This window comes from Telmatherina bonti (genome assembly GCF_933228915.1).
Source record: "Telmatherina bonti genome assembly, chromosome: 17".
NCBI lineage: Eukaryota > Metazoa > Chordata > Actinopteri > Atheriniformes > Telmatherinidae > Telmatherina > Telmatherina bonti.
Genome location: NC_136615.1, coordinates 15,440,499 through 15,565,745, shown reverse-complemented (window position 1 = coordinate 15,565,745; position 125,247 = coordinate 15,440,499). Strand labels below are relative to the sequence as shown.

General features: G+C 38.8%; 7 protein-coding genes across 7 annotated transcripts in view; 4 read left to right on the top strand and 3 right to left on the bottom strand.

Annotated features, from left to right (window-relative positions):
• Positions 1-1,243, top strand: part of amacr (alpha-methylacyl-CoA racemase) — a gene marked incomplete at its 3' end in the record, with an annotated part of 22,814 nt that extends 21,571 nt beyond the window's left edge. Inside the window, exon 6 of the mRNA XM_079256746.1 lies at positions 834-1,243. Within this exon, the coding sequence (XP_079112872.1) occupies positions 834-1,243 (410 nt within the window). The remainder of the gene's footprint in view (positions 1-833) is intronic.
• Positions 1,244-14,784: 13,541 nt separating this feature from the next.
• slc45a2 (solute carrier family 45 member 2) lies at positions 14,785-50,297 on the top strand (the record flags this gene model as incomplete). Its single annotated transcript, XM_079256196.1, has 7 exons — positions 14,785-15,256; positions 18,579-18,755; positions 28,900-29,324; positions 39,990-40,133; positions 44,767-44,890; positions 45,482-45,687; positions 50,076-50,297. The coding sequence occupies 7 exons, from the start codon at positions 14,785-14,787 to the stop codon at positions 50,295-50,297; spliced, it is 1,770 nt and encodes a 589-aa protein (XP_079112322.1).
• Positions 50,298-57,785: 7,488 nt separating this feature from the next.
• Positions 57,786-59,018, bottom strand: rxfp3 (relaxin family peptide receptor 3; the record flags this gene model as incomplete). The annotated part of the gene is made up of 1 exon (XM_079257032.1): positions 57,786-59,018. One exon carries the CDS (start codon positions 59,016-59,018, stop codon positions 57,786-57,788), a length of 1,233 nt encoding a protein of 410 aa, XP_079113158.1.
• A 23,099-nt stretch (positions 59,019-82,117) lies between these two features.
• On the bottom strand, positions 82,118-91,399 carry btc (betacellulin, epidermal growth factor family member). Its single transcript, XM_079256524.1, has 5 exons — positions 91,118-91,399; positions 90,420-90,527; positions 85,987-86,104; positions 84,684-84,830; positions 82,118-83,355 (listed from the first exon to the last, which is right to left on the bottom strand). Exons 1-5 carry the CDS (start codon positions 91,155-91,157, stop codon positions 83,208-83,210), a joined length of 561 nt encoding a protein of 186 aa, XP_079112650.1. The 5' UTR covers positions 91,158-91,399; the 3' UTR covers positions 82,118-83,207.
• Positions 91,400-94,176: 2,777 nt separating this feature from the next.
• On the bottom strand, positions 94,177-96,421 carry gng10 (guanine nucleotide binding protein (G protein), gamma 10). The gene is made up of 3 exons (XM_079256244.1): positions 96,238-96,421; positions 95,291-95,418; positions 94,177-95,178 (listed from the first exon to the last, which is right to left on the bottom strand). The coding sequence occupies exons 1-2, from the start codon at positions 96,316-96,318 to the stop codon at positions 95,293-95,295; spliced, it is 207 nt and encodes a 68-aa protein (XP_079112370.1). The 5' UTR covers positions 96,319-96,421; the 3' UTR covers positions 94,177-95,178; positions 95,291-95,292.
• A 1,299-nt stretch (positions 96,422-97,720) lies between these two features.
• nxnl2 (nucleoredoxin like 2) lies at positions 97,721-100,373 on the top strand. Its single transcript, XM_079256118.1, has 2 exons — positions 97,721-98,299; positions 99,645-100,373. The coding sequence occupies exons 1-2, from the start codon at positions 97,998-98,000 to the stop codon at positions 99,811-99,813; spliced, it is 471 nt and encodes a 156-aa protein (XP_079112244.1). The 5' UTR covers positions 97,721-97,997; the 3' UTR covers positions 99,814-100,373.
• A 20,066-nt stretch (positions 100,374-120,439) lies between these two features.
• The window catches only part of csgalnact1a (chondroitin sulfate N-acetylgalactosaminyltransferase 1a), a 19,942-nt gene continuing 15,134 nt past the window's right edge, over positions 120,440-125,247 (top strand). The window contains exons 1-2 of the mRNA XM_079257186.1: positions 120,440-121,393; positions 124,944-125,160. Of these exons, the coding sequence (XP_079113312.1) occupies positions 120,580-121,393; positions 124,944-125,160 (1,031 nt within the window). The 5' untranslated portion in view covers positions 120,440-120,579. The remainder of the gene's footprint in view (positions 121,394-124,943; positions 125,161-125,247) is intronic.

Here is a 125,247-nt window from a genome sequence, read left to right as displayed (position 1 = left end):
AGTGTACTTAAGACAACTTCATTCACAAGTTTTACAAAATTAAGTTGAGCCTCACATTGTCATCAGATGTTAAAAGGATCATTTGGTTAGTGATTCAGTATGTCTATTGATTTCCACATTGCTGACTGACAGTGATCCTGTACATCTTTGTTTCTAAATGCAGTCATTTCTGTATTATCTCTATTTAACTGGAGAAAATTCTGACACATCCACATTCAGATGTGACTAAGACAAGCACTTAAGCTTTGTATGTGACCACAGTCACCTGCCAAGGCAGTGATATAGGGATAAGTGTCATCAGCGTAATTATGGTAATAAAATTATCTTTGCTTCCCTGATTTGAGCAAGCAGGAATGTGTAAGAAAAAGAAAAGACAAGTAAAATCTGCTGGTGCAACCACAGCATACATACTCACAAAAAGGTGCAAAAGCAACCGTAAAAAAAAAAAAGCCCCAAAAAACCTCTTACTGCCGTAAATCTGATATTTAGAATTGAAAATATTTTGTGACAGATTTTTTTATAAACGTACATAATATGTATCGTTATCACATCTACAATTAAAAAAAAAATGTGTAGGGAACATTCATTATATATTCAGTTTTGTATTATGTAAATATTAAAGAGCGTGTACTGTGCAGGATAATTGGGCTGAAGTACAAGCAATCAAAGGGAAAAACTGAAACAAGCATCTCTTTAGATATTAATAAAGTTCTGTCTGTTGAGATAAAAGCATTACTGACTGCTGCTTTATGATGCTGGGCTGTACATCTTTTCACTGTTGACACGTTTGTTTCTTCATAGCGTTACATCAGACTTTGTTTCTTATTTGCCAGGCTTGGATTTGGATGCTGGAGAGTTGCCTCCTCAGATGAGCTTTAGTGACTGGCCAGAGCTGAGAAGGATCTTCACACAACTATTTGCCTCAAAGACTCAGGCGGACTGGTCAAAGATTTTTGATGGCACCGATGCCTGTGTGACACCTGTGTTGTCTTTTGAACAGGTGAGCTCTCACCCCCACAACCAAGAAAGGGGCTCTTTCATGAAAGACTCCAGCGGGGAAGAGTGCCCCCGGCCAGCCCCGGTTCTGTCTCGGACTCCTGCGGAGCCATGCCTCACTTCCGACCCCGCTGTAGGGGAACACACAGTTGAGGTCCTGGAGGAGTTTGGCTTTACTAAAGCAGAGATAGAAAAGATGTTAGCAGCAGGTGTTTTAGAGTGTAGTACTGTGAAGGCAAAGCTGTAAAAAGGAAGAGGCATTTTAAGGAAAATCAAAACAAAGTCTCATTGACAAATGTGTTTGGTTTGGAAAAATTCAATGAACATTTGAGTGATTTACATGAAGATTTACCATTCAAATAATTTCTTATTGGTATAAGAGTCTTAATTAAAAGTGAGATTAAGGCTTTGTTTTGTTCTTGGGGTAGAAACCAGATTCATTTTTGTCTAAATTAGACAGTTAAAGACCTGACTGCACTGTCAGGATCCATGGATGCGTTTTGGATTCACCAGTAGAAAATATTTTAACAGCTGTGCCTCTATTTTCAGTGCCTCTCCTGCCCTCTGAGTGTCTGTGAAAAGTTTTGGGGAGCAGAAGTACTTTTTTAATGACTGTCCTCATGAGTTGTAAATTACATAGTGCATGGTCAAAATATGCCACAAGCAATTTGTGTGCACAGCCTGAAGCCTCACCAAGCAGCTTTAAAATGAGCTGTGTAGTGCTTTTAAATTTCACTCACAGCTTTGTTGGGTTTCATTGTCCAATTAAAAAAAAACATTCCAGAGGCCGGAGATGGTACACGAGTAAGTTCAATTCTTGTAACAGTGGATTGTATTGAGAAGAGGCTGTTCAGTCTTTTTTCCGAGTTTCACATCTCTTGTAGAAAGCTGGAAAGCAAGGACTTGAATGGAGTAACAAAAATCATCCTTTCTGTTCGTATAATAAATTAAAACATATTAATCCATGCTTGTTTCCCATCTGGGTTGTTTATAGTGCTTAATGATATTGCATCTTGGAAGCATTAACAATATATACACGCAATAAGAATCCATCTCCCCATTGATCGTTTATCTCTACCTATTCTAATGCAGTCTGACATTCGACAACTATGCTAACAAATCATTTCTCAATTTCCTATAATAGCAGGATTTCAATTGCTTGTGTTTGAAATGTCCAGGCAAAATCATTTTATTCAATTAAAACTTTTTGTACCTTTTACTTTTTCCTTTTTAACGTTTTACAATACAGTCATCAATATATAGTAAAAAAATGATGATACCGTAATCATTACTTCTGACTGTGTATGTGGACTGATTATTTTGAAGCAACAGCTTCAGTCACTATTAGTATTTTTCAGATGCAGCAAAAGTTTTCATTTGATTCCATAGTTTGACAGCAGAAACCTGACCTGAAGCTAACCTGAATTTGGCCGCGCAACAACTCTGTAGGTGGTCCCAGAGAATAGACTCTCTGTGACCCCTTCTTTCTTTCTTTTTGAAGAACCACACAGAAATTTTGATGTATTGTAAGAAAGAAAAAGTATGAGTTTGCCATAAATTCAGTCAGACAAAAAGATTGCACTCTTCGTTAGTTTAGTTTATTTATTTTGAACAATGAAAGAAAAAAGGAAAAGAAAAATATGCATACATACCCATACATACATACATGCATACATACTGTATGTACATACACACACGTATATACATACAAATTAAGAAAATAATAATCACAAATATTAATATTAATTGACTACCATATTAATGATACTTTCACTGCCCACATGCTCTGGAGGTTGAAAATGACTCATTTTGTTTATTTTTTTCATGAGAAACCAAAATTAAATAAAAAATAATTTTGAATAAGATGGGAGAGGAATATGAAATTCTTAAAAAAAGAAGATCTTTTGTTTTCAGGTTTGCATTGTGGTTTTGCAACTCGTATGCATGTGAACATTTATTAGTGCACAACAGATCATTAACAGAGTTATGGCCAAAAATATGCTGCTGCTGCTGCTGTATGCGCCACTGACCCTGAAACATCAAATGAAGCGACAGAAAGTTTATTTTAACAACAACAAAATTACAACCAAAAACAAGGAATGCTGCTGTCCAGCAGTGCTGAAAGAAATGCAGCAGACCACCTGCCATGTTTGGAAAATTAAATGTATTATGAACAGCAAATGTTGTTTGTTTAATTTAAGAAACATCAAACAAGAGCAAAATTTATTGTTTTATTGTTTTTCTCTTTTCAAACTTTTCTCTTATACTAAAAAAAAATCCCTTCTTCCTCTCGAATTTATCGTTCTTCCTTTCAAAACTCTGTCCTCTTCTCGAGTTTAGTGTTGCAGGTTCAAATCTGTTGTGTTCAAGCTTGGTCTTTTTCCATCACACTCAAACATTCTTTGTGCTTTTAAAGCTTGTTCTCTTGCATATCTTTTTCCTCTCTCTGTTGCTGAACGAGCTGTCTGTCATATGTTCTCCCCCCAATGGAATACTATAGAGATGCTGACTGCCTTCTTCAGGGTGTACTTGTTTTACCATGTTATTTTATGCCACCTAAATCTGCTTATTTTAATCAGTTTATGCTTTTCCTCTTTACCTTTAAAAATAGACACTTAATTGTCAGTAATGCTATAACTCATATTGCCTGTGGTAAATCTATTTGATCAGCTACTGATTCAGCTGAGATGACTTCACGAGTGCACATAAAGTGGAGACTGTCAAGAAATACTTGTATTTTGTGAGAGAAAACCAAAAGTTGAAATGTTTTATTGAGATGTTATGGTAATGCATTTCCTTTAATCAACACTATGAGTAGTACACTGTGATGCTTATGCTACATATTTAACTAAAGGAATGATGATCATATCCATTTGCATGTTAGTTTATCATAGGTTAATTATATAATACCGTTAAAGCAGAATGTTTGTCTCAGTTTATGATTTCTGTACCTTTATTCTTAGCATGCTGTACGTTTGGTTAGGTGCAATTAATTTTTAAATGAGTAAGTCAGCAAGTCACTTTTTTTTTTTTTTTTTTTCATAAATCAAAAGAAAAGCATGATGCTTACATGGGATGTCTGGTTTAGATTGTCGTATTTACTTGCAATCCCGCGGTGCTTACTACAGATTTCCTGAATGCACTGTGTAGGAAAGAACATCATTGATTAATTATACCTGGAATATACTGTTCATCTGCCAAAAGCGTGCCAAGGTGTGTGATATCCATACAGCAAAGGTTGGTAGTCTCAACAGCATAAGCTCAAGAGTGCTCGAGACTTTAAACCCCAGCAGTGTGTAATAGTAATATACCATTATCTCTTTACCTAATTCCTGTCTGTGGTAGGTTTCTTTGGTGAGGAAAATCTTTTACCTTGTTCCTGTACTAAACAAAGTCAAGCTCCTCAATTCCAGAATAAGGAAGCAGCCGATATTCATAACATGACAACCCACATAACAGACCTCTAATCTTAACCCTAATTACAGTACGTGGACGTGTCAGCATTACGTGTGTCTGTTCTGGACATGCCTGTTCTCCAGTACAGTTTCAGACACTTCTGAGTCAGAGTGAAGTGGACATATGTGTGGCACCAGCAGGAGTTCTCTGATGAATCTGTTAGTAATAGATGACGGTAAAAACCTTTTTTTTTTTTCGGCCAGAGGAGCATGTTGATTACAATACTACCAACTGTTCTGTTGATTCATTGTAAAACTTCATATGAGTTTTTTTGTACAACTTTTATAATCTTTGCAACTTTGCAAGATTTCCCCATTGGGGCTTATTAATGCTCTCCTTGAATAATCCTCACTTTTTTTTGTCTCTGGGGAAGCCCTGATATATATATAAATCCATGACATAGTAAAAGAAGCTGCAAGTGATGTGTCCCTGGAAACAATTCCTTTGGATGTGTATGGAATTATAACTAAATGCTTAATAAAGGTTGTAAATTTAAAGTAAAGTAAAATAATTCCTGTAAACCTGGGATGGACCTGTCCAGGGTGTACCCTGCTTATCACCCAGTGTTTCCTGAGATACGCTCCCTGTAACCCTTAATTGGACTAAGTGGCTGACAAAAATCCTGAAAGCTTGAAATATAATTTAACATTTTAAGTCTAAACTTTTGCAGCTTTAATAAGCTGAGTTCCCAAAGGGATGAAAGATAATGCATTAGAAAAAGCCTAACTTCAACCTTAAAAGGTTTACAAATGACTTATGGGGGCAATAACAGATTGTTGTCACTTTCTATTTGTTTGTTCATTATGATTCATTTATATTTATATAATTTATTAAGCTAATCTTATCAGGCAGTTCCATGTCTTCCATACAGCTTCATAGTGCAGCTGAAGATTTAATAATGTAGAAATTATTCATTTCTGGGGGTTTTGTGACTAAATGACATCCAGTATCTGCAAATAGCATTTTGTTTTTGCTCTTTTTTTTTAATCAGGTGTATGAAAATTGAGTTTTTAAATGCAAATGTTACACTAAAGATATTTCAAATCTGTGGAAACAAGCTGCAGGTCAACCCTGAAATGACATTAGACAAACTTATAGCTGAAGTGAAATTCAAATGACTTTATGGCTCATCAGTGAGCCTGTGGATTTCATATAATAGGATACAGTGAAGATTATAGGTTTATTCCCCTGCGCTTGTTGCGACAAGACAATTTGTTTCAAGTTTGTACGAGGCTGGCATCAAGAATTTCATGACAGGGAGCTGCCTCATTAGAAATCAGGAATGCAGCCCAGAAAATGTGAAACTTTTCTTCATCTGGTGGACTTTGAATAACTGTATAAATGAGAATGATGGCACATATTGATTGAACAGAGCTCTGCAAGAGCTGAAAAATGTCCCTCCATTTAAAACTCAGACATGAAAAAGAAAAGGACAAGTCTTGCTTGCCACTGTTTGCGGACAAGCCACGGAGAGCCTTTTGGTTATCTTTACCAAGAATGCAAGATGTATCTTTCTTTGAGACGAAAGAATGGAATTTCAGGTGCTCGGATCAGAAGAAATGGAATGTGGAAAAACTCAGCAGATGTACTACTTTTCAGGGACGCTGTGGCCATTAGAGCAAATATCTGCTGGAAACAAGGGAAGCACATCTGGATGTGAACTGATTTAACCTCTAGTCCCTGGTGACATGTACATACTTCATATTCCAAGCATGATCGTGAGTTATCTTCTTGTAACTAAGCAACCTGTGTGCAACAGTGGTCATTATTGGCTCTGACGGCAGCATCTTTCTCGTTTCCCTCTGACATTGTTCTCACATGTTGACTTTCTTCAACCGGCCATATTTCGCTGGTTACACAGACAATTATGTATTCCGTTGCACTACAAGAGCTAGGAAGTATGTGAGGAATGTATGTGGCGTGATTCTGAACATCTGACTTTCCCCATCCAAGGCCAAACACAGGACAACCAAACATTAGCACGAGTTCAAACTTTTAATGCCATAAAAGAGAATGGACATGGCTTAGACTGTAAGGTGAAGTTATGTTAAAAGAAACTAATGCCATGATTGGTTTTATCACATAGTAGGACAAGAAATCCTTGCTCCAGCTCTTTTTCTGATTAAGACCACCACACTGGCTATCTTTCTTAATGAAAGGGTTGCGACTGCATGGGTCATTCAGTTTGAAGCATGGTGTCTCACTACTGAAGCTCTGTAGTTCTGACTGATTAAATGCTTTTTTGAGAGTAGTCTGTATTCAAGCATGCACACAAAAAAATATCTTGTACCTCATAGCAACAAGAAAGGTATCAATTCTTTCACAATATACATCAGAAAACATGCAAAAGAAAAACTCCCCACGTTTAGTTTCTGTTTGCAGACTCTCATCCTTGTAGCACTCTATTTTGTCCTGAATAGTTCTCAATTGTTCTATCATTTAATTAATCTTTTAAAGCCATAAATATATGGAAAATTAAGATATCTCCAACAGATTTTGAAACTTTTTTTTTTTTTTTTTAAGAGGACTGAAAAATATTAAATCAATATAAATCACTTAAATAGCACCATTGAGTTATTTATTCCTACCGTAACAGTATGATGACAGAAAGTTACGGGCACAGTTTGCCTTCTAGGTGGGAGCACATGGATGTGCATGTGCGCTATTTATCAGTGTAGCCTTACATGTGATGTGAGTGCATATGTTTGTCAGCAGGTGATGTCTCATGTTTCTGTTATCTGTGAGGTTTTTCTGAGCACAGTACCATTCAAAGAAAAGGAAAAAGAAAAAAAAAAAAAAAACCTTTTGCCTTTGAATCCCCACCACCACTACTCCCCTCGCTCCCTAACTTCTGCCTCCTCTCTGTTTCCTGATCAGATCCCCTCCCTCATGGATCACATGCATCATCACTTGATGAGCTTCGACAGTCAACTACAAAAGAGCTCATGAATTTATGGAAAGATGTTTTTGAGAAATTCATAAGCACTGCAATGCAAACTTGACCGTACAATCACGCACTAATTTGTGAAATGGATGCGCCACATGCAAACTACAAATGTTTAAACATATCTATATATTAAAGGCTTAGCTCAAGGCAATGCAGAAATAAGGTTTTCATCTGTGAGATCAGCGGAAAGGTGCAACAAAGAAACATCTTCCTAGAAAATACAGACGATTTCCAAACCCGAGGTGCTGGACCCGACCACACCAGGGCTTATAACGCTGGCTACCCACCAGAGATGATGCACTCAAAAAGCAGAATCCCAAAGAATAAATTAGATGTTTTCCACTTAACCATCCAAGGTCTACACTTAGTGGTAGGGTATTAAGATGATACACCCACACTGGGTTGAGATTGTGCAAAAATGGGAATACGTGAGATGTGGGTTTTAAAAACCGATCCTTAATGGACAATAGGTCTATGAGCAGACACCAAGAATCAAAACAAGACTCAATTACCATCACAGTGCATCTAAGCCAGAGTTTCAGATGGGAGGAGTTGGACTGCAGTGTGCCATGATAGGATGCTGGCTAAAGGACCTAAGAGCACTCAATGAACCTCTAGCAGCACAAAGAACCAGCTGGGGAAGAGCCTGCTTTGAAGGAGGTCATGGAAAAGCACTGAAGTGCCTTTCCTTAGTATGTAGAGAATCCAAGCAGCTCTTATCAAGGCTGCTACTCAGAATAAGGAGATAAACCCTTTAAGGAAAAAAAGGCAAGGAAATAGGCTGATGTAGCCTGGATGCACAAGAATTCATTCATTCATTTGTTTTCTATTCCACTTGGTCCAGTTTAGGGTCACAAGGAAACCTAGCGAGTGAGAGGCAGGTACACCATGGACAGGTTGCCAGTCCATCCCAGGGCCAATTTACTTTTCATTGTTTTAAAGTTTTTTAGTCTTCTTTTTTATATAGTTCTTTTGTGATTGATATACGATGTGCCAACTTATGTTTTTATTTATTATTTTTGATGGTCAGCACTTAGGCAGTTGTTTTTAATGTACTATTTATATATTTAAATAAATCATTTGATAAGGTGGAAGTTAAAATATCAGTGGTAAGTGGTGTTTTCATGTTCAAACCAGGATGGAGAAATATATTGTACTCCCAAATGCTTCTTTTACTGCACAGCCCAAGGTTGTTTAGTTTGGCCTTGTGGATGTGGAGCAGATGCTCACCAGCTTTGGTTTAAAAAAAAAAAAGAATAGTTACTTGTTGTCTGGGTCAAAGATGCCCTTTTTGTCTTTTTAATTGTTGTATTAGTCTTCAAACGGATTGTTGGGAGTTTGTTTTTGTTGGTAAGAAATATTAAATATTGTAGCTCTGCAGTGTAAAATCAATAAACCTTCTGATTGTCTCCCAGGGATAAAAATCAAGGAGAACTTGCAGCTCTCTGAGGACAGCAGCATGAGTCCAACCTTTTCAGACAAGTCTTCATTAAACCTCTGTAGCATTCAGTCCTGACATTTATTCGGCCACAGATGGACCCTTTCCTAATTAAAAGGTGGAGGATGCAGTAGTTTGAACTGTCAAGTCATGACCTGTTCTAACATCTGATACCAGGCAACATCCAGCCTGAGAATAACTGGCTAACATGCTATACAATCCTCTGCTGGGCTTCAGATGTGCTCAGACACAGGGACAGAGGATCAGGAAATCACTCTGCTCTGACTTTCTGCACAAAAGTATATGTATGTTTCTTAATATTCTCACAGAATCAGGTCATTTTGTCTGGCCCTGCAAAGGGAAAAAAAGTAGTTCAGAAAGTTTTCTTGATGGTGGATTCTGTAATTCCCCTTAACAAAAACATTTAACCTATATCCAATCATTTTTCTAAAATAACTCTCATGTTTTCATTTTCCTAAGATGAGTCCACATGCATGCCAGCTGCCATATTTGTGCCATTTTTCTTAAAATTACACTGTCTCTGAATGGACAAACAGCTCTGTGGGGGAAGTGAGAGCCATTTGAATTTTAAAACAGAAATCCTGACTTGCTAGAGCGCTATTAGAGATATTTAACACTTCATGATTGATACCAGACTACCGCTGAACTGTCCTTGGGCAAGACACTGAACCCCAAGTTGCCCCCCGATGTGTATGAGTGTGTGTGAATGGGTGACTGCGCCATGTAGTGTATAGCGTTTTCAGTGGTCAGTATGATCGATGTGCGATAAACTGATATCCTGAAATTTATTTATACCCTTTGGTTTAAAAGAGGTCTGACCAATCTGCTGTCATCCATCAGAGCAACCTGGGCTTCTTTGAAAGACACCAGAATAGGTTAACAATAGGAACTTGTCACAAGAAAAAAGAAGCATTATCTACTTAGATTAGAGCTGTACAGGATTATATCCTCTGCCCATTTCCTTTCACCCTCTTTACAAACGACTGCATCTGTCCTTCGCAAACTACCATAATTACACTGTGAACTGACAGTAGTTACAGCCTTTCAAAACTCCACCTGCTCCCTCCACTTTGTCTTGAGTACAAAAAGAATTTATCATTGACAGTAAACAGGCAGCTTCCAGCTCTGAACATCTCTTCTATTTAGTGCAAAACGTCCTCACAAGTTAGCAGTCTCAGGCATTTTTAACTCACTGTAGACAAACCCGGTTCTGACCAGCACTGTACCACTATCATCACTTTGTGATTACCTCGCACGCCTGAACAACACAGCTATCACATGCTTGTGACACTCATCACTTCCTCGGTTCCTCACTTCCATACTGCAAAGTGCTTTTGTCCAGGCACACGTTCAGGACTGCATTGCAAGAAAGACGCAAGAAAGATCCTTCATTTTGAAGCAGTATGTCTATGATCCTGTCCCTCAGTCTGAGGTTGAAGTCACAGTCTTTGCAGGGATTCGGTGTAAATGTCCATTTGAGCTTCAGACCTCAAACTGATACAGAAAAATATTTTATCTCCTTTTAACTTTAGCCAACATATGTTGTTTTTTATTTATAGTAAATATATCATAAGCTATACTTTGTGTATGTGTGTGTGCAGAGTAGACAACATCCTTACTGTCAGGATAAATTATTTCCCCCTGGAGCCAATTACTTAGAAATTAGATTGTTTTGATACTGACGCCAGATTTTTTATCTATTCTTAATTTCTGAATTAAATTATTTATGAAAGCAATGAAATGGATCGTGGTAATTTTAACCCAGAAGTCTGAATAATTTCATAACTGTCACTGTGATGTGATTGAGTGCTTGAACTGATGATTTTTGTTATGCAGCCTGACATATTGTCAGGTCTGAGGGATGAATAGACAAATAACATGAGTTGCAATTCAAATAAGGCAATGCCACTGTGTTGCTGTATTTTTTTCGAGCAGCATTGATATGATGATGACCTTTCACAGCTTAAAGGAACGGACACAGCTGCCTTTGGAGCTGAAATGGAAGTGAAAAACAAATAAAAAGAGAAAAATGAGATCACAGAGGGCTCACGGGGAATCTACTCTGAGAACAGATTTAGCAATGTTATTGGAAAACAGGCTTTAAAGTGGAACTATTATGTGCATTTCAGGCTAATTTATTTTTATTTCTGAGACTATTACGACCCGTTATGAGGGTTGGTTCAACAAAGTACAGCGGACACCATGGATGCAAAAGGAAGGCATTTTATTTTATACCCCTGGGTTGCCGACACAATGTAGCTAAGCATGTAGCAACATGCTAGTTGGTTGTTGAACAGACAAAAAAAGGACTGCAAATGCACACTCTAAATACATGGTTGATGCAGCTGTTCCCATGAATGGAATAGGGAGGTCTGATGAACCCAACCCAGGGCATTCCAAAAATCCAACCAGGGTAAGACCACAAGAAAACAAACAAAACAGAAATCTGAATCCCAAATCAGTTCACAATAAAGTTCACCACAGACATAGGTCTCAAAGGAATCCCATAAAAGTAAACATCACGCAAAATATCCAACACAAAACGCAAGTTGAGGGGACAACCACCAGAAACAGACAGTTGCTTCCCCCTCCAGTCGAAGTGCAGCAGTGTCCTTTTATTTCCTGGCTTGCTCCCGGAATGGCATTCTGTGAACCAACAAGAAGAGGGGCCGTCGAAGGCGTGTCCACAGTAACCACTCCTGGATCAGGGGGGCAGAGCTTGCACTTTCATTCAGAATGGAGATCAGGTGTGGTTCTTTCACAGGTGCTCGTAACAGAGACCAGATGGTCTGGGATTGATCGAGTTATTGTCACAAATCGCTTTATTTACTTCAGACCGACCCTCTCCGTAGGCTGTCAGATCAGCCTGTGGGCAAAACGAGTGCATTGAGACTCTTCCGCATTAAGCCCCGCCTCCCGCCACCGCGCTACATCGGGAGCGCGCACCGCACCTGCTTTCGCCGTCATTGTAACATCTCATAAACATAAGGATTAGGCTAATATGACCTCAATAAAAAAACAAAAAACAAAACACAATGTCAACACATAGCATACAGCCCTACATGTTGGAACCTGAATCAGACCCTGAAAACAAAGTGGAAAACAGCAACCCACAGCAACGAATGCAGCAGGATGTCTCTCTTTGGTAAACTCACCAGCCATCGTTGCAAATAACTTTATCCGACGTTTTCCACCCACCTGATGTATTTGTACATGCCCTTGTTAACCAGTAGAAGGTAACCAATCAGCAAACCTTATCCCCCGGGACGTCACAAGGATTTCCAAGTAGAAAAAACTCTCTAAAACGACGCATTTTTTGTCGCCATGGAAATCGAACGGCGAGCGTGCTGGAACTCAAACTCAAACTCAAACATGCGTTTAGGTGATAAAAAACAGTGCCGTTCACATGTCTGATGAGGATTCAACACTGTAGAAAGCTCAGAAAACTCCAAATACCATAATAGCACCCCTTTAAGAATTTTAGCCACTCTGTCTGCATGACTCATTGACATGACAAAAATCCATAACCGTATGTTAATTTCCTTTTAATGTGCTCAAAATGTTCCCTTTGCTGATCAGGAGTTGTGTTAAATGTTTAACATAAGTATATAATCTTTAACACAATTATACTGACCCAAAACCTACGAATTTTTAAATCAATATTTAAAATAGAAAAGAAAAACAGTAAAAATGCCACTACGTAGTTAAGAATGATACATCCAGAACATTTGCTTTTCATTCAGACAGTTCTTCAGCCCAGTTCATCTGAGATAATTAGAAAGAGAAAACTTTACAGACAGCCCTTACTATCTCTGATAACAAACAAACACAAAAAACCCATTTATTGTATCTGCACACAGAAACTTTCTGCCTTGGAAAGAGCCTTGCCTCAGCTGTCTGCGCTGCTGTACACAAACTTTATCTAATCATGCGTGGAGACAATTTTGGCATCAGTGTTGTGGGTAACTGACCACTCACCCAGTTCTGGGTCTAAACTACATAATTGCATGTTATAGCGTTGTGGAAACATTTGGTTTGTTATTAGGTTGATGCAGCTTTTCTTTGTTCGCCATTGTGGGATGAAGTGTGACGCTTTCTGCTATCGGCTAGAAAACATGGGCATGCTAAACTGACTTCTAAACTTTAGGAAACCTGACAGAAAAGCATATAGGAAAAATAGAAATGCTCTTGTAACATCTGATTTGAGGTATATTGTGTAGAAATGCATTATCTCTACTTAGGAGTCATTAACATATCTATTAAGCTTTAAAAAATTATGAAACGCAAAATAAGTTTGTAAAATAGCTGGTTACAGCTATCTGGAGCTAACTTTATGTGGGGTTGTTGCTGCTGTTATGCCGCAGCCAGACAGCATGTGGCAAATACATTAAGTTATGTTATGCAGCCACTGTGTGAAGGACCAGAAAACTCCTCAATGTCCTTCACAAAAATACAACAAAACTATTAAAGGCCATATTACTGTATATTTGTGCCAGTTGGAATGACATTTTAAATTGTTTTACTTGTTCTTATTAATATAATGAAGTCATTATTTTATTTTTATTTTGTGATATTTAATTCTGGGTAGAACTTTGGAGATGCTCTGTTTATATATATATATATATATGTATATATATATATATATATATATATATATATATATGTATGTGTGTGTGTGTGTGTGTGTGTGTGTGTGTGTGTGTGTGTATATGTATGTATACGCAGGTATATGTGTTACCCGGGTTCAACATACCCAGGATATTATGTGGCTCCACCATTATTCAATCAAACAATGACAGTTTATTATATAGCACTTTTTATGCAAAAGCATAACAACTTGCTGTGAATAAAAGTAAAAAGCAAATATTGATTAAAAAAAAAAAAAAAAAAAAACCTTTCTACAAAATGTAGAACTGACTCACAAATAACATCATATTTCCTGCCTCTAAGCTGTACAGGCTTAGCTTATGATTCCTTTTACTTAATGTTTCTTATTATTCACAGAAATGTTTCTGCTCCCCATCTCCCCATCGTCCTGGCAACGGAAGTTTCACTCACCTAATCAGCTTTTTACCAGCTGAAAATGACCGGGTTTTCTCTTTCTGTTCTGTGTTCAAATTAGTCATGGTTTTATTGTATTCATTGGTGCGATAAAGCTCCTGTTCTGTTTTTAAATATCCCCCCCTTCTGTTTTTACTTTCTGTTTTGTGTTCACCGAATCTGTTCCCTTGGTTGGTGTCTTATTTCAGTAGTTGTGTGCCAGTGTTTTGTTTCATCTTCCTGGCCTTATTGGTTTCACCTGACTTGTTACACTATTAGATGTTGATGTGTGCACACAGACTACACTTTCTGTGCCTTATTTGCCTGTTTGCATCTGTTCAGCATACTCAGAGTCAAACATAAAGCTATGTCCATTTTTCCAATGTTCTGAAGCTGTATGATAAATCATGTTGGGTTTATGCACATTTAAATGTATAAAACCTCAAGAAATGGTAGCGTAACCACAACAAATTGTTAGTTTCTTTGCTTTTTAGTTTTCCATGGCACATGCTTGTTGAATCAGTGTTTTATTCACACTATTACATACAGACTCACATGATCGGCTTCAGGGAATTTGCTTCTTTGGATACGAAAAAGGGGGAAGACCCACTTCTTTCTCTCCTCCCTCTTCATTCAGTGTACCATGTTTAGTCCACTTAGGAGACTTCTACTTGTGAAGTAATGTAGCATAACTCTTGGACTTATTGCTCAGCTATGCAATAAGGAAGAGGATTAGCCGAGCATTACTTCAGGGATTTGGCATTTGGCCATTTATCCATCACCTGGCTGACTGCGAGAGACCATACTCTCCCTCTTTGATTGTTTCTGGCTAAATTTAACTCCCCTTCTTATTCTCCCTTTTTCCTTTTAGCCCCTTCTCTAAACTATGACCCTTTTGTCAGAGGACCAGTCTAGTAGGCCCCAACCCTGCTTGCTTTCTGAACCTGGGAAACATATCAGCACATCTTTGCACCAGTGCACAACAGACTACACTGGTTCCAAGGAGGACTACATGGACAGCGGGGAGGATGCTGTGTTCGGAGACGTGGAGCCTCCCAGGCGCTCTTGGGGCCGTCTTATTCTCCACAGTTTGGTAATGTTCGGAAGGGAATTCTGCTACGCCGTGGAGGCAGCGTTTGTCACGCCGGTGCTGCTGAGCGTGGGCCTGCCCCGCAGTCTGTACAGCCTGGTGTGGCTGATCAGCCCCATCCTGGGTTTCCTGCTTCAGCCCATCATCGGCTCAGCCAGCGACTATTGCCGCTCACCGTGGGGCAGGCGGAGGCCATACATCCTGGTCCTTGGCATCCTTATGTTGGTAGGAATCAGTATGTTCCTCAATGGAGATGCAGTCGTCTCAGGTGAGTGCTGGGTTTGGAAAGTGGGATGATATAATGATTTGTGTCATTTTGTTACATAAAAAGATGAGTATTTGTGGCACTGACAGAAGCTTCTTTCCAGACTTATAGACGAACAGGAGAAAATAATATCCGGCAGCATATGAAATAAAACTCAGCAAATGCAAGGCAAACATCCCAACCCTGAATAAAATAATACTTGCTCTCCTTTTATTTAGTACAGCTATTAGTTTTTCATACAGCCTTCAGATCTAACTGGATTATTTTCCCAGTGGCATGGTGATTGTGACTTATCATTTCTGCGTATCTGTGGGACTTATCTGCAGATTTAGGGAAAATGACACACATTTATAAAGACATGAAAAGATTCAACTTGTTAAATGACCTAAAAGAAATCCCAAGAAACTCTTACTTTAATTTTGTGACTGATATTAAACACATGACGATAAGGGTGGTCCTGAGCAGATGCCCACGGGGCCATGTGGACAATGAGACATGGCAGAGAAAATCTTTTGAATTTGAAGATCTCTGAGAACATTTAAGCTCTACGAGGGTTTTCTGAGAATTTACCAGGCTTCAGGCAGCATCACGAGAGCTTCTCTAAAACTGGTGGCTTGAGTTGAGAGAGCAGCAGGTTTTCCAAAGACCGTCCTCATGAACTCATTTGCTGGAAACCTGACAGCAGCTAACAGTCTCATTACCTCCAAAACCTGAGGGTAATCACGGCTGAGTAGATGCCCAAAAAGTACATTTTTAATGGCCTGCCATACATTTTCACAACACTTATGTGACAATATACATATTCATGAAGAGAATGTAGGTTGACAAGACTATTTCATAATTAAATCTTACATAGATGGGAGAGAAACGGGACACAATTCTTATTCATATTCTGCGTGGGAGTCTGGTTTGAATCCTGTAAAGTGCAAAAATGTCAGATGTTTAAATGTTGTAACTCTTAAAATTGAGCATCATCAAATAAAAGGTTTCTAAATTTTCTCTTACTTTTCATGTAGGCTATATGTGTTTCTTTGTTCTTATGTTTACAGGGTAAGCTGATTACTTTTCTTTGTTGCTCGGAGTTGTAGTAAATGCCGGAGTAACTGTGTGACATAGTATTTGCATTGTTGTAACCACGCTTAGACTTGTGTGAAACAGTTTTACCTTAACCAGTACAGACGTCTTTGTTTGGCTTTATGTTTAACAGTTATCAGGGTAAGGTCACTTCTGGCTTTTTGTAAACCTGATTTTTTTTTTTTTTTGTTCGAATAAATGGTCTCAGTGCTTCAGTAGTTTCTAATAATGGAGGAAATTTACGTTTTGTGTTATACATATTCATTCACTCCCACTTTATACTTTGTGATGTTGAGCTACATGTGTAGCCACAGCTGCCCTGGGCACACTGAGAAATGTGGCAGCCAGTGTGTGCCAACTACTTCTGAACCATTCATACATAAGCAATGCCAACACTGGAGACAAAAAGGGTGAGGTGTCCTGCTGAAAGACAGACAAATGATTAGGATTCTAACCGCCAACCTTCCTGTCACTGGATGACCTGCTCTACCACCTGAGCCATTTCCAGGGTTCCTAGTAGACTCGTGCTCTGTCTTCCTTTTCAAAATAGAAAAACCAGTTCCTAACTATCTATTTCAGCTTATGCTTTTCTGTCTTCATTTATCTCTTTTGTGAAGAACAAAAGTCATGTTTCAGCTTTATGTTCAAACAACTTCTGCAATGTAATTGTCACACGTCCTTAAAATCTTGCATTGCTTTTATTCCTGATGAGCTTTTTTGTATGGGCTTTAACTGATTTTTTTTTTTATGTGCATAAGGCCAATATCTCTCTTTTTTAGATTAATCTTTTGATTTTTGCCTCCATGTACAAGGGACAACTACAGAGAGATGGAAAATGTGGGATAGGCAGGGGACTGGAGCAGCAAGATGCAAAGGGAATCAAATAAATCTGACTGTTAAAGTTCCTTGAAATAAATCTGGGGAACTTCGAGGTCAGCTAATTTACTTCAAACAGCGTATATCAATTCCTAAATTAAAATATATTCATTTTTAACATCAAAGCCCAAGTAAAGTAGTCCAGTGCCTATGTGGCACAATCTTAAGACAAGTCTTGTTGCAGCCTCAATTCAGCTAATGCCCTAAAAACAAAGATATATCTCCAATGTAAACAAAAAGAATCCTCATAAAATTGTTTGCCTAGTTTGCAAAAAACACATTAGAGGTCAGTAAAGGCAAACATTTTTAAATCCATCCAGCTTCTTCAGCACAGAGCACCTATCTATATTCATGTAACCCAGATTCAGTCGTCATCATCAAGTACCTGGCCCCGGTTTGTGTGTGGCTTCCATTGTGTTTCTATGTAAATCTATAATTCTTTGTATTCAGATTAACAATGTGTCATAACTGTTAGATATAACTTATCACAGGTTTAGCATTTAAAAACAAGTATTATGTTAAGTGTTACATTTTGTCATTTTACTGTTCTAAAAATCAGGAATCTGTATGAAGTCTTATGAAACCACAGTGGTAAAAATGTGGATCGTTCCAGCAGCAGAAACAGTAAAGTACAGATACAGGTGGAGGCTTGATGGCTGATGTGGATTAAGTTACCAGACTTTTCTTTGGGAAACGTAGTGCAGGTATGAAAGGCCTGTCTTACTGAGTATAGGCTCTTCTATGTGTGTGGTATAAATGATGTCTTCAGAGGGTGAATAAGCAGCCTTTTGTGAACAGTGCATCCAGACATTTGTTGTGATGTGTGGACTTGTCTGCAGACTGAATTCATTACATGCATTCACAAAGCATATCACTCTGTGTAAGTGGCATGAAATTGCAATATGTTCTCAGTGCTCTGACTGTACCGATGGCATTTATATTTCTGCAAGGCACCAACGCTGTTTGGGTGCATGTCTGTGAAATAACAGATTTTCCACCATAGATATTTTCTTAAATGCATTACTGCTGCATGATTTCTCAGAGATATCCTGGGCAGGGGAGGGGTGTACATTTGAGAACCTAAATGTTTTAGATAATCACATGAGAAAGTGTCGGAGTAGTTGATGTTTTAGTTTAGTCAAACAATCAGAGCCAATAAATGCAAGTTCATACTGTTTCTTGCTTATAACCCTTCCTTGCTATTAACTGTCATTATAAACGTCTACAAATATTTTACTTTTTCACGGGAAATCTGGCTTTAAATCACAATTGTTTTCTAATTTAATTTTTCATGACATACTTAACAGATCATTTTGTAATTGTTAATTTTTGCCAGTGCTTCCCAAGTGATGAAACGTTTCGTTGTGTCTTGCAGCGATAGTCAGTGACAAGTCTCTGAAGAGCACATGGGCCATCGTTGTGGTGATGTTTGGCGTCGTGCTGTTTGACTTTGCTGCAGATTTCATTGATGGTCCAATCAAGGCATACCTGTTTGATGTCTGCTCACACCAAGACAAGGAGAGAGGTCTGCATTACCATGCTTTATTCACAGGTATGTAACATAAACACACACGCATTACTCACTGCATCTGTGTTTACTACATTATGTATGCTGTTTCCAACATGCATGCTAGTTATCTGGTTTGAATTAATCACCATCATCTTTTTTTGCTGTGAATACTGGTTGTCACTATTTTCTGAGCCTCTTTGAGCTGAGCGTCTAACATAAAACTGATGGTGGTTCAGACGTTTCAGCACATCTCAATAGTGTGGGTGAAACAACACCAACTGAAGAACATGGAAATGTTTTCAGAAACTAATCATTGATGAAGTGTGTGTGCATCTCAGGAATAATGATGTAAATACTTAGTTCGGGAAATCAGCCACACTTATTTTCTTTTTAGGTTTGAGGAGTATTAATACCCTCTATGTCCATTAAATGTATGGCAATGGTTATTCAAGTATAAAACCTCAGAACATCCACAGGTCTTGGCTCATTCACTAAAAAAAGAAAGTGAAGCGTTAGTTCTGAAATATTGTGAGATGTAATTCTTTTTCCCTTTTTTTCTGCTGTTGAAAATATTATAAAACTCATCCAGAAGGTTTCTTTAGCTGACTGATGAGGCGCCAAATGAAATGTACTTCTTGTGTGGTGACTTGTACCTTGAGGGTTGTTGAGATCATCCAACCATCCTGTGGCTCTGGAGGGGTTGTTGTCACATGAGACCCTTTTAACTCTAGTCATCACATGAACTATTGAGGTCACATGAATGTAGGTGGGAATGATGGTGAAACTGCCTGAGGAGGGATATAAGTCAGCTTTATACACTGGGTTACAGCCTTTCTTTAGGGATAGTTGCTTAAGTTAGATTCTTTTGGCTTCATTCACTCTTTGCTCAAAACATGTCTGACTTCAAAGGAGCATCGCTTATCTCTTTGGATGCAGGTGGACTGATAAGAATTGATCTGTGTTCATCCATGAGCTCATAAGGCAGAGGTGGAAGACCGTCATTCAGTTTAAAAAAAGACAAATGGAGGGAAAAAAATCCTTGGTTATGATTTCACATTTCTAAATTATACAGATGGAGGAAAAAGCTCTGATAAACTCACTGTACAGCCTTTTCTTTTTCTTTTCTGTTATTTTAGTTGAACAGCAGGAAAACAAAATAAAAACAAAGTTTGTGAACTAAGAGGTAAATTTAGCTGCAAGAGACATTTTTCTTAATTTGTCAGACCAAAACAAAGATAAACTAGTGGTTGTTGTTGTATTAATAAATTTGAATTCATGTAAGCCAGCATACTTCCAAAAGCATAACACTGGGCCACATTCAATAAAACCTTCTTAAGACTTTTCTTAAATTTTTTACAAAGTTTTTTGTAAAACGTTCTCAAGAATATTCTCATTTTATTTCAAAGTCACATTTGTACCATGAAATAGTTTGCATTGTTACTCTTAGATCAATGTAAACCCCCTTCTTGTGAATTAAAAAGGCACTCCAGCTAGTCCTTATTTGCTGGTTATCACCTGGAAATAGGCATACAAGGGCATGAGACTAAAGCGTTATGTGCAGAAACTGCTAAACTATGAGAGAAAGACCAGAAAAGGAAAATAATGTTATTAAAAAGAGGTCCAGTCATAAAAAGATATTTACCAAAGAGCTATGTGTCACTGTCAAGTGAGTTGGACATTTCTGTCCTGATATTGCTTGAAGGTGAGCTATGGGAATGGCTCTAACAAGGGGGCTTTACTGTACATGCTCAATCTTTTGCACAGATGGTGTTCTTCAACTCAGACATAGAATTAAATTCCCTCTTGATTGTTGCTTGTTCTTATATGGAAACTTTATATGATGCATGTGGCCAGCTGATTTAATGCATCCCCACCTTGGATGAAAGTGCAGCTGATGGACAGCTGTAATATGACCAACCTGACTCCAACCTCCTGTATAAATGTTTCAAAGGCCAAAAAAGCCAAAGTGGAGAGAACCTGCAGATGTGATATGTGTGAACAGGGTTGGGCCTGTGTGTATAGCACCATAGTTCTGACTTTAAATGATTAGTGTCTGATAAGTGTCTAGAGTGGGAGCCACTGCTCTGACGATAAATCTGCAAAGAAAGATTTGCATTTCTCCCCTCTGTGAGGCACAAAAGCATTTGGGAATGCCATGATCTTTGCTTAATAAAAAGGGCATAAGTAGGACTTAAGAATTCATTTCCTCTTGAAAAAATAATGATGAGTGCAGCCTAATATTTACTAACCCTCACCATGAACATTATTTTTAACCTTTACTTCGGCTAAGTGTAGAACAACAAAAAAAAAACAAAAAGTGAACAAAAGGAAAAAAAGTGTAGATCAGCCAGAAGGCAAGACAAGATCTCAATTTCTTATCCATGGCAAATTGCTGCATGGTTCCTTGGACCGATGTACATAATATGTAATAAGTGACAAGAGCATGGATTTACACAAGCTATCTGACAATTCTCACCAAATGTTTCCCAGGATGTGCTAAAATATGAGAAAAAATGGGGAAAAATGAAAATCTAATCCAGCTGTATTCATGAAAGCTCATAGTTTTATGAGCTTTGAATGATTGAAAGTAACCCAATGCTTCCTTTATGATGCACATCAATAGGCTTTTATGTCAGAGAAAATGACATATTTGTTAGTCATTTCTTCCTTTCTTGTCTTGTTGGATTTGATGACTTTCTGGGAAACAAGCCACTTTTGCAGCTTCACAAAATTAGACTGCGGGGAGAGGGGTGTGTGTGTGCTTTTTTTTTTTCTTTTTAATTCTTTACACTGTGTGTTTCTCAGACATACTGATACACCTCCACGTCTTTTAATCAGTCTTAACTTTACCTTTAGGTCGTGGACTTGGCTTGCTACATAAATGTTTCTCAGTTTGTGCTGTCAGACGCAGAGATTGTACATGAGGAACGTACAGCAGGGTTCCTGCTACAAGCAGCTACAGCATCAGTTGATTTCTCACTGCTGTTCATGTCCTGATGTTTTCTGAGACGACATTAAATGTTGCCTAGTGATGCTGAAACAAGGAAGGTTACAGCTGTGTTTTTTCCCCTTGGGCATAATTCCTTTCTTTGTTGTAGAGAGTTTTTTTTTAAGACTTAAAGAACTTCATTCCTAAAATTCTCCATCCTTCAGGAAGAAAATTGTAAAAGGAAGCTGTAAGAAATCGAACAGTTTCTGACAGAAAAGGGGGCATAGATGAACCTCAGTGGCATTTATCTTCCCATATGTCATGTCATTATGTGGCAAGTGGGAGTTCATTGTTTTATCTTCAGTTAAATGTTCAACCTTTCATTCACAGTTGTTAAATGGTGTTCCTGTCATCAGGTTTACCGGTTCAAACATCAGCGGACCACAGCTGTGTGAGCACGATTTGGACATGATGTACTGAAATATGTTCTTTGGGTTTAGGAGGGAGTGAGTGCGATTGTGACAATGAGTGGTTGTTTTTACCTCTCCGTGCTGGTCCACGGTGTACCCTGCCTCTCGCCTGTTACTTGCTAGTCTCCATCTTCCCTGTGACCCTTAACTGGAATAAGCCCTCAAAATAAACACTAATGTCTTTTAAGTCCCAATAACACACTCTCGTGTTCTCATGGTGTCATTAAGTCTCCTTTTAAAACTGTGATTAAGCACCTTAAAATAGCATTAACACCACGGTTTTGTATATTTTTGTCTGTATGCTGCATATATGAAAAACTGTAATATTAAAACTATATCTCAAATTAGGCTTGAAAGAAATATCTATAAATAAACAAGATTAAGCAATCAGTCTTTAATGCACGGTTTGGGAATAGGAAGATGTCTTTGTGTGAGCATGAGTGGTAGGTTGAGCTGCCAGCAGGCACCGGGTGGTGAGAGCATGCAAGTCAGGCAGTAATCCAGCCCTGAGCTCGTCATGTGCTGCAGTCATGGGTCTAGGCTGAGAGAAACAGCGGCCAAGCACATGACTCTCAAGACACCCCTGCCACTGTCGGTATGCAAGGCTGGAGGAGAAAAGGGCAAGAATTCTGTTTCTTTGTCATTTTTTTTTTCCTTTTTCATTTTGGTAAGCCTCTCTAATCACACACTTGCTTTTACGTTATGTTGGTTCTTGCTTTTATCAATGAAGGTGGGAGCAACCTTTTAGATTTTCCCCTTAATTACATTCAGCACATAAATCACTGCAGATAAGCGATTTTCTTCAACAACAGGTGGAACCAGCCCAACCCACGCACACCAAGCTTGGATGGATTGCCATGAAGTTTTTGTCAGACATTCAGGATGAATTGCTGCAAAATCTGCAATCTTTTAACCTGTCACATGTTTCTGCTGGCCTTGTAATTATTGTTTTTGGCTTAAAAGGAAAACAAAGCTATATGGCATGCATTTAGAAAAAAATGGTTTGAAAGATTTGCATTTATTCATTTATTCACAGAATTAAAGTGGCCTTGAGGCAAAACAACAATAGCAGTGACAACAGAGTTTGAGAAAACAAGAGGAATGCACTGTTACAAATGATTGGACTGAACCATGTTAAAATAGTCGTAATATGGCAGAAGGCCTGTTGCCAGTGTGGTTATCTCTGAAATGTAGTTTCCTTTTATTCTAAGGAAACAATGAAACATGTAAATGTATGTAATATGGCTTTGAATATATCTGCACTTCTTCACCTTTTCTTTTAATACTTATTGATACTGATCTATTTTTACAACTGTCACGTCTGAACAAGATTAGGCAGGCAGTGAACAAAAACTCCTGCAAGCCTGTATATTAAAAAGAGATATTGCTTTAATGACAGTTGTTTCTGACATATTAAGAATAAATATTCACGTGGCCATGACATGTGCACATGACACCTTTTACTGTAATAAAAGAAAGTGAGAAATTCCTCCATGCAAATTAAAAATAAAATTTTACACGACTTTGTTCTGCTGTAGTAAAAATGAATCGTTTTACCACAAGTTACATATCTATCTATCTATCTATCTATCTATCTATCTATCTATCTATCTATCTATCTATCTATCTATCTATCTATCTATCTATCTATCTATCTATCTATCTATCTATCTATCTATCTATCTATCTATCTATCTGTCTGTCTGTCTGTCTGTCTGTCTGTCTGTCTGTCTGTCTGTCTGTCTGTCTGTCTGTCTGTCTGTCTGTCTGTCTGTCTGTCTGTCTGTCTATCTGTCTGTCTGTCTGTCTGTCTGTCTCTATCTCTCTCTCTCTCATATATATATATATATATATATATATATATATATATATATATATATATATATATATATATATATATAAAAACATACACATGCACATAACAATTTTCTTGCTTTTTTAAGGCCATGCTTTTTCTTTTATGTATTGTTAGTCTGAAAACAAGATAAGGAGAGCATGATATCATGTTGTGCATCTTGGGTGGGCTTTTATAGTCTAATGGGAATAGCAAGTGATAGAACTTGCTCTAATCGATGTTGACTGATAATCATCAACATTATCATTTGTTTAAAATCGCATATTACCAGTGAAAGCTGGTAAGAATTTTCAGGTTATTTTCATCATTATTATCAGGTCATTTCATATGACTTCAAGCTCAACATATTTAAGGTATTAAGGCCAATTTACAGAACAATTAAAAATAAAAAGTGTTAAATTTGTTGTGTTGAATTTTATCTGACTAATACTGAACATGTCCCCTTTCACTGCTTCTGTATCTATGTATTAAAGTTATGTATCACAATCTGTTACAGTAAAATAAAAACTCCAAAAAATCAAAAGCGATGGCAGAGGGTGGGAAGGTTCAAACTTATATTGATGATGTTGAAAGTAAAGGGCAAATGATCTCAAACTAGAGTGGAGAACAATCCTTCAGTCATGCTGCTGCAAGTGTAGCGTGTCTCTTCAAGCGGTTATTACTAAAGCTGACACTTACTGAAATGTAGAAAAATGGTCCCATTTAATGTGACTGACTGCAGCAAACTGCACAGAGGACTCCCGTCTGGTGCGTTAATAAATCAGTCAGTCAGTCTGACAACCCATTTGTGCAGTTATGTTATGTAATCTACTTTAGAGGGTTTGCAGGTTGAAATCTACTGACACTAAGTCTGTGTGTGTCATAATGCAACATCAGCGACAAAAAGTGTCCTTTCAGCTTCACATTTATGGTTTCTTCAAGAGAATCAACATCACATTAAAACAAAAGCATATCGGCTGCTTTTATTTCTCCTGCACACCATGGCAACAGTCTGCCCGATGTCTTCTGTCTTATCTGTTCTAATCTCACACCGAAAAGCCAACTGTGTTACTTTGTTTGATCAACTTGAAATTCTTATAAATAGCTCATGTGCATATAGATAAGAAACAATCTCTGGCATTGCTGTTACTTCGCTTTGCAGTAAACAGTGGAGGTGGTGTTATGAAAGCCTGGAAGAGAAAAGTGTGACATGAAACTCCAACACACACAAGAGCCGCTGAGTGTGGGTTTAAAGAATGTTTACATGTGGTGCCATTGCAATCTGTGGTAAATATTGTTTGTGACAGAACAGCTGAATCCAGCTCTCTGAAGGGCCACAGACAATGCCTTGGTACTGACTATGTGACTCATAGTCAAGTCTGAAGTTTAATATAACTGCAAACTGTCCTTAAATAAACCCACAGTCAATTAATTGATAACATTTTACAATAATGGTACAAAATATTAAGTTATGTGTGAACTAATACATTTATTAATAAAAACTTTATCATGAATTCATGTTGCTCCTCATAAAGTAATGATGATCTTAATGTAGATTCATGTGATTACTTGACCTCTTATTGATCATTAATAAAATAACCTAAACTCATTGTTAATTAATCAATATGGCGACATATTTGCCAGTTTAGATAGAAGCATATTATATAATTCCCTGCTAATGGTTTTTTTTTTTTTTTTTTTTTTTTTTTCATTTTTATTTTATGCAAGACACACTCAAACAAGTTAAGTTGGGTGAAAATGGATATGTAAACGTGCTTTGAGCGACTATTAATAAAGGTTGGTTGTTTTGTTGTGTCTGTTAAATGGACAGCATTAATGTGCGTTTACCTATCCATGTTTACCAAAGTGAACTTCTTTAAGTGTGTCTTGTATTAAACAAACATGAAAAATAAATAAATAAAATCAGTATCAAGGCATTAAATTATGTATTTGTATCTTAACTGTAAAATTCATCAACATGCTGATAAAATAACAGTGAATTTATGTTATTTAATTGATTATCAATTAGAGGTCAGGTAATCACATGAATCAACATTGAGACCATCATCAGTTCATGATGAGCAACATGAAACATGAACTCATGATCAAGTCTTCATTAATAAATGCATTAGTTCATTATGAGTTACAATTACTTAAAGTGGAACTATTTTGTGCATTTCAGGCTAATTTATTTTTTTTCTGAGACCAGAAGGGCTGGGATCGATCTAGTTATTGCCCCAAATCGCTTTAATTACTTCAGACCGACACTCTCCGTAGGCTGTCAGATCAGCCTGCGGGCAAAATGAGTGGATTGAGACGCTTCTGCATTAAGCCCCGCCACCGCGCTACGTCGGGAGCGCGCACCGCAACTGCTTTCGCCATCATTGTAACATCTCATAAACAGAAGGATTAGACTAATATGAACTCAATGAAAAAACAAAACAAAACAATGTCAACACATAGCATACAGCCCTACATGTTGGAACCTGAATCAGACCCTGAAAACAAAGTGGACACCGAACCTTATCCCCCGGGACGTCACAAGGACTTCCAAGCAGAAAAAACTCTCTAAAACGATGCGTTTTTCGTCGCCATGGAAACCGAACGGTGAGTGTGCTGGAACTCAAACTCAAACTCAAACATGCGTTTAGGTGATAAAAAAAACAGTGCCGTTCACATGTCTGATGAGGATTCAACACTGTAGAAAGCTCAGAAAACTCCAAATACCATAATAGCACCCCTTTAAGTAAATGACTTGTACCATTATTGTAAAGTGTTACCAATTGCATATCGCTAATTTCCTAAAGAAGCCTGCAACTAATAAAGTTTTGTTTACATGTTAGTTTAAATACTTCTCTCAGGCAGAGTTTGTACCTGTACCTGTTTAAAATACCTCACAAAATATCTCTTTGGTTTGAGTCAGGGTTTAGGACAAGTTCATGCTTTTTAACACATGTCTGTAGTTCTGCTGCTGTGCTGCTGGTCATGATTGTGCTGAAATCCTTCAAGTGAACTTTTAATTGTCCACCTCATATTGTCTAGAGGAGCCCTGATATATCTGTAATGTAAAATTCATTGCTGGAAGAGTGACAGAAGGTCTGCCAATCCCTGAGGAGACAAAACCACAAACCACAGAATTTCTTTTTTCATGATTTAAATTTGTGCACCGTTTTCCTTCATGTTGACACATCACTTTCACACCAGAATCTAAAGTGTCCTCATGATGCAAATAGAATAACGCGCTTCACTTTATTTTGCATGCAGTCACTTTTATTTTAGAGTATTTTAAGGATGTTTTAAATTCCCAGTAAAGCTCAGAGGCATTGAAAACATTCTCTTTATTCTTTTGAGAGCTCTTCATATTTTCAGATGATGACACAAACACTTTACTGGATAAGATTGTGCAAGTTTAAATAAGACAGGTTCCACTGTGAAATAAAATGAAAAGGTCAACAGTTTCAAGAGGGTTTTTTTTTTTTTTTTTTGGGTATATTTTTATACGTTATAGATACGACACCTATTTCTGAACCGCATGTCAGTTGAATCTTTAGTCATTTATCTTTTATCTACATTTATTGAACCAGAAAAGTCAAGTGAGAACCAGGTCTGAATGGGTACAAAGAATTGACATGATCATGGCATGACATGGATCAGATGAAAACCCAGACAATGTGTCTGCTTTTCTCTTCTGGAGATGTTATTGTAACCAGGTTCAACAAAGGATTTAATGAGATTTTTAACATAATGATTCAGTTTGGTGCAAAACTATTGGATTCCAACAAACATTGTTTTATTACTGTATATTGTCTAAAAACAATTAAACAGAAGTTGCCTCACACAAAGTAGCAGACTATAAACCCATAAGAAATCTACTATCAACCAATAACAAATAGGCCAATAGAGAAAATTAGAAAGCAGATGCTTCCCTGTTAATGTTGATGTATGATGGTTAAAAGCCATCTTCTTCCATGTAGCTTCAAAAAATGTAAAAGAAAACCGTTTAAGATCTTTTGTTTTAATCAGTGAACACAACCAGTAAACCAGCTGTTTTCCTGCTGGACGACTGACAGAATAAACTAAAAGAGTACATGTAACAAGACAAACTAATGTGGTAATACAAATACAATAGCTGTTTTACTATCACATTAATGAGTGATGTAAAAGCACTGAGCCATGCCACTCCTTCAACCATCATCATCATCCTCATTGTGATCACGATTCATGGGAGTTGATGAAGGTCTTGATGTAGCAGCAAGTCTTTGCACCCCAACTCAGTTCTAACAAGTAGCTACATCCAGGGACACAACAAAAAAGGGGTTAAAGTTTCTGATTGAGTCAACTTGGAGACAGTTAAGTTTAGTACCAATAGGCTGCAGGAATATGTGCATCATTGGCCGGTATTCAGGAAAAAAAGTTATGTGCTGAATATTCAGACAAAGGAAGCACTCATGCAGGGACTACAGCTAAAGGGGAGGGTCTTCCTTAGAACCAAGCTCAATTTTTTTTGTGCATTTTTAATTTTTTCATGATGTTTGAGAAGACTATCCCCATAATAAATACAAACATAAATACTATCTTGTTACGTAGTTTCTGCAAAACAAACTACGTCTTATTATGTGGACAAAAGATCAATGATAGAGGATAAAATAGAAAGTCACCAGCGTGGACCAGCAAACTGTGAAGTTTCTATTTATTTCTGCAGACTAACACTAAGTGTAAAATGCTATGGAACAGTTAAGTTTTGATTGCTTATATTAGATTGAAATAGTTGAAATTAGGTTGAAATAATAGTTTATATTTGAATCATTTTGAGGAGAGCTTCTCATGCCGATGTTCACACAGAAAACAATTTGCATTCCACAAGTTATAAATTCTGCATCACTGTCACTAGGATGTTGCTGATGCCAAATTTCTGAGACCTACAGAGCTTTCTTATTACTTTGTGTATTCCAGGACTGGGCGGAGCTTGTGGTTACCTGGTTGGAGCTATGGACTGGGGCCACTCTGTGTTGGGTCGGCTGCTGGGCTCTGAGTACCAAGTCATCTACTTCTTCTCGGCGATCACCTGGGGCTTCTTCCTCAGTGTGCACCTTTTCAGTATTCCAGAAAAACCTCTGGCCAAGGATCTGTCTGTGTCTTATACCTCAGCACCCAATACGCTTCGCTTGCTGGGTTCCCAAAGTAACGGTTATGGAGCTCTTGGTAAGGAGCCCACCTCTCCTGCTGTCCCAGTATCTGTCACAGACCTCAGACCAAGATCCTTCTCAGCTCTTGGGGAAAGGCCTAGAGCTTACTCAACCCTGGTGGAAAGGCCCAGGTCTTTCTCTGCTCTGGGAGAGGCCAACGCAGTGACATCTAGTGCCAAGCAGCCAAATAAGGTATGTGACATGCAAAATGCTGTCAGTACTGTCACTGAGGTTCATTTAAAAATGATTGAAAATAAATAAATGAATAAAAAAGACTTGAGGGAAATTTTAATGTAAAAGTTTTCTTTTGTTTTACTTATTGTTTGTTTGTTTTTTAAACAAAAACAATATTAATAATTAGTTAGCCTTATTCTGCATGAGAGCTGGTGGGAGGTAGGGGAACTGACTCTGTTCTGTCTTTCACCAAACACACTGTGTTGTTTCTTCACTGGGTTGTGTAGAGCTCAACAATAGTCCATTATGTTCAGCATGCCTCTCTGAAAAATCATCTTCAGAAGCTCCAGATTATCCCCATCATGGAACCAGCTTCCTTGATCTGTTTGCTCTCTGTGGCTTTAATGCTTTGGCTCTGATGGTACTGCCTCAACAAAGGTCTGCAAAGTTCTTTGTACTTTATACAACAGTCCTATCAAAGTTCTGCAACATCTTGGTGCAGGGTCTACTTTTCCTTCTTGTAGATATGTTGCATTTCCTGTCCAGTCTGCTGTCTAGCTAAACTCTGAGGCAATTTCATTCCCCCACCAACTCTCCCAGGATGTAGTCAGTGTTTTGTTTGTTTCCTGTTCCTCCAAAAAATCCACAATCATCTCTTTTGTTTTTAGTTCAGGATGCAGTGACTGTTTCGACATCCATCATCTTACAAAGTGACTGACCAGTTCTCTGTAATCCGCCTCTTGTCCATCACTGATACACCCCACAACTGCAGTCATCATAGTATTTCTGCAGATGACAGGTTGCAGTTTTGTCGGTGGTCTGAGGTGTACAGTGTGAAGAGAAATGGCAAAAGTACAGTCCCTTGTGGTGCTCCAGAGCTACTCACCACCATCTAAGACACATAACTTTTCCTCCCACAAACTGTGGTCTGCTGTAGTCATCATTCCAGAGGTGGTTGTGGATGTATACACCTTTATGGAGATTCCGACATAACAGAGGAGGCTCGATTGTCTTAAGTCACTTGAGAAATCAAAGAAAAATTTTCTCAAAGTTCTACCTGATCTGTGTACATAAGAGCGGGCTCTTCAAAGCAGGCAGATGATGGTGTCCATTGCAATATGAAAACTGTAATGGGTCCTAAAATGTGCTCACTTCCTTATTGAGGCAAGCCAACCAGTGATAGTATTTCAAGGGCTTTCATGATGTGAGCTGGAAGGGCAACTAGTCTGTAGTCATTTGGTTCAGATGGGTGGGAATTTTTTGGTACTGGAGAAAGCAGGAGCTCTTTTTTTTTTTTTTTTTTTTTTTTTTTTTACTTAGGCTGGTGTTGAAAAGGTGCTGAAAATGCCAACATAGCTGTCCTAGACATTTTTCAAAACCCTGAGGCTGATACCATCTGGACCCACAGCCTTGTTCTGATTCGGTCTTTCCAGTTATTTCTTCACCTGACTGCTGAAGACAAACAGGCTAAAGGTGGAGGGAGATTAGGTCACGTGTTCTGATGTGGAGGGATGAGGTTGTGTTAAGATCTATGGCTGAGCAGCAAGGTGACAGAGTGGGGGTGTGACAGGGTGGGGATATTGAACTGAACCTGAGGAAGGACATGTTCAGCTCATTATCTCTGTCCATGGTTCCATCAGTCTGTTCCCTCTTTACCTTGAAGCTGGTGATTTTTTTTTTCATTGCTGACCACAAATGTTCTACTGAAGCGGACTTTCTCATTTTCCTTGTAGCGCTTCATGCACTTCTTAATCTTTGTTTAGAGTTGTTTTTGCGTCGTCTTCAGTAACTGCATCCATCCCTGAGGGTTTTTCTTCTTTCAGTTTTTTCTTTAGTTTTTTTTTTTTTTTTCTCAAAGCTGTTTATGGGAATATCGAGTCTTTGGGAATCTTATAATTAATACCCTGCTGGAGAAACGCTGATCATGTTATCTTTGCAACATGAGTTTTGAGTGAAATCATTTTTTAATCATACATTAAGCTGATCATTATTTTATGGTGTGAACATCAATCACTCTAGACCTGGACCGTCTGGACCGTTCCTGCAGAACTGATATCTGGAAAATGCACATTCATTTGAGAATTTGTTAATGCTTATATTCACCTTCAATTTCCATCATTGCCAGCATGCACTTGAATATATGAACTTGACAAAACAGGACACAACCTGATTATATGTGATGGCATATCAAGTGTTTCAAATCAAATCAAATCAAATAAAAGATACTTTATTCATCCCTGAGGGGAAATTCAGAGTTCAAGCCAGCTCATCCAAGGTCAGACATACAAACATGTAACATTCATGACAAAAGAGCAATACAGAACTGAGCTTAAGCTTAGGCCATGCAGCTATTATACCAGCACTGCCTTACAATAGATAAGAACAGAGATACAATAGGATCACAGGGGGTCGAGGGCAAAAAAATGGTCATGTAACTCCGGGCCGTGCCAGGAAGACGCGGTCCGAAAATACAGAGAAAAAAAAACCACCTCTTACACTGAAGCACAGACTGAACAAGACACACAAAGTCCAGGAAGGCAGTGAGTCATGTGGGAGGGGGCTGGGGGTAGATGAGGAGGGGGACAGAGCATCTATGAACATGTCTTCTTCCGTTCTCAGGGGGGGTTGCCTTGGCCCAAGGAATTGGCAGCCGAATTCTGGCAGCCTGCCAGTTGTTGCCAGAATCTCACAGGTCTTGAGGTAGATCAGGACTCCACCAGCGCCAATCGGCAGAATCTCGATCACCAATAATCCAAAGATATAAACATCCTCCACGTCCTCAGAGGACAGAACTGCCAGACACATCAGTCTCCATCTGGCCCATGAGTCCTGAACGTATCCAGCCGGAAGCGTCCCCTCAGGACATGCGGGCTCCCCTCTGCCCGATCTTCGGGTTGAGAAAATTTGATCAATTGCGTTGATAGACCAGCCGATCAATTCCATGATGTAGTTTGAGTGGAAGTAAAGAGATGTAAAAAGAGGCTCAAAGTCAGACAGGCCAAAGTCGCAGGCCAGAGTGGGAGGAGAGAGTGGAAACAGGAGTGCAGATAGAAGCGTCCACCTTCGCTGAGAGCAAGAGTGGAAGGATTTCCTGAAAACGTCTAAGTTTCTAAAGCTACACTGAGTCCATGTTACACGGATCAAAGTCCAGAACAGACAGCACTTCTTAGTATTCTTTGGTTGCAAGGTGTTAGTTTTTTTTTTTTTTTTTTTAAACCATTTTTAATGTGTGTTCTAGGTCATTATTGTGCTGTATTTTCCTCAAAGATGCACTTTAAAAGTGTTGCTTTTCTTTAAAAAGTTTAGTCTTTGTCAAGATGGAGTCAGTTCAGTGCATCTTTCCAACTCACAAGTGACTGATTCACATTGGTCTTAATCTTTCTCCTGCACATCTCCTTACATCCATCTTTCATTTTTCTGGTCATCCATTGTTAAATTCAACTGTCCCAGCACTGTCCTAAAGTGTTTTGCCTTTTTTTCCCTTCTGAGAAGCGGTTTGTAAAGGCTTCTAGTTGTCCAATATTATCAGTACTTCTTTTCTTTTTTATTGTGTGCCTATGTTTTGCCTCATTGTGCTTTGGATAGAACTGACCCAGAATTCACAAAAATGTCTTCGATCACCATGTATAGATCTGATAGAAACCTTTAGCTGAGCTGTGTTTTGACACTGAAAGAGCCATTCTTTTCATAGATGGCAGCTTGACTTCTGAAGACATGTTTCCCCACCCATGCAAAGGTTGCTGGAAACAAAAGACACACAAAATATTTGGTGAAAAGCCACTGCAATTGATCCACATGAGCAGACACATTCACTCGAGTGTGATCATCCATCTTTAGCTTTGATAAGATATATTTGTTCTTCTTTTATTTGGACTATGTTATGTCAGAGATGTTTGTATAATAATCTTTTCCCCTTTGCAGATTTTATCCTACTGGCAGTAACTAGGTCCTCTATTTAGTCTTTAGTGAATATTACAGAGAAGGTTTTTGTTTTCATTATTAGTGCTGCAATTTTAATTACACATCAGATATGTTGTGAAAGGTTGTGGCTAATTGTTGCAAGCATTTTTTTTATTTTGCTTTTATTTCTCTCATTATCATCATCATTGTCTCTGAATTTTGATCTCATCCTTTTGAGACTGTAATGAAACCACTTATTAATTATAATTGAGGTTTTAATGGTGTTTGCATTTTTTTTTTTTCGTTGTTAAGTGTTTTGAGCTCCTGTCAGGAAAACAATTAGCGTAATGAGAGGACTTTTTTCCTGTCAGGGTGTGGTGGAAAATACTCTGGTCTTGAGAAGTTGTAATACATCTAAGAGTCAACTGTCTTCTTACAATGAACATTTTATTATAAACTAATACAAGCACACGCTGGAGCTTGGAGAGAGAACTCTCTCTGCAGATGCTGAAGTAACACCCGATTATAAACCATGCTTAACTCCTCCTAGTTGCTGAGCACACCATATGAAACAATCATTATCTCTTATTTAAGACTAAACTGAACTCACTAAGCATCAATCACTCACTATATTACTTTATTACCTTTAACCTCTAACCTTTAGACAACTGGTCAACCAAGCAGTTGACAAAAACCGATGCCCTGCAGGAAACTCTTCCTGTCTCAGACTTTGTATGCACATTCCAGACAAGGATCATATGACTTAAAGAAAGCTTTGTGCATAGACACAAAACACAGCAGGATCACAGCAAATCAATGCATATATGTCTAATACTTAATACAAACCAAACTCATAACAATTTTCCCCCAACATCTCCCTCCTCTTGGTCCTACAGGACCAACAATAAGAAGAGAAATTGTTATCAGAACGCAAAAATACATACAGAAGACAACATTCTCAAAACATCAGGAGCCTCATGCCTATCAGGTTTTAAAAGAATCTTTCAGAAATTACAATAGTGAGGAGCCATTCATCAGCTTCAAAATCTGAGTCTAACAATAAATGTAAGAAAAGTGGAAACAAATCATTCCTCTTAGGGGGTGACAGAGGTGTAGTGAAGACACCGTCGGCGTTCTGGTGGGACTTGGCATATCACAGTGGCAGTGGAGCGCTTTTTTTCACCTCACACTGATCTTGCTTGAGAGCGAAGGCTGGTCTTCAGGCGTGAGAGTAGACTATCTCACTTACCCACGCAACCACAGGGATTATTCTGCCCTTTGTTGGGTGGTGCGTTATACTTCTGTAATTTCAGACTGAAGAGCTTCAGGAGGTTCAAGCAATCTGTAGTGCCAAGCAGCTCACTCTGCGACCTTTACCGCTGTCTGGGTCGTCAGGAAAACCTGAAATGGCCTAAACCATCGATGTTGGTTCCAGCGCTGATGTTTAAAGCTTCTTATCAGGACAAAATCTCCCGGCTGAAGTGAATAGAGCTGCGTAGATGCTGATTCATGAAGGGCAGCTTTCACCTGTGTGCAAATGCCTGAAAAGGGTTCTTATGAGGTTAGGACAGTATGTTAAAACATTACTTTCACACAGAGCTGTGTCTGAACAGGCAGTCTTGGAAGGAACCATGCCCACTTGGGTGAGGGTCCTGCAAAAAGAATCACAAAAAAGCCCATGTTTCCATGTTACGCATGCGCATGTACATCAGAACCAGAAAAAGTACTTTTGGTCCAAGGAAGACCTGAAAAGAGAGCCAGAAGGAAATTTCCCCGTCTGCAACCTGTGGGAGGAAAACATTCAGGAAAATGGCATCCAGAAAGTCATTCATAAGAGAGCGCCAAAACATGGACTCGTTTTCAGCTAAAGAGTAAGCTCAAGTAATGAGAACTGAGACGGGAGAGCTGCAGCCTCCACCGCGTCACAGTCAGAGCAAACAGCATCAAAAGGAAAATCAAGTCAGGGTCAACTAGAGGTCGGTCAGGGGCCAGGCCTGGGGGGTGCAGAGGATAGTCAGTTTAAGCTAAACAGTCATGGAGTAAAACATGAACAATACAAAGCAACAGTTAGGGCCACTCAGTTATCTGGTAGGTAATCATTCAAAGTAACCAAATTCATTTAATTACTTATTGCAAAGTTCCTATCAGGTAGTCTCATCTTAACCAACAACCAGAAAAATCCTCTAGCACTGCATAGCAGAACATGTCAAACTGGACTCCCAGCAGTCTGACCAACACTTATCCATGCTGGAATTTCCTTTCTGATTTACTGCTCGTGTTGTTTATGTCATGTCTGCTAAATGACAGAAGCAGAACCACACTGAAGAATCTCTGCATATATTAAATAAAGCTCATTCAGAACTGTTGATTTAATCTCTCTCAGACTCCAACAGACCCATTCAGGAGCAACACACACAAAACTGAGATCATAATAAGACTGGCTTTCTATTCCAAATATATTGTGAACATAAGCATAAAGCAACAAGATGTAAACCCATCTTTAACAGCTGGACTTCAGGTACTGAACAGCCAGAGACCTTCAGGTCATAATAAAGCTGTTTGTTTTCTATCTACATTTGAACTAAAGCAGCATTTAGAAACAAACTTCTAATACTGATGGTAAAGCTGTTTTCATCTACAACAACACGACGCACACATGTACGTGCACACACTCACAGCATTTCTTCCTTAATGATTTTAATGCAAACGTGTGTAACAGAAAAGGCCAAGGCTAACGGTTTAGCATAGTTAGCTTAACTTTGGAAGTATCAATACTGTTACAAATAATCTGCCTCATATTCATGTTATTTTGAAGACATACAGGGCTTAAATGACTTGTTTGTTTACTTATTAAGCGTGTTAACTAAGAGACTGGTCTGTTTACTGGCAGCCATCGCAAGAGTTGGTTCTACTCTTTAAACAAAAATCATCTGATGTGTATTTTAACCACTGAGCATATCTGCTTTAATTCAAAATAATGAATTCAGATTAGGGATAAAACACCGGCTGTCAGCAAATAAAACACGGAGATTGTTGTACCTGTGTTGCATTCGCTGAAGTCAGGAAATTACAAAGCTACCTTCTTATTTAATGTCATATAGCGGCTTATTTTTTCTCTTTTGACATCTATTCTGTCTCAAACATTAAAAACTTAGTATTCATCACTTTTTTTTTTTTTTTTTTTTTTTATAAGGCACAGCGTGCCAGAAGTTGACTTGTCTGTATGAACTGTTCAGCTTCCCTGCAGCAAAGCAGAGATGTCTGTGACATTGTTCAGTTGCAGAAGTCTGCAGGAGTGCAAAATTTTATGCATGCTCATAAATGTGGTATAAAGCTAAGCAGAAACAGTGAGTAAATGTTTGGTTGTAGGGCCTCATTTCTTGGCCTGGTCTTGTGGATAATCATTCAGCTCGTATCACTCGATCTGCTCAGGAGTCAGACGCACCACAGCCACCATGCTCTCCTCCAATCAGCATACAATCAGAAATTCATGCCAGGAAGTGCCCGACACATGTTCATCAAAGCTTCCTGGTAGATAAATCAGATTCATATGTGTAATTAATTAAGAGTAACATGTAAAGGATCAGAAAGTAGGCAAAGTTCAAGGAAGGAGATCCAGGTTTTCCACAGAGAACTGAGTGAACCGAACAGTCTTTCTGACAGAATCAGGGTGCAGCTTATTCCAGAAAACATCATCTGATTCTGTAGTCGGGGTGGGATTTGTGCTGCCTGCCGGCCACATCCGTTAGTCTTTTACTTCCAGAAAATTCCACAACTGAAACACAGTCTGAGGACAAGGAGGATCCATCACCTCCAGAGGTCAAAGGTGAAAATCCAGCTCACATGTCCACCATAGGAGCCATATCCACACTGTTCACAGTCACAACCAACAGGGCTCTGCCAGACCCTCTGGTTCTGGGATCTCCAGGCCATCAGCAGCGGCCGGGTCCATGCAGCCACATCTGCATATCAGGTTCTGCTCCAGGACTCAGAGCTGACACAGAAGGGAGGTGGAATGATGCTTTAGGTTGTAGGGACCGTTTCTGCTCCAGTCTCCTGACTGACCACGCGTGACACCCAGAACTCTGCAGTGACCCGGATCAAGAACTCACTCTCCCCCAGCCCCTCCTCTGAATCCCCTTCAGGCAAGATAGACATTTGAGGTCCCTGTGGACCAAGCTGCATGCTGACAAGGGTTTAGAAGGGAACGCTGCAATGTGTCCAACACCATACAGCAGACGAGCTTTTGAGACTGAACCATTTGGTCATGTGGTGTATTTTCTTCTCCAGTAAGGGGAAAATAAAGATCATAGCCTCATAATTATAATAGTTTTCTTCTGAATCCTGTGGCAAACATATTATGTGGACCATGTTCTGTGCTGTGAACATCATGTAACTTGAATATTACATTGTAATTGTGTGTGTGAGACTATATTATCAGTGGATTCATAACTCAGTTCTCTCCTGGGAAAGCTGAACATGATCTTGCTAAGAAGATACACTTGTTCTGAGAACTTCTCCTCTCGCCGTTAGCTCACATTTAGCTAAAGTGAACTTATTGCAAGGGAAATTTACTCTAGCAAAGTTACGTTGGTTCACCATTCCTGTTTTAAGGTCAAGAATTTTCTTTTTTTCCTAACATTATGCTTATTTTCAGCATCCTTCAGCTGCATTATTTATTTCCAGTTTATCTAGATTTATTTAGACATGCTAGGCATAAATTAATAATAGCAGTAGTAAAGGAATAAAAATCACCTTATGAATGTCTGAAAGGGAACAGACAGAAACCTAAGCTTATTGCCCACACAATGTACAGTAATTTAACATAGTAAGTTCCTAATACTATAAATCACATCTCTCACATTTCAGATTTTTCATTCTTAATATGTTGTTGCTCTTTAAAATGTTCTCAGGTGATAATAAAGAATTGTTTTTCCTTAGGAAAAGGTTTCCACATTCATACAGGGAGTGGCTTTTATGCTCTTATAAAAGCTTTAGGAAGAAAAGCACAAGCAGCTATTTTACACAGGATTTATATGTTTGTTTCTGCCTAACATGCTATGACATCATCTCCTTCAGTGAGCAGAAGGCCTTTAATGAACACACTCTTTTCCTCACTTCCCTCTCTCATACATTTTTTGTTGTTTGTTTTTTTTGTTTTTTTTTTTTTCTTACTGCAGTAAATTAGATTTTACACAAACAATTCACTTCAACAGTTGGATGAATGCATGTGAATGGGTCGTGCCCCCACGTTTGTCTACCCCCACACAAGCTTCTAGGCTCTCCTGCGAGAGTCCGGTGTGGCTTCACAAGACGTGGTTTTAATTCTCCACACAATCAGTCCAATCAAGTTTAACACAGGAAATTTTACACAACCACCCCAGTTTCCCCTCACATGAAGACAGAGATTTCAACTTCTTAATGGTGCTGTACATCAACCTCCTACTGCAAAGGAACTAGTTCTGTTTGCAGCGGATGTACACAGAGGGTCAATCCCACACCTTTGTAGAATTATCAGGCAAAATTCTCAATGTCTCCAGAAACCAGCCCACACAGTTTCTTCTCTGTTCCTCCTCACTCAAGATGGCTTTCCTCTCAATTTTCTAACTCAAGGTTGGCCTGGTCTTGCTTCTCGAGCTCACAGGACTTACTGACTAATTTACTGGTCTCGGTCTTGTAACTCACAAGATTTACTGGTCTGGTCTTGCTACGTCTAGCTCACAGCACTTACGACTTGGTCTTGTTACTCACGATTTTTAACTTAAACTTTAACCTAAACTTAACTTAAACTCACAGGATTTTATTTATGACGTCAACCTGATCTCGTCTTAAGTTATTCTCTTATCCCTTGAGTTATTCTTTCGATGAGGAGGTGAGGAGGAGAATCCCTGTCACAATGAGAATAATGAAGACAATTGACCACAAAACAGAAAAATATTGTGATTATTAATTAAGATATTGATTATTAATTTGTGATAAATTTCTAGTAATGTTTGACTCCAGTTTGAGTCTGAAAATTAATGTAAATTTAGAATAACACTTCTCACCATTGTCTTTTCACACTGGTTCAGAAGGAGTCCTGGCGTAGTTGACCACGGGTGGGAGAAAGACGTCCTGTCCTCTGAAATTCTCTAATTGAGGTTCTTAGGATGAATCTGTGGATTCAGGTGGCCAACCCGTCTATCACCAACCTGGGCGGACTGACGCAGGATCCCGAGACGAGCCCCCAAAAACTGTGGTGGAAAATACTCTGGTCTTGAGAAGTTGTAATACATCTAAGAGTCAACTGTCTTCTTACAATGAACATTTTATTATAAACTAATACAAGCACACGCTGGAGCTTGGAGAGAGAACTCTCTCTGCAGATGCTGAAGTAACACCCGATTATAAACCATGCTTAACTCCTCCTAGTTGCTGAGCACACCATATGAAACAATCATTATCTCTTATTTAAGACTAAACTGAACTCACTAAGCATCAATCACTCACTATATTACTTTATTACCTTTAACCTCTAACCTTTAGACAACTGGTCAACCAAGCAGTTGACAAAAACCAATGCCCTGCAGGAAACTCTTCCTGTCTCAGACTTTGTATGCACATTCCAGACAAGGATCATATGACTTAAAGAAAGCTTTGTGCATAGACACAAAACACAGCAGGATCACAGCAAATCAATGCATATATGTCTAATACTTAATACAAACCAAACTCATAACAATTTTCCCCCAACAAGGGCTGTGTAGGTTAGTGCTGATTTCAGATCTCTCTGTTTATCTGCAGGAACAGAAGAGGATGACGTTCAAGTCTCTGATGAAAGCCATTGTCAACATGCCAAGCCACTACCGCTGCCTGTGCGTCAGTCACCTCCTTGGATGGGCAGCTTTTCTCTGCAACATGCTGTTCTTCACTGATTTCATGGGACAGGTATTGATTTATTTTTGCCTGCATGTGGGGTTGACTCCATGCATATAAAACGTAAACTAAATGATGTCATAACCCAAACTAGTATGAGACTAATGGAATAAAAGGGCTGCCAGTTTACATTTTAGTTCCCCAGCTTTGTTTTCACTGAAGAAAGCTCTTCATCTCTAATTCAAACTTGATAACTAATTCACTGTTTCAAGGTATTTTTCAACAATTATTTTCTTGTTCTAGCTTCTCAAACTGGCTGCTTCTTTCAGTTTTATCGGATTTTTAGTACTATGGATGCAATCTGTCTTTTCATCTGCCAGTCGAGCCAAGCAAGATATTTCAAAATGTCTCTTTTGGCTTTGTTATAAGATTTTTCACATTTTTCATTTTTAATAAGTGTTTTATTCAGGCACAATAAAACTGAAAAAGAAATAAAAACTGTAAGGGGCAAAAAAAGGGAATTCTGTGCAAAAAAAAAAAGTGCCAAACGACACATTTATAATATTAAACACAATGAACCGATAGAATATGACATATTCTACTCAATAATTACATTGCACTTTTAACTTGTCATATTTTTTGTTTATCACATGGCAAAATATCACATATAAATAAAAGAATACAGATCAAAATGCAAACCTAAGTTTTTCCCATCCATTTCCTTTACTATTTAGTCCAATTCAGGGTTGCAGGGAAGCTGGAGCCTATCCCAGCAGTTGTTGGGCGAGTGGCAGGGACACCCTGGACAGGTCTCCAGTACATCACAGGGCCAGCCTAATTTTTTGTAACATAAAAATAATTTACTGTTGTATTGTGTATTGTGGTCATTGCCAGTAGTTAAATGAGAGATGGTAACCTCTGGGTCTGCACGTGATTTTCGATGCTACAGTTTGCAGGAAGCTAGCATGGCTTACAACAGCTGAGTGGCACTTTCATTTTCTTTAGGAGAATTCCATCTTTTTATCAAGTCAATCCATCCATCCATCCATATCAGAGTAAAACTGGACCGAATCTGTAAAATTAAGATGAATGTGTCCAGGAATGTGTCTAAATGTGACTTTGAGGCAGCTCAAGTCACCGTTGCTTAATTTATTTCCAGACTGATCATGCTGCTCCAGTAAAATCCAGAATTTACAAGTGTCATCATGATAAATCACCAATCTAATGACTAAAACCAATGTCTGTGCTGTGAAATTCTTTATATTTACAGACGTGATGATGTCTTTTAGATAAAATTGGAAGTGGCAGATTATCTTGAATGTTTTTTCACTCTCCACAGTGTCATCATCAAACATACTTTGGTAAATAAATTGATTACCAGCCAGGTCTGTTAATAGATACTTATTAAACAAAAAAGCCAAATCAATGGCAAATTTCTCGTTTTGTTTTACGTTAACCTGAGCTGTGGAGGTCCACAGGAGCCTATTAAATTAGCACCGATTGTCACTCTAAGCAAACATTATAGTCTGTGCTCAGAGATTTACTGGAGTCCTGAACTGTTCTAGGGATGATCTGAAGTGGTAGCGTGTCAGACCACGGCATCTTTCAAATTTTCTCTGACGTTTCTGTAGAGATTTTCCACACTGAACCACAACATTATGTTCTCTCTTTTGCTTGCCTGTGTCGGCTTTCAGTATCTCACTCTTTAACTGCTTGATGAGATAATATATCATCAAATCAAAATTAATTTCTAAAGTGCTTTTCATGTGAAGTGCAATGCAAAATGCTTTACATTATAAAAACAATTCATGCATAATAAAAAGCTTTTTTTCACAAGAAATCAGATATACACTCACACAAACGCAGCACATACACATTCGCTTTACACACTCCTACCCCAATTTGCATAAAAATAAATTCCCATCCTTCAATTACTGTCTCTTAACTAAATGTAGGTATGAAATTATCGATAGGATAAAAATATCTCCTCCTCTGCCTTTCATTTGCCTCCTCTCTCCACCATATTGTGAACTAGGCATAATCTGCTTTAGTGGAAATATTCCAAACTTTTGTGAACAAATTTGAACTATCCTTGTACCTTGTAGACAGTACAGTATATCCACTGAAACCAAAACTATTAAAAGTAGATCTGTTACCTTTTTAAAGTTCAACAAACCAAAGGAAGGTTAAGCCAGTTTATGCACAGTTTAGCCAACAACTAAAAATGACTTAATATGTGTGAATGTGTAAAATAGGTACAGTTGTGCTCATATGTATTCATACTCTTTCAATAAAGAAAAGAATTTACAACAGTCACTCAAAAAACTGGATATTTTAAAAAAGGGAACAATAACTAAAAATTTGCAAAAATATAATTTAGTAATATAAGACACTGTTTTTTCATTTAAATAAGTTGAAGAAAGAAAAAACAAACAAACAAACAAATTGGTCCTGGACAAATTAGAGCACTTTTCTGTTGAACAGTGGGACAAAAAACAGGTCAACAGGTGCAGAAGTCTGACTGAGAAGAACAGAAAACACCTGACTGTATCGGAAACATTAAAGGATCGTTCAACAAAATATTAGTTTATCAGTGATGTAATATGTAATAAATGATCTTATTTATTTGCTTTTTTTTTTTTTTTAAATTCTACTGAACCAGAATTAGAAAATAATGTAATGATTTTCATCAAATTTTCATTTATTATTACTTTAGTAAATTTCAGCTCATTTTACAGGCAGCTGTTTTTTTCCTTCTTTCATGAAATGGTATGAATAAATATGAGCACAATTGTATTTTGTTTTGCAAAATAAATTCAAATGCACATAATACTGTCCTAAACAGAGTAAGTTTGTTGTTTGTAAAGTTAAAGATGTTGCGATATTGTTAGTTATGCTCAAGCAAGTTGCAGATGACATTGGACCACAGATCATCAAGCAACATAAATTCACTCATGACCAGCAGGTCAGTTTATTAAATGTTTGATTTAAAGTAAAATTAAGATTAAACTTCAACTTTGCTGCCTTTGATTCCTTTCAATGAAAAGAAAGAAGTTGTCCCTAGTGTCACTTGAACCATGAATGTCCAGAGAGGCAGGTGATGAAATTTAGCCGTCCTTTCTGCATGTGCATTGTGAGAATTTACATTAAGTCATCTAAAATCTTTCAAAACCATTTGCAACTGCTGTCCACATCATAGTGTGTGTGCTGGTGAGAGTTTGTCCTTTCTGTTGGCCTGCTGCTCTCAGCTTCCTCTTTGTGCAACACGTACCACACAACAAGACCTTCATCTTCTGTTCTCAACACAAAAAGATAAAATGATTTCCGCAGTAATTTCTGCATGACGTGCTGTGTCCTGCACCAACCCCCACCTCCACCCTTCTGCATCTCCAACTGGGAGCAGAGCAGAAGGCCTCCTGCTGTGATGTCCTTGTGTGAACAGCAATAGCCCAATGATTTTCCTACAAATTTTTTTTCTAACAAAAGACTTTTTTTTCCCCTGAAACTCTCTGATGATCACATGGGACAGGAATCCTTGTCATAAGTTTTTGCCTCAGTGAGTAACTTTTTTAGCATTTTTGCATCCTGATTTGCATCTTGTTGGGTGAGGATTTTTAAGGACAGCAAGGTTGGGTGGTCTCATGTTGTCTAATTCAGACAAAAAGGGAGTTTTGTCTCTCAGAAAAACGGCAAATTAGAAATTACACTGAGGACTCTGATAATGTGGATCTAGATCTGATGAGAAGGGAGTGAGAATGCAGATTCCCAAAAGCTGGCAAACAGAGGAGCCTGGGAGAGACAACATATGTAGAACTAGGAGACATCAGACAGCTTTTCATGTTGTGATTACATATTCATCAGGAGAACAGAGGGTATAATAAAATGACATAGAAATGATTTGCAAAAAAGTAAAAAGATTTAAAGTCAAACCACATAACGTAAATATCACACAATTAATGGAGTGGCTACTTTCAAATTCAGCCCTATTCCTATTCCTAAGTGCTCAGGTTAAAAATATAATTTAAAAAAAAATGTTTATCAAAGAAATAATCAGGCAGTTATATAGTCTTGAATAAAGCTGGAAATATTATTCAAGGTCAGATAAGTGATGCGTGATAAGTGATAAGATGTTTATGATGCCTCAAATTCCTGCTTCCTGCCACCCCAAATCCAACTACGTGTTATTTTTTTTCCATTTCTGACTTTTTATTAACATTTCATCAATTTTTTTTTTTTTTTTTTTTTTTTAACTTATGTTGCTAACAGACAGACAGACCTACAGACAAATCAATGCCACTGACCTCTGTCTAGCACATTATAACATGTAGAACATGTCCATTCAGCAAATTATTTTCCCATGTGTGTGTGTATGTGTGCGTGTGTGTGTGTGTGTTATCATTAATAATGGTAAATGCTTTTCAATGTCACAGCAAGCATGCTCATTGAAGGATGCATCTCACATCCTGATGTGTTTGCAGCCTGGGTTCATTAATCACAGACACAGTGTGTTATCTGAAATTGCAGGCATTGTTATCAGGATTTAGTGTGTCTGGCCATTTTTTTTTATACAGAAACAACACAGTTAAGGGTTTTATTACGCAAGAGGCCAACATGATATTTACATTAATGAAGCTTTGTAAGTCTCCCTAGAAGAGTGATGGCTGTTTAACATTCTCCTCCTCATGTTTCTCCCTCTCTCGTGCAGATTGTATATAAGGGAAATCCTTATGCAGACCACAACTCTACAGCGTATGTCACATATGAAAGAGGAGTAGAAGTTGGCTGCTGGGGGTTGTGTATTAACGCAGTGTCTTCTGCTCTTTACTCATGTAAGTGACTTTGCTTGTTTTCTGTATGATGAAGTGGGTTTGTGTTATCTTTGGTCTACATCCTGACATACAATAGCCTGACAAGGTTATTCTGTTTAACAGATAACAGCGTGTAATCACTGCTTCCCCGCCATATGAATTAGGTTTACAGGTTGCAGCCGCTCATTAGCTGGCGCTGCAGAAAAGGTGTTTTACCAGAGGCAAACTAAGCCAGTTTATCTACATGTGAGTTCAACTGTCGGTCTACATTAGCAATTACTAAGAAAAGCAACAACTTCAAACAGGTGAAGAGAAAATAGGCTTTAATTAAAGCAAAGTTTTGCAACTAATGCTTGTAATAATGACGACATTGTCTTTATTAAATCCTGAATGCGGAGAAGTTTTATTTCCTCTTTGCAACCCAGTAATAAAAGATAGCCTGTTTTAATTAAATACCAAAGTGTTTTACATTTAATGCATTCTCTGTATCATAAAAGCAAAGGCAGTTATCACATAATCCACCATCTAGCTAGAATCAACACACCTTATGTGGCTTTGTTGGTTCTCAAATAAATGTAGCTATCCATGACGCATGTGTTTGTGTGTTTTCAGATGTTCAGCGCTTCCTGCTCCCATACATTGGCCTGAAGGGATTATACTTTATGGGCTACTTTGTGTTCGGCATGGGCACCAGCCTAATTGGCCTCTTCCCGAATGTCATCGCCACGCTCATCCTCTGCAGCGTGTTTGGCGTCATGTCCAGCACACTCTACACAATTCCATTCAACCTGATTGCAGAGTATCAGCGTGAAGAAGAGGTACTGGACTGACTGCAAATTTTTTCAGGCTTGACATAGTTTTAATTAGAGGAAAAAATATTGTACCCAACCAGAGGCCACCAACAGAGAGGCACTTTTGAAGATTTATTTATTTTTCCTTCTGTGACTTATTTCAGAATCTGTCCACAGTCAGTGAAACACCTGCTCCTGCGGAGATTTGTTGAATTGAAGCCACTTTGAGCCAATAGTCTTCAATTAATAATGGCTAGAAAACACAACAAATCCACACCGTTTGTTGGTTAAATGATGTCATTTTGAGATTCTTGGGGCTCTTAAATCACCACATTTTTCACAAAGGTGCTTAGTTTGTGAAGTAGAATTATGTTGTAGTCAGGCACTATTTTAGTTTTGCAATCATGCTGTAGATCTTTTCTACATTGTCTTGTCCAGCATCATAGAAGGCAAGAGTGATGTGCTCGAAAAACTTGCTTTTCCGAGAGGGAAAGGGCTTAAAGTAATGAAGTTTTGCAGATATGTAGCTCCCTTTAATAACTAAGTGTTCACAGGGGGAAGGCAGAACAAAAGAGAAAGGAAAAGAAGATGCAAAAGAAAGAAAACAATAACAATTGTACAGTCAGACCCAAAGTATCCTTAAGCCTCTATAAGAAAAAAGCAGACAATCATCAGGAGGACGTGTAGGGGGGTTTACTGACATTTAGTCATCAGGATTTGATATCAAAACTGTTGTGCACTGAAATAGTTATATTTTATAAAAAGATATGCAATTTTATTCCACATTTAGTAGGCAATTAATTCATAAACTTTAGTGGTAATTTTCTGTATTAGATGTGTTTTTGTATTTGAGCCTAGTGAATGTTTTAAAATTTCTCTTTAAAACTAAAGATCTTATATTTTACTAACAGATTACAAAGCTGAGCTGCTTCAGACAAAAAAGAAGCAGAAAGCAGTTGGAACATATAATAGAAAATGGAAACTTTTCGCCATTTGATGTGATTACTTTACAATGTGAAATCAGAAGCACAAAATTCTTAGAATACCACCAAATTAAATCTGTTACAGGTAAGAAATACACTTCTGATCAGTTAAACTTACAGCTACCTATCAGGGCTGCAGAATTCTTCAATCTCACAACCCCGAAGCTGCTATACAAAATATAAAGATAACTATCGAAGCTGGAAGATTCCATCTCCCTCCCAACTTCTAAATGGGAAGCAGACTTACCCAGTAACTCCATTCAAAATGAATGGACACAAATCTGTTCAAACGCATTTAAAATGACGAAGAATTCAAACTTACCACTAATACAATTCAAAACGTAGAACCCATTATGCAGGACAAAGGATGTTCAAGATGGGTCTGCCATGAATTTCATTCCCGTGATCAGCTCCATCAGGTGGGAGAGTGTAACCTTGTCCCACTCAGGGTTGGGGGCTGGTTGGGGGACTCTGGTGGCTGTGGGTCTTTCGGTGGCCCCTGAGTGGAGATCTTGGCTGCTTTTATTGCTGGGGTGGCTGGGTTTCCAGTTCTGGGGGAGGTTCTTGGGTGTTTCAGCGGTTGGGGTTTCCTCACGGCGGTGGGGCAAAGCCACTGGCAGAGGCTGGGTCGGCGGGTATTGGCTCCATGACGGGCGGCCGTGCCACTGCAGGGTGGAATGGGGTGCCCAGGGCTGTCCCCTGTCTTTCAAGGGTTGAGGGTCGACCTCCGCTGAGGAAGTTGGTCTGCCTCTGCAGTGGGGTGCAGGTGCCCTGGTGCCTGGAAGTGGCCTTGAGACCAAGATAATTGAGGATGGGCTGTGTGTGTGTGTCTGTATGAGGTGTGGATGGAGGGGGTGTGGCAGTGCATGTGTGTGGGGGGTAGGGGTGTGTATATGGGGGAGTGTGGTTGGGTGTGTGTGGGGGTAGAGGTGTGAGGATGGAGGAGTGTGGTGGTGCAAGTGGATGGTAGGATGGGGGCATAGGGGGTGTGTACTTGAGTGTGTGGGGAAGTAGGGGTGTGGGTATGAGAGAGTGGGGTGGTGTGTGTGTGGGGAGTGTTGTGGTGCATGTGTGTGAGGGTGTGGGTATGGGTATGAGGCAGTATGATAATACTTGAGTCTGTGGGAGGTCAGGAGTGTGTGCATAGGGAGTGTGATGGTGCATGAGTATGTGGGGGTGTAGGGGATGTGTATGAGGGAGTGGAGTGGTGTATGTATGGGGGTTAAGGTGTGTATATAGGGAAGTGTGGGGGTGCATGTGTATGGGGGTGTAGTGGTTCGTGTGTATGGGGGAGTGGAGGGGTAGTGGTGGTCGGTTGGTGCCATCTGGGCTGGTGGCGGCTCTTTGGTTGGTGTCCAAACCAAAAGACCCCCCCCCCCCCCCCCCCCCACACACACACACACACACACACACACACACACACACACACACAAGGAATCCAAGGTTGGCTTGTATGTGTGTGTATGTATATGTATATGTGTTCATACAGGCGATTGCGTGTGTGTATATGTATGTTTTTCTTTCTATCTCTCTTTTTCTCTTTCTCTATGAGGTGTTTTCTCTGTTTGCTCAGCTTTGTCTTTCTCTTCTATCCTCTCCGGTCCGGTCCAGCAGTTCAAACTCAGCACTACAAACAATAATACAAAATAAATAGAGAAATGAATAAGAATTCCAAAAGTCAAGGGGATTATTATATCTATAAAGCTCCCCTTGGCAAAGTAAATTTGCTCAGCAGAACACAGCATCCAGATAATCATTCTGCTTGCTTAAATGCTGGACAATACAAAAAAAAGAAGTGGATTAAGAAGGTAATTCATTCATAATGCATACAACAGTCTAACAGAGTTAAACAAAGTCAAACTATCCAAAATTTCCAGAAAGCATTGCACACTCATTACTGGTGAAAGATGTTTAAAAGGCCAACCATGTTGTTTTTCATGTCCTTGTGACTGAAGAATGAAGAGTGTGGAAAGCGGTTGTGCGAAGTGCTGAAGAGTCAAGCTAAATGCTTCTTAGAGCAGGCTGACCAGAGGAGCAAACTTCCATCATCAAAAACAACCCAAACCTAGAAACTCCAAGCAGCTCTGAGCAAAACCACATCGTACAGTTTTCCTCCTGCTCTTTCAGCTTGAATATTTCTATTTGAAAAAAGAAAACTTGATCATTAACTATTTGATTAATATTATTATACTTATTTGAGGTCTGAGTTGTTTTAGAAGTTGAAAATCTTTTACTGGTTTGGTCTGAGGTCATGTTGGCTTGGGTTACCTGTTAGAATATCTCCGTAATTCATGGTTTGGCAGAAAGATAAAAGAAACATTTCTATTTTTTTGCTTTTCAGGTTTAGTGATAGCTTATTCTAAGGTGCACAAATTATGGATTTGAATCATGGTTTGCATTAAAACAGATCTTTTCACAACATTAACCTTGTGTTAGAAAGCCTGGAGGGCAAACCTCCACATGTCTGTCACATGTATGGAAAGCTTTGCCTTTAGGGCGCTTTGTAGATTACCATATGGAAAAGCTAATTAACATGATTAATATAATACATGCCTATTTTGTTATTAATCATAAATTGTATGTTATAACATAATTTCTGTGCTGCAACATACATTAAAGACTAAGGTGTAAGTTTATAAAAAGCTTTTACTGAAAGAACTGGGGTGTTTTCAAATCACACTGACATGGTCATAGCAGATGCTGCAGGTGAATGCAGACTTTCTGTAAAGCATAAATCTGCAGCTGCAACCAGGTTTTTCCGGGAAATATCCCTAAGAACTGAGGAAAACTAAACATAGTTTTCATATAAGTAGAATTGTTTGTGAAGACAATCTGACCTTGTCGTGTAAAGTTTCTTTATTGTAACTGGAATACTTATAAATATCTATCTATAAATATAATCTCCAGGAAAAACTGGGTACAAAAATCTAAATATAATTAATTAAATCAAATAAAATGCATCTAATGATGGTTAAAAACAAATAATTTCTGCCAGCTACTAATGCAGGCATTAATGCCTTGAATCCAAATTAGGATCGGTCTGTTCCCTTTTTTACCCCAGATTTTACCATCACAATATAGAAGTCTGGTTTTGACTTCTGCAGCTTCCGTAAAAACTGTATCGACATCCTTCAAACTTTGTTCAGATATCAGTTGTTCTCAGAAAATATACTCTTTTCTTACATACTAAATCAATAGCTCATCAAGATGAATGAGGTCAAATCAGGTGATATCAAACTGTCAAGGTGGCACTGAAAGAATTATGTTCTATTGGAAGTGGTCTCAGGGTTGAGTCTGTTTACCCCAATGCTGATTGCGTTTGACCTCATACATAATACAAAAGTTAATGACATCAGAAGGACTTCTCTCTCTCTCTCTCTCTCTCTCTTTTTCCTCATTTATCATCAACATTTCTATCCACTGTGCTTCCAGGAACAACTGAAGCTACAAGGAAGTAATAAAAGCCTACGAGGCACCGGGATGGACTGCGCGGCGCTCACCTGCATGGTTCAGCTGGCTCAGATCATTGTTGGTGCAGGACTTGGAGCTCTGGTAAACGCTGCAGGAAGTGTGATCGTGGTGGTCCTCTCAGCTTCAACCATGTCACTCATTGGCTGCATCTTCATCACTCTCTTTATCAGATCTGTGGAATGATATGGCTTTCAAGATCAATTTCCTGGTGTTATTTTCATAAATAAAGATTCTTTATTATATCCTTTAAATGTCTTGAATTCTTTTCAGAACTTATTTTAATAGTTATACAGCAGAAATGGCAGAAGCACAATGTGGTCTCTTGACCCCCCCCCCCCCCTTTTGAAAGGAGGTTGTTGTCGTGCTGGCTGAGGGGTTAGTATTATGGTTTGGGGAGTAACCGCCATTTACTGTTTACTCTTACTGGCTTTTGTCTGTGTTAACAATGGGGAAACGGCTAAAATAACACCTTCTAGTTTACCATATGCAAATCTCCCTAATTAGCTCAGGAGAGAGATCAAAGCAGTGTCACTTTAGAATGTTTAATGGCCATGCTAGTCTGCAGCACTAGCACATAGACACGACAAGTTTATTTGTATTTATTTAGCATATTTTATGTACAAGACTTTTTAAAGTGCTTCATTTGAAAACATTAAAAGCATTATAGCAAAATGTAGGAGTTTAGCACGACCATAAAGTTTCAAAATAGTCAAATTCTTTACGTTGTTGAGTTACCAAATAATTTCGTACCTCTAGAATAGCTTGCATGGCACGTTTATGAAATTTCATAAATATGAACTAATGCACAACTGCTACATTTTCAAAAACTCTTAATGTGTGTTACAAGACAAGAGACAGTGATTGAACTGACCTGTACTTCATTTAGAGTTTAACAAGGACATTACACTGGAATATTGTCCTTTTCTGCAGCCAGCATGCAGGGGAAAAGTAATTGAGATATATACCATATTTGTCTGACCTAGTGACACTGTTGACATTGGATCAAGCATTATAACTCATAAACTTGAAACAGGTTTTTCTCTCTGAAGTGCCCTGACATGTTAACTCAAGTCTTATCTCTTCGTCTGTCTCCTTTTTTCTTTGTTTTTTCTGTTTCTTTGATTTTATTTTCTTGGGTTTCTTTGCTGAATCTGCCACAATGCACAATCATATCAGCTAATGTGTTGATATCCAGCTACAGGTGTGTGACATCTTGCCACAAAGTAAAAAGCTACTGTAAATTGATGAGTATGGAATGGGGAAAAAAGTGTGGTTTCCAACCCTCAGAACACTGCTGGTAATGACAAATATACAAATTACATGTCATTGTGCCATGAAAACAAGTCAGAGGTTTATAAAGGGAAGGTTATGTGGTGTTACATCATTCTGCTATTTCCAACTTTCCTCGTGGGAATTACTTGTAAATATACGTATAGCCAAGTGCACTGCACACACATCTTTAAACTACTGTAATTGTGAGTTTGTTGGATGACAAAGAATTTTATTTATTTTTATTTTCATTAATTGAGTTAAAAATATTTAAACAAAGAGAAACAAATAAAAATAAAACGAACAAATATATCGAATTACTTTGTGAATTACATATTGAACTAACTAATCCATCCCTTAATTAATTTTTCAATGCCACTTATTCCAGGTCAGGGTTGCAGGGAAGCTGCCCAACAGGTTGCTAGTGCATTGCAGGACCTACATGGAGAGACAAAAAAAAAAAAAAAAAAAAACACTCTTCCTCCCAGTCATTCCTGAGGAAGAATTTACACCTATTCTAACCAATTAATCATACACGTCACTGCACTGTGGGGGGAAGCTGAACAAATAGGACCAATGATGAATAAAATGATGCAAATACAAATAATTCAAAATAAACTATTCCAAAACTATTTCACAACAAGAACTGAAAATATAAACCTGTTGTATTTTTCATAGTATACAGGACAGGGATCTTCAGTCCAGGTCCTCCAGGGTTGGTGTCCTGTGGGTTTTCCAGGCGTCGCTGCTGGCTTTCCCTGGCACCTTGGTCCAAAACAACCCATTTCCTCTCTACAATACACACCTTCTTTAAACCTTTTTCATCTCATGTCCAATGTTTTCGTTCCCTGTGTAAAATATGGCATTATTTCACACTTTTCATTTGCAGAAAATATCTTGCTTTTTCCACATTGCATGGAAATGTGTCTTGCTTAGTAATATTCAATAGTTTCCCTTAAACAAGCTCTTCTGGGAAGCTAATGATCAGTTCTGTCTGATAGACAGGAAAAGTAGTTCATCTTTCAAAGAAAAACTAAAACCCATTGTAACAGAAAACACTATAATGAGCTGGTCTTCGATCATAATTACTGATGTGTTCAGCCATCTGACGCAAGAACAAACTGTGAACAAGAGCAGCAGTATTGAGAAGTCTGCAAGACTGATATACACATGTGATTTGCTGTTCTCTTTTCTGTTAAAAGAGTTTTAAAAAAATATGCAACTTACAACATATGTGGAGTGCCTGTTGAGGTTACAAATGCAAGAGTTTATCATGTTCCATCTGTATAACCTGGATGGTTACGCTATGATTATCTGGCACACACTTTATGTTGGCCAACTAATCTTCTCCTTTTAAACTAGCTGCAACTTATTGTTAACATCGTTCCTTCATTAAATTGCTCATTGTTTGAAATAAATTGTCAATAATAATTTAAAAAAAAAACATGGTTATAGATGTTAACTGTTGGAAATCAACATTCGGTTCCTTATTAACTGCAAGAAGCAATGAGGACACATTCATCACAACATTATATAATTAGTGAGCTAAAGCAAATGTGTAGGATTCATATTCTGTATCACTAAAATAACAGATTTATTACAATGACTAGAACTTACAAAAGGGTAACATTTTCTTACTGCTAGGCTCAAAACCCCACCTTGATACATTTTTACTTTCAGTGTTTTATGTGATATAAAGAGTGTTTGCATTTTTAAGTGTTCATAATTAACTTTAGACTTATTCCAAAAACTGTTTTTTTCTTTCTTTCTTTTTTTTTTTTTTTTTACATAGTAGGTAGGGTAGACGGAACAATTGACTGGCTGGGAAAAAAATTCCACACGTTTTTTAATCTCACAAATTAACTTTATTGCAATGTATCGCTCTAATTAACTCTGGACTGGCTTCTGTGTCACTTTTCTACCTGGGGGCACAGCTAAGAAGCCTGAAATAATCTAAATGAAAAACAGAAAATTGTGTTTTCAATGTCGAAAATTGAGTTGTTGTTTATTCTTTTGTTTTTTCCCATTTCACAACGTGCCTATCTAAAACTCTCTAAAACTCTGATTTGGATGGTTTGCACTCCAAGCTTGGCTCCAAAGCTGCCACCTAAATGGTTTTTAGGGGTTACTACCCTTTACATGGCTCCAGCTGCAGAGTATAATTGCTGTCACATGATTTTTTTGGTTTGTTTTAAAACAGAGGAGCATTGAAAGACTCATTATTTCTGCATCTAAGTCTGGGGATCATTTTTGTTGGTGAAAAAGTAATTTAAATCAAATTCCCTCCCTCTTTACTTTTGGATTATGATAGAAATAAAACTACATCCATCTGCATATGGGTGCCAATATGGCTTCACGAGCAGCTTAAACTAGGACAGACAGAAAGTGATCATTAGAATTAGCTATTTTATGGACAAAGTCTCAAACTAGTGCAAACACAGTGTGCTTATCTATCATATCTTCAGGCTAAATCTGCGGGTAAACAACAAGTTTTTTTTTCTTAAATAATGGATGGTGTATCCTTTGCATTAACAATGAGAGATGGACCATCTGGCTTTTCAAAACCTGCATCTCTGTTGGTGTGGGGCTCCATTAGTGCCCAAGAAACTTACAATTGCACATCTAGAAAAGCACCATCAGCGCTGAAAGGTGTGCACAGGTTTTAGATCAAAATGTGCTCCCATCCATTGTCATGGAAACCCGTGCATATTTCATCGAAATAATGCTAAACATTTTGAAGATGATGGTGCCAAGGTCAAGAGATGATACTTTTCATGGAATAGTAAATGCATTTTTGCAGCTCAGCTCATCACTTATTCTTTTGTCTGTTTGCACACCTACTGTCTTGCTCACGTAATTCAAGACTGCTAAAACTGTGCTCACCTGCATGAATCTACCACTTCTTTCATCAGTGGCTCCAGCTCCTCATGTTTATGGACCCTGGATGGATTACTTTCTTGTAACTATAATTTTACCAACTAACCCCATCCTTCCAGCCTCCTTTTCGGTCATATAGTACCAACTCTTGCCACTTTACACTCAACTAAAGGCAATCTGCACAAAGCTAATTAGCACAATAACACAATGGAAGATACTGAGGCCATGTGTACCTTCTTATCATCTAAGTAGAGTTTAACAGCATACGCAAGCACATATTTTCTACACATGGATAAAAGTATTTCAACTCATCACAACATCCTGGACTGAATCAGCTGTCAGAACCTGTGTCAGAACAACTACAAGGTACTATTGATGGAAAATGGGAGACTGGCTGTAGTGTGTCCCAGTTAAGCAGGCGGTAAGCCAGCCATCAGTTTAGTTCTTGAAACATGAGCACTTGCACAACTCACAGTTCCAGTGGAGACATATTTAAGCTCTACAGTGCTTTGTACTTCTTTTGCACAACTACTTGCAGACCAGAACCAAATGCTTCCTGATTTGGAGCTGGCTCAAGGCCCATTGGTTGTGGAGTACTGCTGTACAGTTCTCCTCTCTCTGGATGTTTCCTGCTTCAAGCATGTGTGGCTATTTCAGCCTTCTAACTTAGTGCAATATTGAGAAGTTTGAAGGTTTCTGAAGGTGAATATGAATATGCAAACAAGCAGTGTAGATGGAGAAAGGCTTATTGATCTGTGCATGCTAAGTGGGGCAGTTTCAACTGTAGGGGTTGAGTAACATATAAAAAATGTATAGCCCTGGGAGATTATTTTAATGTAACAACTTTTAATATCATATTTAGATAACTTTTGATAAAGAAGCGTGACTTTTTATTAGGACAAAAATGCAGGAAATGGTACAAAAATTTACTCACAGGGAAAATGTTTTTATTGCTGTTGGTGCTTGAGGTTTGCTTGAGGGTTATGCAGAGTGTTATTTCATCTGCTAAATTGAAAATATTTCATTTAAGATAGTTTTGTAAGTGTACAAGCAGGAATTTCTGACATAACAACTACTTTGAAAATCAGTCATGACCCCTAAAACTCTTTCCACACATGTGAAAACTTCACTGAGTTTATTTGTGACTGATAAAAACAAATAACATGTTCCTTTATTAAAGGCATATTCTGAAACATAAAAATTCAGTCCAAATGAAACCCTCTTAGTTGTACCTTTTAATCCAGATAAGTTAGTCTTATGGTTCTTTGCTCCCTTGTTAGTCACAAATCCCTCTATCTTTTCTTTCTGTTTTTACTGTTTTGAGGCTGCAACCTGTTGACAGAGGGCTAAGACACCAGATAATGGCAGCATGCGGGTGTGTGGCCTGAAATGACAGAAATCAAATAAATCCCATCAGACACAATGATATCCACTGATGCCAAGTTATGTGTAAGGTGATGATGTTTCTTAGTCTTTTAGAATAGTTAACTGCTGTGTGGCAATAAATGATGTGTGTGAAATGTGTGTTGTTGATCTGATGTAATACTTTGTTCTGTGATTGACTCCCATTCTGTCTGACTTACACATATCCCTCTGTTAAGCTGCAATCAATGACCACTGAGAACTCTTCATTCTGACTTACAACTGTGCCCTCTAGTGTTTTCAGTGACGATGAGAGAAAATAAATATGAATTTTAATTAACTGCTTATAAATACACAAAATATACACATGTAGACATAATCATTGGAATGCTGTTGTTTCTTTCATTTCTCAGCGAACTGTATTTCACACTTGGAACCACGTTTTCTTATGTTTTCTTCTTGCAGTCTTGAAAAATGTTCAGATATCAACACAAACTGTGAAATAGCCTCCAAATGCACTGTTGTCATTGCTCATGGAAGACTGATAAATGTTAGGATTGTTAGAATTATTCAGGGACTCTTGGTCCACCAATGTTTCAAACGAAAAGAAATGCATTAATTCTGTATTTGTCATTCAGAGGGAATGAGTAACCATGCTTAAACATTTTTAAAAGAGTAATTCAACTGTGTTGTGAAGATTTTTCATTCTTCATTAATCATATAAGGGAGTTTTTTTTTTCTTTTTTGCATTTGTAAAATTTATAGACAAAGTAACTTCTGCAAAGTGAGAAGTAGACTAGTTCTTTAAAAAAAAATCACAAATATGAGACAAACAGGAAAAAATGAGGGAACACATGAGTGATTGTCCAGTGCTCTCTCTGTTTAAGCTTTTTACTGGAGCGCTGTGAAGTTGTCCTTCTTTGCCCTTCATTATACAACATTTCTGTCTCTGTCTTCAGGCTCTGGAAGAAGACAGATCAGTAATTTGCTCACATTTCAAAGAGTGTTACCACTCTTGTCAACTTGTGGTGCTTGTAAATGTCAAAAGTGACAGCTAAAGTATGTGAAACTGGTAGAGCTTCAGAGGTCAGTTTTAATCTGTGGCTGTTGTTCCTGTGACATTTGATTGAAAAGAGGAATCGAGTTACAGAAAAAATGTTAAATAAATACATTTTCTGGTACTGCTTTCTATTGGATCACATTAAAAGGTCCTGTTCATTACCACGGACAATAGATGGAGACAGTAGCTACTCTCTGAAAGATTGCTTATTGCTGCAAATGAATCTCTGATCCTGATATCAATCCCAGTCTATTTTACAGATGAATGCTCAAAACACCAGTGTGTTTGTGCACACTGTGTCAGATTCCCACATGACAAATTGTTCTGGTGTACTAAATTAATAGCCAAGTCCTGTGACCAAGGCCAATTATTTCTAAAGAGAGCCGTGATTTTCCACAAGGAATGCAGTTTTCATTTGGCTTTGTCACTGTGTTGACACGTATTAGAGGCATGAAGATAAAAGATTGAGGGGCTTTTAATCAAATAAGTTTCAGCTGGTTCATTTATTGTTGAAATATTACACAGAAAGTGTAAAATGACTTTTCCTCATACTTACAATCCCCTGTCTATACAGTCCAAGTTTTCCTAACAGCTCATTCTGGCAGAGTAATTTACCCTTTGCTGGATTTCTTTCCCCAAATCCAGGATCAATAATGAAGCTTGACCGACTCATCTTTTTTTTTTTCCTGTAATGTGAAAATGAGCTTGATGTGCACTTCAAGACAAATCTCATCCTGAAGAAAGAGAGAAAGCAGCAAATGCTGCAGTTTGTTGAAGCACTTTACTGGCACATTAAATATTTTTGACACCTTTGAACTACAGTTGAAATATTTCCTTTTCTGGCATTTACAAGAATTTGTCTCAACAGTGATAGAAAGTAGACCACAGGCTTGATGAGACCACAGTACCGTTTCTCTGGACGAGTATGAGTCACAATGACTGATAAGTTCCTTAAGTTTATCTCCCCTTTGAAAAGAAATGCAGATCCAACTTCAACTTCTTAAGCTCTCTGGATGCATGCGGGGCAAGAACTGTGGCGATTAACATAAATGAATATGGGCACAGCAATCAAATGGGTTTAAAACTTGACCTGTCACATTAGACTACGTGCTGTTTTGCGGCAGGTCTCGCCTGTCATTGTAAACCACAGTCCCCGGAGGAAAAAACATCACAGCTGGCGTCCCTGATGCGTTACCGGGTACCAGCACCTGCCCTTGCTCGTCGATCTCTGGCTTTGTAGAAGCTGTGATCGGCCTTATGGTGGTCAGGGTAGGAGAAGCCATGCGCCAGAAGAGATTTTTCAGCGCTTTTCTGAACTCCCGTCGCATCAGGCAATACAGGATGGGATTCAAGCAGCTGTTGGAGTGCGCCAGGCACACGGATACGGGGAACACATACACTTGCATGGTGTAATATTCATAACTGAAATGAACCACGTTGAGTTTAACGAGGATGCCCCAGACAGTCAGCGCTTGGTTGGGTAGCCAGCAGAGGAAAAAGGACAAAACCACAATGGTGACAGACCTCGTGACCTTGGCGCGTCGTTTTGCGCTGGAGGTGTTGATGTTTTTGGAGGTGATAAAGCGCAAAAGGAGCAGATAACAGGCTGTGATGATTCCCAAAGGCACCACAAAACCAAGCAGCACTTTCTGTGAGTGATACAGTCCCAGCCAAAACTGCACCGTTCCGTTGGCTTCCGGGAACTTAACGAGGCACAGGTCCTCGCCGGAAACCGTCGCGGTGGTGGAGAAAACCGCGTGCGGAAGAGCGGCGGAGACAGCGGCAAACCAGATGATGACAGTCATGGAGCGCGCGGAGCAGCAGTGCGTCCGCCGTCGCCTGCCTTTAAGTGCCGAGGCGAGAGACCAGTACCTCACCACACTCATGGCTGTCAGGAAAAAAACACTGGCGTACATATTCATAGCTGTCACATAGGAAACTATTTTGCACATAGCTTTGCCAAAGGGCCAGGTAAAGTCCAGCGCGTTTTCCACTGCCCAGAACGGCAGAGTCAGGACAAACTGGAAGTCAGTCACTGCCAAACTTGTTACGAAAAGATTAATTGATGATTTCCTCCACACTTGTTTAGACTTCATGAGGTACAACACCAACAAGTTCCCCACAAGACCAAGTGCACAAACTAGGGAGTAAATGACAGAGATGGTAATCCTCACAGCAGCGGCGCCATCTCCAACGAAATCAGTTTTCCCCAAGTCCGACGTGTGGAAGTCACTGGGAGAGCAGTTGCTCGAGTTCAAACTGCAGGTAAAGTTGAGAGACGTAGCAATAGTGACTATTAAGCCTTCTTCAATAATGTCGGTAAATTCTCCAGACATTTTAGCTTATTTTTCCAAAGATGTTTAGCAAAGTCATGCCCTGATCCAGCTGATGTGCGTCTTGGAAAAATAATCCTTCGTCCGTGCGCCAGACATGTTGGTTTGATATTTGCGCATGTAAGTGCTCAAGCTGCGGATTGTTTGGAAATTAAAATCAGCAAATTAGCAAAAGAAAAAAATGTTGATGAGTAGGTAAAGGAGCTGATCATCAGGTTGGAGTCTTGTTTGGAGAATTCGTCAGTACGTCTCAAATCTCCGGCAGCGAGGCAAGCGACCTGACGCAGAGCTCCAGCGAAATCTGGCGCTGTCCTTGGTCCTGATTAGACGCTGAGTGAGCAGAAATTCCGTCTCAAAATTCATTCTCTGCTGATAAAAGTAATAAAATCGAAGGATATCATGGTGGAACATAAATTAAACAGTTTACACTGAAGACATTTCAGTGATTTTAGGCATAAATCAACGGAACCGTTTGCCCAGTCACGCTCTCTCTCCCTTTTCTCTTCTCTTTCTTTCTCACGTTCCCTCTTTCCCTCGCAGTTGATGCGCACGCACAAAAATGCGCGCGCGTGTTTACAAAGAATATATTTATTCATTTAGATTAAGTAAAGGAGGTCAACCTGTGAAAGCTTTCATTAGTACTTTACTGTTTACTCAAACCTGCTTTATGGAGCTTTAAAATCAAGCGTGTGAGTCAATTAACTGAATTTACTGTACAAGCGGCCTGAGTTACCTTACATTACTTTTACTGAGTAGGCTGTAATAGTTTATTCTACTTTCTAACTATTTCTCTATCTATTTTGTACTTTTTAGTCCACTTTGGCTTATACCTTACAGCTGTGTTTAAAATAAATAGAAGTATACAGAGGAAAGGTCTCCGCAATGACACCTTATTGGTTCTGTTCTGGGAATGCTTTACTTCCGTTTCCCAAATAGTCAGAAAATATGTGATCAAGTTTTATCCTTTTTTGATAAAGTGGTGCTTGCTGCTCCAACAGTGAGCTTCCTTTTTTATTTGGATAAGCCTTTCAAAACGTTAAAACGTCTGATGCATGCTGAATTTACTTGTTTACAGCAGATGGTCATTTTCACAATATTTTGTGATACGAAATCTCTATTTCCAGAAAGGGTTGAAAGTTATCTAAAATACGAGATTTTTAGATCCAGATCCAAGTCATAAAAATAGTTTAATGTTTCTTGTGTTGTTCCGTTTTCCTTAGTCTTCTTTCTTTCTTTCCTTTTTTTTTGGTTACTATTTATAAAAGAAAATGAACAAACATAGAACTTGATCCCAAAATCACTTAAAACAAAAGGGTGAAAGTCTCAACCCTTTATAGAAAACCAGTGTCATTGAGGAGTATTTAATGAGCAGATTAATCAATGACAGGTAAGGGTGCCAGGGTTGGCTATAAAAGATCCTTTGCTTAAATATGAGTCTTTTTGAGCAAAGACTCGTCATGGCTCATCACTTTGTCCCAGCACCCCCCCCCCCCCCCCCCCCCCCCCCCCAAAAAAAGAAAAAGAAAAAGAAAAACAAAACATTATTTGTTCAAGAATAAGTTTTCAATATGTGAAAGCTAAAACAAAGAAAAAATAAGCAGTAATTTCTTGTTAATTTATAGTGATTTAGAGGCTATGAAGGTAAAGGCCAAAATGAAATCATTATTCACCATGGAGCCCTCAGTCATCATTGTGTACAAAATAGTCTTGCCACCATGATCAATACAGCCATATGGAGAAAGGAGCACTTTGGAAAATCAATTTTACTCAATACTGTCTACCATTCAGGAATATAACCTGAGACTGTGTTATGCACAGAAGCCATATTTCAGTGCTAAAGACCTATTGAAAATGAAAGAGAGTTGTGAGGAAACATTAAACAATAACCAGAGTGTTGAAAAGCTGAACTGCAGTAGTTATATCCTTCATTCCCAAACCATGAAAAATTATTCAGTTAAAAAAGTAATTTTTCTTCTTTTTAAGTGACTTCAAAGGTGTTATGATATTGCTTTAAAATGTAACTGAAAGGTAAACACCTTTCTGTCTCAGCACTGTGCTGTGTGTGTCATATTCCAAAGTTGTTTGTCTTTAACAAAACATAAAACACTTAGTTGGCCTGTAGAGACAATGATTTTTAAAAAGTTCAACTTTAACAAATCAGAGATTGAAGATTTCTGCAGTTCTCTTAGATGAATCTAATCTTCACCTCTCTGTTTCTTTCTTTTTCAAATTGTATGATTGCCCTGAATTTCCCTCCAAACTGACAGACACCAGGTCATTTACTGGATCATCAGTGTCTCCAAGACCATCTCAGTGATACAGGTGGAAATTATCTCTTTACAGCACATGAGTTAAGAGGGTAATTTGGTTGTATGAATAAGGTAACAATAAAATATTGACCAGTTGTCCCTGTGAATTCTTAGTTGTAAAGTGTAACCGGAAATAATCTAAACCCTGTGTACCAGTTCAGCTGAGGAGTAGATAAAGATAGAAGTCATAAATGGACATAAGGTTGTGATTAAATTTGAAGATACTTGTGATGTTTAACTATCGTTAGATTTTAAAATAGCTTTCAGAGTTAAAAATAATAACTTGGTATGCAAGAACAAGAATGCTGCTTTTTTATATCATAAAATACAGACAGGAAAAGTTAAAAGTTTAAAGGACAAGTGGATGTTTTTGTTCAGAATCACAGTGATTATTTATATAAACAGCATGCAGTCTTGTTTATATCATCTTGACACCGTATTCATTATGATGATGTAGACCATTCTGAAAGATATTTGTTTGTTATATTGTCACGTTGGGTAGAATAAATCTAGCTACTTGTTAACTGTTTTTCATCGTGGATGGCGCCAGTAGGATTCCCACTTCCAAACCAGTTCAGAACATACACTATATTGCCAAAAGTATTTTTTCCCCATTGATGTCGGTCCACCCTTTGAAGTTATAACATCTTCATGTTTTTTGGGAAAACTTTCCACAAGGTTTAGGAGTGTGTTTGTGGGATTTTTTTTTTTTTTTACCGTTCCTCTAGAAACACATTTGTGAGGTCAGACATTGATGTTGAACAAGAAGACCTGGTGAACGCCACTTAATTTCTGATAATGGACACCTAGCTGGGTTTTATCGCTTATTCACGCCACAGGAAAGATTGAATTTGTTGAATATCCAACCAGCTTTACCGCAGTCACATTTACATTGTGTGATACATCTTTTTCATTTTGTTGCTTAACACTAGGGGTGTGTCAATCATGTGGTCAATGAGCCAATGATATTGATCCAAAATGCAAACATTCCCAAAAAAAAATCAGTGCAATGACATTTACAATATCAAATGCATTCTTATTTTGAAAATAACTATTTTGACTTCCCCCTGACATGTTTGTTTATTACTAATCTGTCTTTGTTTTTAATTAATTTATTTAAATACTTGAGCTGGGGAATAAAAACATTTAATGATATTCTAATTGCTTTTTGTTAATTTAATAGGAATGAAAATGACAGAGTTCAATTATGTCCTAATGTGGGTGTTTGTGTATGTAGTTTTTAGTTCTCTCCTGTTTTTATCTTCTAGCTTTCCTTGTGTTTTCTGTCTAGCTTTGTTTCCTGTTCATTGGTTCACCTGTGCTCAGTTTAGCTTTTCCTTTCCACCTGAGTCTTGTTGTGTTTTCTGTGTATACACATCAGTTGGTTTTAGTTGTCACTTGTCAGTTCATTGTTTGAGTTTCTTCCCAGTTGTTCCTCAGCATATTAAAATACACTTCTCAGCATTTATTCTGCCTCCTGCCTCTTTATCTGCTCCACGACAAATTACCAGTGATATTCAATTGAATTTATTCAGAATCAGATTGCGACTGAATTTGAGATACTGGCAAACATTGAATAGCCATCTATTAAATCAATATATTATATTGTGATCAAACTGGCGATTGAAGGTGTTTGTTGGTGCTTAACACCAACAAAGTGCTTCGTGCACAGCCAAGAGCTCTCCGATGGCTTCCAGTTATCTTGTTTGATTGCAACAACCCATCTAGCTCATGGTTCAGGGTCAGCAGGCAGTCTGGGAAATAAAAATCTTATCCTTGCAATATTGATTGGAACATCCAAAAGCACAGCACCGTTCACTATTTCTTTTAAACACAAAAATCTAGCTGTAGCAGTTGAGCCGGTAATAGTTGGCCAGCTATGTTCATGTTAAACCACCAACAAGCATTTCCTCTGCACAGGTCATGTGATCAGGGATGAAAGCTGACAATGGTCTATGGCTGGAGTATAATGTCAGAGATGAAGTGATATAGATATGTGTTTTTGGAGTTGAAAAAGGTTTTCGTTTCTTTCAAATCATACTTTTAAAGACCAGTGCTTTCACAGATTTATATTTCATAACATTATTATGATGATTATGATATAAAAATAGGAAAAGTGACACCCTGTAATCAGAATTTCACAGCTATATTCCCACTGTCTCTGAAGTCATTAAAACATTGTGCTTATTTTCAAATGTTTGCAAAGTGAGATTCTTTATTGATGGAATTTGTGGTAATTTTTACAACCCTTATCTAATTCTGTGAAACTTCTGTGTAAAAACATGACCTAATTTCTTTCCTTTTCTGTCTTGGAGGACATTAATAACATAAAACTGATCATCTGATGTACTTTTCTACACCAACATCATCTTGAAACTACACCATTATTTTATTTATTTTATTTTATTTTTTTTACTGTTTTTACTATCCCTTTACTTCCACTTTCAGTTGATTGGGTTGTTTCAGGCATTAAAAGCTGCTTGCATAAAATAAAGAAATGCTGGAAGTCCCAAAACCCATGATGCACATCCATCATTTTCATTTCATAACTGTTTCGTGTGCTACCGTGGGACCAGTTTGGAGAGTCTTTTTCTTCTCTTGTTCATGTTTTAGCTGTAAAATCCCTGGCATTGGGCATTACTGCATGTGAAGCCAGCAGCTTATGACTACAGACATCCAGCACACTTAAGGGGATTCTGCAGGGGAAAAGCTGTCAACCTCAGAAGAGCACAAATGCCTTACAGCATTGTCTCTTCTTCTTCTTTTTCTCTAGTAGCAGCTCCTGCCTAATTCCTGTTGTTTTTGTTTTGCCAATCAAAACAAATGGCCTCACGACCACTTTATAATTTCTCAGAGGGATTTCACAAGTATCTACACAAGTATCTACAAGTATCTGCATAAGCCAGGGTTTCATTTCATATGTAAAATGCCAGCAAAGAAGATAGCAGGTCATAACTTACATAGAAAGCACAGGAGAATCATGAAATTAACCCCTATGTTGTTATTGGTGTAACTTGTTGTCTCACATCATCACAGATACATAAATACATGGTTAAATGGTTCATTCAGAGTTGTTTTTGTTCCTTATGTGTATATATATATATATATATATATATATATATATATATATATATATATATATATATATATATATATATATATATATTGTGTGGAGTAAACTCCTTTTGGGGTGTGTTGGGGTATTTGCTTATGTGTTATTACTTATTATCAGCCAGCCACCACTCTGTGGTTATCCTAAGTTGTTATATTATTTTCTCTGCGTGTATTTGGGGCTTTAATTGTGAAAACTAGGGCGTGACGTAAGCCTGTCTGCGTCTGTTACGGTTGAATCTGTCTTTCTGCGCAGTTATCGATGTTTGCTGGTGAGGCTGAGCTGGTAAGAGACGTTTACCTAAAAACCTATTTATTTCATCTATAACGTACATGTGTTGTTCTTCACGTGTACGTGCTTTAATATTTTGTTTGTTCATTTTGTTTTCCAGTTGTTTACCTGGCAACGACACGGTTACGTGTGAAGGCTAATGTAGCTAGCTTGTGTGTGTTGCACATTCAATAAATGTTTGCAATACAGTGACCGGTTGATGGAGTAAGACGCTGTTTCACCAGCTAAACACACCCTGTGCGGTGGGAGTTACTACGCTAACAATAGTTGGCGTAGTAAAACCGTACAGTAAACAACACTAAGCCGGCCCGCGACGGAGAAGCGGACGCCGGACAGTGTCAACTGCAACAAGCCAGCGTTTAGACGGAGCCCGCGGGAGCGTTCGGCTGTTTGACGACGCTTCGGACTCAAATCACGCCATCCTCGGAGTCATCATCTGGTCAGCAACTGTGATTGAGTGACTTTATCAGTGATTGCTTTGTGCGACGGTATAGGATAAGCCGTTCGCAGCAACTAGACGGCGTTTGCTTGGGGACTAGCCGCTAGCGACCGGAAGTCTACCGCCGCCATCTTGCCCCTACGACCCGGAAGTACATACGTGAAGAAACCGACGGAAAAGGCAAGAAACCACCCGAATCGTCACGATGGCTGGCTGTGGCGAGTTAAAGAAGAGACGGTCTTCTGCACAGGGGATCTTCAGCAAGAAAGTTAATGTTGTTCTGTTTAACCTGGACCTTTTAACCGAACACGATCTCAGGTCTGAAATGAGGTCCCTGAAGGACAGCTATGACTGGCTATGTGATTGCACTTTTGACTACATTGCTGCCATGGAGGAGGAAGATGAAAGTGGATTTGCAGCAGACATTGCTGATGTCAAGAAGGCTTCATGATTATCGTATTAAGTATCATGGGACAGAGCTAAAAATAAAAGAGTCTTTGGTCCCGCTGTGCGTCAAGCCAGTTTGACGGTTTGAAAGAAGACCTCAAAGATGCACTTGATCAGGCTGAGGTTCTTCAGGCAACTTGCATAACCCAAGAACAATATGAGACAGTACACACCAAGCTACAAAGCAGAGTGGAAGCACTGGAAGAGTTCCTGCAAGGCTGGGACCGCTACCTCCCAGAAAAGGAGGTAGATACCTTGCGAACCTGCCTCAAAGGCCATAAAGAAAAGGCACAACTGGCTGCTGTTGCACTGACTCATCACATGCGTGGAAGTAGAAAACCAGATCACAGTGAACTGAATAAACAGAGCAGTGATGGTGTGGGAAGCGGGGATGGTGAAGCAGCAACCACCCTTGATAGATCCGGTGGACTCCCTGCCGATGACAGGCCCAATGTCGGGGCACAGGATGACAGTGCACAGGTAAGGGGAAGGCAGGTCACTAACCGAATGACTGCAGGGGATGACGGCGCTCTGGATTATGGGGATCTCCCTGATGGTACGCAGGGCATGGGTGCTCCAACAGGACCTCTGCCAAGTCCATTGCAGAGGCAACCAGCTCAGTGGCTGTTGAGCCCTACATTTGCACTTGATTCGTCCACCTCACCACAGCAGCAGAGAGGAGCACTCAGTGCTCTAGCAAACGGCCTTGAAGCAGGACGAAGCGCATCCGCCACATCACAGGGGTCAATTGGGCCAAGGATTGCGCTAGCCCCCTTAACTTTGCCAAAATTCTCTGGAGACAGGAGGACCTACTGGCGCTGGAAGAATAGTTGGGGGACACTTCAGACATTAGCGGAACCCACAGGTTCCCCTTAGTGCAGGCTCTTTAACCTGCTGGACAGTATTACAGACTCAGTGAAATGTGAGCTCAGACTGTCTCATTGCCGTACCGCGGATGAGGTCTTCCGAGTTCTGGAAGACTGTTATGGGGATGTGTCTCAGACTGCTGATGATATCATACTGGAGCTACAGGAGTCACCTGGCGTGCGTAACAACCAACCGAGGGAGGCATTACAGTTGATCCAAGCAGTGGAAAGGGCATTGTTGGACCTTATTGACCTCGGTTGTGAGGATGCCATTAAGAACCAGCTAGTAATCCGGTCAATTGAGAGTAAGCTACCAGACAGCATGAAAGAAAGGTGGCTTGTGTTCCGGTGCGATGCAGCTAACAACGTCAACCCTCGAAATCGGTTCGACAAACTATGGCAGAAGACTATTCTGGTGCAACTGGAGCAGTTGCAGCCCACCAGGCGGTCGAACTCTGGCAGAACTGGCGAATCCAGTCCCCGCGAGAAACCAAAGGAGAGGCCAGGGGACAGAAAGACGGAGAGGCGTTCATTCACTAAAGCAACAACTAGCAAAGCAGGGGAAGGATCAACAAGGGACCCTTGCAGTGTATGTGGTGAGAGCGGGCATGCAGGACGTTTATACCACTGCAAAATGTTCAAGAAGGCCAATCCGTCCGAGCGGAGGGCACACATGAAAAAGGCTAAAGCTTGCCCTAAGTGCCTGGGCGTCCATGGTGTTGACGACCTGTGCAGTCAAAACTTTTTGTGTCGCAAAGAGGAATGTAAGAGGGGTAACACTCTCCCAGATCATCATTTCTTTCTGTGCCTCAAATCCCTAGTGAAAAGTGACACCACAAAGGAAGAGTCCAAGGTGATGAAAAAGAGGGACCCTTGTGGTCCAACTGAAGAACAGGAGGCTGCGTTTGCTTGTCTAGGTCTCACCCCAGAGCAGCTACAGGCTGTTCGGAAGGCCTGTACAAACAAAGTATCCACATCAGTATGTGCTGGCGGTGGAGTATGGGCCAAAGGAGTACCCAGTACTCATGATGTTGGTGGACGTCACAACAAAGAGAGGAGATTGGGTCGGAGCACTTATTGACTTGGCCTCAGACACCAATTATATCACTCATCAAGCAGCAGAAAGGCTCGGACTGCCCGGTGAGCCAATCACATTGGTTGTGTATGGTGTTGGAGGTATGGAGGTGAAGGTAGAAACAAAAAGATATCTTGTGAACATTAAAGTAGCCACGAAGAAGGGAACATGGCGACTCCATGAGATGGTCTGTTATGGGTTAGAGGAGATTGCCAGATTGAACCACATGGTGGACTCTGAACGCCTGGAGAGGTTTTTCCCGGGTTTTGTCAAAGCAGGTGAGTTGGTCCGCCCAAATAAGGTGGAACTACTCATCAGCACCCATGGTGGACTCTGAACGCCTGGAGAGGTTTTTCCCGGGTTTTGTCAAAGCAGGTGAGTTGGTCCGCCCAAATAAGGTGGAACTACTCATCAGCACCCGGGAGGGCCGTCTTGCTCCGCAGCGGATGACAAGGTGTGGTGATTTGGTGTTGTGGGACGGGCCACTCGGTAAGACAGTCAGTGGCGTACACCCGGACTTGTTCGAGGACATAGAAGTGACCGCACGCCATTCCTCCACCCACTTGGCATGCACCATGAGAGCGGAGTCAAGGAGAGGTGAGGGCCACCATAAGTACTGCTCAGAGTTGGGGAACAAAGTGGAGGTTGGAACCACGGCCACAAGCAACGCTGAAATAGTAAGGTGGCTGCAGTGGGACAGTATTGGTGCCGCTTGCAATCCAGTGTGTGGTGGGTGCCGGTGTGGAAGGTGTGCCCCTGGTGGGAAGGAGATGTCCCTTGCTGATGAGAGGGAACTGGAAATAATCAGGGGAGGGTTGACCTTTAAGTTAGATAACGGTCACAGCGATAAGCCCCACTGGGACGCTAAATATCCCTGGACGGAGGACCCTGCTACCCTGCCTAACAACTGCTAGGCAGTTGTGTCAACATTCTTGAAGGCAGAGAAGCGCCTCGAGAGGGACCCAATGTGGAAGGAGGCATACGCTAGGCAGGTGCACGAGATGGTCGCCAGGGGGGCTGCGGTCCAACTGTCTAAGACTGTGATGGATGAGTGGAGTGGAGCTGTATGGTGGGTGAATCATCTTACCGCGCCTAACCCACACTCAGCCTCAACTCCGGTGAGACTTGTTTGGGACAGCAGTCAGGAATACAAGGGTGTTAGCCTGAACAGCATCCTGTTAAAAGGCCCAGATGTTCTGAATCCTATTAAGGCGGTGCTGCTCCGTTTCAGGGAGGGGGAGCATGCAGCGATTGGGGACGTAGCCAAGATGTACAACTCTGTGTGGTTAGAGGATCAGGAGGTGCATGTCCATCGCTTCCTTTGGAGGGATTCCCCAGCGGATGACATAAAGGACTATGCAGTTGTACGAGTGAATATGGGTGATAAACCAGCCGGTTGTATTGCTCAAGTGGCCATGCGAGAGACCGCCAACTTGCCTCAGTTCGCTGACAAAGTAGGGGTAAAACGTGTAATAGTAGATAACACCTATGTTGATGATATCCTCGTGTCTCATAATGATCCCCAGAGACTGAGTGAGGTTCTTGAGGGAGTTGAAACTATTCTTGCAACCGGTGGGTTTTATCTTAAGCCTTGGGTGCGATCTGGCCAGAGTGGGAGGCAAGGCACAGCTCCCAAACAACCAGAGACTATCGTGTTGCCCAACCAGTTACGAGACGAGGATAACAAGGCCCTAGGGTTGGGGTACCATGTAGAAGAGGACGAACTTTTCCTCATGGTGGCCATCAACTTTTCCGCAAGGAGGAAAAAAATGCGCACTGGACTTGACCTCACTGTGGAGGACATAGAGGAGAAAACTCCAGATCCCCTCACCCGCCGGATGTTGTTAAGCCAAGTGGCTGGCCTTTATGATCCCCTTGGCTTGGCAACGCCACTGAAGCAAAAGGGCGTCATCCTTGTTAGGAGAGCCTTTCAAGAGGCTGGGACTTTGACTAAAGACACGTGGGACGAGCCACTGTCTGAAGGGTTACGCAAGAGGGCGATTGAGCTCTTTAAGGAGTACGTTCGGTTGAGTGCAGTCATGTTCCCTCGGAGCATTACACCTGCTGGGTGGGTGGGTAAACCCTGGGGTATTACATTTTCCGATGGGAGCTGTGACTCTTATGGGGCGGTTCTCTACCTACGGTGGGAGACATCCGGTGGTATCGTGACCCGGCTCGTGGAGTCAAAGGCCAAGCTGACACCACTTGACCAGAAAGGCGATGCAGTTAAAGCTGAGATTTGCGGTGCTGTTTTTGCCACCCGCTTGAAAGGGTATGTACTTAAGCATGGGCGCTTAGGTGTGGACAGATGGTACCACTTTGTGGACAGTCAGACTGTGTTGGGTGCCATCCAGAGGGACAGTTATGGGTTTCAAACATTCTTTGCTAACCGTGTGGGTGAGATACAGATGGCTGGTTCTGTGACTGATTGGTGGTGGATCCCTGGTCAGTACAATGTGGCCGACCTAGTAACAAGAGGATGTTCCACGGAACAGCTTGGCAGTGACTCCCTGTGGCAGAGAGGCCCGGAGTTCTTGACCAGGCCGATAGGGGAGTGGCCTATGACGTCTGCTTCAGAGGTGGGTTGCAGTGCCAGGGAGGTTGTAAGCAGTCTCCGAAGGAAAGCTTTCTCTGCCGTTGCGACAAGGGCTCGGGCGAAGGAAGTAGTAACGCTAGATGGTACCGGTAATACCGAGGCCAGCGCAAGATGTCCCTCCTTTGTTAATGGGGGTTTCTCACCAGAAAATGCCACAGTGTCCTCTCCAGTCGCGGCTACGACCCACAGTATGAGGCTTTGGGGTTCGGGTCTCATAGGTCAGATGGACCTGTTGAGGTTTGGTTCATTACCCAAACTTTGTGGGGCCGTGGGGTACGTCCGTAGAGCAGTACACTCCTGGTTGCTTTTGAAGGGTTGTTCCGGTAGGCGAGAACAGTGGGAGGGGGTGCTCACAGTTCGGGAGCGTGAGGAAGCGTTCCAGGACTTATGTCTTGACGCCCAAGCTGGCACGATTTTTCCCACGACAACTCTCAACCGGCTGGTTGTGAGCAGAGATAACGCGACTGGGCTCTTATTGTGTTATGGTCGTGTTCAGTCTGTTGAGGAAAGGTCTGGAGTTCCTCTGATTCCTTTCAAAGTGCGGATCAGTACTCTCCTCGCTGAGGAGGCTCATCGTATGAACCATGAGGGCGTGGCTGGTACCCTCCTTCGGATGAGAAAGAAAGCATGGGTGATTCAAGGCCCTAAGGTTGCTCGCAGGGTGATTGACTCATGTATTCATTGCCGGAAATGTAGAGTCAGATTTTGCTCTCAGGTGATGAGTGATCTTCCCCTTGTGCGCACAAGACCAGCAGCTCCCTTTGAATACACAGCGCTAGACCTGTTCGGGCCTTACACAGTGAGAGATGTGGTGAAACGCCAAACAAAAAGGAAGGTCTGGGGTGTGGTCTTCAGTTGTATGGCCTCCAGGGCGGTCCATGCAGATGTGGTTGAGGACTTATCGACCGAGGGCTTTCTCAAGACATACCAGCGATTTACATCCCTGAGGGGTCATCCCAGGAAACTTGGTCCGACCAGGGCACCAACTTTGTAGGCGCTAGACCTGCACTGGAGGAGTTTTACAGTTTTCTGGCAGACCTCGATAAAGAAAGGGAGTTTAGCCCTGCAGACTCGCCACATCGAAATGGAGCGGCAGAAGCAGCTGTCCGAGTTCTGAAGAGATCGCTGGGCAGTGTCGGGGCTGTAGGTGATCTGTCCACTCTAGAGTTCCAAACTCTCCTATACTTGGCTGCCAATCTCTCCAACGAAAGGCCAATCGGTGCCAGGATCCAGGCTCAGGAAGAGACTGTGGACGTTGTGACCCCAAACTCATTGCTTTTGGGTCGGGTAGGACCTAGAGGGGACAACCTGGGTTTTGATTTCCCTGTCTACCCTTTCAGTCGTTTACGTGCTGTTCAAGTGGAGGTGGACAAGTTTTGGAGACGTTGGAGCCAACTGGCTGGTCCCCACCTGTTCGTCCGGCAAAAATGGCATGCCCCAGCCAGGAACATCTCAGTCGGGGACGTGGTCTGGGTTGCAGACCAAAATGCCCTCCGTGGTCGATTCAAGCTGGGTCGTGTTGAGGAAGCCATTCCAGATGAGAAGGGCATTGTCCGGGATGTCAAGGTGAGGACTTGTTACGGTGTTCCCATCGGTTTCTCCCAAGGGAAGAAAGGCAAGGAGCCGTGGCCCTCTACCATTCTCCACAGGGACGTGAGGAGGTTGGTGGTGTTGCTACCAGTGGAAGAGCAGGAGGGTGCATCATCTTCCCCTTAAGTACCTGGAGGGTACCTGTATACTGTGGACTCTTATTGAGGGTTTCATTGGACATTGTTTCTGAGGATCTGCTGTATTTGATTTTGATTATGTGTGGAGTTCTACATTCTGCATATTTGTGGTAATACAATTTTTTGTGGCCTACTTCGTCTAGGACCAGTAGCCCAAATGGGAGGTGTGTGGAGTAAACTCCTTTTGGGGTGTGTTGGGGTATTTGCTTATGTGTTATTACTTATTATCAGCCAGCCACCACTCTGTGGTTATCCTAAGTTGTTATATTATTTTCTCTGCGTTGTGTATTTGGGGCTTTAATTGTGAAAACTAGGGCGTGACGTAAGCCTGTCTGCGTCTGTTACGGTTGAATCTGTCTTTCTGCGCAGTTATCGATGTTTGCTGGTGAGGCTGAGCTGGTAAGAGACGTTGTACCTAAAAACCTATTTATTTCATGTATAACGTACATGTGTTGTTCTTCACGTGTACGTGCTTTAATATTCTGTTTGTTCATTTTGTTTTCCAGTTGTTTACCTGGCAACGAAACGGTTACGTGTGAAGGCTAATGTAGCTAGCTTGTGTGTGTTGCACATTCAATAAATGTTTGCAATACAGTGACCGGTTGTTGGAGTAAGACGCTGTTTCACCAGCTAAACACACCCTGTGCGGTGGGAGTTACTACGCTAACAATAGTTGGCATAGTAAAACCGTACATATATATATATATATATATATATATATATATATATATATATATATATATATATATTTATATTTATTTTAAAAAAAAATAAAGGTAACACTGAAACAATACAATGTAACTCCAAGTCAACCACATTTCTGTGAAATCAAACTGTCCACTTGGGAAGCAACACTGATTGACAATCAATTTTTACATGCTGTTGTGCAAATGGAAAAGACAACAGGTGGAAATTATAGGCAAATGGCAACACACACCCAGTAAAGGAGTGGTTCTGCAGGTGGTCCCCACAGACCACTTCTCAGTTCTGATGCTTTCTAGTTGATGTTTTGGTCACTTTTGAATGCTGGCGGTGCTTTCACTCTAGTGGTAGCATGAGACTACAACCCACACAAGTCGCTCAGGTAGTGCAGCTCATCCAGGATGGCACATCAATGCGAGTTGTGGGAAGAAGGCTTGCTGTGTCTGTCAGCGTAGTGTCCAGAGCATGGAGGCGCTACCAAGAGACAGACCAGTACATCAGGAGACGTGGAGGAGGCCATGGGAGGGCCACAACCCAGCAGCAGGACCGCTACCTCCGTCTTTGTGCAAGGAGGAACAGGAGGAGCACTGCCAGAGCCCTGCAAAATGAGCTCCAGCAAGCCACAAATGTGCATGTGTCTGCTCAAACAGTCAGAAACAGACTCCATGAGGGTGGTATGAGGGCCCAATATCCACAGGTGGGGGTTGTGCTTACAGCCCAACACCATGCAGGATGTTTGGCATATACCAGAAAACACCAAGATTGGCAAATTCACTACTGTCACCCTGTGCTCTTCACAGATGAAAGCAGGTTCACACTGAGCACATGTGACAGAGTCTGGAGACACCGTGGAGAACGTTCTGCTGCCTGCAACATCTTCCAGTTTGACAGTGGGTCAGTACTGGTGTGAGGTGGCATTTCTCCATGTGCTCGCCAGAGGTAGCCTGACTGCCATTAGGTACGGGGATGAGATCCTCAGACCCCTTGTGAGACCATATGCTGGTGCGGTTGGCCTTGGGTTCCTCCTAATTCAAGACATTGCTACACCTCATGTGGCTGGAATGTGTCAGCAGTTCCTGCAACATGATAGCATTGATGTTGTGGACTGGCCCGCCCCTTTACCAGACCTGAATCCAATTGAGCACATCTGGGACATCATGTCTCACTCCATCCACCAACACCAAGTTGCAGCACAGACTGTCCAGGATTTGGCGGATGCTTTAGTCCAGGTCTGGAAGGAGATCCCTCAGGACAACATCCGTCACCTCATCAAGAGCATGTCCAGGCGTTGTAGGGAGGTTATACAGGCCCGCGGAGGCCACACACACTCCTGAGCCTCATTTTGACTTGTTTAAACGACATTACATCAAAGTTGGATCAGCCTGTAGTGTGTTTTTCCACTTTCATTTTGAGTAGAACTCCAAATCCAGACCTCCATGGGTTGATACATTTGATTTTCATTGATCATTTTTGTATGATTTTTTTTTTGTTGTCAGCACATTCAACTATGGAAAGAACAAAGTATTCAATAAAAAAATATTTCATTCATTCAGATCTACAAAGTGTTACTTTAGTAACGCTTTGTAGATTCACTGCAATTGTATTTTTGAACAGAGTATATATATATATATATATATATATATATATATATATATATATGGATAGATAGATAGATAGATATAGACATAGATTGATATATAGATATAGATAGATAGATATAGATAGATAGATAGATAATGTATGTGTGTGTGTATTACTCAATGAATCTGTTTTATCCATGTTTAGGTTGCATACTGAAGACTTTCATAACTTCATTGTACCATATTTAAAAGTTGAATTTGATCTGCACTGCTGCCCTCATTCTTTTGAATAAAAACAAAAAGGGTAAAAATTACTTGAATCTGATAATAGACTAATTTTTTGTAGGTAACAGGGTTCTTTTCCTTGTATGATCCTATGTTGTTTCGGCCCATCCAAATCCATCCTACTGAAATTGATCTTCCACAAGGCCTAAATCAGATATTTAAACTAATCAAATCACACTGGATGGGATTAAATGTCCAAAACTGAACTCTGCTCTACTTTGCAGGCTACAATATGTAGTATTCGGTTTTATGTGGCATAAAATGGCAACACTGAACCACAGTTGTGCAGTTCTGACAAAAAATACTAATCCAAATGGCTGCATGAGTTGTCCTCCACTTCTGCTATACAATATTGTCTTCAAAGACTGAATGGAACAGATGGACATGGCAAACTTTGACTTCAACTATGCTTTCAGTAAATGACATTTTGAAGCTTCAAATTCACAACTTTTTATCATTCTTATCTTGTTTTTTAAAATTGTAGTTAACACGGAGCAAAGGCAGTGGATCTGACTAAAATCAATGGAACCCACCGGCTCCTTTTGACATCTTGTAGATTACAATGTAACCTCTAAATGAAACAACAAATCTAAAAATGGACATCATGCTGTGTTATGTAAGATCTGACAGCAGTGATTATGACACTGAACTTGTTTACTGAGCACACAAATCAAGACCAACGTATCTACGAGGCCTCAGCTTCATTTTGAGCTGAAATGAAAAGGGCATTTGTCTCTTCTGTCATTATCCTTACTTTCCCATCAAGAAAGCAAAGCCTTTAATTGATAAGATTCTTTTAGAGGCTTGTGCAGTTTTTGTCTCTTTTGTTAGAGCAAAGAAGATTTTTCCATTTACAGGCTGTGACTCATTTCTCTGTAATCCTGCAGCAAAGCAACCAATAATGACATGAACAGATAATAACAACAATAATAATTTATGTAGATGTGTATTAACATGAATGGACCCTACTAAGGTAGACTTGTAACAATATTGAATAACATTTATAAGAACAAAATGACAATTTGTAAAGAGAACATTTAATTTAAATTTAATTTGTTGTCTTTCTTGGAGATAGCACAGTGGCAAATAAAACATTGGGAAATTCTGGAAATATTTTCTATTCCTTTGAATCATCAAGAGCAAACAATGTTAACTAGTATTCAACAAAAAAAAGACACCAATCAAAAGATAAAACACTTTTCAGCATTGTATGCCCCTGAAGCAGGAAATAAATAATGTGTAATGTAAGTAAATGTTGGAAAAGTGTATTCAGATCCATTTATTCAGTTAAAAACACCTGTAAAGTTTAAATAAAAGAAGAAGACTGGAGGGGTAAAGAAGTTTAGAAAGGCTGAGAAAATTGCTTGTAACTGCTTCCTACATAATTCAGAGTCAGAGGTTTGTGTGTAAATATCTAAACAAGCCTGTGGCGTCCATTTCTGAAACAGGTTCTGAGCAATTGTGCATCTAAAATGTTTGTTTTCCTTTGATCTGGGGCCTGAGTAATCCAACAGATCTCAGACTTATTGTAGTACTGGTTAGAATAATGATGACATACTTTATTTTTATCAAACTTTTTACTTTTGTTGCATTTGGAGATTTTGTGATTTGTGAAACAGGATAGTCATTATAGTAACTGACATTTTTAACAGAATGTTTGTGTTTCGTGTGTGAATCAAAAGAGCATGTTTCAGGAGTTAATTACTGAACTTAAGAGCAACAAAATATCTAAAATGCTACAACAGATATCAACAGCACCGAAAAAACAATACCAGTGATACTTTATAAAAATAATTATGTATTAGTTAGTTGAGATAAGATATTTACAGATGTACTGCTTTGCACTGTAATTCCACTTCATACCTGTAGATGGGATATTAGTGCAATTCTTTAAAAATGTGGATAGACAGTTATATAAAGCCAGTTTATAAAAATTTCCCCTGTCAAGAAAACTATGGAATTACAATGACTGAAGAAGAGCAGGAAGCTGGCAGTGGTATTGGAACAAACTGGAAGCAACAGCGGTGCCTTTGCGCTGATGCTTTTCTTTGGAGGCTGAACACTGCATTGCAGAACCTTTATCTTTTTTTTACTTAAAATTCTCATTCTCAAATCTTCCATTATTAACATGTCAGTGCTGCTAATAATGTAGCTGTAAACCTGCAGAGCTGTCATCTGTGTGCGAGCAGCGCTGAGACTCCAGTGTCTGGTACATTTAAACATAAATCTCATCTGTTCAAACTCTGACACCTATTGGTTAAAAATACTTAGAAAGCTGTGAGCTACAAAATCCACGTTTAATTCTTCATGTTTATGATTGTATGAAATTTCAATGGTTCTTGAGTGCAGGGTGCAGTTTTCTGTTAAGAGAGTGTCCTCGAAGAAACAATGTTGCCGTAATCCGAGGTTATAGCACAATATGATAAGTGGAATGATGCACGGTGAAGATATTAGGTCAAGTACATTTAAGTGACACGATCTATTTAGATTTCCATCATGTCTCATTTTATGAGTGTAACCTCTAAAGACAGTAAGATGAAAGCCAAGCAAGCTTATGAAATTCTCTTAAGTTAAAGAAAGAGTGTTAGAGAGTTAAGAAAAATACATATAAATGGCTTGTGACTACAGATAAGAGATGCTGGACACATCCTGACTGTTTCTTTGGGGGTTTGAAATGTTAATTTATTTGCTGGTGTTCATTCCTCCCAGACAAGGAGTTGGCATGATGGTGAGCTTGTCGGTAGATGTTGCTTGATCTGATGTGCAAGCTGCAGTAGCCTGTCAGTGAGTAACTCATACTGCTGTAAGGGGAGTGAGTCACAGAGCCTTTGAGTTTTATGGCCGCATTAGTTACTCAGACTGTATTTCTACCAGAAGATTATTCAAGTCATCTCTAGAGGCGTCACGCTTCTCTTTATAATTTTAAAAAATTAAACAAGAGTTTATATGAGAGGTCAAAGTCACAAGGACGTTTTCATCAAATGAAATAAATGAAAAAGTTCTTCATACTTAATTTAATTAACTTCCAAAAAATAATAGTAATGCTCTAATAGGTTTTCTTTATTTCACATTTTACAGTATAAATCATTATTATCAGTCAAAAAAATATTCAGGTTTCCTTCATTTTTTCTTTCAAAACGCGATGTAGGAATAATCTCCTGCACCCTTTGTGTGGAAGACGCCTCCCAAAGAACACACTCCACTGCTTCTTTGTTGTGTAGTGTAGAGCAGGGATCTTCAGATCCACTCCTCAAGACTCATTGTCCTTCGTGCTTTGAACGTTTCACTGCTACAACACACCTGACTCAAATGGCTCAATAACTGACTAGTGCAGAACATGTCAGAGATCAAGCCTGATGTGCATCAGGTGGAAAACATCTTGCCCTTGAAGATCAGGGTTGGCATCACGAGTGTAGAGGATGTAAAACATTGTCCATTATGCTCAGCAGTTTCTGCAACATTCCTCTCTATGCAGTCAGCTCTTGAGGCTCCAGAATTGTCCCCCAGCACAGACTCAGCTTTCCTGGTTAGTTTATTCAGTATCTGTGTTGATGCTGCTGTTTCCGCAGATGGCTGCATGACAGACTGCATGTTTCACAACCGTCTTATAGAAGATATGCAGCATCTTGGTGCAGACACTGAAGGAGCTTAGCGTCTTCAAGGACCTGCAAAGAATACCATCGCCTATCATAAAAGTTGTAATTCAGTGAGACACACAGAAGTGTTTTCCAAAATCCCATCTGCTGTTCAGTTTGATTAGATATGGCAGGCGGCATCACATAAAGCATTATATCATCAGAGATAACAGATGAACAGAAAGGAAAAGTTATATTCATTATCAATAAGGTCAGCAGGACAGGATCTTTATCCTATTTTTATGGGATCGAAGACATAGAAAAGAAAATCTTGGTCTCTTTCATAATGCTCTTACTGAACATTTGACCTTTTCTTTTATACCAAACAAGCGTCTGCAAAGACCACCGCGTCCAATTCTGGACAGCATGGAGGGAAAATCCAAGTAAAGCTCTCTGGCAAGGAAAAGTCTCTGCTATCATATCATTTCCTACTCCCGCCATCTCAATAATGGTTTCCTGATCCTCTGACTTTTAGAGGTTATCTTCAGATGACAACTAAGTGAATTTAAAGGAAAATAAAAGCTGCAGCGTCTTTACTGCATATAGACAAAACTTCTGATAAGCTCAACCAAACCTTTTTGCTTTTTTCCTCTTTCTTTTAGAGAAGGATTGGGGTTACATGAAACTTACTGTTAATTTCCTTTTGCTATTTCCTGAAAAATAACATTTAAACTAACAGCACTGTTTTAAAGACAGAAAATGTGTGCATGCACTAATGGGAATAATACCTGTCAGATATGCATACACTTGTAAAATCTTAAATGAATTAAGAAGAGTATTTTTATCAAATTTAAACTTACTTTTGGCATTAAAATTTTACTTTGAATAAAAGTGTACTCGCCCCTGCGATGGACTGGCAACCTGTCCAGGGTGTACCCTGCCTCTCGCCCGAAGGCTGCTGGGATACGCCCCAGCTCCCGCGACCCTTAATTGGATTAAGCGGTTTCAGACAATGAATCAATGAATGAATGAAAAGTGTTATCATGATACATGAAGGTACATCATATCTGAATATTGACATCTTAGTAGTGCTTTCATGTTTAATGAATAACTAACTCATACTACTTTATGCCATTTTTTAAAAATCTAATTCATAGCTTGACAAGTAGTTAAAAATGCACATTTTACCATAATATGAATGTAAAAATGGCTAAACATATTAGTTGTTTCAGTGAATTATGTCTTTTTTTCCATATATACAGATATTGTTTCAGATAAATTATTATTGTCGCTTTTGTCTGATGGTGTACTCCTGTAACATTATGGAACATGTAAAGACTGTAGGCAGGATAAGAAGCTGTGAAAAAGTGGGGAAGACTGATTGGCTCAAACTTATATGTTAAACAGACTTGCTACAAAGTTATATGTGATTAAGATAAAGTAAAAGACTGATTAAAACTGATTTTAACATGAATGGAGAGTAAACGTACGTGTTTAGTACTTTAAAGGGTTGTTGTATTTTGCTGACCTCCAGTGGCATTTAAACAAAGTGCAAAAGCTGAACATGAATTGACCGAAACTGTTTGGGTTTTTTTTGTTTGGTTTTTTTGTTGTTTTTTTTTTCTTTTGGTTTTTTCTGTTTCATTTTTGGTTTTGGTTTTTGTATATTTTAGTTTTTTTTTTAATAACACACTATATTCACAGCCAGTGTGATTCTCAGCTTGTAGTGATCCATGCACAGTAATATCTTCCAACTGTTGTTAGTCCTTGCACAGCTGTTGGAGGCACCAGCATACCAGAGGAGAACAGATGGAGCTGTTTGCCGTAAGGCTTAAAGCTGAACTTTAACATCTTTCAGAGGGAAACTGAAACTATATCAGTGTAACATGATTGAAAATTACACTACTGTTGTGTGGAAGATACACTGCTTTTCCATTCCTCTTCTACAGCCATTTGGCTAGTATCTGTCTTTCTTATCAGTTTAATTTCCTGCAAACACACCCACTCATACAGAAACTAAAGTTGTCACTCAGTCAAAAGCAGCTGGACATGGAAGCCTCCTGAAATAAGGTCATATATCTGAATATTTTAAGTGTGAACACAGCATGTAGTAGATTTCTGAACTGGATTAAAATAGTAGAGTAGCAGAATGCACAAAATACGCACATTTATGTTTTTTTTTTTACATTTCCGCATATATGCCATGTAGACATATTGACTAATCTTGCAAAACAGTCAAAAATAGAAGTCAGAAACAATGGATTTTAGCTTGAATAAATCTGTTTGACAAAGGTTTATTGGCACAATACTGGATCATTGTTAAGAGTGATATTAGAATTAAGGATTTATTCACCAGATAAGGCTTCACTGTAAGATTAAATCCCAGATGTCAGAGGATGATAATGTATTGTGTCCACAGTGGCATCTGTTGACATACATGTACTCAAGCTGGTGATACTGCACCATAGCAACACAGTAAAACTATAAATTTTAATTGCCTTAATCTCAAAGTTTTGTTTGTTTTCATTCCACACACAGTCTGTGTTGCTGATGTTCAAGTGATCATTTCAGCTCACTCACCTTAAGGGACACAGTAGGCATGAAGCATTGTGGAAAATCTGAGATACTGATCTGTGGGGGGCCCATTCAGCAGGGGTCTTATGAACTCAAGAGTTCATTGCAAACAGACGACATATGGAGTAGTGATTCTAAGAAAACATTTTCTCATTCTCGAATGGCTGAAAAGTCCATTGGGGCCCATCAGCCTCTTTGAAACCCCATGTACAAGGTGTCCTGTGCTCTGTGTTCCATGACACCATGGTTACTGTAATAAATTCTGCTATGTGAGTTATCTACAAAGTCTACATATGGAGGTGAGTAACCGTCTTGATTAAAGAGTGGGATTTTTTTTCTCCTTGGAAGCTTTCAGTGCTTTGTTGGTGAGTGAAATACCCAAGAGTAACTAGTACATTACACTCTGATGCAATGGAGTCGGCAGCAGTAAGTAACACAATGAGAAGCAGACCTCATTAATTAAACTCAAAGCTATTTCTGCTGTGAATGAGAAATGCATTCAGAATACAAGGTTTATCCTCTATTCCTGAATATCAAATTAAATCACATCAAACTTTATTTATAAAGCACTTTTAAAAAAAAAAAAAAAAAGTTCAAAGTGCTTTACATAAAACAAATTTTTAATATGTATAAAACCTTTACACCTTTAAGTATAAAACAGAAGAGATCAATGACACACACCTGATCACTCTCTTTCTCACACACGTCATCATCATCACAATCATATCCTTTGCAGCTTAGATAAACAGCCCTTCACCCCCGAACACCCCTCTTTATAAAAACATAAGCTTATCTCCTAGTTTTTAGCTTCTGTCTTGAACGGAAACAACAATATAAAAACATATTGTAACAAGACATAAAACATCAGCGGAATAAATTTTACGTATATATATATATATATATATATATATATACATATATATATATGTATGTGTGTGTGTGTGTGTGTGTGTGTGCATGTGTGTGTGTGTGTGTGTGTAGTGAAAGCTTTTAATTGTCATAAAGTCAAATATAGTATACCTTTTAGCTAAATTTCATAGCTTAAAATTCATGGTACAAGTTTTCAAATCATATATAAAAGAGTCACAGGGAAACTGTATAACAGAATTTCCTGTTTTGCAACCTTGAGAAACAGATTAACTGACTGGGATAGAAAAGGTGCCCAGAAAATGTTTAAACTTTAATATAAAAGTGAAATATGACATGAAATGACATCATAACTATAAACTTGGTCATTTAAGGAAACCAACAAAACCTAATTAGTGGATGTCAAAGAAGGTCAAAAGTTACATGAACAAATCCATCTCCAACTTTTTGTGCTACTAATCACACTGAGTGCTTAAAACATCAAAATGGTATGTGTATGGGATTGTTTTGTTTTGTTTTGCTTTAATTACTGTTCTCTAACAAGTTTAATAAAAATTGACTTAGTACTTTTTGTATATAATCCTGCTTCCACACAAGACACGCTTTGCAGAGAACATAACCTCCATAAATAGATACAGAAATTATGGAAATGCACAGTACAAACAGAGATGTCATCTTTATTGACTGGCGATAAAGAAAAACAGCAGGAGTTGAATTAAGTGAGTTCATACGAAAAGAAACACTTTAAATCACAGTCAGCGATCGGTTGTCTGGAAGCTGTCTTATACAGTGGAACACTTTCAGCCTGTGCACACAGGCTCAGCTGTTCTGAAGCTGTAGCTCAGAGGCTGCTCAGCTCCAAATATACAGATCAGAAAAGCCTTCAGCACAAGTTCTCTTTGTTCCCCTCTAACCCCGCAGTCAAAACTGCAACCTTTCATTTACGTGAAGCTGCACTTTGCATTGCTAAAGTAGATGAGCAACAATTTTCTGGTTCACCGTAATTGGAGATGTGGTGCAGGAGTGAAGAAGTGATAACTGTGGATTTTGTAGAAAGTGAAATGACACTTACGTGAAAGAAAAAAAAAAAAAAACAGCAGTAAACAAAATATAAACAATTCAGAATGAAACACACACAGCAGCTGCTGGTATTTGTAAGATTGCATATTTCTATACATTTAATGATCCATGTTGGTGACTTCTAAAGTGAACATGGAGTGTAGGCATCTTCAGACAGTTTCTTTCTTCACATTTGACAGAGTAAATGTGTCTCCCACACAAGCCTTTAACAGACCAACCTGAGTGGCTGTTATCACCGGCTGCCAGCTGGTGTCCCAGCTTTTTCCAACATAGCAACAATTTATTTTGTGTTGTTCAGTCAGTCAGCAGTACTCGGTGAAAGGCCATGTGCATCTGTTGCGCTGCAGCGTTTGAATTAAGTCTCTTTCCAAGAACACAAGCAGCTGGGCACTCCTGCCCCGTTCTTTTTCATCCTACCAGGAGGGTATCTTGTTCATTCAGAGGCTTCTTTCGAGTCTCAAACATTGCCACACTTTAAAAGGAAATGTTCAAACTCCTGCACCTTAAGCACAACAAGATACACTTTATTTTGAAGCGTTCTTCTGAGGACTCATGCTGCACAGGGACATTATGTAGCTCCCTGCCGTCACTCTGAGACAAAAGCCAGAATCTATCCCAAGTGTATAAATAATTCCCAGACTAGTGGGTGTTTGTTCTTAGAAAGTTCTCATACAGAGTTGGTATGAGTTGTTTCAGTCGAGTCTGCTGTTAAGGGTGTGTGTGTTGCACCGGTGGCCATCATACTGAGTTTTTCTGTCCCGTTCCTTGGTTCTTCCCTTCGTCTTCCTCTTCGCCAAAACAGTCTGGACCTACGACTGAGAGACAAACAAAAACAGTACATATGCAGCCAAAGGATGGCAAAGACTCAGAAATAACAGCTGTTGAATAATTACACTCGTCTTAGAACAACGGCTTGGGGAAAAAAAACATTTCTTTGCTTTTCTTTCCTAAAGTTAGATGATGTAATTTATTTGACCATATGGGAGAAACAAAAATAGTTTGGCTGCCAAGCAGACAGACACTTGCTGCATGCAAATATCCAGTTGAGCAACACCCGAAGCTGAGTTACCTTTTTGGGCCTCAGGTGACCTACATTATCCCTGATCCGGTGCAGACATAACCTCATATACACTAAAGGATTTGACACAACCTGAGTTGTCTTGGGGAAAAATTTTTTTTTGAAAAGCTTTGATTAAATGTATGAAGAGAAAAAACTTCAGTCAAGTAGATCAATAAACCCTTTCCAGCGAGGTCAGAATGTAAATCAAAGTCTTACTAAAGAGTAAAATGCATTTTCCACGAAGAAAACAAACCAGTGTCTCCATTTGATTTGCTTTTCGTTCAAGGAAAAATCTTTTCTGTTAATTTAACTGATGCTCCAACACATGTCAACCTCCAGTCCTTAGGGACCAGTACCCCTCAAGTTTTTGTTGTCTCCATGCTCCAACACACCTGATCGAAATTGTCATGATTTGGGTTTTTCGGTGCTTTGTTTTTGGGCTTCCTGTTTTATTTTGTAGTTTTTCCTGTTATTGAGTTCACCTGGGTTCATTTAGTTAATTTGTTTCACCTGTGTCTCGTTTTGTTCTGTGTATTTATACTCCTCAGTTTTCATTCCTTGTTTGCTGGATCATTGGTTGTAGTTAGTCCCTTGAGTGTCCTTTGTTGCGTGCCTTTGTTAAAATAAATCAACTAGCATCTACATCCCTGTTCCCCTCATCTCTGCGTTTGGGTCCACATCTCCGCTGCCACCTTAACAGAAATGAATGAATAGATTGACAAGAAGCGGTTGAATCCATTTGATGTGAATCAGGTGTGTTGGTGCGGGGAAACTACAAAAACCTGGTGGACCGGCACTCGATGACTGGAGTTTGACATGCCTGCTCCAGTAGCGTTGTACCCGAAGCTCCCCCATGGCTGCAGGTTCAAAAGGCTGCAACACGGCACATGAGGAGTTTGTCTTCAGTCCTAACAAGTCTAACATGTTGCTAACTTTATGAAATGATACATTTTGACTAATTTCAACAAAACCCCAAAATGACAATAAGTCAACTCAGCTGAAATGGACCCGATGGAAACTGGTGAGAAAACACAAATGTTCCTTTGAATACATTTTCGATGCAGATAAAAGACTTTATCTTACTGTGAACAGATGCAGATGAAAACAATGACAATCATGAGGAACACAAGCCCAGCAATGACAGAGGCTATTATGATTTGTTGTCTCTCTCCTCTCCGCCAGTCCAGGTCCACATATTCACACCTGGAACCAACGTAACCACTCTGACACCTGGGGAAAAAGCAATAAAGATTTTCTCAGCTTCCATTTTTGGAGAATTTTCCCTGCAGTCATCAATGCATATCTAAATACATACTCAGCATGTACATCTGAGGATGTCCTGAAGTGTATACATTAGCATAATTTTACCATTTAATCATTTTATTATTGTGGGTTGTAGGAAAGAGCGTTTGCAGATTGGCCTTGGTTGCTTCAGGAGCCATCAGATCCCATTTGGTTACTATCTGGGGGGGTTTGGAAACTCAGTAAATTCCTCAAACTCTTTGTAGATCCTTTGGTTGCGTTTTGAGCAGTTTTTGCAGGATTCAGTGACGTCCTGCTGGTGAGGGATCCAGCTCTAAGGAAATGTGATTTCCTAGGAATGAATGTCATGTAGTTATTTTTTTGTAGCATAACACTGCATTGCAACAGAGCTGGATCTGTCTCTCATGTAACCAGCTCCCAGTTTGGGTCCAGGAGGCAGACGCCATTTCTATCTTTAAGATTAGGTTAAAACCTTACATTCATCTTATAGCTTATACAGTTGTAACAGCAGTCATCCCTTACTTATGCTGCCAAAGACTTACACTGCTGGGATGTCCCATGATACACTAGTACGTCCTTCCATTTTTGTTTATCTGCTCTGATATTTTTAATATGCAACTATATGACATTAGTGACGTCCTAAACTTTTCTCTCTGTGGGTCTTGCTGGGTAAAAGTTGGGGTTTCTGTTGATCCCTCTGTCCTGTCTTCTCCACTCCTAACCAGTCGTCCTTCCTGAGCTGGGTATAGCGCAGACTACGGCATAGCAGGAGGTTTTGTCTCACCTTAGGGAACTGAATCAAAGTGATAATTTGATCTATTGTTTTCCTTAGCTAGGCCATTACTTTTACAAATTGGGATAAACACCGTGATTATAAACTGGATTTATGTGGATTTCTTTGTTGGATAACAAATTTTTCTTGCACTGATTATGTCGATGAACTGCTTTGATATGACTTTGTTGTGAACTGTTGCTATACAAATAAAGCTAAATTGAATTTAAATGAATTAAAATGAGTACCTTTTACTACCATTGTACTACAGGAACATAATTAGGCATCTCAAAAGATTTTTATCTGTTTTGTTTACAGTTATGCATTTCTAATTGTTCCCAGCAGTCTCACCTGCAGGACGGTGTCCTCTGCTCTGTAATGTAACGACATTCTCCATGAACGCAGTAATATGCCAGATCCTCAGGACATTCTGAGAAGTGGCCGCTCCACTGTCCGCTTTCTTCTGTGTCTGTCAAATAAAACCACAGTGTCTACAATTTTTTTTTTTTTTTAAATTGAGCATTTTATCAGCTGTTAACCTAGGAAAACAAACAACTAAAGTGAACAACTTTGGTGGTCTCATTACAAAACTATGTGTTATTTATATATTTATTGTTTTGTCATAGTCTTGTTTTGTGATTTTTTTGAGGGAGAGTAAATCACTAACATCTCTCTGTTGCTGGGTGTTACTTCATGACACACATGAAGGCAGCGTATAATGATTTATGAGATCAATAAAACTGAGTGCTCCAAAAGAAACAGGGCTGTGGAGATTTTGCCATTCACCTGTCACACTTAACCTTTAAAGTCACTGATTGTTTTCCTGTTTTGAAGGTTCTTAAGCACCAAAACCCCAACAGGCACCAAAATGTAATTTACTGGTTTGTGTCCAGGGATGTGATTTTTTTTCCACAGTGCTGGACATTAAATTAGCCACATAGAGGAATAATGTCTGAGGATAATTTAATAATAAAGGTTTAGATTCCTCTAATTTCTTTCAAGGTACTTAAAGCAATTTACATTGAATCCATTATTTCTTAACTTCACATGCACATTTGGTTATGGTAAGTCCAGAGGTGTTGTCCAGGGTATACAGAGTATACCCACTTCTTTTTCAGTCAGCATAGAGTATACCCACTTCTAAATTTCTAAGCTCCCTGTGATGTAACTTTTACAATTAAAAACGTCCCCACACAAGTAGCTACGTCGCCCAGCAGCTCAGCTATGGTTACCAATGCTACACTGGGTCAGTTAACCATCAGCTGCATTAACTTTAGCTTGAATATAGACATAATAAAGATCTGTCTACATAAGTCTATGAGCCTGTCTCTCACCAGCTCTATGTGCCAGTATAGGTTTAGTAATTTTATAACACTTCCTCCCTGAAACTGAAGAGCAAAAATGATGAGACTATGAGCAAATAAACTGATGGATTTTTGGAATGAACTAAATAGAGTAGTCTTAAATGTAATTTTTTTATGAAATAATGTTTTTCTGGGCAGTTTCTTTTCTTCTGACTTACTTAGCGCATACCCACTTCTCGAGGGACCACTACACCACTGGGTGAGCCTTATATGTGGAAAAAAGCTGACCCAGGGGCAAACCAACAGAAACATGGCAGCCAATCCATGTCATTGGCCTTTCTGACTACCACCAAATATTCATACACCAGCGATTCTGACACTAGAGGCAAGGAGGGGAAAATGTCTTGACACAACAAATTGATTAGGACAGCGGTGCTCAACCTTTTTGCAACGCAGTACCCCTTGAAAATCAGCCAGGTACCCCCTAACCACTGCAAAGTATTTTTGGTTAAGAAAAAACATTAAATATAGCACTTTGTCATTTGTGTTTGTTTTATTAAACTTTACCGTGCAAAACAATGGCAGATGTTTTGCACATCTCTACTACGCTTCAGCCAGGACTCCGTTGTTTGCGTTGTCAAGGTGACAGTGACTGACCGACAGGACTTGGCTTGTTGCGTGCGGGGTTCACGTCGGAATGTGGGATTTTGGGAGGAATGAAATGTAAATCTAAATGTAAATGTGCACTTACCTTTATTGAAATATGTTAAATATGTATACAATTTTATGTTATATTTGTTATTTAAGGATAGAGATATATGTTTTCTAAAAATTTCACGTATCCTCTGGAATGCCTTGAAGTACCCCCAGGGGTACACGTACCCCCATTTGAGAAACAGTGGATTAGGATGAAGCAGGACACAAGTCATCAATCTCTGCTGTCCATTGTGTAAAACTGTCATTATCATTTTTTATGAAATTTGTCAGGTAACAAAGTCCACATTTGAAAATCAAAAAGGTTTGGTGCAACACATTTGAATGTCAAGCTGTGGACCTCAGTTTGACTCTCGTCCCGAGCAAGCAGTTATTTTTAAATAAAGACGGTACAATATAGACAAAGAATGTGATACGCAATATTATTTTTCATATTGTTCTGGCAATATGTTTTACTTTTTATATGTGGTCTTCAGCTCAGGCATATTAACTCTTAAAGATAATAATAATTTATCAAATAATAATCACTTGATTTTGGCAAGTGGTAGAGATGTTTCAGGATTTACACAAATTTTTTATAAAATTCAGTTCTACCAAACAAGCTGAGTGGAATAACAAGAACACGCAGTGTGTTGCTGAAAACACACAATAGCAGATATGTAGGATACAGATCAGACAAAACATGTTGGAAACACCAACATTATCTCCCTAAGAAACAGATTAAACAAAAAAGAATAAATTTGAGTCCATATGTGAAAATTTCTTATCCTTTGTTACAATTTCACCTTTTTTCATGAGAACAGGATGAGATGCTACATGTACTTGCTGCTGGTTGCTTCCCCAACAGACCAATATGTACTTAAAATACAGACCATTAATGGCTCAAGCAGAACCATCATTTATATTATTTATTTATTTATCTCATGGTCATACAATAGGTAAAACAAGACTTTACAAAAAAATATTTAAAAAAAAAAAAACAACCAGAACACCATGCTTGAAAAGGAGCAGAAAAAAGAAAGAAAGAAGAATGTGGAGTCTTTTTAATTCATTTATACCGTTACGCATGCATTTGCTGCCGGTTTTGTCGTCTTGCCCCTCTGACAAATAACCACGCCCCCTGACATGACCTGATTTATAAATAGTGTTTGTAATACGATCCAGAGAGGATGCTTAATCGTCAGAGCCAAAAAAAAAAAAAAAGATCTGATGTCATCATGGTCTCATTAGCCATATCTCTCAGGACAAAAAATAGTGCTAAATAAAACATGACTGGTTGGGATTCCTACTTTCTATCTGCGTCCTCATCTTTTTTTCCTTTTGTAGTTTACTCAAAACACACCCTGAAACAGCTGCTGAACTTCTGACCAGTGGTTTCACGTTGCACTCCATACAAAGCTGCCGCTATCTTTACAGTCTATTCAAATGAAATTAGCTTTCGAAATGAGCTTGTAAACCAGCACTGCTGTAGAGGAGACATCAAAGGTGGCACTCCATTTATTAGCTGAAACATGAGAACTGGTTTGCTGTAATAACCTCTGCACTGAAGAAAAAAAAAAAAAAAACCTCCAAACTTATTGTGTCAGTTTGGGAGGGGTGTGAATTTTCACTCTCTTCAATAGCTGCTAAGATGATGAGTATTTTGCATGCACTCTCATGGCTACTGGAGGTTCTTTAAACCTGGTTATAGTCAGCATCTATCTGCTTGTGCATGCAACCCATTTCGAAGAGATGGTCAGTCTCAGCACTTTGGCATTTAAAGTGGAAGCAGGTTGATCTTACATAATAAAACACAGAGGTGCTGGCAACAGGCTGAATTAAGTGATGAGTGTGTGTGTGAGATCAGTTTGACAGACAACAGAACAAAAAGCAACCTACATCCTAGAAGATCTTTGGAAAGTCCTTAAAAAAGCTAGGAGAACTGTTCCTGAAGACTACTTAAAGAAAGTACGACAAGGTTTGTCAAACAGAGTTCAGGCTCAGTTGTAAAATAAAGGGAAATCAAATTGAATATAGACTTTCATAGTCATTGGGATTGCAGCAACTATTTTTTCCTTACATGGTTTATTTCCACTTTACTTCACATTTTTTAAATAAACTGCTACAAAGCAATGCAAACTTATAATAATGTATGGTAATAATTCTGCTAATAGAAATGAATTAAATTGTAATTAAATTTTGGTTTTAAAATGAAATGTTGGTTTTTAAGATTACATTAAAAATACAATGACTAAGACATTATAAAGCAGGTATTTTGCAACTTTGCAGGAATAATTTGCCGTTGTTTCGAACAGAAACCCAGCAGAACACCATGACGCTGCCCCTCTAAAGTAAGAGTTAAAAGATTTTCTGTGCCTTTCACACTTATCTTGCTCCCACTTTGATGTCACATTTGTGTTTCACTTTAAATAAGGTTGTTTATGGCATGTTTGCATATATCTCCATCTGTGCATGACACATTCATCAAGATCAGCTTTTTTGCCCAACTAGGTGACACTTATTTTGGGTTCTCACCCCTGCTGCAGCCACATAGTTGACAAGTTATAAATTTACACATTTAAAACACATTTCACACAACGCACAACAATAAAATAACATGTTTAGGATAAACAATTATTAAAAGCCTTTTTTAAAGGGATAAAACATAAAATTAATTTAATAAATATGAATAGATAAGCACCACTCATCCACTTTCAAACCTCAAAGCAATCAAACATTTATGGCACTGTTGACAGATCCACCCCTTTGCCTCCTGTCCATATCTACCTGTGCAATTGTCTCGGTTGCCATGGAGATGACACTGGGACACAGTTCGATTGGCAGACTCGTCGGTGGAATTCCATTCTGCCAGGCAGTATTTGCATAAGGCCAACACTGAAGCCAGAAACAAATAAATATAAAAGCACACAACAAGCAAAATGCCAGACACACACAACAAACATGTGCACACAAGCCGTGTGCAAACATTTTAGCCAATTTGTGACCACATTCCAAATATTGGATAAGACATGAAAGGCCTTTTTACTACCTTCAATGCGTGCCATGTTAACTCCACTGATGATGCAGAGTAAACAATTCTTACGACTTTCTGCGTAAAGTTATTGGCATGATATCAAGACTGAACACTGACTCGACATTCATAAATAATCACAGTGTATGGATTCTTCATTCAATCATTAACCAACATAAAATCTTGCTGTTTTGCTAGGAGGGGAAAGCCCTGTCTTCAAGCTTGGTATGGCTTGTTATATGCAAGTAAACTTAGGTTTTCGATACTTTGGTGCTTTAATGGATCCTTCAGAAAACCTTTATTAAAAACATGCAATGGAACTAAGAATTATTTGTAAACATCATTGAAATGTAAAGTTGATATGTGTCTTCATGTCTGTAAACTAAAACATGTCAGGAAGAACAGAAGCTGAATGTAGATTCAAGCACAGGTGTAAAACAGCAATAAATCTTACCGGTTAATGCTCCTATGTAGAGTCTGTATACCTTGGCCATCTCTTCAGTTGATAAAAATACTCGTGAAAATGTGCCGTCATTGAAAAATAGAAATCAAACTGGATCAGTTTCTCTTTACAGGTCAATGACCTTTGAGAAAGGCGTGGACAAGCAATGGAAGTTCCCCAGTGATGAGTCCTGTTGTGTCTCTTCATTGATGGCAGCTATGTTCATAGTCACTCAGAAAAGCTTGAGGTCATAACCAAAGCGCACATTCAAACACAAAAAGACACGCTCACATGCAACCCACAGAAACTTTCTGAACTGAGACGTGCTGCAGTTAGTAACTGGGAAAAGGGGCTGGCACTGAAACCCAACTCCACCATCTGCTCTCCGCCCACAACTTTAAAGGAGAAGACTCTGTTCAAGGTATTCAGGTTGGTTCCCTCTTTGTGAAACAAGTGCACCTTTATACCAGACATTCTTTTTCTTGGCAGGTGGAGCATTCATTGACAATAAAGAGCAACCTGTTTACTAGCCAACTTATTAAGCCCTTGCTTTATGTGTATTGTCTTTCAGAGGTTTACGCAAAACTGGACCAGCAGAACACGTAAATGTAAATGGAGGGACTGTTGCAACAACAGGTCTTTATCTCAAGGAAGTCTACACTCATTACTGCAAAGTTTGAAGAAAAAAGAAATTCTGTGCTAAAATTGCTATAAATTAAAATATAGTACTTTTTGATCCACTGTGCTTATTTTATACCCGTATTTAAAAACACCCTGATAATCACATTAAATATTATGCAAGGACACATTTGATTTATGCCACATCTACCTAAAGCAAGTTTGATAAGCCTTACTAATACTCATAAAAAATAATTATGCCACTTTAAGTGCATCATAATAACAAGCTTTTTTTTTTTAAAGAAAAAACTGAGAACCTAAATTTAGCTCCTCTTATGAATATTAGTTGAAATTTACCTAATTTTTGGTTGGTAATTTATTATTACCTCTCCTAATATTTTGCTGACTGTCTGTCTGTTAGCAACCTTCCACAAAAACGTATTATTATTATTTTCCGAGAATGGCTCTTGGACTAACTTAGATTCCAGTAAATTTGAGAGTGATCCGGATCACCATCTGGATCCAAGAATTTTTTAAAGTATTCTTTAGCATTGCGAGTCTGGGCCATTTTCTGTATACATGCAAATAACTCCACAATAAATGGTGATTGTGCTGGGTTAAAACAAAAGCAGGAGAAGTTCCCAACAGGTTTGACAAGATATAAACAATAGATCTGGATCCCAGTAGCATTTTGGATACTGTGATCCACAACAGGAAAAAATAGGTAATCTTTGGAATTTTAATCACTTTAAGAGAACAAATTAAGAAATAAATGTGCAACAAACACCATAATATAACCAAGACACGGTGAATTCATTATCAACAAATCCAGGAATCCAATAGTGTGTACATACTGAATGTAAAACTAGAACATAGGGAGAAAATCCCTGTATGAGTGGAAATGAGATACTTGGCTCCACCAGTAGTTTGCTAGTTTCTACATTATAAAACTGATCTTTCTGAACTAAGGCATCAAAATGAAGAATCAGTCCTTTACCTGTTTGTTTTTCCCAATTCTGCCAGCAGGTGGCATCATTTGACACTTTTCTTTTTGTATGTCATGTAAAATGTAACTTTTTGCACATGTTTACGCATCACGATATTTTATAATGATACGATATTTTATTTAAATTGCTGCATGGTAAATCCTATTATGGTTACTACATGATATATAAGTGTATGATTCAAAAAGTGAAATCAGTGTCATATCTGTTGATTTGAGTTTGCTCTGACTGTTATGTGTCACGACTGCACAAGAACAACTTAATTATCACTTTAGAAACTATCTCAAACTTTCACGACATGTCGTCATGTGTGGTGACTAAACTGAAGACTAATGTACAATAATGACTGGCGTTATGATATTACCAAAGGGGGAAAAGAAACAGTGCACATTTTACATTTCTTTTTCATTTTTTTATACTTTTCTTTTTTTAATACTACTGCCTCGCCCAGCCCTATCTTAACCTGGCTGGCAGTTGGAAGTTCTCTTTATGATGGGTTTTGATGCTGTTTTTCTTCTTCAAAATCTGTTAACATGAAGAAATCCTGCAGGAAACTGGTTTTTTTGTTTGGTTTTTTTTTTTTTTTTTTTTTTTTTTTTTGTTTGTTTGTTTTAAATAGTTTTACATAGGAACCCTCACATGAATGACAAAACAATCCTGCACCTAAATAAGCCACGGGACATTTATTCATTCAGAATGAAACAACCCAGACACTTAATTGGAGAAAAATGAATTCTGTGATGTCATGAGAGCAGCAACATGCAAATGGGATACATGAAGGTAGGCTAGTCAGATTGCAAAAATAACAAATTCTGGTCCTAAAAAGGGAAATTATAGGCTAAACCCAAGCAGAACGTTTGGAAGCCAGGAGCAGCCATGCTTGAAGAAAAATTCAACATAGTTTTCTAGAAATAACAAATTAACAGCTTTTATCTGATAGCACCTCTTGTACTGCCTAAATCCAGCCATCAGAAGTTAAAAGGTGCGACAGTAAAGTGTTGTTCACTAAACTCCAATCATATTTTATATTTTTATGGTCTTTTATGATCTTCAACTCACACCATAAATACATAAATTATTCAATGTTTAATACAGATAATGCAGCGCCATATTTAAAAGTTTGCTCATGTTTCTTTGCAAGTTTATGCAAGAACGATTACAAGTGAAAAACAATCCCAATTCTGATATTTAAATAGACTTCACTCAGATTTGTATAGCGTAAAAACCTTCACGTTATTATTAGGTTCTGTGTTTCACTACCTATATGAATATGTTATAAAAATTTGAATTATATAAGTTAAGTCAGAATTTAAAGCAAAACAGAAAGCAAAAATTTATTTATGTATTTATTTATTTATCTATTTATTTCAAATAAGGAAAGAAGTCATATTTTCAAATTATCTTTATTAATTTCATATTACAAAGTTGTACAAGAATATTAGTCCTTATTAATTTAGCAAATAATGACAAAATTTCCTTAAAAAATATTAAACTAAGACAAACAAACCAGTTTCCCTCTGTTTTCTGGCTTCACATTCATTTTATTTTATAAAAAATGTAAATTTTCAACTCTTAGTTCAACTTTTCATAACAATGTTCAAATAATGCTTATTCCAAAGCATGGGTTATGCAACAGGAAGAGCATGATTTGAGTCTTGCTCATTTCGGAGTGAAAGTTGTTCGTAAAGGAGGCGTCTAAAAAGAGAAAACTATTGAGACTGGTCCCTGAAAATGGACAAAAGGGAAAAAAGGAAGTGAAAAAGATGAGAGCTAAGGGAGTTGTCACATGACTGGCTAGACTTTTTAAGCTGAAGATACAAATAAATTGGATTAACAAACATGGATTTATGTCACAAGGGACACTGGAATATGATGTACAACAAAAGTCATACACGCACATGTATAATCTGCTTTTTCTATCAAGGTGATTCATGCTTTATTACTTTAGCTTAATTTCAAACCCATTAAAGGAAAGTCCACAAAGCTCAAAGGCTGAATGAGGGAAATGTTGCACTATGTCTCTGCAGTTTGGACAGGAAGACTCTGTTTCCTCTCTCTGGCTGCATTCCTAACTTTAGACTGAACATCAGGAAACTCTGGGGCCATTAGATTCCAAAGTGTCTCTTAGAGTTCGGCCAAAAAAAATCTGCAATGAACAATTTACAGACAACTGGTAAAACTCAGCCACTGTTATACAGAGATAAAACTAAAGTAAAAACACTTAAATACACACTCAGATCAAAGTAGGTTTACTTAAAGGCCTTTAGAATATGTTTTTTCTTTTAAAAGACACAACATAAAAACAAACAAACAAAAAAAACATGTTGATTTTGTGAGATAAGTCAAATAAGACAGTATGTGGAAACCAAATATATCAAATCTTGTCTTTTTTATTTTAAAAGAAAAACAAGGTCATTTTCCTTTGACCCACTAAGTCCACCTCTTCTTCCTCTGTAAATAAAAAAAAAAGGCAAAACTTTTTAGGTTTCATTTAAAGCTCTTTTTTAGTAAGAGATTACTGCTTTTATATAGAAAAACAGAAAAACACTGTGTGGACTCTGACCTTCATACTACAGCACAGGAGCGTGGCTCTCTGAAGGGGTTGCTGCCTGTAGGGACACCAACTAGAAGGGCATCTTTACCTGCATTCTGCAGACAATACTGTTGAAGCTCTGCAGCCGCCTGAGACACCTGACAACACCATCAGAAATATTAATATACAGCTTTATACTCCCAGGTATGTTCATACTTTAAAGTCTTCACATGTCAGTAGTGCTGATGAATGACCATGATGAACAAAACTTCTCTTATATGCTTGAGCAACAGCTTTGATTAAATCCATTTGTTCATAGTTTTAAAATAATGAATATGCTGATGGTTTACACAGTTTTACTGATGACTTGTTAAAATAAACCCGTTTCATAAACAAGCATTGCAAAAGAACTCAAGTATTATGTGCATTAATGTGCATTAATTATTTAATTATACAGATACACTAAAAGTGTTTCAACAATTCACTGCACTGTTTGACTGTAGTTAGTAAAGCTGGAGTTAAATTTTCCCTGTTTTTAGATGGGCGGTAAATAATCAAACTGATATTTAGTTTTTTAGTAATTTCATTGATTTGCTTATTTTATATATATATATATATATATATATATATATATATATATATATATATATATATATATATATATATATATACATGGCTCAAATTCTCTTGTTTATTGTCCCAAACTATAAGCTGACAATAAACTAAAATTTTGTCAAAAATATTAAAACATTTCAAAACGAAAAGCAGTTAAACATTTGGGACAATTTAAAAGTTAGTTCATTTGTATATAAGAATAACCATCAACAACACAAATACTATATAACTGAGAACGATAAAAACCAGAAATGACACTGTAAAGTACTGTTTTCTTTTTCCATTTGTCACACTTTGTCAACAGAATATAATCAAATTAATGAGGAATAGCATACATCTAATATCTTATTGTCTTCTTTTACCTTGATTCTTTCCACACTGGCTTCCAGCTTCAGTTGTTCTACCAAGCGTCGCATGTTGGATAAATTAGAATTAGAAGTCATATCTGCAAGACTTTTTCTTCTTTTATAAACAGAAATCCCTTGTTTAAAGAAAACAGCCTTCGTAGTCTAAAGACACAAGGAACTGACTCCACTAATGGGCAGCAAATGCTGGACAAGAAAAGAATGGCTGGGTTCCTTTCCAAATGACCTTAGTGCACTCTACTGAGGAAACTAAGGAGGGACAACGGCACTGTCGGCACACTAACATCCACGTGTATTTGACGATAATATATATAATGAAACTTCAACAAAACACTCCAATAAATAATATTAGAGCATGTCATGCTTTAAAACTAAGATATTTGTTTGGTATGACAAGTTAGCTGATGATTAGCTTGTTTAGATAAACAAGATGTGTACTTAATAACACTTAAGCTTTAATCATTCAAATGCTTTTTGTTCTTAAAAAAGATGACACGATAATTTACTGTATGTTGCAGAATGCAGTGCTGTGTTTTCACACAGAGATCTACTGTAGAAGATTGTGACAGGGTTTTTTCCTGTTGTCAGAATAATACACAATATGAAAGAGCATATTGACTACTTGCTTCTGCAGCAGGTAGTCACTGACAGAGAAAGACCAATTCTTATAGTGTTTTATTTTTGCTTGGTTTAGTCTGGTACATCATAAATATGTGAGCTGGACACTAGTAGATTTATCATTGTTGGCCTATAGTTATTATTAATTTTGTTGTTGTTGTTATTATTAGTATCATTAATATTATCATTATTATTAGTACCATCACTACTGCTGCTACCACTAGACAACCTGGTGGACACTATTTAGAACTGGAACATACTGTATCTGAATATATTTCTCTATTTAAATTCTTGTATATAAATATTTGTTTGCCCTGAGAAAGATTACTGGTGTAAATTAGCCAGTGGTTAAATCTTATGTAATGCTTTGCTTTCATCTTTTTGTGTATGGATGATGAACTGTAACATAAAACAATCTGCAAAGTTGATTTATCTAGTGTTCCATTTATCTCAATTCTCTCTCTCTTGTCTTTTTTTTTTTTTTTTTTTTTTTGTCCATGCCGCTTTGTCCGAAGAATTAATTTGCAAAGTTTCCCTGCACCAACCCACTTGACTCAGATTGTTGAATCATTCTGCAGACTGTCATAAACTTTTGGATCCATCTAACTCTGATAAATTGTGTTGAAGCAAAAATCCACTCAAAACCTGCAGGGCTGCAGGCCCTTGGGGGACCGATTTGAATAGTCCTGATTAGGGTGGCTAATTACACTCGCACCTAGTCTTTGGACGGTGGGAGTATCTCGCATGCACGTGGGAGAGGATGTAAAAAGTTGCGCACGCCACGCTTGCGTCGGGTCAGACTGGGTTGACGGAAATCGTGCAGAGATGTCGTGCAGCTCTTGCCGCTGATGCGGAAGGAGCTTTGTAGCTTTCAGGAGCAGCAATGCAGCTTTGTGTGAAACCCACGTGGATAGTTAACACCGACACAACACAGTCTTCTCGCTTTCTCATTGGTCTGGGGGTGATTATCGGGATTGGCTGTAAGTAGCTTTTGCGGAAAGGTAAACATTACGGAAGCCGTCAACACTTTTGACGAGAGTCGATGCTTTCAAACCGGACAGCTATGAGCTAAACAGCTCAGTAACAGTTTGACCTGCGGGAGTCTTCATCCTAAAGTTGTGTGTGAGAGTCTAGTAGACATGGTGGAGGTGTTTTCCGGCAGGACACTCCTGAATAAAGACGGGGACTTCGTCGACCCGGAGGAGGCACTGAGAAATAAAGTGGTGGGCATATACTTCTCTGCGGGATGGTGTCCTCCATGCCGGGACTTCACGCCTATCTTGTGTGATTTCTACACGGAACTGGTGGAGGAAAACGACCCTCCGGCCCAGTTTGAAATAGTTTTTGTGTCCTCGGACAAGTCGACAGATGACATGGTTGAATATTATCATGATATGCACGGAGACTGGCTCGCCCTGCCCTGGACGGATGATTATAAACAGTGAGTATCAGGAACATTAAGACTTTTTAGTGATTTCCTTTCTCACAGTTTTAATTTAATATAACATGTCCGGAACATTGTTAAGTACTTTACATCTTGTTAGATTTAAAAAGTATAGTCTACACAGCTTAATAGGCTCCAGCTTATGTAAAATGCTTATGGGGTCACCCTGGCGGGGATTAGGTTTAAATTCAGACTGACACACTTCCTCACCCAGTTCAGAGATGCAGCGAGTTAAGAGTAATCTAATTTAATGTCCATTTTATGATTCATTCCATTCAGTTCTAAGTTCAGGTCTCCTGTCTGTTTTGTGATGGATGGTAAGCAGTTAAGATTATATATATTTGCACACAAAGGTTTATTTCGAGTAAAACTCCTCTGCAAAAGGGGAAAAGTAAGAGTTTTTTTGGTTTCTTCAAAAAGTTTACACAAGTAGGCAGCAGCCGGTTTAAAGGTGGAGTATGTAAGATTTTCAATATTTAAAAAAAGAATTAAATAAAAAATAACTACAATCATAATTAGATACTTTAAAAAAAAAAACATTTAGGTTCCAGTCTGTCCATATTTGATGTGTTATTAAATCACAAGTTTAATTAATGACAAAGACCTTTCTTAAACGTTTGCCTACCAGTAAAAGATGTGCTTTTTGTCATTTGTCATTAATGAAACTTGTAATTTAATAACGCATCAAATATGAACAGAATGGAACCTAAATGTTCAAAAAACTTTCTAATTATGATTGTAGTTATTTTATCAGTTAATTTATTTTGAAAATATTGAAAATCTTACATACTTCACCTTTAAGATAGTTGTTAAAAAGTGGAGTGAATTAAAATTCTGGTTGCTTTTATTTTTATTCTTTTAAAAGACAAATGAGCATTTGGAAGAATGCATTTCTATCAAACCACTAATAAAATATTAATGTGTAAATCAATGTGTCAAGCAGTTTATCTTTTTGTTTTTATTAAATGTAATTCAGAGGATTTTTTGTAGAATAGTCTGAAACTCTTAAACCAACTTCGTCAAATGATAATTTTATCTGCTTTAAAATGATTATTTAATAACACAAAAAAGCACTTATATCCAGCTGCTTATATTTAGTTGTTTTTCAGTGTGGAGTTTATTGTGGTGTTTTTTGCTTTTTTTTTAAAAATTATATTCTACCATGTTTTAAGCAAACATGTCTGGTGTCTTGCATTCCTGCCTCCCGAATACGATTCATGTATAAGTAGATGGGAGAGATCCGGCATCACCCTTACATAAAACAGAATAAGTTATAATATCAAGTTGAATAAGTGTTGCTTTCTGCTAAACTAGTCTTTCTGTTTCTTTTTTCTCTTTCAAGTGAATTGAAGCAGCGCTACAAAATCACAGCAGTTCCCAAACTGGTGATCGTGAAGGAAAACGGAGATGTGATCACGGATAAGGGCAGGAAACAGATCCGAGACCGAGGTCTGGCCTGCTTCAGGTCCTGGTTGGATGCTGCAGAGATCTTTCAGAACTTCAAGGGTTAAAAGAAGCATCAACCCAACATCAGAAAGCTGTTCAAAACCTATAAGATACTTCTATTACTTACTTTCAAATCTGAATGATTACAGAATAATTTAAGAAAAGAACAATTTATACATCTTTTACACAAAGGCATTTTATTCATTTAGCCTTTAAAGGGTTGGATGTTTTTTTTTTTTTTCCACATACCTTCTCAAACCCTCAGAATGAAGCCTTCTGAGAAGTCTAACGTTTGTTTAGCTTTTGCACATGTCATGCTTTCATGATAACAGATACTTAAGATGCTGCTTCAGTTGCAGACCTTTACCCAACATCCTATGCATTTAAGATAAATCTCAGGCATAATCATCTGGGAAAGTGTGTGTTTAGTGTGATACAGCTACTGTAGTTTATCAGGTTATTTTTTAAATTAATATGATTTCTGTCCCAGTGAAATTAGTGCGCGAGTTGAAAATTCAGCGACACCTTCCTCATATTAAGTATATATTTACTCTCCAGAGAGCTTGCTTTTGTATCACCCCCACCACCATCCCCCACAGAAAAAAGGCTTGTAGGTATATTTGGAGTTGCCTGTATATTTTTTATAATTTTTTTTTTATGATTTGGTAATAAAAATATTGCTATATTGTGATTTTTGGTGGATCTGTTTTATATTTTGGTGTCAACAACAAGCACACTGATTCCCGTTATGCCTCATTAAATGGCAGAAATCCCCCCAGGATCCGTTTCCAGCATGCTGGTACATTCACACCCACTGCCCTAATTGCCTGTTTTCCTTGTGTGTGCTGATGCTGCTGTTCACTTTGTACAATTAGCGTCCAACAGACATGGTTACTTTATGATGCTTCTACACAGGCTGGCTTCTCTGGTTCTTTCAACTTCTTAAAGCTTCAAAGAATTCACAGCCTGTAATTCTCAGATATTCTATTCACAAATAAATTGGACAGAGGGTGGTGCTTATTCTGAAGTCAGACCAAATATGTTTACGCTGCCCTTCATCACGGGCCAGTCTCGTGAGGACTGTGCTGTGAAAGAGCCTCCTTACATCTTACTGGGTGATGCAACTCTTTGAAGTAATGTAAAGTACAAAAACTTAAATTGGCATGTTAGAAAAGAGTCCTGACAAACCCACAGATATCTGCTGCCCTTCAAAGTGAATCCAGGTGTTTTAACATCTTGGAGGGGTTTGTTATTCCAGTTTGCATCATTATTTCACTGAGGCGTCTTTTGAAACTGCAGTTTTTAAAGTCTGCCATGAGAGGGCGCTCTTCCACATGTGCGGAAACTGCTTACAATCACAGAAGTGATTAAGTAGTTAAATTAAGTAGAGTGACTTTTCCATTACTCTGTAAGGCCAGTTAGAGGAAAAAACTGTAAAATACATTTTAATCCAAAGGTCTGAGAAGATAACTTTAAATTGTGACATCACTAAAAAAAAAAAAAAAAAAAGTTCTTCTGTCAATATGGTATTGAGACTGATAAGCTCAAAGTATTTCCTCAAAACCCTGTCTTGTCCGATCACTTCTTGTTAACCTTTGAATTCACTTTATTTGATTACTCACTGACCAAAAATAAATTCTACTATAGTAGATGTTTATCAGACAATAATATTACAAAATTTAAACAATCAATTATATCAATTTTTTCACATCTACCATGTGTTAGCATGACTGAGAGTCCCCCTTTAAGCCTTACTCCTGCTCAGATTGATCAACATGCTGATACTATAACAGCTTCAATGCGTACAACCTTGGATAATGTTGCTCCCCTAAAGAAGAAGAAATTAGGTAAAATAATGAAGGCTCCCTGGTTTAATTCCCAGCTTCGAGCTCTAAAACAGGCATCAAGGCGTTTGGAAAACAGATGGCGTTCATCAGGACTAGAGGAGTCTCACTTAACCTGGAAAGAAAGTTTAAGCGTATACAAAAAAGCCTTACGTACGGCAAGAACAGCTTATTATTCATCATTGATAGAGGAAAACAAAAACAACCCTCGGTTTCTTTTCAGCACTGTAGCTAGGCTTACTAGGAGCCGGAGCGCTGTGGAGCCATGTATTCCTTTCTCACTTAGCTGTGATGATTTCATGTATTTTTTCAGGAATAAAATTGACACTATTAGCGATCAAATTCACAATACTCTTCCTTCTACCTATAATGTTGAGCCTGTTGTGGTCTCCGAAGCATCCTTAGAACCAGGATCTGACTTGTGTCTAAATAGTTTCTGTCCTGTCCAACCCTCTGAATTAACTAAAATAATAGCTTCATCTAAACCATCCACCTGTATCTTAGACCCTCTCCCAACCAGCCTCTTTAAGGACATTTTCCCTTTAATTAATACATCACTACTAAATCTTATCAATATGTCTTTAGTGACAGGATATGTACCACAATCATTTAAAACTGCTGTAATCAAGCCTTTACTTAAAAAGCAATCTCTGGATCCAGAGGTGATAGCAAATTATAGACCTATATCTAACCTCCCATTTATGTCCAAAATTCTGGAGAAAATAGTTTCAGCTCAGCTACATGCCCACCTGAGCAGAAATAATTTATGCAAGGAGTTTCAGTCAGGATTTAGAGCTCATCATAGTACTGAGACAGCATTGGTGAAAGTTACTAATGACCTTCTTATGGCCTCAGACAAAGGACTTGTGTCCGTACTTATCTTGCTTGATCTTAGTGCTGCATTTGATACAGTCGATCATAACATTCTGTTACAAAGACTAGAACAGGTGATTGGAATTACAGGTACAGCGTTAAGCTGGTTTAAATCATATTTATCTAATAGACTTCAGTTTGTTCATGTAAATGACAAGTCCTCCTCCCAAACTACAGTAAGTCATGGAGTTCCTCAAGGTTCTGTACTTGACCAATACTCTTCACGCTATATATGCTCCCTTTAGGCAAAATTATTAGACAGCATGGAATAAACTTTCATTGTTATGCAGATGATACTCAACTATACTTATCCTTTAAACCAGATGAAACAAATCAGCCCAATAGGCTACAAAATTGTCTCATAGACATAAAGACTTGGATGTCTAGAAATTTTCTCCTCTTAAACTCAGATAAGACTGAAGTAATTCTCGTTGGATCTGAAAAACTCAGAGCTAAATTTTCCGGTTTTGTAATGAACCTGGATGGCATTACTTTAGCTTCCAGTGCTACAGTGAGAAACCTTGGAGTAATATTTGACCCTGACCTGTCCTTTGGCCCACATATTAAGCAGGTTACTAAAACAGCCTTCTTTCATTTACGTAATATAGCCAAAATTAGGGACATTCTGTCTCGGAGTGATGCAGAAAAACTGGTTCACGCTTTTGTTACTTCGAGACTAGATTACTGTAACTCTCTATTACTGGGCTGTCCTAAATATGCCCTGAAAAGCCTTCAGCTGATCCAGAATTCTGCAGCCAGAGTCCTGACCAGAACCAGCATGAGAGATCATATTTCTCCAGTTTTAGCCTCTCTTCATTGGCTGCCTGTTGAATCTAGAATAGAATTTAAAATCCTTCTCCTTACATATAAAGCCCTCCACAACCAGGCACCACTATATATCAAAGACCTCATTGTTCCTTATATACCAAGTAGAGTACTTCGTTCGCAGACTGCAGGCTTACTTGTGGTTCCTAGAGTCTCAAAGAGCCGAGCAGGAGGCAGAGCCTTTGGTTATCAGGCCCCTCTCTTATGGAATAATCTCCCAGTTAGTGTTAGGGAAGCAGACACCCTCCCCACCTTTAAGACTAGGCTGAAAACTTATCTTTTTGATAAGTCCTATAGCTAGGGATGGTTAGCATCCCTTAGTTATGCTGCTATAGGTTTAGACTGCTGAGGGACATTTCCTGATACACTGAGCTTCTTTCTTTTTCTCTTTATCTCTTTCTTTTACCCCCCCCCCCCCCCCCCCCCATAACAGTGTTGCATCATTAACATGTATGTCTCCTGTCTCAGCAGGTCTCCCTGGCCGGGAGTAGCAGTTCCTGTTGTCTGTTGTCTTTCTGTCCTCTTCCCCCCACACAGCAGAGGCAGATGGCTGCCTGTCCTGAGCCGGGTTCTGCCGGAGGTTTCCTTCCTGTTAAAAGGGAGTTTTTTCCTTCCTACTGTTGCCAGTGTGCTTGCTCAGGATGGGAGATTGAGTTGGACTCAACTCAATCTGTTGGTTTCCTTATATAGGCTATTATGAATTGGCCTTCATTATGTTTTCCCCTCTGTCTGTAAAGCGTCTTGAGATGGCATTGCCGTGATTTGACGCTATATAAATAAAGTTGAATTGAATTGAATTTAATTGACACTGTGCAGATCATGGTGTGTAAATGTTGTTTTCACATTTAAAAGCTGGCGCATGAACTTTTCAGTACAGTGGAAGACATCCTCTGTCCACCAGTTAAATAATTTATATTAAAACATATCTGGGTATTTATGGATTCAGTAAGGAAGAAGGAGAATTTTTAAGGAGTTGATGACCACCATAGCAAGCAGTGAACTGTGATTTGTGCTGAATTATTGATTTGTTTTAACCCCATGACGGGGTGGAGTCATGAAATGGCAGCCCACACATGAAATTTAAGTTATTTATTTCATCAATATACTGTCTTTATGTAAAAGCTGAGTTAAAAAGTGGGAGAAAATTGTGCTAACAATACTGAAAGGAAAATGCATATAAGATTACTTGTATTTGATTAATTTATTCACATGCTGTGCTCAGCATTGGCAGTGGTTCTTATCTACTGAGCAAAAAAAATCAAAGTTTTAGTGTACTTAAACATTGTTCTAATATACTTCTTTTACTCTATTACAAATATTTGGTGACAAAACAGACAGAATATATGATTTTATTCACTGTGATGTCGATGTTCTTTAATATATAGATTATATTAGGTGCTTTGGTGTCTGATTTAGGATTCCTCCTACATCTCCCTGGTAAAATGCTGTGGACATGTTCTACCAGGAGGGGGCCCTGAGAAAGACCCAGGACTGACTCGTTGCAGGGGACTACCGGTATACGTCTCGGCTGGCCTGAGAACACCTTGGGATCCTCCGGGGCGAGCTGGAAGAAGCATCCAGGGAAAGTTTGGGCTTCCCTCCTTAAGCTGCTGCTTGTGTAACCAGATAAGTGGTAGAAGACTTATGGATGAATAGATTTTTTTCAGCATGTCCACCATAATGTTTGATGACGGACTCAAATGTGTTTCAAAATGGAAATTACTGGTATTGCTCAAGTTCCTGGAAATAATATTCCACTGTTCTCGATCCACATGTTTTTCTTTTCACTGAGAGGTTATTTTCTTCTGGCCTCATCTTTTAAATCCCCCAAAGATGCTCTGTTGGTTTCAAGTTAAGCAACTTGCGTGCAGTTTTGGAGTTTTCTGTTTTTTCTTAAAACAAAACAACTTGTCGAGTCTTGCCAATGTGTTTTGAATTATTGTCATGTAGGAATATTCCAGTGGAGATAATCATGAAGCCAAATGGTTCTGTTTGTTGTGGAAGAACATGGTGCTAAAGATGGTGCATATTTACTGTCATTTCACCAACAACTACAATGCCAGCAAAACATTGCATCTATCCATTTTGAACATTAAATTGACCTTCAATCAATGGAACTGATTATTCCAAGCCCTAACCATAATCTTGACTATTTCCAGTTCATGCTTAACCCTAAACGCAACCCAACGTCTGTTCACGCCTGACATGGCATTCTGCCTAATAAGAGTTGGGCTTTGGTCCTCATAAGCACTAGATACTCCAGCATATCAGGCATGAGCAAGATTATGTTTGGAATAAAGAACATCATCAGCTCCTTTCATGTTCTGCAATAAATCTAATCAAAAAAATTTCCTGCTGGAATGCAAACAAAAGTTGAAAATAAATTCTGATTTCCACTGCAAGCATCTCTACTGCTCCTCACTCATCTGTGTGCTATTCAGCACTGCGCTGAGTAAGAGGTGCTCTGTAAATGATGTCATTTTTAGAAGGACCACCAATGCAGCTGTGATTAGTAGGATTTGGGGCTTTTCTGATACCTGAGGACTACAGCTGCACCTCTTTGTGCATCCTGTTTCTTTGTGATGTTTGGTAATCAAATTAATCTCTTCCTGTCTTGGTTCTTCTGCCTCTGCAAACATAATGCAGACAAGCAGAAACAGAAAGTTCTGGTGATCAGAGATCACTTTATAATCACTGTCATTTACTACATTTACCGAATGAAAGCCGCAGATGCTCGCTTTCGTTTTTGTTTTAATAACGGGTATTTTCATTTGGTTGCAATGAGCTGCTTTCAGGTCAGACTTGGACTATGATGGTGGTGAGCTTTATTGTACTCAGCAAACTGTTCATTCACAAGTGCGCATTTATTTTAAAGTGTACAAATTTGACATAAGTGAAATGTTTGCAGAGTATTTCTACAATGCAGTGTGCAAAGTCAAAAGAAGAAAATAACAGCACCTTCCCACCACCTCTGTGTGATGGTAGTAAGGTCAAATAATTTTTGCCTTGTGCCTGCAGCCTGATGGAGACCCCTCTCAGCCAGGAACCACTCGGGTCACTTTAGATTAGGATGTCGACTTCACATTTAGGCTTTTACAAATGAAAGGCGGTAGTGTTTCCTGCTGCTGTAACGGTGTCTTGAGTTAGTCAACTAACAAGGCTTCTTTATGTGAAGGCAAGGAAGGAGGGAGGAGAGCTGGGTGGACCGGCGAACCTGCACAGAGCGCGCCCGCGTGTCAAGTACGACATAATGAAAACGGGAACTTCCGCTCGAAACCTTCACAATTAAAGCCCAATTTGTTGCGCATTGACACATTTTACGATCCTAACAGCTTTTATTTGTCAAATATACATATTTTGTAGTTATTTAAAAGTAGCATACATATAGGATTTAGTTTAGAAGCCATAAAATGACTTTTACATCAAAAAATCAAAACAAAATTAGTAGGCTGTAGTTTGAATTTTCATGTAATTTTTTATTTAATTTATTGTTGGAGTTTCAGCTCATGTTGTGTGACACTAGTTGCTTCTGATGTTGTCTTCTTAATCATCTTTTACACTCTTCATCTTATCTGCCACTTTTGTTCCCATTTGTCTTCCTGCTAAATAAAAAGTTACAATCGGGAACCGAAATGTAAACTATTATAAAATATTTTTATCAAATGATCAAAATCACAAGTTAGCTTCATTTTATCCAGAAGTGTGGCTTTGCATTAGCTGGTTGTCATTTAACTTTGTGCAATGTGCATATTGAAATATATTCGAATGTAAGGTCATTTTTTATCGTGAGATACTTAATTGACACAGTTGCATAGCTTTATTTAATTAACTATTTGTTGTTTATTCCGTGAGCTATAACATTAAAAAGTCACAGTTAATGATTACTTTCTTCCTCCTTGATCATGTCTAAATGGCCAGAATGACTGCTGTGAGTTTTTAGAAAAGCATATCTGACCAACTGCACAAGACTAAAGGTGCTTCCTCTTCGCCAGCCTGGGTGTGTAGAGATAAAAGCTGTTGCACACAGAGGACAATTTCATCAAGTCCTGTGGTTACCTTCCGCCTGACTTGTGCTTCCTTGTCTCAGAGAAAAGGAAAATGTGTAAACGACCATGTGCGTGTGCTAGATATTGCCAATGATGGCGGGTTTTGTGACTCAAAGCTTGCTTCACATAGAAGCACCAAGCAGCCTGTCGTTGTAATTATCGTATCGGTGATAAAGATTAAACTGATTTGTCTCAAGGTCCAATATTTAGGGTGACGATACGGTCAACAGTCGCCAACAAACCCCAACTTGTCTAATGTATAGTTAAGCGTTTTATTTTGAAGGAAGTAATCCTTGTGTTCCGGGTTGTTCTGCCCTCATACATCTGCTCGATACAAACGCTCACACCCGCTTTTTGACTTCTCTGGACTCCATACGACTGGAGACCGACACCTCAGGACGCGTCGAGACGCAACGAGACCTGCGCTGAGGAATGGACGGAACCACCGACTGCTGGACGGAAAGGTAAGTTAGGACATCACATGTTCACGCGACCAAACTAGACAGAAACTGTAGACAACTGGAAAGTAAAATAATCTCCATGGTGTGTCTGTGAGTTCATTATTCTCACCCTAATAAAAAAAAAAAAAAAAAAACAACTTTAAGTATATTAAAATGGAACATCATTTATTTATTTATTCTTTTTGTTTGTTTGTAAACATGTACAGTAGCCTAAACTGGTCAAATCAAAGGTATCCCACTGTCAGATCTGAACCCCGCGCACATCTTCTCCTTTATTCAACAGAAAATAAACAACTCTCTAATTGCAAATATTAAATGTGGTCTAATTCAGGTCACATGGGTGAATTAAAACACCTACAATCATTTCATCTGAGCGGAGCCAGAATCTAAAATTACGTGCACGATGTATGAGCGCGTGCGTCTTTCCAACAGTGTTCCACTCCATCTCCCTCGCAAGCATGCTGAACAAGCTGGAGGTTTTATCAGGAAAATTGCTCTAATCCTGCTTAGTGCGCTCACTAACAAGCACCTAGCACCCTGAAATATTCGCTTTGCAAGCAGGCAGGTTTTTTTTTCTTTTTGTTTTCTTTTTTCTCTTATTAGAGAACAGACCTGGGGATTACAGCATACAGTAGCCTATTTGAGGTTGTTTTGCAAACAGCACAACACTACACGTGCATGCATAAAGGGAAATTCACTCTACTTTTAATGTGAAACTGATGATATAATATACTCTGACATATATGTGCTTCCTCTGCCCTGAAGGTAAAGCTGCATCATTTGAGATCCCCTTTATGTGTCACTGGCCTAAATATGCGTTTAGTGCTGCTTGAGAGTCTGGAAATGTGTTCTCACGTTCTCTTGTTGTGCAGACTGTATGTGTTCTCATGTGTCACAGATCAGATCACAGTTTCATACGGGAACTTAACCAGTGGCATTTTAATGACACTGATGTGTAAAACTGGCAAATTACCCCAGTTAAATTAAATTTGCCCCCCCCCCCCCCCCCCCGCTTCTTTAGATCATGTCAGTTTATTCAGATTTATTGAATTAAATGGACGTCTTATCAGTTGCAATGAGTGCTGGATCACCTCCGGGCCTAACTGACAGCTTCTTTTGCATAAATCAGTATCTGTTATCAACGGCAGAAAGTCAAGATGGTGCAGTAACGGTAGCCAATATCTTCTGTAACAACCTTTCCATGCAGAAAGCGGCTGCACAGGCTATATGTGGCTTTGTGGCAGTTTACGGTACATGGAGAACAGGGAAGCAAAGCTTGCCAAACATGTCTGTAGGGTTTTCAGTTCACTGCTGTTGTGCAAGTGCATGAGTTGCAAATGTGCCAATGCAGTCATGATGTTGTGCTGCAGGTTGATGGTTGAGATTAAAGATTTGTAGACACACTGAATTTATGTATTTTGTGTCACCCTCTTATTGTTTGCTGTCTTGGTGTCTATGTTGTCGGCTATTCATAACTTCCCACTTGTAAAACACTGTCAACAACCATGAAGCACATGACCCAGGGAGTGTCTGACTGTACAAGAGTACAAGTGTGTAAGATTTATCATACCGCGTCATAAATATGCAGAGTTGAGCCGTGTCTTGTCACAATGGGGTTGAGGTTTTTCATTGTGTTTTTATGACCAAACTGGAGTCTATTAATTTAGCTTTCTGCTTTTTTTTTTATTTTTGGATGTAGCACATTGTGGGATCTGGTGATGGCTGTAATTTTATTATTGATTCATGGAATAGATAAAAAAAAAAAACTGTGTCACAAATAGTTTGGCATGCATGCAAACACTGAAATCAATGCTTGTGTTCATGTTTTCAAACTGTGATAGTTTCGGATAGAGATCACATTTGTGTTGGTTAATAGATGTTTATGTTCAAAACTTAAATGATCGTGGATTTTTGAGGCAGCCGCCAATATTGATATTAAGAGCTACCATTAACATATCAATCACATCATTTCAGCAAGCATTTGCAACAAAGGTCTTTCAAATAGAGTCACTTGGAGCGCAATATGTTGCATGTGTTAAGCCAATATATTTCTGGGGTAGAAGTTCTATATTTCTTCAATTGTGACTTCATCCAGTCGTCCACTTTTTCATTTTGTTTAGTGAGTTAAGTTGTCCAAACAACAGGAGGGAAGTATTTGAACGATTAACTAAATTTCTATGCTACACAGCTAGTTATCAATTTTGCAGTAAGTTACAGCTTAAAACAATGCTTGAGGCAGCGCAATTTACTGGCAGTTGAGGGAGACACTCTTTTCCCTTCATGCCAATTTATATGGAATTCCATGGAAAAATATTATCAGAACATATCTGGTTCCAAGACTTGGTATAATTAACTTATGGAAGAAACTTAATTATGACCTGGAAACTCCAACTAGAAGAAGCAAACACCTGCTGCACCAAAACATGTTTGTAGTTCCACGTGGTTTGTTTGTGATACAGAAACAACATAATTTCTACAGCAGGTGTCATGGTCCACGTATAGGCATATGATGTTAACAAATGACTGAGTAACCTAGATGTACCAAAAGGTTTAAATTCCACAGTCAGAATACTAATGGATTTCAAATTACATTTGTGCTTCCAGTACATTGAGTTTGTTTAGTGAAGGGGACAGGACCTGATGGTTGGTGATCCAGGAAAAAATGTAGTCTACTCATGCAATATAACAGGACCTGCTGAAGCCATGGTGTTTTTCTAACCTTAACCAAGAGCCAATACTTGCTTTGGCATTAAAACCGATAAAACATCAGTGTAACTACATCCTTCACACACCCTGACCTCTAAAGTGTGACGCCTAAGGTATTTTAAGTGTGATGCAATAGTCATTTTATGTTCAGTAGCAAGAAAAAGCAGCAGTGATTGTGTCTCTGTGCATGAATCTGTAGATTGTGTATGTAATTCCTCTCATTTTGATTGGTTCTTTATTCTCTGGAGAAGATATTGCGCATGAAGGATTAGGGGGTGCTGACAAATTAATTTAAATCAAAACAAATCAACACATTTTCACAGTTTAATGTGTTAGTGCAGCTCATTTTTGTATTGTTTTTTTTTTTTTTTTTTTTTACTGGCTATGAAGCACCAGTCAGGATATACATACTGATTGTGTCCAAAAGGGGAGTAAAACATAAATGTAAAATTTTCTAACATTAACAAAACTTGAACTTTAAAGAAGAAGAAAAAAGTTCAGTCTGCTATCAGAATTGTGGGCAGCCTATGTTATCTGCTGCAATGACCCATTTATTCTCTGGGGACCATTAAAGTTTCATCTGCTACAGTCTGCCATTGCTGTGAGGAAGTAAAACACTTTGAGGACCAGCAGAGAGAACAAGGAGGGGGCTGGAGTCCCGATGTTAACAGCATGCGCTGGTAATGATGTAAAGAAGTGTAGTGGATTTTTTTTTAAGGGTCTTCCAAATGACATGCTGAGAAGAAGGTTCTGGGGAAAACGGCCCCTAATGAATGAGAAGGAGAATCACCTGAGGGGACAGGAGACATCAAAAGAAACCTTTCCCTCGCCGTCTACCCTCCCACATATTCACTTTACACTCCCTTGTTTCTGCACTTGATTTTTTTTCCTCTACCGTGTATCTCATCTACTCACGTAACAGTTCCCCTCAAGTGATGTCTAGATTGTTGATGTTCTTCCAGCCTTTTTTTTTCCCTTTTTGTTTTTCTTAATTTTTAAAAAAAATGATAATTGATCTCTTCCGTTCCCTCGTACCCATAGGAAATTCTTTATTTTTACAGAGAGATAGCCAGAGGGCATGTTCAGACAGAGCTGTCTGAGAAAAAAACCCCTGACATTCACTGAGGCTGACATGCAAATAAACATGTTAACATCCTTGACCTGTAGCAAACGCACAACCCAGCAGGGGCCACAGAGGGACAGAAATGTAGAAATGGACAGAAACACTCACGCATTTAGGAGCCCGTAGTTAATCAGGGTGTATATAATGCTCATACATGCCACTTAGGAAGACTGAGGGAGGAAGGCTGATTTAAATCGATGCACCTTCATATAATTTTTTTTTTTTTTTTTTTAATATTTCTTGCTAACAAAATTCAAGTGAGTTAATTAATCACTAAACAGGCATGGAGCTAAAGATGTAGTTAAAAATCAATTTTATTTCAATATTTCAATCAAAAGTGTTTAACATAGTTTATATACATGGGAAACAAGGCAAAGAGCATAATGTGACATTTGGGCATTCAAATAGATTCAAGCTCTCATATAAAACACTTAACAACTCAGACCTTATCAGGGCTGCGGCTTGTTCAGTCATCAATAAGAGATGCCGAGTGGCATAAATCCGACCCTTTTCCCCATAATCAGCTGCATGGCTTTCTGGAAATGGAAGTAATTAATGTCCACAAAGAAGGAGAAGGCTATGGGAAGATGTTAGTGGCATATTTTGGAAGCTGCGTCCTTGGATGATTATGTAATTAGGATATGGCAGTTTGGAGTGAGAGTGGAGCTCTACCACAAAATACTCAAAGACTCAGAAGTTTGCAAAGAAGCATCTAGCCAAGCCTGATGCAGATGGGAAACAAGGCCTATGGATTAATGAAGTTACATCAGATATTTCTGACCTGCAAACGTTAGAAACAGACATGAAACCATCTGTAAAGAAGCTGAATATGAAAAACATAATAATCTCATCCCAAAATCCACAAGCGTCTGAATGGTCCACACACCCTCTATGGAGACACTATTTGAAGGAAAAAAAAGATTTGGAAGAGTAATACATGCAAAACTGAATAAAGCTCTCACAGATCAAGCAGTCTTTTGCAGGATTAACAGGAAAAAATCCTCAGATAAGAAGTGAAAGGGGTGGTTTATCAGCTGTCAACACTGTCGGAACTTGTCGCAAAGTGGTGACTGCAGGGTGCCCAAACTTTAGCAGATAACCCTTTTTGGAAAGACAGAAATAGGTTTAGAAATCTGTGACATGTGACTTGCTTAGCTGTTCATGTAATTTTGAAAGTTAAACAAATTTGCCTTTAAATGCTGCTCTTACAGCTAGGCCTGTCGCAATAAGCAATAAGTCAATTAATCGCACGATAAGAAAAAAATTGCGCAATAAGTTTGCCAGATGCAACAATTTTCACTTGTCTTTCTTTTCCCTATCAAGTGTTACATTTGTCTTAAGACAATATTAACTAAACACAGCAATAGAACAAGCTTCCATCTGTACTTAAAACACAACCATCATCTGCAAAAAAGACTTTAACAAACAGTCCAGCTCCATCTTCCTGACAGTCCACGATCACTGGGGTGTTTAACCGACAGAATAAACACAAACAGGACCGTTTAAAATAATGTGCACTCAGGTTGGTAAAGCCATGCTGCCCTTTAATATTGTTAAAAAGAGGACATTTTGAAAAATGTTGCAAACATTTCACAGCCAGCATGAATTGGCTGAATGAACATACATGTTACAAACAGCATTTCCACAACATGAAAAAAGACACACTGAAGGAGATCAAAGACATTGAATTTTACCATTCCACCTCTGGTCAGGTCCAAACATGTCTCCCTATATAAGCTTGACCATAGACTGTGTAACTGTGTTACATGGTGTTTAGAGACCATATGTTCCAGATAACCACATTGCCAAAACCCCAGGAGAAATCCTAATCTGTTTTAGCAGACTGGGGACTGGATGAGCATAAACTGGTCTGCACATCGCATTGAATGTTCTTTAGAAATTAAAGTATGTTGATCTTTAAAAGGGTCTGGTTGCATTATTTTGTCATTATTGTTATTTAAGTTGAAAATGGTCTCAAAATGACAACAATAATCGCTCAGCGCAATATTATCATCTATCGCAATCATTTCTGAGACAATTAATCGCATGGCAGAATTTGTTACCGTGACAGGCCTACTTACAGCCAGAGTAGTATTCACATCTTTGTATTTCTGCTGTGAGTCAATTATTCTTCTGTGCGATCCCTCATTTCCCACATTTTTGTTTAAACAGAAGTTACTTTTTGCCAGTCACTTATATATTTACTTACTGTTTAGAGGAAGAGATGTTTAGCATTAACAAATACAGTTCAGTTTAACAATTGTAGCATCAGCTTATTTACAGTACCCATCTACAGATGGACCCTTCAGCTCCATAAGCATCTATTTAAAATAAAAACAAAGACACCAGGAAAATGCACAACACACGAAGGCTCAACACTGGACTAACTACAATAAAAGAACAGAAGTGTCAGGTCATAATTTCATACATGTAATTGGTGTTGATGTGGATATTTTCATTTTTTAAATTGATTTTTTATGTGTCTTGTCCAGCATTTAGGCAAGCAGAATGATCGTCTGGATGCTGAGCAAATTTACTTTGCCAAGGGAAGCTTTCTAGATATAATGATCCCCTTGACTTTGTGAATTTTTATTTCATTTCTATATTTATTTTGCGTTATTGTTTGCATTGTAGAGTTTTTACTGCTGGACCGGACCGGACCGGAGAGGACAGAAGAAAGACAGAAAGAGAAAGAAGAGAAAACACTTAATAGGAAAAGTGAAAGAGATAAAAAGAGATATTTTCATTTTTTTTTAACCTAAAGGAGAAATCAGGATCCATTTTAGCCAGTTGTGTAGTTTTCTTTGGTATTCAGCAGAAAGCATGTAAAGTGTGTGTTGATGTCACCAGGGATCATCCATGTGTAGCACAAAGCATGTGTTACAACATGTAGCACATGCTTTAGGAACTGCGTAGGAATTTAAGACTCCTGTACTGAATGGGACCCAAAAGACAAACAGATGATCGGTGTTTTTGAAGAGTGATGAGACAGAAAGGTCAAATATTACAATCTGGATTTATAGTGGTTGAGTAGTTAGATAAGTACATCAGGCTGCACAACTGCGTCTTTCAAGTCCTTGATTTTGTACTGTGATCATTTTTATTTTGCGTATGAAGTGGGGATTGAAAAGAAACAATGTTAAGGTAAATGTGGATAGGTGGGCGCAATCAGCCGTGGTTTTATCCTACACCCACACCAATTCAGTCTTGTTCAAGAGGATTTGTGAGCTATTCTTTTGTTGATGCATCTTCTGATGTGATGGCATTTACATTTTTTTCCAGCGCTGTTGGTCAGAAAAAGAAAACAGTTACAGAAATATACTTAAGTACTTTGAAAGAAACAAATCTCTTGATTCAAGATTTAACTTGTCATTACATAAGGTGGTGTAAAAGAAATAAACTAGGACAAGACGTAATAAATTTGGTTCAATAAATCAAAACAAGGATATTTTGAGTGTTTTGCAACTGCAAGAAATGTTCAGGGTACTTTTTCTTGTGTCAGGGATGTATACATATACGTGCTTTTGAATTTACATTAAACTGTTCAATTTGTACCTCTTGTACATTTTTCTGCTGGTTGTTTTGCATATAGAAATAGTCAGAGGTCCATGCTTGTCTTTTTCCTTTGTTGCTCCTCTTGATGTTTCGTACAGGATATAGTGGGAGGATCTGCTCTGCTTAACCCAAATCCCTACTGTGTTTTCCATTTCTAATCAGAAACCAGCAGGAAAATAGCAAATTTAAATGAAAATGCTGCTGCATCAACATGTCTTACTGTTGACATGCAAAATAGTGATTATCCCAAGACTCAGTTATCACCAATTATGAGACTCCAGCACAACAGCAAACGTGCAAACAAGCAGATAAGCTTCTTTAAAGCAGGCATACTGTATCACCACTATGTATCCACATTACAGTTTTCCCTTTCATTTTTTATTTCTCCCCACTCCCTTACACTTTGAAAAGATCACATGAAGAGCATTCTCAGTGCATGCATTATTCTTTAAGAGCAATCTTGAATATATTAGATTCAGTCAGAGAATAAAGAGACTCTCTTCTTCCAGCCCAACATCAGGACTCAGATGGTGCATTTTTCACGATTGAGAGGGTCACAAGGTTGCTTCTCAGACGCCTCAAACATTCAGAGGTTAGTGTATGTAAGCTGTAGAACAGAGAGGCACACACAAGCAGAGACAGCCTTTCACCTGTGTGTTATTTCTGCTGTACCAGTGTTACTGTCAGACAGTAATGGGGCCAGAGGACTGACAAGGAATTTATTCTTTATGTTTCCTGACAGCAAACCCCCTACAGCACTGGCTTGTCACTCAGCTATCGCTGTTTGCTCACCTCATATCTCCCGTCTGACTCACTTTCCTAAAGATAACTGCTACAATTTTAACAGGTGTTCAGACTGAGGTTAAAGCTGATATTTATAAAGATAAAAGTCAAATTTTCTGATGAAAACAAAAACTCCCTGTGGGCAGGAAGCTGCAGCATAACAAAAGGAAGTTTTTTTTTCACGGTTGAACCAAAGGCTGCCAAGCTCGGGTCCTCTAAATACTAAATTATTCTATCTGATCTCCTGTTTTCTTGTCTTTATGACATCCTGCTTATTTGTTTCATGTCTCCCTCGGAGCTTTTCCCACTCTCATCTCCGCATCAGTGTTTGTAGTTCCTGCAAACAAAATGAAATATGTGATAAGGGTGAAAACACATTTATCACTTTTGCCATCTCAGGAAGTGAAAAAATTGTATTCTACTGTTTGTTGCAGTGCAAACAAAGAAATGTGTGCGCATAGAATGTAAATTCATAGGTTTTGTTTCACAATAGAAATCTGTCAATTTGTCATCCGTGAGGTTTTTGATATCAGGAGTTTATGAAGAGTACAATGGGAAAGTAACACCAGTAAAATTGTGATCAGGTGCCAATCCTGCGCACAGAGTTTAAGAGAGGGAAGTCAGAGCTGTGCAGAGAAAAGGAGAAAACAGGAACTGCTTTGGTAAATTTCATGTCAGGCTCATTGTTGGTTTTTCTTGAAATGGGCTCCAGCTGAGAATAGGCTTTAAAATTATTATAAAAATGTGTCTTGTTTTAGGTTTTTTCTTGTTTTGTTAAAATCGCATAATGTAATGATACGATTTTCTCTCTAAAAATCTTTGGTCTCTGTACCTTTGAAGTGTCCCAGTTCACTAAGTCTTTGTCAAGTTTCAGATATCTAATGATGTTTTTACCTGAATCATACCACCTGCTTTCTGTTATTTCTTTGTTATTCAGCTGTTAACAAGTAAATTGCAGCTTGACAAGGTTAATGTCCACATTATTCCACTTCCTCCCCTCCAGACACTCCTGGGATGCTTTTGCAGCATGCTTTGAGTCATTGGCTGTCTGACGTATGACACACCATCCAGCCAGCTTTGTATCCGGACGATACCTGTAGGCTTCTGCAGTTATCCTACTGCTTCTGCTTTCTGTAACCTCATCAATAATTGCTAGAGTCTCAGCGCCTCTGGAAGGCGTGAATCTTCCTGTTATCACTCTTTCTCCACATGTTTTACAGAGGATGACATGCATATGCTGCTCCACACATGCCTTTTTCTTGTCATTTTTCTATGCAGTCATTTTTAGTTTAATCTGTTGTTTGCTGTTGAAGATCTGCTTATCTAAGTCAAATATTTCTATTCTTGCCCTGAAAATGGTATACATCTTGTTGTGTATCTCTGTGTATACATGTCCAACATTTTGTTGAATCTGCAAAATCCCAGTGAGACAGGGAACCTCTTTGCGATGCGTTTCCTGGCCAGAATCAGAAAGCAGCAAAGTTACAAAAGTAAACAGTTAAAACACAAATAAGAGGTAAAAGAAATAATAAATTCACAAACAGAATTCAGATTTTTTTTCTTTACCATTCAGAAGGGGAATGCTGCATGGCTCATAGTCTACTTTTCTCAGAATACACTAAATCATATCAAATCAAATCAAACTTTATTTCTTAAGCACTTTTCATGCCACAGGCAACACATAGTGCTTTACAAGATAAAAACCAAGTCATAAGGATGAAAAATAAACAGTCCCACAGAAAAAGTTGATAGCAAGACATTTAAAAACATTAAAGAAGCAGACTCAGCTTGTCTTCCACACACTCATATGCACACAAGGACAGACAGCAACCCCTACAATGTTAATTAGCTGATTCCTAATGTTTAATCTTTTTATGTTATGTATTAGTTTTGTATTTTCGGTCTCTGGATGGCCTGCTTCACTTCCATTAAGATCTCGTTTGATCCCTCGGTGTGAGTCCTTGCTTTCGGATAAAAATGCCACGCTCTAAACCACACGTGGGATTTGTGAAGAAATGACAGTTTAAAATATTGATGCAACATGCGTGTCAGTCCAGACTTGTCCACTATCTTGGTGTAGCACTTAACCAAAGATGTATCACATACCAAACACTATGTTCTTTAGATGCATACCTTTAGGATAAGCGTTACATGGGCACAAGCGAGGCAGCTATGGCAACAGGAAATTACAAACGCCTGTTCAGGCATCCTGTCACCAATAAAATCAAACATGATGATTTAGCAGCCAGCGTTCCTGTGTTGCAGCCATGCCTTATCCCTATGGGGAGTCAAATAACTAGGACTGAATCAACGCATTCATTCAAGTGAGACTCAGCGGTCTGGCTGAGAGTCCCTGCCTGTAAATCTAAATCACAACACCCCCCCCCCCCCCCCCCCCCCCCCCCCTTCCTACGACGAATATCTGGTAACTTTACAACACGGGGATAATTGCTTCACTCCAGGTGAAATGTTCTTCTATTGTGTTTCTGTCATGCAAAGGTTTCTGAAGGCAGCAGAAATGAACACACTGTCAGTTATAATGTCTGGCCTCAGTTTATTTTTCAAAATCCTGCTTTTTATTAAGACTACAATTGTTTCTTAAACTAACTCCAGTCAAAAAGATCCTAATCTCTCAAATGTTGGGATTTTGGATTTATGTAACGTTGTTATTTAAACTCTTTTGGATGCTAGATAATTGGACATAATGCCCTGTGTAGTTTCTTTTTATTAACAAAATCACAAATTGGCCTTCACAGTAATCAAATACATAGTTTTGTTTGTGTGAATGTGTGAATGGCTTGTGATCACTGTTCTTGGCACTGGTGTAAGTGTAGTTCAGCGTTACAGGAACTCATAAAATGGTCTACAAGAAGTTCTGTAATCATTAAAGAAAAAAAGTTCCCAGAATACAGAACTAATACAAACCACTTGCAAACCAAACATTACCAACTGAGCCACAATGCTTTTCAGGAGATTTGTGCTTCCTTCATTCTTTAACTGATGATGATAATCTATCTCTTCCACACCGACTCATCCACTTCTCCCTGAACACCTTCACCTCAAACATTTTGGAAGGGGCAGTGGAGACCCTGCTGGAGAGACGCTGTGTGTCTCCTGATTCAGCCATGTGTTAGAGCACAGTTCAGTATTCACTTCTCCTAAATACTAATCCTTTCATTTGCTTCAGATTCAGGGTGTCAAAGAGCTGATTGTGTAGGGAGTCAAGTTGGACACCAAATGAGACACAGACGTACATTTACAGATGCATACAGTAACTCGGATATCTTGAAACACCTTTTGCACAAAATATGTTTATAAATTCACACAGAAATCTCACATTCACACTCTATTTGAGTTCCAACTTTTTATCCATATAGAAAATAAATAATTCCTGCTGAATATTTTTAGTTATGTCGTAACGATGATGTTGATTTTCACTTTAAAAACGTTGCTGAAAGGTGCCATCTGAATTGGAGAAGCAGCTGTATCAACTGTCACAAAAAACTCTTTTTGGCATTCATTTTTTGTCAAATATGACAAAAAACCATATAAACTCCATGTTTATTTTTCTTGTTTCAGTTTCTAATAAATAATAGCAAAAACAAAATGTCAACACATATGTGACTTAGTAGGCTTTATCCACAAGGGACCACACGTACATGTTAAACGTGCGTTTAAAATAATTCCCCAATCCAGTAAATAATGTGAAAAATACAGGTCCAAGATTGTGGTATTATTGGGTAACCAAACACTATAAGAGTGATGTAATTATTTTAAATAGATATTATCTTTCAGAGAAGATAGTGTATCTCAGCAGATGTAGTGGTTGAAAAAAAGTAAATAAATAGAGAAGTCCATTTCACCCTGCGGTCTATTTTTATTTGTAATATACACAGACTTTGGTGAGGGTAGTGTATGTGTTCACCACCCTAAAACCAGTGTCAAAGTGGTTTTTGTGGTTCATAATTTGTTACACTTTAAATGTCTACGGCAAGGCAAGTTTATTTATGAGGCGCTTTTCATGTACAAGAAAATGAAAAGTCTAAATGTGAGAAATGATTGTGTTACTCATAACAAACATCTGTCTCTGTCTCTCTCAGGGTGGCAACATGAAAAACCAACACTGACCGCAGAGGATTTGTTTTATTACTGAATTTCCTGTTCGCATTTCTCTCCATGCATCGGCCAGCTTCACTCCAGCTTATGTGGCTGAATGTTGTGTCATCCCAAGACACAGGCGAGCAGGCAGAAAGAAGAGAAAGTGGACTGACCAAGAGAGTCAGAAGTCACGCAAACAGATGAGTCACATATGACTGGCAGATGATGTAACAAATGGCTCAAGCAGTTCTGTAACAGACCATGAAGCGAAATGGACCAACAGAAAGAGGAACAGTGATTCCTTCCAAGCTCTTGACTCATTCATTTATGCTGCCAATGACAAAATAAGTCTCAGTCTCAGGCAGTTAAGAGGCAATGACCTAATTCAGAATAAATAACCTCACACTGATAAGTAGCCGCCTCCTTGCTGGGTAATGGAATATAATCACAAATGCACTCTTATCATTGAGGCCGGAGTGTGTGAAGTTACATGAGAGGTCTGTTTGTATGAGTTTGGATGTTTCATGCAGAAATGCTGCGGCGTGGACTTCTAACCTGGGTGTCCCGTATTGGAGGCTTACTGGTACTCCTCTGCTGCTCCTTGTCACTCCTTTATGTAATGACGTGCAGCCCTCCTCACTCGGATGGGCCTTCATTGAGTCATGTATTACCCCATGCCGGATCCAATCACCCCAGCTTAGGAGGTACAGGGCCAGTAATCGGAGCAGGGGTTGGTGGGGCAGGAGGAGCTGGAGCTGTGGCCCAAAGTAGTGGGCCAGCAGGAGCACACAGTTACCAGGTTCTTCTTGAAGAGCGTGAGGAGCAGCACCGTCTCTACATCTCATCCTTGAAGAAGGAGATAGCTCAGCTTAAGGAGGACTTACAGGAGCGCAGCCAGCAGCTAAAAAGAGTTCAGGAAAGCCTAAAAAGAGCTTCTGGGATGCTGGGTGAGGGGCAGGAGAGGGGTGCTGAATCACAGGGAGGTGTCCTTGGAGAAGTTCAGGGGTCCAAGAGCCAGCAATCTGACCTCCAAGAGTTCCTGAAGAGCCAGCTGGCAAAGGCTGAGGTCACTAATGGCATTAGGTTGCCCAGTGAGTACGCTGTCGTGCCTTTTGAGAGCTTCACCCTGCAAAGGGTGTACCAACTGGAAATGGGGCTCACACGTCATCCTGAGGAGAAGCCTGTGAGGAAGGACAAAAGAGATGAGTTGGGGGAGGTTCTAGAGATGGCTCTGCACAGCCTCAATGCTCCGTCATCCCAGCAGGACAGCAGAGCTGCAGCAAAAAAGACTCAAACGAGCAAAGTCTACACCCCGTCTGACTTCATAGAAGGTGAGAACTCATCTTTGCAACGTCTGCTGGAAATACGGTCATATGAGGCTCATTTAACACAGTAGATTATAATACAAGCACATTTATATGTGTGTGTGTGTGTGCCTTTTATAATAAGGCAAGCGAACAGTTTTGGCTTAAAGATGGCAAGTTTTTCATAGGTTTCTTTAAGTTTTATCCGCAAGAGCATAGTGTTATATAAACTTTGAGCAAAAAACAATACCATAGGTTTGTACTTAAAATACTTTACCGAAGGCTTTTAGTACATTACTGTCATTATCACAGACAGTAGTAGTTGACAAGTCCTTAGTTTGGGAAGGCAGAAAAAAGGAAGTTTAAATAGTGCCATACTTTTAACAAAGTCAGCTACATGCTAAAAAAAATGCACCCACATAAAAATCTATATTAAGTTTATGTTAATTAAGAGTATTTTATATATAGTTACTTTATCATGTTGTCAGACCGATATCCATGTCATACCAAGTTCAGAAAGTGCACTTAGACCAGATGATCCTGGTTGCATATCTGTAGTCATTCCTTTACATATCCCCCCCCCCCAAAAGATGGATAATCTATTTATAATTGTTTTAGGAACTTAACATACTGTCGTGTGTGTTAAATGACACTTAATTTTAGTACAAGCCTACCTGACATGTTTTACCAAAACCATAGAAATTATAGACACTACAAGCCTTATTGGATTTTACAGGAGTGTATCTTTTCTATTGTGTTTGTCTGACAAGGCAATGAAACCATGATGTTCATGATGTCAAACTCCGAAGTATTTTCTGCCTCACTCTGCAGATCATTGGCCTGTAAAAAAATCTACTCTTTTATTATGGGTGTTTTATTAAAGTTTAAACTTAATGTGCTGAATAGGAGTGCATGATTTTAAAAAATGTGGTGTTCATGTCAGACAGCACACAGCTTCAGTTGAAGTCTAATGTAAATACCTCAGAGTGCAGTGGTGGAAGAAACAAGAATAATCCAAATCTTTCTCAAGTAAGATAACAAATGTGCTACCAATAAAATGTTCAAGTAAATTAAACCCACCTGAAACTGCACCACATAACATTAATTATAGTAAAAACAAAATGCTTCTGAGGATTTGATGCAGACACCTATATGTGAACTCCATTTGTTTCTACATGTGAAAATTTAGTTTTTCCTCCACTTGTGTTAATTTAGTCTTTCTTGTGAGTAAATCCATGGAGAGTCAGAAACATGAGTGTGTTTGTGCACAAGTGCAGCCAGGATATCCTTTGGGTTTGTCCTGCTCAGCTCGGATCAAAACTTCAGGAAATGAATGCAGCTGCTGCTTATATAGAGTCAAACATCTCTTCAAAAGTGGTCTGTGTGTAAACGTGTGTGTGGTGTGTGTGTGTATATACACACGAAGGTCACTGTCCTCAGAAGTGAGCAATGGGACACCTAGCTTGACTGAAATGAGCATAAGTGTATAACTTGTGTGTGTGGTCTTGTTTAATCCACAGTAAGTGTGTTTATGTGGGTCTGGTTTAGTAAACGAGAATGCATTTCAGTGTGTATCTGTGTGTATTCATAAAAATGCCCTGTACATTTCTTCAGCTAGACAGCAGAAGAGTGAAACTTGCTTTTAGAGAATTAGCGACTCCCTCCCACTCATATTTTAATTCTTCTTAATGGACATGCATTTTCGGTATATCATGACAAAGCATTTTAAATCCAAATGAAAAATGATCAAAGCTGGGAGACTGACATCAGCATTTTCAGGGAGCTTCAGGGCTGCGTTAGCAAGCCAGTGAGTTGAAACTGTCCACAAACACTAAGGGTATGCAAAATGAACTGTCTAGCTGCTGTGACCTCAGAAGGAGACAGAGATGCACAGTTAGAAAAAGCTGAGACAGGAAGTGAAGATACTTAGTGGAAATTGTTCAGCGTTTCACTAAATGAAAGTTCATCGTGTCCCTCTGGGAGACGAGGACGGAGGAACACAGGAAGCTGGCCAATTTACCAGCGAGGCTTTAATTCAAGCTAATATCAGTCTTTTAATCTTTACCCACAAAAATCCCCTTTGTCTCTCTCTTCTCTCTATCTGTTATCTTCTGACTTTCCTCTGTCTGTCTGCTCTGTTTCTGGCTCCAATCTATCGTTGAAGATCACATGCTTCTTTTCTGTTTTCCCTTTCTTGCTACTTGTCACTGCATTTCTCTGTGGTCTCACTCCCTGCATTCGATTTCCTTTTCTCTCTCTTTCTTTCTCTTTGTCCAGCTACCACACAGGGTCAGCTGGCAAGTAGAAATCTTAGTAAATGGCAGTGCAAATGGAAAACTGCTTCTTTCTTTGGGAACATGCTGACGTAAGACCCTCAAAAAGAAATGAATCTGGATGACAAGTATAGCCTCTACTTCTGTTAGTGTATGTGTGTTACATACATAGTTATGGCTCTGAGCCCAACGGCAGCACAGTGCATGGATGTCTCATGTGGCCTCATTTGCTTTCTTTTCCTGAAAATAAATAAAAATATTGGCTGTCACATTAAATAAAGACACAAAAAGATAAGGATGAAACATGTGGTAAGTACCATTATAAAAATCAGTGTTTCTGCGAAATGTTTATTTTTAATTCTTTTAAAATTAGAACTGGATGGGAAAAACATGATTCTTGGCACAGGTTAATCTCATGGGGGTTAAACAAAAGCCGCACCCTGAAGAAGCAGAAAAATCAAAGTCATTGCGAAATAGGGAGGAAAAAAAAAAAAAAAGATGCTCAAAAACCAAAATTTGTGTTCAACAACTGTCTTAAAAATGTAAACTCCAGTTTATCTGGTTCATTTTAACTGTTATATCCCAAAAATATAGACAATTTGTGAAATTATAGTTTGTAGCTTTATTGTTGATGCCACGATTATTCAATTCAAATCAGTTCAACTTTATTTTTAAGCATCAATAAACAACAAAGTCACCTCATTGCACTTTTAAAGGAATGATTTTAAAACATCTATGATATCATCCACTTCGGTCAAACTTATACTAACTGTGTTCAAACAAACAAATTCATTAAAGTAATTGCCTTGAATAGCTAAGAAAACTAACAGATTGCATTAAATAATCTCTTTAATTCAGTTCTCCATCCTGTGCGTTTATGTGGTGGCAGGCAACAGTGGAAAGGAAAAACCTCCAGCAGAACCAGGCTCAGGAATATCTCCTTCAAGATGGTATGGCTGGAGAGGACAGGAACACCACTATAAATCTAAGCCGGGATACTTCCTGAGAAAGAAGAAGAGAAGCACAAGTTCATGACAATGATAATAACATCATATAGTTATATGTGAAGAAAAAAGCATGCAGAAAGAGAAGTACTTGGGACATTCCTCAGCAGTCTAAATTTAAGGGATGGCTAAGGATCACCCAAACCAGCACTAATCATAAGCTTTAAATTTGACAAGATCAATACTGTCTTCGTCACTGTTGTGTAAATATAGAGCTCAAGCCAGGAGGTTGGCTGGATTTCTACTGTATATATATATTTGTTTGGTGATAAGTTCACGTCTTTTTGTCTGACCTATCAGGTATCACTCGCACAGAGAAGGATAAAGGAGCGCTGTATGAGCTGACCTTCAAAGGGGAGTCAAATAATGAATTCAGGCGCCTTGTCCTCTTCCGGCCCTTTGGACCCCTGATGAAGGTGAAAAACGAGAGGGTGGACACAACCAGCGTCCTGATCAACATCATCGTCCCACTTTCCAGACGCACAGACAAGTTCAAACAGTTCATGCACAACTTCAGGTGACTGGGTTTTTATTTGATTCTTTGTGTCCTCAGATGTTAAGTTTGAGCCACTCAAATAATGTAGCATCAACAGAAGCATCCCAG

What these genes read in the sequence shown, in the direction of transcription:
- gng10 (XM_079256244.1), bottom strand. Translation starts at nt 96,318, where the DNA reads ATGACTTCTAATTCTAATTTATCCAACATGCGACGCTTGGTAGAACAA. An exon ending in CCAGTGTGGAAAGAATCAAG is followed by an intron (nt 95,419 to 96,237) that starts GTAAAAGAAGAC and finishes TGGTGTTGTCAG; the next exon opens with GTGTCTCAGGCGGCTGCAGA.
- nxnl2 (XM_079256118.1), top strand. Translation starts at nt 97,998, where the DNA reads ATGGTGGAGGTGTTTTCCGGCAGGACACTCCTGAATAAAGACGGGGAC. An exon ending in TGGACGGATGATTATAAACA is followed by an intron (nt 98,300 to 99,644) that starts GTGAGTATCAGG and finishes TTCTCTTTCAAG; the next exon opens with TGAATTGAAGCAGCGCTACA.
- btc (XM_079256524.1), bottom strand. Translation starts at nt 91,157, where the DNA reads ATGGCCAAGGTATACAGACTCTACATAGGAGCATTAACCG. An exon ending in CTACATAGGAGCATTAACCG is followed by an intron (nt 90,528 to 91,117) that starts GTAAGATTTATT and finishes TTCTGGCTTCAG; the next exon opens with TGTTGGCCTTATGCAAATAC. An exon ending in CAACCGAGACAATTGCACAG is followed by an intron (nt 86,105 to 90,419) that starts GTAGATATGGAC and finishes TTTATTTGACAG; the next exon opens with ACACAGAAGAAAGCGGACAG.